At 35.8% G+C, this 144,179-nt stretch overlaps 1 protein-coding gene, 1 long non-coding RNA gene and 1 pseudogene across 3 annotated transcripts; 1 reads left to right on the top strand and 2 right to left on the bottom strand.

Annotated features, from left to right (window-relative positions):
* The first annotated feature begins 17,900 nt into the window (after positions 1–17,900).
* Positions 17,901–18,584, top strand: LOC101391641 (phosphomannomutase 2 pseudogene; annotated as a pseudogene).
* A 12,704-nt stretch (positions 18,585–31,288) lies between these two features.
* BCHE (butyrylcholinesterase) lies at positions 31,289–97,513 on the bottom strand. Of its 2 annotated transcripts, XM_014783222.2 has the most exons (5): positions 97,395–97,513; positions 90,189–91,713; positions 46,929–47,095; positions 41,128–41,244; positions 31,289–33,677 (listed from the first exon to the last, which is right to left on the bottom strand). In XM_014783222.2, exons 1-5 carry the CDS (start codon positions 97,507–97,509, stop codon positions 33,670–33,672), a joined length of 1,932 nt encoding a protein of 643 aa, XP_014638708.1. In that variant the 5' UTR covers positions 97,510–97,513; the 3' UTR covers positions 31,289–33,669. The 2 variants fall into 2 exon arrangements, with proteins under 2 accessions (XP_014638708.1, XP_004424836.1); XM_004424779.3 differs by lacking the exon at positions 31,289–33,677 and having other exon boundaries at positions 40,318–41,244.
* A 36,582-nt stretch (positions 97,514–134,095) lies between these two features.
* On the bottom strand, positions 134,096–142,409 carry LOC147915211 (uncharacterized). The gene is made up of 3 exons (XR_015554395.1): positions 142,196–142,409; positions 139,269–139,463; positions 134,096–135,013 (listed from the first exon to the last, which is right to left on the bottom strand). It is a non-coding gene; the product is annotated as an uncharacterized LOC147915211 (long non-coding RNA).
* Positions 142,410–144,179: the final 1,770 nt, after the last annotated feature.

The raw sequence follows: 144,179 nt of genomic DNA, 5'->3' as shown, positions 1-144,179 counted from the left end.
TAGCTTGGAGGTGGTGAGAAACTGCTGCAAGTCCCAGTTTGTCCTCACTCTCCCCACTTCAAACCCATCTGCCCTCCCCAACTTCCTGCCCTGTTGACTTCAGCCTCCAGCACCAGAGGCAAAGAGGGAAGGCTGACATAGTCTTAATCAGCTCCCACATTGTGTGAGTTCAAATCCCTGTAAGAAATCCCTTATATATCACTCCTAGTGTTTCTGTCTCTTCAATCAAATCCTGACTGATAGGTCTAGCTTCTGTTCATCCTTCAGGCTTCAACTTAAATAGTCCTCCTTGAGGGGTCTTCCCAGACAAGATTATGCAGTGTGTGCCTCTCCTCACTCTAGTTACACTCTATCTCAGCACCTTGTTTCTTTCTTTTATCTTCATTTATATCTATTTTATTAAGCTTACATGCTGTTTGCCTGTCTCCCTCATTACTATGTAGACTTCATAGGAGAAGGAGTTATGTCTGACCTCTGCGTCACTTCATCTCCAATGTCTGTCACGGTGCACACATAGCGAATGTTCAATAGATATTGTTGTATATGTGAATGAATGAAAAATGAATGGACGGATACTTTTTAGAAGAGTAGCTTTGAGGGCCATGTGAACAAAGAATTCAAAAAGAGATTGGTGGCTGGCTAACCAGATGAGGGACTACTGAAATTGATAAAGACCTGAAAGAAGGCAGGATGAAATGAGGGTGAAAGATTAAGAGACATGGACAAAAACACTAGATATGACTATTTGACTCCTTTATGGAGAAGAAGATATTGAAAAAGAAGAAAGAATCAAGATAGATTCCTCACAGGTGACCAGGATGATGATGATGCTTCAACATATTAAAGATGAAGAGCAGGATTTGGGGAGTAAGATATTGAATTTGAAATTTTCAATTCAGATGGAAATTTCTGGGTAAAAGTCAGGATTGGTGACACATTAATTTAGATGTATCAAACAGTGGTGTTATTTGAAGCCATGAGAGTAGTTAAGATTATCCAGGTAGATTGTAGAAGTGAGTTAAGAACATGTCGAACAGGTCCTTAAATGCTTGCAATGTAGGAGGCTGTAAAAACATAAAGCTTAAGAGATCGAGAAAGATTTTTCATGCTTTAAGTATAAAGTGAAATTGTTTCAGATCAGCAAACTGCACTGACAGTAGGAGCAGACAGAGAATCACACACTTCATTCCTCTGAACCAGCAGCCTCAGAACTGGGCTAGCAACACTGTATTTAACATCCTCTATCTTCTTACTTTTTTTCTCAGCTCTTCTGCCCAAATAATCACTGTAATGTTCCAGACTCCCTTTAGTAAGTTCAAACCTGACTGGAAAAACTGCCTTGTCTGTATCAATAGTTTTCAAATGGAGGAAATTTTGCGGCAATGTTTGGAGATTTTTCTTATTGCTACTATCATCTGGTTGGTAGAGCTCAGGATGCTGCTATACTTCCTACAACACACAGGACAGCAGTCTCGGCCCCAACAAAGTCCTGTCCATCCCAAAATGTCAGTAGTGCTAAGCTTGAGAATCATGGCCTAGAGAAACATTTTGCATATAGCTGTTTTTAGGACACAATTTGTACAAGTTCCATGGAATATTAACAGATTTTGTGCATACAGATGTATACACACATACATACACATTAACAACAACATGGTCAAACTGGTTCTGAAACAAAAATTAAATAGGTTTCTTTACTTCAGTATTCCTCAGAGTCTTGGTTATATTAATAGACATTTTAAATCTCTTAAGGGATATTCTGCTTGCACTGTTTCCCAAACTAATGGACTTTGGAGCCTATTTCTGATGAAACATGTTTAAGAACTAATGTTTTGCAAGAAAACTTTGGGAAACACTATTTTGGAGGCTAGGAATGGAATCTTAGAATATAAGGGACACAATAATATGAATATTGCCTCCTAAAAAGTTTACCAACAGGTGGATATGTAGGCCTGTCATCTAATTTCAGATCTGTTTGGTTTACTAATCCAGGACTAAGAACATTGGTTACGCAGTGCTTTAACTTGGAGCCTAGTTATTAACAAAAATTAGATTCTGATAAACAAAAATATATAACTTTAATAATGTATTTCAAATTCAAAACATAATATCCATGCTATAAATTTTCACAGAAAAGTAAGACAAAAAATACATGACATAAAAAATATAAACCAGAGCAAAGAATTCAGACTTAGTAATTATTTAAAAAAATATGAATTAAGTAAACTAACCTCTTTAAAATAAAAAAGTTTAAGATGATGCTGAAAAATAATATTTAAGCTATGTAGAATAAAAAATGTACTTAAAATTGTGTGTCTTGCATTTACTTGCTGGCTCCATAAACATATGTCAAATTTAATCATTGGGCAAAATCACTGACCAGATTTCAATGTATTTTGGATTCACTCTGACATCAGAGGGAAAACAGAAATATCTTCCAATGCGTTTTCCTACTGTGACTGCGACACCACATTATTGGCACTACTTTTTAAAATCAAGGCGTGTTATTTGTGAAATGATGCTATCCCTTAGGCCTTATTTCTACTTGGAAAAGTCGTATTGGGCCATTGGCTGGCAAGTATATCAATAAACATAGAGATTTCTTTTTATTTGTATCAAGTTTAGACTATTCTGAGAATTTTATGGTATAAGTTTTAAAGAAAAAAAAAATCTGGAAAAAAAAAGAATCCAGAGAGTGCAGCTGTGAGTGATGATAATACTAAATCACCTGGAAAATAAGATTATAAAAAGGCTAAAAAAGGTGGTTGGCTTATAAAAGAGAATCCTGAGGAATGAGTTACTGAAAACTCTATTTAAACCAAAAACAGAGCATATAAAAATGTACTTAAATTGTACCAAGAAAAAAGGTTAAACATAAAGATGAACTGTGTTGTTATACACTTGAATTATTTCTGAAGTTGATACTTTTATAGCATTTTGAGGGCAAGAGTCTAAACTCTTAAGCATGTTGAATTATATTTAGTGCTACTTGGATAAAAAGGAAATGCTATTTATTTTTATCTCTATACACATGCTTCTATGATTTTCATAAATGTTTTTCTAAATGTATATGGGAAAAAGTATTTAAATTAAAAATACATGCAGCAATGGCAGAATGAAAGTATATCAAAGGATTTTACAGGATGGAGTTGGGCATTTGCATGTGTAAGGTTAGGGTACCATTTATGGAGGAATTACTATAGTTCTGTGCCAGGAATTCAGTATTTTGGGCTCTAAAACTTTATTTTATATGTAGGAGAAATAGTTTTCTTTTTGACAGACTAAAATTAACCAAAGAAAGAAGGCTGATGAGTAAAATCCTACTACCAATGTTTTAATTGACAAGGGGACATGTACCTGTCACATATACAAGAATTTTCATGTTGGCCTGATTATACATTCTTTCTCAATAATTACGGTTATGTGCAGAGCAAAACTATATTGTTTGTTAGGTAAATATAAAATTAAGGTGAATTAGCGCAGTAGGCAGATAGGCCACTTTATTCTGTGGTAACACGTTAAATTCTAAAGTCTCAATGGTTTAGTATAACGACGGTTAATTTCTCTCTTAGAGAGGAGAAAAGACATACATTGGCTCTTAAATATTCAGCTGAAAGTGACACACGCCACTTCGGCTCACAACCAATTGGCCAGAATACCTGGCTGATGGTAAGTTCTCAGTAAATACCTTTTGAATGATGGAATGAATGAAGGTTTAGTGAGTCTATGTAGAACATTGTGAAGAGTTGGTTAGTAGCAGCAATTTAAAAATTTTTTATTCAGTTGTCTTCACGTTTTCGTCATTTTACTCAATTACTTATTGTTTTACTCAAAGCATATATTTTAATAAGAGTTTACATTTCAGCATAAGTCAGTTCAGAAGCCTTTATTTATTCATTTGAGGGAATTGAAGAAAAGAAATAGAGAAATCTATTCAGCCCATGTCTACAATAGAAAAATTAGACATAAAGTATGTCATGTTGGAAAGATGTCAATGGATGATTTTGTAGATAAAAAGGAGAGAGTACACATACAGACATATTTTTTGTCATTTCCTTATATATAAATATATTTTGAAAAAATCTATAATGTATTTGTAGCTCCAGTTCAAAAGCTATTTTTGACAGGGCGAATAAAACTGTCTTCATATTTATTGGACCATGAATTTTCAGCCAAAGAACAATTATATTTCTTAATATCACTAAGCATATTATAATGCTTAAAAGAAATATTGGTGAAAATTGTAATTCAAATTACAGTGAAAAACTCTGAAAAGTCAGCATTATTAAAAACTGCTGAAAATTCAAAATCTAAGTAGATGACTAAACACCTGGCTTAGAGGAAGAATAGAATAATGGGCTAAATAAAGAAGACATTGAGTGCTAAGAATTTAATTCTTCAAAGAATAGACTGAAATTATTCCAAACATTTCTGAAGGAGTGAAAATAAATTGGTGTCTATTGGGAGGACCGTTGTACCCACGTCTGCTCAAGAGCAGATGTGCTCCAGTTGGACCAACTCGTCTCTGTCTATTCTGTTTGGTCAGTGTCTGTATTTTACTGTTTCTTAGATAGTTTAAATATCATACTTGATATTATCTATTAGTTTATATTTTATTGGAGGAGGTTAATTTGAGCAGTTTTTGGTTTTATCTTATGTATTTGATTGAACTTTTTCTTGCGTGTTTGATCAACCTCTATAATTAAAGACTCAAGCAATATCGCCATTTCTTTTCCTTAAATATTAATTCCTTAAAAATTATATACATTGCAATCAAGGCCTCCTTACTTCTAAATAACTCACAGCCTCATCAAGACCTAGAAGAGTAAACTCGCAATAAATACTTGCTAAATGCAGGAATAATCCAACCTCTGACCCCCATGTCTTCATTCTGTTTTGCTCCTGCCTCTCGTGCCTCTGGGCAGTTTTGTGATGACTTTCCTGGTGCTGATTCTACTTAGTACGCAACCATGTGGGTATAAATGAAAGTTTAGCATTCAATCCTTCTTTCCTTCAAAACTTTTGTTTCCTTTAAGTCTTTTCTTAGCATACAACTTTCAGTCAAATATCCATTACAATGCTTTTCCTTTATGTTTACTTCATGTCAACACTTTTTTCCTGAGGCATGACCCCAGTCTTTGTCTAGCATACATTTATATCTGGAACGTCATTCACTCACTACAAAATAGTCATTAATCATCTATTAGTGCAGAAGCAGGCCTGAGGTGGTCAGTGGGGCACAATGATGAACAGAATAACATCCCTGTACTTTGGAGAGCACAGAAACTTTGCTGAAGGAGGCAAATTATACATTGACTATGACAAAGTTTAGTCACAGGCATGGTGAGAGAACAGAGGAATATTTAACTGTCTGGTGATGTTGGAGGTGTCTTGGAGAAGGTAATATGTAAATTGAATTTTAAAAGAGGAATTAGAAATTTCCAGATAGAAAAGAGAGTAGAATTAAGAAAAGCATATGCAGTTGTAGCTCTCTTAAGCAACCTCCAATTAACTAATTGGATTGATTTCCCTTCTGTGGATCATCATGACTCAGCCTCAAAGCAGGCTGGGGGTGGGACGCTGTTTTCTAGTGGAGTCTGTGCTCCTCTCCACCTGTCAGGTGGGTTGTATGCTTATCACATGCTGCATTTATTCTTAAAATTGCTACGCCAGTTAAATTTTTATTATAATTTTATAATTAATGAAATAATGCATAAACAGATGAAGCAGAACAAAATAAAAATCACTTATATAAAACCTTCTTTAAATGTTTTGGAAAGGATTAGGTGAGACTTTGAATACATTGCTGTCAATTTAGGTATAGATGGACAATGCTAAAAGATATGGTGAAAAGTTTTAAAAGTATTTACTTTAAGGATTTTTTTACTCAGATTGCTTTTCAATAGATTCTTACTCTACTTCAAATACCCCAAATACAACTGCATATGGATGTGGTTATTACAAATCATGCAATTCCAGTCAGCGGTTCCACAGTAAAGAAATGCACTCAACTCCACATCAGAACATGTTTTTTAACTTATAGCACATCGCTTTAAGTATGAATATAGTTTATTAATTATTCCCTACCTGCCAGATTTTTTTAATAAACTGACCACTACAAATATTGATCTTTTCAGAAAAAAAGCGTTTCTAAAAATAAGGAAAAGTAGCAAAACTATGGCCCCAAAAGCTATTGTTGAAGAACAAATGAACAATAATGTTTTCCTAGTCTTCTTAATAATTAATTTATATTGTCGTTAGAATGTAAAACAATGTTCAAGGCTAAGTTTGAAGTAAATATTTATTACCCTGAAGGAGAAAAATGAATATCAAGAGAAGCAAGTTTTATTGTCTTTTCAAAAAGAGATCAGCAACCTCTGTAGTAGTCACAAAAATTACACAAAATGCAAGAGTAATAAAAATTTTGCCATTATGTACAAGAGGATGTTCCCTATTACTAGGTTGTTGGAAGAGCATTTATTCTTTCACTCAATCAACTTATATGTCAAGCATTGTGCAGGTTATCCAGGCTATCCAAGAAGAGTCCCTCTCTTCTGAGAGGTATGATCTGGTGGGAGGCATAACAAACAGAAAATTACAATTCTGTGCTATAAATAAGTTCTACAGTTATAAATACTACACCAATGTATTAGTTTCCTATTGCTGCTTTAACAAATTACCACAAACTTGTTGGCTTAAAACAACACAAATTTACTATCTTAGCATCCTAAAGTTTGGGAGTCCAAAATGGGTTGAATAAATGACCCCTATACCACTGATATCAATCAATCCATTAATCCAAAAATATTTATTAAAGACTTTCTATTTTTAAGGCTCAATATATGACACTGTTTCTGTTCTTGCGAAGCCTACAGCTCTTCAGTAGATGAGGCAGATATTAATAAAATGGTCACAAAAATGTAACATTACAATTGCAACAGAGCAAGATCCATGAAGATAAATCATACAGTGCCGAGAGAGTAGGGAAATGACCTATTATTGGGAACCAGGGAAGGTTTCCCTGAGGAAATTAAACTGTAATATGAAAGAATAGTAGGAAATAAACACAGAGAGAAGGGGAAAATACATTTAAGACAGAGGAAGGAACATGTAAAAGGCCCAGTGGTGAAGATTTAATTAAATTTCAATTTAAGCAATTGAAAGAAGACCAGTGTGGTAGAACATAGAAACTAATAATAACGTAAGATCAGGTTTTATTAAACTTTTTTGTTAAAAATTTGAAGCATTTTGAGTAAGGATCGTGACCTGATTAGACTTGCTTTGTGAACTGATTGCCTTAGTAGAGATGGGCAAAAGTGGATACAGAGCAACAGTTAGTAGAACTGCATTATAACCGCCCTTATAGGAGATTATAGTAGACTGTCCCAGGGAGGAGAAGGTGGAGGTAAAGAAAAGAGGATAGGTTCTAGAGATTTGTAAGAGGTAAGATCACAAGAATTGCTGATGGATATGGAAGATGAGAGAATATGAAGTGTAAACAATGATTTCTAGTATTCTATCTTGAGAAAGTTATTATATGCTAATACCGCTCAGAGTTAAGTACCACTTAGAGAGGATTGGGTTTGCTGGGAGAGGATAAGGAGTTACTTTTTTGTATGTGTAGAGATAAAAATTGATTTTCTCTGCATTATGAAGCACTTCTGATTCCTGGGATGAGAAGGTAGTGGTACTCAAGTAAGAGGCAACAGGAGATGGGTAATGGCTTAGAATAGAGGATGTGAAGTGTCCATATTTCCACTACCAAGTGGGTTTTACTGGGCATGAGTTGAAGGATGATGGGGAGCTTTTCACACACAATGGTATGTGGGAATCCTGGATTTATATAGCAAGAAACATAGAGGTAGAGGGCTTTTTCTACTTTCTGGTCCAACAGCATGAATTTGGAAGTGTAAAAGGAAGATGAATTTTTGAGAGAACCCCCAAATTAGGAAATTTTGGTCTGAAATTGGAATACTAGATTTAAGTTTCCCTAGTGGTGGATATTAATGTCAAGGTTTAAGTGTTGGCCATGGATGTAGATGAGTTGCGCCTATTATTTGACACTGGCTCTATCTTTTTCCAGCTGTGTGACTTTAGAAAAGCAACATAAATTCTTGGCACTTATGTTTCCTACCTATAAAACGGGCATAATAACAGTAGCTATCTCACAGTCTTGTTGTGAGTTTTAAATTAATTAATATGTAAAATGTATAGCAATACTTAGAACATGGTGAATTCTCCATAAGTGTTATTTTTATTATATGTAATACATGAATTTCTTTCTTCTCTATATTTAAACTATAATATACCCTGAGTTCAAAAACATTTTTACCCCTAGCACTTAGCAGAAAAAAATAATCCAACCAATTTTAATACATATTTTCTTTGTAAATCTTTCTCTGAGGGATAAGAATATAATAATACTGTTCTTGATAACAACTTAATAGCAGTTTCTCAATTGGACTAGAGTTCTAATGGCTATGAATAACAAAATGATTATCTACCTGTTAGAAGCATTTATTTAATATATTTCCATAAGTATACATTATGGTCTCATAACTCTGCTAGTTTCTTCTGCTTCTTATTGTTATTATAATTATTACAAGTTAGATGCCACTTGACATTTTCAATATTAAAAGCTTCTTTCTAAAGCAAGATCACAATTAAGCTGACATTAAGCAGCCTCTCCATACACGAATAGGGCCCTCTGTAAAGAAAAATAGAAAGAAGAAATACCTCTGTTGAGCAACTTACCACTTCTAAATTATCTGCTACACGTATTATCTGATTTAATCATCATAAGATACCTGTAACCTAGGCATTAAGCTGAGGAAACAAATGGCTGGAGACACAAAGCATTTGTCCAGTATCACATGGCAACTAAGTAGTGGGCACACCATTCAAATCTAGGTGTCTATCTGGTTTCAACATTTGATTTAATAGTTACTAAATTTGTCTTTATTTCAAGAAAAATTTGAGCTATCTGTAGTGCAGGGTAGGTGTAATTTAGACAAGAGAAAATTTATTTCATTTTATGAAAGATCTTCTAGTAGCATTCAGGTATCAACAAATGTTCTTCAGGGGAATAAAATGCTCTGTGTTGGAAACACATATGGCACACGCATCTGTAGATTCCATAGTAAGCGCAGCAGAAATTAGGGAAGTTGCAAATGATATTTTTAGAAGTGCACTTGTGACAGATCAGATTCCTGAAGACTAGAAAGTGGTCGTCATAATACACTTATCGGAAAGGCATTAAGTGATGACAAGTATGGGAACAGAAAATTGGTTAGCTTAACATAAATTAAAGGGGAAACTATATTAGAAAACCAAGTACAGAGAATAAATGCTTACAGAGACATGCCACATTCAAAATGAAAAATAAAATTGCTTTAGCATTGCTTCAATAACTTATTTTGGTTATCATTTTAAGACAGTACTTTCAATGACCTGTGGGATATACACTGACATTTATACTTACACTAGCTTTCCACCTAAAAGCATACATTTGTAGTTTCCAATACAGCACATGCAGTAATGGCTCAAAATAAAGAAGTGCGTATAGACATCAGTAATGATCTTTAAATTAAAGACATTAGTATGATTTTGTGCTTGGTCTTCTCATACATATGTTTGGCCATCCAGTTATCTAACAGGGAAGTGTTAGATGTATAGGTTAATTATTGCTATACATCCAACCATTCCCAAACTCAATGGCTTAATGCAAAAATTGCTTATTCTCATGCCTCTGTGGATTCTCCGAGTTTGCTGATATAAACTGTGCTTGGCTGGTGGCTATGCTGCAAGCTGTGGGGCTGGTTGGGCTTAGCCGGGACAGCTCTACTTTAGGTGTGTTCATCCTGGGGCCCAGGGTGTGGAGGTAGCGGCTACCCAGGCGTCCTGGATAATTTTAGGTGTCAACTTGACTGGGCCACTGAGTACCCAGATATTTGGTCAGTATTATTCTGGGTGTGTCTGTGAAGATATTTTCAGATGAGATTAACATTTGAATCAATAGATTAGGTAAAGCAGATGGCCATCCCTAATAATGGTCTTCATCCAATCAGCTGGAGATCCAAATAGAACAAAAGGGCTCACTCTCCTGAAAGTAAGAAGGAACTCCTCTTCCTGACCACCTTGAGCTGGGACATGAGTCTTTTCCTGCCTTCGGACTCCAACCAAAATATCGACTCTTCTTGAGCCTTGAGGCTGCTGGCTTGCTAACTGCAAATCTTGGGATTTCTCAGCCTTCATAATCATGTGAGCCAATTCCTTGTAATATATAATGCATACATATCCGATTGGTTCTGTGTCTCTGGAGAGCTCTGACTAATATACCCAGGGAAACTCTTCTCAAGAAAACATGAGTTTTCTTAGCTCAGAACTTAAGAAACAGAGAGAGCCCAAAAAATCTCAAAAATTATACTTTATAGTCTCAAAAAGAGCAAATATATTGCATACAGAAATAAGGATTATTATATCATGATAAAAGGACATTTAGAAAACAAGAAAGAGATCTTAGAAGTTAAAATATTGTGGCAGAAATATAAAATTCAACATAAGCCTTGGAAAATACTTTGAGCAAAGTTTCTGGAAAGTAGAACAACAACAACAAAAGAGATGGAAAGTAAGAAGTCAGAAAAATTAAAGCCTTGACCCAGGACGTCCAATATCCAATATCTATCTACTAGGACTTCCGGAAGGCAGGAACATAGAAGACAGAAGGGAAGTCACTGTTGGTGACTAATGCAAGAATAGTGCCGCTGCCCTTCCCAAAATCCCTTGAAGCGAACTAAGAATGGGAATTTTACCAAACTTTTAAGGTAAGAACATCTCGATACTATTTAAAATGTTCCATAATATAGAAAAAGAAAAGAAAAATTTTTAAATATTTTTTTATGGGAAAAAACCCCACATCTATACTAACCATGATTTCTTAAAAAAAGAAAAACATTGGTTTGCAATTGACACAATTATTGTGATTTAATTGAGCTGGACTTTGTGTGGAAGAACAGAATGTTAAAAGGCTCTGAGGTGAAAGGAAGCGTGTATTATAGTGTACTTAAAAAAATAACAGTATTAATGTAGCAAAGACAGTAAAGGTGGATAACCGATATCAGAGAAAAGATTGGAGAAATAGGCAGAGAGTTGAAAATGCAAAGTCTTCTGGGCTTGATAGAAGGTAATCATTAACTTAAGTGCAGTAGGATGGCATTGAGAGATTTTAACAGTGAAAAGAAGTGATCAGATATGTTCAATTATGAAATATGTTCAATTATGATAATTTCACCAATTTTGCAATCATACAGAATTATCTTGGTATCTAATCATGGGGCACAGAGAAAATGGGTACCTGCTCATAGTAACGAATCTGATAATGGATCATGAGATTTAAGTTACATACATATAGAACAGGTGATGACTACACTATATAATTTCACAGACAATACAAACTACTTACCCAAAGCGCCTCATTTATTTATCAAAACCGATAACATCTTTAGCAGGGCAGACACATTAATGATACCTTCTTATTCTTCCAGTCCCCTGACTGCATATGGCTTAGAAGAGGCAACACATTTTTTCCCTTTACATTAAAGAGCAAAAGACTATAAAAAGCCCTTAGATTGTTTTATCAATTAGTTTTTTGAGTTAGTTTTCCAAATCCTTCTTTAATGATCTGATTCTCCAGGTTTATCTTCTGTGCTTTTACTCCTTATTCATTATGGTCACAAGCTACAGAGATACTGTTTTTTCTCTTTCCCTGGAATTTGCCTGCCACTTACTCTTTATATACTGTGAGTTGTTTGGTGTCAGAGATGATAATTTTTTATCCTATGATTATTTATGAAATATATATCTAGCATATTTTTTGTCAAATACCGTGCTACCTATCGGGGACAAAACAATGTTAAGATATAGTTATGTCTTGATTCTAGTAGTACTGGTCTATAGCAAGTGCTAAATAGATATTTCTTGAACGTCTGTTATTATGCAACAAATAAAAACTTGTTTTTTTTTTTGCCAGCACCCTGCCCTTTGATTTCATAGAACGTCACTTAGTATGTGCTGGGCACTCTGTTTTATCTCATTTAATCCGCCAAACAAATCTCCAGGCTGGAAGGTATTATCCATTTTTTTACAAGTAAGGAAATTAGAGTTTAGCAAGCTGACTTTGCTCGCTTCATCTTCCTAGTGAGTCAAGCAGCCAGGTCTGTCTATGTGAGAGACCCACCCCTGTTCAGAGGCCTCCATCTCTGACCTGTAATAACACCATTGCATCCTAACTGGTGTCTTGCTTCCCCTCGCCCCCTATAATTTCTTCTCCTCATAGCATCAGGAATGTTCTTTTCTGTTGTTGTTAATCTATTTTTTGGGGGGTTTGAGAAATGTTACTCTAGAAAATCCAATAAGATTCATGCTGGTCCACAGAAGAGAAAGCTATTTTTCAGAAGTGTTGACAAAGAGTAAGACTGGACATTATTCTCTAGGCTATTTTTTTTTTTTTCATTTTAATATGCTGGAGAACTGTAGGGATTTCACTAGATGACTCCCTTTGTTGGATTATTCAGACACTCAGAGAAGGTCTTAGTGTTCCTTACTCAAAGCCAGCAAAATCTTAGGGGTTTTCTGGAAAATGGGAGGAGGAGGGGAAAAAAAGAGAGAAGGAGGAAGGGAAAGGAAGAAGGGAAAGAAGAAAGAAAGGAGGAAGGAGGAAGAAAAGGAAATGAGGAAGAAAGGAGAAAATGAAGGAAAGAAAGAGAGGAAGGAGGGAAGAGGAAAGGAGGAAAAGAAAAAGAGAGAGATAGAAGAAGAAGGAATCAGAGGAGGGAGGAAGGAATAAAGAAAGAGAGGAAGAAAAAAGAAAAAGAGACAGTGAGATTTGGGAAATACTCCATACAGAGTTAAGCAAAAAGATCTTTCTTTACTACAGGACTTCTCAGAGACTTGAATATTCTAATGTGCAATTTGAAATGCCAAAAAGAGATATTTTCAACATCTGAAAATAAATACTTCTTGAATGAATATTAATCTCAATTATCTTTTTAACATTTAAAGCTTAATTTTGAGTAGATAGAACTTTATTCCCAGACAAAAATTAATTTGATACCTCTTTCTTGTCTCAAAATATTTCATAACTATCCATAGTAGGCAGAATTTTGTTCCCATGACCTTTGCCCCTGGTGTCATACCAATGAAGATGTTAAATTACATGGAAAAAAAGACTGCAGATGTAATTAATGTTACTAATCAGTTGACTTTAAGATAGAAAGATTATCTTGGATTATCCAGGCAGGCACAAAGCAATCACATGGGCCCATAAAAGCAGAAGAGTAAGTCAGAGAGATGCGGGAAAAGGGTAAATCAGCAATTTGAAGCACGAGAATGACTCCACATGCCATTGTTGTCTTGAAGATGGAGAGAACCACGCAGAAAGCTTGAGAAGGAAGTGAATTCTTCCAATAACTAGTGATCTTGGAAAAGGGCCTTGAGTCTCAGATTGAATTGCAGCCCTACTGACACTTTGATTTCAGCCTTGTAAGACACTGAGCAGAGGATCCACCTATGCTATGCCAGATTTTTGACCTACCAAAGCTGTGAGATAATAAATGGACGTGGTTGTAAGCTGCTATATTTGTCATAACTTGTTAAGCAGCAATAGAAATCTAATATACTATCTAAATCAATGTTCATTACTATTGTGGTTTGAGTTGCTGAGACAACATTTCAGTGTTAAGTGATTTAATCACATCGCAAAATAATAAATTTAATTAATTAAATTTAACTTCATGTTTAATTTAGGGAATTATAATAATGACACCATATTTACTTTTAGTGAAAGCATAACCAACGTATGGGCAGTATATAAATTTGTCTCTGTTTCTAGAGAGGTTTTGTGTTATCACAGAAAATGCACTGGAACAGCAACCAAAATATCTGACTTCAAGTCCAGGGTTAGCCATGTGACACGGAGCAAATCTCTTGTTTTCTCTGCATCCTATATTTCTCGTATTTAAAATGTGGGTCATACTAGCTCTCTTCTCTCACAGGGTTGTGAAATTCTAATGAGATAATATGTATAAGTGCACTTGGTAAAGTATTAAACATAATGTAAATGTGACTTATGATTATTATTAGACTGCTAAGTGAAATATTAATGATATGTTTTCTTTATTCAGAATACTTTCCATAATTCCACAGTAATTAGATTTCATAATCAGATACAGCTTTCTCAAAAAGGTAAATGGATCAATGGATGGGTAAATGGAGAGATAGTTAAAGGTACATGTATTTGGATTTTTAAAAAAATCATTGTATTCTAAGGAAGATTTAAAACATATTTAGAATGACCCTCTTTCTGCATAAGTAATTTTAAAGGGTTAATATCAATGCAAATGTCTCAACTTATCAAATGCTGCTGTGTAATTTATATACTTTTTTAAAGCAAAGTTGCTCAAGCAGCAAATTCAAAGTGACAAGGCACTATATATCATATATATGGCATTATTAATTTTGCAGCATCTCCAGGAGATGCTAAAAATAGTATGTCATTAAATCATAGATATACATAGATACACACAGTTTTCTGAGGTCTAGGTACTCACAAGTCTAAACTCACAAAGAGAAGACGAAGGCATTAGAAAGCTCATTAATATAAATAATAGAGTGAGCAAAACAGCCATTGCCTGAAGCAGTACAATTATTGGTCAATAAGTCCTTATTAGTTGTCCCTGTTACCATCTCTTTATGATAGCACTGCATTTTCTATCCTTTGAGCTGGTAATTCCCTTTTTATACCCTGGACCCTCTTGTTATGTTCTGGCAAGCACACGGACCTATTAAAGATGCAACACAATCAATCTACATTTAAGGGTTTTCTAAAAACCCTTAAATCTTTATTAATATCGAATTTTAAAAAATTAAGATATTTTATTTTTCAACATTTTTCAAAATATGACTATGATGTGCATTGGTGTGCTTTTCTTTATATTTGTTCTCATTGGATTTGTTGAGCTTCTTTTATCTGTGGGTTCATAGTTTTCATCAAATTAGGATATGCCTTGGCCATTATGTCTTCAAATATTGTTTTCTTCCCCCTTCAGGCCTATTCTCTTTGTGCTTCATTATATCACCTTGTCTTTAAGCACGTCATTTCATTTCTGCATCTCTTTCAATCAATTAATTTTTTCTGTTGGTTATAGGCCATATTTTTTTCCTACTTCTTTGCATCCCTAGTAATTTTGTATTGGATCCTGGACATTATGAATTTTACATTGTTGGGTGATGGATTTTGTTTTATTTCTTCAAAGAGGTTTGGACTTTTCTCTGGCATGTAGGTAAGTTACAGTCGATTTGATCTTTTTGGGGCTGCTATTAAGCATTGTGAGGGTGGGTGCAGAGAAGTCTTTAGTCTACAGCTAATTTGGCCCAACATCTCAAGTGATACCCATTTGTGGACTATTCCTGATGCCCCATAAATTTAAATGGGTTTCTGCTTTTGGCTGTTTTTGAGCTCTAGGATTTGTTTAGATTGGTATTACCCAACCACCTCATGGAACGTCACCCCATGCATGTACAGACCAGTAATAAGGTAAATATTCAAAGAGACCTCTCTGTAGTTCTCTGAAGCTCTCTCTCTGTGCTGTTGATGCCTCTCTGGTATTCTTCCCAACACGTCTGAGCCGCTCTACCTCCTTTAACTTGGACTTTTGGCTCTGCTCTCATTGAGACTTCTTGGCTTTGTTTGGTTTCTCTTTCCCTGCACCAGAGCCAGGAAACTGCCTTCAGAAAGTAAACTATGTCAATCATAGGGCTGGCTTATTTGTTTCCTTTCTCTCAAGGATCACAGTCCTGTTCTGGCTGTTGTCTGATGTCTGAAACCTGTTGTTATATGTGTGTGCACGTGTGTGTGTGTGTGTGTGTGTGTGTACATATATATATTTGTTTTTCTAGTTGTTTATAGCAGCAGAGTCATTCTCACAGCAGTGCTTTATGTGCAGAAGTGGAAATACCCTTGAAGTCATTTTAAAAAAGTTCTTCTCTCTCTTTCACTGAAAGGGTCCATAAAAAATGATGTATCATAGACATAAGGATACCTAGTACCCAGGTCTTTGCTTTAAAATACCATTAACCACCAAAATGACCCAGAACTCCTCAGAGCAATGACTGATTTCAGATATGGGACAGGGAAAGGAAAAGATGAGCCTGGAAATTCTTGTTACATTAGAGAGTAAAAATGCTAAAATATAATGAAGACATGTCAAAATTTTTTAGGTTCCTAAACAGCTCATATAGAAAATATTTGGCAAACACTTCAGGAATGCCAGTGAAACACAGATGGGAAAATGTTTTAGGAGTAAGAGTCTTTCTCAAAATATAGAGCTACATTGTATGAATGATAGAATAAATATAAATTCACCCTAACGAAGCGTAAAACAAAAACCTTCACAGGAGAGAGATCTACCAATAATTTAACTGCCAGGTAGAAAATTCAACTCTCTTCTGATGAGGATAACACAATCAAGATTCCCTATATCATCTATAATGTTTCATGTATAATTAAAATTTGATATGTGAAGAAGCAAAAAAATGTGTTCCATAATCAAAGGAGTAAACAAGTGAAAAGAAAAAGATACTCAGATGACACATTTGTTGCAATTAATAGACAAGGACTTCAAAATAAGTATTATAAATATGTTAAATAGTTTACAGCAAAAGATGAATAGAATGGTGAAGAGATAGGGAATTTCAGGAGAGATATGAAATGTCTTTAAAAAGTACCAAAAGGAAATCTTGGAACTAAAAAGGTACAGTATTTGAAATAAAATTATTGGATCTAATTAATAGCAGATAGGACACTACAGAGGAAAGCCTCATTGTACTCGAAGACCAGTAAACAGAAACTAATCTAATCTGAAGCACAGATAGAAAAAACTGAAAGAAATAAGCAGAGCCACATGACTAGGGGATCATAACAAGGAGTCCAAAAATACATGTAATTGATGTCCCAGAAGGAGGAGAGAAAGTAGGAAAAAACATATTAACACTGCCTAAACATTTCAATAGCTGTTTAAAACATTAACCTGCACAGCCAAGAAGAAAGGAAATCTCAAGCTGGATAAACACAAAGAAAACCACATCAGGTCACAACATAGTCAAACTTCTAAAAATAAGATATAAAGAGAACATCTTGAAAGCAACCAGTAAAAAAAGAGAGAGCAAAGCATACAATGGAGAAACAATAAACATGACAGCTAATTTATCAGAAGGTAGGGCAGAATTAGCGGAGGGCAGAAGACAATGAAATGACATCTTAAAAGTACTTAAAAAAACACACACATTTACCTAGAATTTTATATACAGTGAAAGTATTCTTCAAACAAGAAGGCAAAATAAAGAAACTTTCAGAGAAACAAAGCTCAAGAGAATGAATCACCAACCAAGCAGCACTGCGAGAGCCTCTACAGGAAGTGAATCAGGCTGAAGAAAATGAGACTGAAAATATTTCTTGCATTATATGTGAAGTGGTATATTAATTCAAGGTAGATGAAAAGTTAAGGAAGCATATTATAATCCTTAAAATAACCACAATAAAACTAGTTGAAAGAGTTAATAATAAGATTCCATATAGGAGATAAAATGGAATACTAAAAACAGTCAATTATTTTAAAAGAAGGTGAGGAGAAGGGACTGAAACTGGGGATTCAGTTGTTTTTCTAGTTGTTTATAGCAGCAGAGTCATTCTCATAGCAGTGCTTTATGTGCAGAAGTGGAAATACCCTTGAAGTCATTTTAAAAAAGTTCTTCTCTCTCTTTCACTGAAAGGGTCCATAAAAAATGATGTATCATAGACATAAGGATACCTAGTACCCAGGTCTCTTCCTTGTGGACTGGACCTCATGGTCCTGAGGCAGAAAATTACCAAAGAAATGGAGGGCTTTCTACAAAAATTGAGGCAGAAGATCAGAGTCAGAGTGGTAGGTGAGTTGGACTTAGAGAAAGTGAAGGAGCAACTGGGAAGCTGTGGTTTAAAAATGCTTATGTGTTTCCCAGAAATGGTTTGGAAGCATATAAAGATAAGAAACTCTTGTGTAAACAGACTATTCAAGGTCACCAGGGTAAGGCCCTAATCCAAGAGTTAATCAACCACTGTCTGAGCTACATTGCGAAAATTAAACTCCCAAAGAAGAGGGGTACTTTCATTGAATTTCAAAATGGGGTGTTAAATGTGTCCTCTATTGGAAGAAGCTGCAGCCAAGAAGAACACACTGAGTTCTATGAACTCGAAAAAAAGAAAATGTAAGACAAAAATTTGTAGTGGATCTGTGGAAAGATTTTGCAGGTAAAGGCCTTGCTTTTTCCATAATGAGGCCTGATCGGCTTTTATGTCTTTCCAGAAGGATGAGACAACAGGTGTTGGCTGGACATGTGGAAAATGACAGTTATAAGACCATTTTTTCTTTGAAGACAAGACCATGGCAGGTGGGAATGACCATGAGATCTTCACACACCCAAGAACCATGGGCTACACTGTGATGAAGCCAGAGAACACACACAAGATCTGTGAAGAGGTCTTATCCTAAAGGTCCCTTTTCCCATCGGAAGGGGAGGGAATCCCAGCTCACAAGCCTGAAAGGGTCTTTGGTTGGCCAAACCTGAGATCTACCCTGACATTCCCACCCGCCCCCAGCCCAGGCCAGGCTCTTCGTACTGTTCAATCATCACATATGGTCTGGATAACATATCTTCACTCAGCAGGGAAATCACCCTTCACCCCCAGACATACAATGCCCTCCACTTCCAATGCCAGAGGAGCCAGAAAAGGGATGAAAAGACTTGTCAAGAATGGCTCAAAGGAATAACTCCAACAGAAGATTTTATCCCCCACCCCCAAGTCTAAAATGCCCCTTATATGCGCAATCACAGTATGCATTTTTTTTAAAAAAACTTCCTCATCTTTCTAGAACAATAAAGAACAAATGTGCCTGAACCCTCCCTCTTCATGGGTCATGTGAAAAATGTTAACAGGCATTAATGTTTGGATCCCCTGCATCAATACCAAAAAGGGGGATTTGGTGAAGAGAAAGAAAGGACAGGACGCTCACAAAGATCCAATGCCAGGACAGAAGTTTAAAAACACTTCCTAGGAGGAAGCTCCCTCCTGAGTGTCAACTTGATGGGTGCTTTGAAACCAAGGGGTCTGTGATCATCAGAGCCGTATAAAGCTAAATGACTGGGGGCATTGTTTGTTCTCCAATCCCGCTTCCTGTTTGTGAAACGCAGACCTGAGCATGGTGTGCAGACAGGTGACTGGCCAAGGGACAAGTGACCCCAGGTAGTTTGTACCTCAGCTGGCCTAGGACGCAGGTTAGCTCTGTGTTCACTACACTTTGAATAGCCCGGCTGGTTCTTAGTAACCATCGAGATGGGAGGAAATAGAACCAACAACGGCACCGGCAAAACAGTCCTTTCCTGGGATGCCAGTTCTGACCCCAGGTTTGGAGAAACTAACTTGGGATGTCACTTTCACCAAAAGAACCTTTTCTTTATTGGACACGGCTGGGCTTCCCAAAGGCATTATTTACCTCTAGTTTCTCAGGGATTCGGTGAGAGCCTGGATAATTAATAGGAATAGGAGCTGTGCTTTATTTTTCTGCAGATCTTTTAACAAAGTGTGTCCATCCAGGCCCTCACCCAGACTTTGATGTAAGGGGAGGAAGCAGCCGTGGTTGGACCTGCTACCCTCACCCTTCCTTTCCACATTCTGCAAGTTCTTTGGGAAAATGGAAGAAAGCTCAAGGCCCTCATCCGGAATACAGTGGAAGAGAGTTTTCCAAGGAAACAGCTCGTGTGTCATTTTTCAGTAGCTGGAAACCTTGGGACCCACAAACCTTCCACAGATTGCTGCTGGGGCCAGCTTCAGGCCAGAGCGTGGCCTCTGCTGGGAGCTCTCCAACCTGAATCCCTGGCCAGGGGGAACCCTGTACTCTGCATCCCCAGCCCCCGACCCCCAACTGGGAGCTATCATCACAGATAAACCTGGTTTCCTCCAAACCTTCGGGCCACTCGGACTTGTCTTAGCTCAGGATTGGGTCGGATGGAAGCAAGAAAAAATGCTGGCCTGTGAAGTCAGCCCTCCTCACCCACCTGCTTTGCCACACACAGGACTGACGTGTCTCAGTGATTCCCAGGCGCAGCCGTCAGTGGCATCTTTCCTTGTAGAATTTTGCAAATGATAATGCAATGACCTTTCAAAATGAAAAATAGTAAATTAAAGTGATTGTATTATTTCCTAAAAAGTAAAATAAAATAAATGAAAGAAGGCAGCGAAGGAGGAACAATGGGACAAAGAACAGATGATGAAAAATAGAAGACAAATAGAAAAGAAGGTATAATTAAACCCAAACATATCAATAATTATGTTAAAAAGAAGTGGACTTAATGCTTGAATTACGAGTCAGAGATTGTGAAACCGAAGAAATAAGCAAGACTCATCTATATGTAGTTTACAAGAGATAAATTTTAAACACAGAAAAGTTGGAAGTAAAAACATCAGAAAAGATATACTGTGTAACACAGAGCATAATAAAACTGATATGACCATAGTAGTATCAGATGAAGTAGACTTCAGGACGTGGGGTATCACCAGGTATAAGGAATATTCATAATGATAAAAGAGTTAACAAGAGGACTTAAAAATATTAAACTTGTATGTACCTAGTAACAGAGTTCAACAAAACATGAAGTAATTACTGTCAGAACTAAGGGGAGAACTAGAGAAATCCATCATTATTGTTGGACATACTGTGTGATTTTATTTACATATATTTCTAGAACGTAAAATATCTAATCTTTGGGAAATCTCAATAATGATTGCTCTTGGTGGGAGTTTGACTGTGAAAGGACAAATGCTATTTTCGCAGAGTGATGAAAATCCTTATTTTTCTTGATTGGGATGGTGGTTTCACAGGAGTACGCATTCGTTGAACTCCTCGGGCTGTACACTTAAATCTGTGCATTTTGTTCCAGGTAAATTCTCTCCCAACAAAACCTCAAAGCACTGCCTGGTATTCTACATAATGCCCTTTGTCACTTACCACATTTAATACTGGATTTTCTGCATATTTATAAGTATTATTTCCCCTGTTGGAATTCTAGAGTCTCGCCTGTGTGACTTATTTACCTTTGCAACTTTGCAGCACTTTTCCCAATTTAGATAATCAATAAATATCAATTGAGCAAATAAAAATGAACTATAAATATTGAATTCAACATTTTAAATAGGATTAACTTTATTTTATGTTGCAGAGCAGGAGCTGGCAAAGGATGCCCCATGGGCTAAATTCTGCCCCTGGCTTATTTTTGTATGGCCCACAATCTAGGAATGGTGTTTACATTGTAAATGGTTGGAAAAAAATCAGAAGAGGAAAATATTGTGTGACAAGTGAAAAATCATATGAAATTCAAACTTTGGAATCCATAAATAAAGTTTTATTATAATGTAGGAAGGTAGAAGGATGAGAAAAGATAGACCATGCAAACACTGAGCATGATAAAGCTGATATGATTTTACTAGTATCAGATAAAGTAGGCTTCAAGGCACGGGGGATTTAAATATAAATATAAATATAAGGAGATATAAATAAGGAGAATCATGAAGGTTAAAGTGGAAAATGCTGCTGCTAGTGCTGAGACAGAGCCCAGGAATCTGGATTGTAACCAGCCCCCAAGCCCTCTGTAACAAAAGCTGCAGTAGAGTAATTGAAATAACAAAACAAGTCTTAATCATGAGCCATACAAATAATCAGCTGTTTCACAAGACGCAAAGTAACAGATGGGGTCATGCAACAGATTCAGTAAGAGGAGGATAAGTGATTATGTAGGCTACAGGAGTGGTACAATTTGGAAGGCTGTGAGATAAGGAGATAACTGGTTTCTGCCTACACAGTTTCAGCAGCTTTGCAAAGATGAGATTTATAAATACTTTATAAATTAAAGAAATTAACTACAGCATCACTAAACTGAAAGTACCACCTACACTACTTGCACAGTTTTCTATTAATAGTGAGTCAAGCATTAGCTGCCAAGGCCTTGGAATAAATTATTACGGAATTAGAGCTTGCAGAGATGAGTTATTGCCTCTCATATGCACATTACTTGTAACAAGAAAATACCATATTTGGAGTCAATCTCTTGTAAAGTCCAAAAGCTACACACAGTTACAATGACATAAGAGCTTAGACTTAGCCTTATTAATATTTTATAGAAACAGGGTGGAGAAGATAAAATGGATAATAATTTAAATGAAGATGAGATGGTTCTGTATTTCTCGATCCTTTTTTGGTCTCTCAGCTATTTCTAAGAGCACAAGCAGGCGTGCCTTGTTTTAAAAGAAACTTATGATTCTATGGCATTATCTGCTAAGGAGGAACTAACTTCAGTATTAATTACCGGAAGGATTATAGCTGGAAAATGTTGAGGCCCAGACTTAATAAATTGTAATATATCTCTGCAATGTGAGTGCCAGGAGGTCTCAGGTCAGGACATCTACCTATAGGTAATATAATGATTATAACTCTTACTGGCAAATAAACCCATTGGGAATTTCTTAATGAAAAAGGAAAATTTATTACCAGAATATAAGCTAAGAGTGATTCACAGTTCACAAGGGCCGCATGTGGCTAGACCTCAGGAAAAGAACTGGAACCACCACATGACCGCCATCAGGGCTTTCTCTTCAACCATCACTTCAGGCTGTTTCCTTCCTCAGTGTTGCTGCTGACCAGTCTCTTCTCATAGCTGAAAGTGGCTGCTTTCGCTTTCAAGTTTAGAATCTTCTACTGTAGAGGGGTGCCATCAAAGAGATTAAATGTCTAGACTCCTTGCTAAAGAACTATTTGGCCCAGTTGGTGTCAGTAAAGCGCCGCTCCTAGTCTAACCACATCAGGTCCTGCAGCCCTGCTACTGCATCCAGAGAAAGAGGCCTCACTGTTCTAATCTGACAAGTACTCACTAGTCAAACTACAAAATACAGTAATAGGGCCGAATTGACAAAATATCAGTCGTCTAAAAAACTCCCTCATTCCTAAAACAAGAATGTTTGCTTGCCCTGGTTATGACACTATAGATTGCTGAGCAGAAAAATGAAATTATGTATGTTAGTAATAGTTGCAGTTTTTTTGGTGTCAATCACATGAACTTCCTCATTATATTTAAAGAATTTCTTTCTTTATCGGTCTTCTTGGGAAGCTAAGTTCCCTGCACACATTAGAGAAGTTAAAAATGCTAGATTCTCACATTCCAAGTCTCCCTGACACCTCAGGCATGAACATGTGACCCAGGTGGGCCACTCGGGCGTTCACCAGGGACAGAAAGACATATGATGCAGAGTTGCCATGAACAGGGCTTTGTGCTGGACCATGTCAGCCCAGTAGCTGTGTCAGCTCAATCTCATCCCAGTCAGTGGTGGCAGTGGTACGTGGCAGTATTCGGTGTCTGTCACACTGTGTCTTCCCTGACTGGGTCTGATGATCCTACTCATTACCTTAGCCCATGTTTCCACTTGTTTCAAAGCCTGGCTCTTCCAGCTTCCTGGTGCTTTTTTCTATGCTTTTCAATTGAAACCTACAAGCTCAATATATTTTCAATAAATTTATTTTCTGCTTGCTTAGGCAGAAAAGATTTAGATACACTTGAGTTGCTTTCTGTTGCTTACAACCTAGAAATCTACCCAACAAATGGTGAAAGTACTCATAAAATACCATTCACTAATGCCAAATGTTTGATTTTCATTTATAGCCCCCAATCAACCAAGCTGGAAAGTTACTGAGAAAATAAGAAGATGAGTTTAATATGAATTCATGCCCTTTTAAAATGAACATTTAGACGCATTTGTCAGAATGCATTGAAAGGACACTAAGGATGTACGCATTTAATTGTATATAAATTTTGCCTCAAAAACAACAACAACAAAAGCACTGGAAACAAATATTGAACTCCAGTTAATAATATGCATACTTTTCAAACTTTGTTTGAAATGTATCAAAAAATAAAATAGATGAATTGATGATTAGAGGGATGTGTAGATGAATAGAGATAAATAGAGTTGTGATAAAGCAAATATAGTAAAATGTTAATTGTAGCACTGAAACAGTGTATATATGAACTTTTACTATTATCTTTCAACGTTTCTGTACATATGAAAATTATTCAATGAGATGTTGGAAAAAAATAAATACCTAATGAATCAGCACCTCCTAACATAAAGAATGCATTTTATTTAATATTTCTGTGCACTTGAGAATGTAGAAGAATCTCTATTCCTCCTACCTTCTTGATAGTATTTTACGTTGTTTTAAACTTACTTATCTTGAGAGTTTCTAAGTTCCATGTGTACTGTGCTCACTGATTACAATAGTCTTATATATTTCTTTCAAGTTTTTTTTTTTTGTTGTTGAGGAGGATCAGCCCTGAGCTAACATCCAGTGCCAATTCTCCTCTTTTTGCTGAGGAAAATTGGCCCAGGGCTAACATCCGTGCCCATCTTCCTCTACTTTATATGGGACGCCGCCACATCATGGCTTGACAAGCGATGTGCAACCGGGATCCGAATTTGCAAATCTCGGGCCGCTGAAGCGGAGCGTGTGCAGTTAACCACTGCGCCACTGGGCTGGCCCCGATTTCTTTCGAGTTTTTAATTCCACAATGAGTAGTTATGCATTTTAGAAATACAGAAGAACAAAATCTGAAAATATAAATTATCTGTATACTCACTACTAAGAGATTTTTGGTATATGTTCTTCTAGAAGTTGCTTTAATAAATGCCTTTTTAAAAGTTGGAAAGACTAGAGCAAATGTATGGGAAACATGTATTATCTTTGTCATTTAATAGATCTGGCCGGAAACCGTGCTTCTTAAAATCCAAATTTATCATTTCCCAGTGGAACCTTATCATGACAAATATTTGTTTTTATCCTTCAGACTTCTCATTGACCGATTCCATGGGTATTTTATGTTCTATTGATTTTCTCAGCTAGTACTGTATTGTACATGTACTTCATAATATGATATTATTGGATTGTACTGTCTCAATAGCTTAGGGACTGAGATATTTATCAAGTACTGCGTAATAGGTACCACTATGAATAGTGCTGCAAAAATAATATAATGGAAATAAAACTTATCTTAAGAAATATTAAACAGGTCATTTTGTTGAATGGTTAAGGAAGGCAACTTCTCTGAGCCCCAGATCTTGAACCTTAACAGCTTTAAAAGAAGTAAAATAAATGAACGAATAAAATGCTTTCAGCATCTCGTCCAGTTCATGTCACATGGTCAGTAAATTTAAGTGATAATTGCTGTTAGCAGGCTACTTTTCATTTGCACATTGTTAGAATATGGACAGACTAAAATGTGCAAAAAACGTTTATAGTCAAAAGAAGTTTCAACATTTTCCCATATTTTTCACATTATTGATGTTTTTATTAAGCCCCTTTTCATTAATAATGCAGTCCTACCTTCAGCTTAGACAAGTTTTGACACCATAAAGTCTGATATTTTTGAGTCTCAGTAAATGAGATTTTGTTATTTAAGAATTTAGGGTAATGAATCTCACCTAATGTTTTAGATTCTTTGGTAAGACATCATTCTTTTACCTCTGTACTGGGCTGGTGACTGTGGTACTCCATTTGTGTGTAACGAGTCATTAAAGACAGTAAAAGCTTTGCTCCTCAAATTACCTAATATTATTTATTTTTTCTTGTTGAATTAAAGGTTTCCCAATTGTCATATAACAGCCATTACTAATTTGTTCAAATAATTTGTAAAATTCTCGCTTTCCATCAATGTTTGCTATATATTTTCAATCACAAAGAACAAAGGATATATTAATTTTGCTGTCCTCCTTACCTAATGGAATTTCCCTTCCAACGCACCTATGTGAGTCAACTGGCATGTGGCAAGTACCAGCCTCACAGATGGATCAGTAATGACAATCATCCAGTTGCTGGGTTTTGCAACACAGGTGCTTGGATTGGCTTTGCTTGCCTGCCAGCAATATACAGATTTTTGGCAGACCCCCATGGTTGTAAAAAGAAGCAGAGAGAGAGCACATACGCATTCAGCTGGCGTTCATCCTTCTCCGCAACGAGTCCTATAGATGAGCCAGACTCACTGCTATTGTTGCCTCTTAGTCCCTGAATCACTGTCAGATTCTTGACCCATATCCGCAACTTGCAAGGAAACCATTTTGGTTTAATTACAAATGTGCAAATTTAGTAAGGAAATAATGTGTTTCTTCATGCAATATTTACTACCAAATAAGGAGTGGGAACTGAGAAACTTGAAGATAGTATTTTTTCTTCCTAATTCAAAATGAAATGTTTCTACAACAAAAATAAAAATACATTTAAAAAAGGTTTTCTTCAATAAAAAGTCAAATATTTGCTATCAGTTTTCAAATTAAATCTTTGATTTTCCAACCATATCTTTGTCCCTTGTACTTGAAGATGCATCTAGAGAGAGTTATTGCTATTTGTGTACGTGGGTGGGTCTGAAAATACTGCTTGTGAGCTGTTTTTCAGCATGAGTGCATAAGAAAATTTGTCGTTAGTGAGAATTTACACACTGGGCTAGTTTCCAGGAAACCTAACATAAATTAGAAAGACTCACCCTTGAGGAACTTCTGGTGGAGTTGATGACAATGTCAGTGCAATACCTTCTACTGAGAAGTATGAATGAAGTGAAGTGATACGGGTGGGGGAGAGGCAATTGTGCCTGATAAGGGTCAAGAAAGCAATAGGAAGAGACTGACGTATGCTTAGAGCTTGTAGGATATGTAGTACTTCATAAGGAAAGGGTGCAGATGTAGGTAGTTTGGGCAAAGGGAAATGGAATAGCAGGTTTATTTTGGAAAATGGGATTTATGTATGTTTGTTAGGATTGTCTAGAGATGTGGTTGGAGAGATAGTCTTGGGTCACAAATAAAGATCAAATAATTTTTCCTAAGGAGTGTGGGGTTCATTTAAATGTAGGCAATGTAAATTGTAAGCACATCTAGAACAGAACACTTGAATTACACACTCAAATAATAAACTTGTTCCACTTCCTGAGTTTCCCCATCTCAGCTTCCCCATCTCACTGCACCACAATACACTGAGGTAAACCAAAAATCTTAGAGTCATCCTCAAGTCTTCCTTTTTCCTATATTCAATCCATTAAGAAGGTCTGATGATTTCACCTTCAAAGCATGTTCCATTGTTTTATCTGAACCTTCACTGTTATTGTTCCCTTTCAAGCTGCAATCGTGTCTTGTCTGCACTGTTTTGCTAGCCTCCTTACTGGGCTCCCTGCTTCGGTTTGGACTACCTCTTCCAGGAATCCATTTGCCACACAGCAGTCAGAATGACCTTTTAAATCTAAATCTGTTCATGTCATTCCCCTGCTTATTACCCTCCTAATAGCTCTCCATTGAATTTAGAATAAAATGCAAAGTCCTAATGTTGTTATAAGACCCTACGTAATTCAACTTCATCTCCTGTGGCTCACGCTATCCTTTCTAAACGCCAATCTTTTCCTCAAACACAATAAGCTTGTTTTTGCCTTGGGGTTTTTGCCCTAGCCTAGAATCTTCCTCAGATATTTGCAGGATGGTCTCATTCTTGTTATTTTCCTCTCAGACTTAGGTATTGCTGATTTTGGGGACCATTTATGACCACTCAACCTGAAGTCATCCTCCAGGCTTATGCCGGCACAGTGCTCTTCTAAGTAAGACCTTCTGAGTAATTGGAAATGGAAATAAGGAACTTGCCACAGAATGCAAAACAATGCACTTTTTTATCAATAAAATTTTGCTGTGTAACAAAAAATGTCAACTATAATATCTTATGTGTAAGGGTCATACTTGCTTTATTCAGAAACTACAGAAGCCAGTTTGGTGAAAATTCTAAGTAGTAGCTTTATCTTGATCAGAAAACAGACCTGATGATCTGACAAAGAACCTGTCTGGGCGTGATATTATGACTTTTTCTTTTTGTCACCCTCCTCTTGTCTCTTATCAACAGAAAAAGGGAGGAAAGGAGTGTATATGGTAACATGAAGATTGAAAGAGTTCTGTCTGGGTGTGGTTGATACCAAAATTTTGGTGCTTCTTTTCCTTTATCTTAGGAGAGGGGGAACCAGCCTGCGCTTTGGGCAGGTCCTCACATCCATTTTGTCTATTCCAACAACTTAGGATATAGATGCATTCTGATATTGGTTGAAGCAAACTATAAGTGCCCACTTTAACATTCCATTATGGAAATTAACGACATAAACTGTATTTTCACTTAAGGAGTTCTATTGGCTATTTTTTTTCCTATAAAAGAATCAGTGCTTTGGTTGAGATCCCAGAGCTCTGCACCACAGATCATGGAAGAGCCATTTTGGCCTGGAAACGTTAAGGGCAGGTGTTACCAGTTACCCACAGACATTGAAGAACTTTAGTACATTTCTTGCCAAATGTATCATTTTGAATAGCACTGCCTTCATGGGGCCTCCAGGATTAGTTAGCAGCAAAATTCTGCTCCAAGTAGTTCAAGGTGTTAACATGTTGGATGCAATTATTTAGCGTCATCCGTTATATTGCTGAACACTGTCTGCCAAAAGCAATAGTATGGGTATTCAGCTGTTGTTGTGGCATTCTTTTTCCCTGAGAATAATTAAATGACAGGTTTGGCTGCCTTTTTAAAATTACATATTATTATTTGTTTTGAATAGGTAATATATGCACATGCTACAAAGTATAAAAGACACTCAAAGATAGAACGTGAAAAAAAATTCTCAGTCCAACATTTCTATCCCAGCCATCTAGCTCCTTCCCCAGAGGTATTCACTGCTATACTTTTTAAATGTGTTTCCAGAAATAATCTATGTACGTTCAAGCATATATACCACATGTATTGTTTTTAGATAGAAATCATAATACACCTATAATATTATGCACATTGGTTTCTTCCAACTAAAAAAGTCTTAGAGATTTTTCCATACCAGCACATAGTTACCTCATCTAACTGCTGCATGGTATTCCATCATGAATAAACTAAATTAGCTTCTATACTTTCCTATTAGTGAACATTTATGTTGTTTTCTAATCTTTCTAATAAAAAAGAATTTTTTTTGTCTTGTAGAATTCCTAGTATATGTATACTACTCTTAATAATTTTTCCCCTGAGAGATAGTGCCCTGTTTCGATTTACAGTCAAAAAACATACTTTTTCTTCAATTACATCATCAATTCTTTTTTGTCCTTCTATTTCCTTTTTCACACTCAGCAAGCTGATTGTATTGGATTTCCTTTACAAGCTTTCCTATTCCTCTTTGTCCATTTTTACTCTCTCTTTACTTTTATTTTATTTTGTTTACTTTTCAATCCTGTCATATTTCCACTGCTTTCAGCCAGGATTATTCTCTTTTACGTTGCTCCTAATGTGGGCCTCATACCTGAGATTTGTTTTTCCTCCTACTTCTTTCTTGTGCTTTGCTAACTTCTTGTTGTCTCTTTCTGTTATCCACCACATCTTTCCCGCATTCTTGTATTTCTGCTTTGAACTATTGGTTATGTAAGTTTTTGCTTCATTATTAAGATTTTTTATTAATTGCAATATATTTGGTCACAATGTTTATCTGCTCCACGAAATCATTTGTTTTTCAAGTGAGTGTTATTTGTCCATCCTTTATTTTCTTTTTATTCTAGCATTTTCCTGTAATTCCTGTGCCAGTTTCTTAATTTCAATGATTTGAGTTCTGGGACCAATAATTTGCAGAAATTTTGTGTGAGGCAGAAATTTTTCTTAGGACTTTATTGAATTAGGACATTTTTTCCTTAGTTTGTTATTGAAATAAATTATTATTATATTCAAGATAAATTCTGATATTTAATTATGGCATTTAAAATCTCTTAGCATCGTGGTCCCCACTTGTTCATCTTGACCTTCATCAACCAGTGCTATCTTAAAACAATGAAAAGAAGAGACATTGCATAAATTTAATATGTCTAAGCAATGAATTAATTTATTTCAACTTAGAGTTGGCAGCATCATGCCTCTCGACTCTTAATTGAAAAAAAACACCTCAATGAAAAATAAAAGGAGTCTTTAAATGCTGCTGAACATATAAGCATATTATATAAAGTATGTCTGAGTGTTATAGAGGCGATTACAATGAGATAAAATAATTGATAGAAGTGCTACCCAAACTGAAAACTGTCATGCTATGACTCTAAAAATAATTTTATAGTTCTTGTGACTATTATCTGATGGTGTTGACATACATTTTTAGTTGTCTTTTTCTAGAGAACAAGTCATACCAATTTTGTTATCAGCAGTTGCTGTCACTGTAACCGAGTTACTTTTTCTTAGGTGATCTGCCTCTTTGAGATTCTGATGAAAGATTTCTGACACACTGACTTACCCATAGTTTTTGAGGATATAGTTTTTTTCTTCTTTTTCCAGAATAGGAATTTCTGCACTGGTGACACACATAATTCCAACTGGACCTCTTTACATTTTTATAATTTTAAAAATCTTTAAAAATGCAGGTCAGCAGCATTTGGACTCTACCATTTTAGCTAATCATATTTCTAGTACTGAAAACTGAGCTAGACAAAGAGCAGATGGACCTCTGAAGGTGAATCCTGGTGCCATTCCGTAGCCATGCAAGGCTGAAATCATGTGAAATAAAACAAACAAGTAACATGAAAAATAAACTGAAACAGGACATTGCTAAGACAATTTTCTGTCTATCACACCTGTCTTGGAGTGGGATCCAGATAAATATCTCTCCTGTGACAGGGCCCTCCACTAGAATTTTCTCTTAGATCCTACCAGATGTTGGATTTCTCCACTGATAGGTTAAAGTTATGTTACATATAATCTGTCTCCTCTTCCTTTGCCTGTATCTGAGGAATTAAACCAGGAATTCCCACCTATTTCTGCCAAAATTTATCTCAACATTCATATCACATAATGCTGAATTAGCATAGACCTGTGGAAAAATACTTCATCTAAAAGGAATGACTATATCCAAAGATAACCTGCTTTTGAAATTTTGTTAGTGCAGAAATGAAGGGAATTTTTAGAATATTTATAAGTATATAAGCATTTATTTTTAAAAGATTAAAGGAATTTTTTGAATTATGAAATTGTAATCATGAAGAGAGAGGGATTGAATCATGAAGAGAGATTAAGTTGAAATAAAAAAACATATGAGATGCAAAATAAAAGTTATAGAATTTATTGAAAATAATGGTGGAAATAAAAATAATGAATTTGATTTAGAAAACAAATCTGAGAGGAGGAGCAAACACTGGAAGGAAATTTTCCCAAATTAGAGTACTTTTGAGGAAAGGAATAAAGAAAAACTAAAGTGAGGCTAAAGTGGGCCAGATTAGGTAATCTGACTCATGTATAATACTATAGGAGTTGAGAACAGAGCAGACAGAGCAAAAATAACAAAGACAGATATATGAAAACTTTCACCAAATGAAGATATAAATTAACTGGCAGATTGAAAATACCTTTGAAAACCTAGGGAAAAATATGTTAGATAAATAATATTTAGATATATCTGGGTGAAATTTTATATATATGTATTAGTTTCCTACAGCTGCTGTAATAAGTTAATACAGACTTGACAGCTTAAATAATGGAAACATCTTCTCTCCCAGTTCTAGAGGTTAGAAATTTGAAATCAGTTTCACTGTCAAAATCAAGGTGTCAGCAGAGCCACCTTCCCTCCATAGGCTCCATGGAAGAATTCATTCTTTGTCTCTTCTGACTTCTGGTGGCTGCTAGCATTCTTTAGCTTGTGGCCGCATCACTCCAATCTCCGCCTCTGTGGTCACACTGCCTTCTCCTCTTCTGTGGGTCAGATCTTCCTCTGCCTCTCTCTTGTAAGGATACATCTGATTGCCTTTAGTACCCTCCTGGATAATTCAATAGTATCTCCCCCTCTCAAGATCTTCAACTTAATCACTTCTGCAAAATTCTTTTACTCAATATAATGTAACACTTACAAGTTCCAGGGATTAGGAAGTGGATGTCTTCTGGCAGGCCATTATTTAGCCTGTGAATTATATGTATGCATGCCTGTATGTATATGTGCATGTATGTATAACTCTTGCAAGCATCCAAAGAGAAGATGTAGATTATATTCATGGAAACAAAAATCTAGTTGTTCTTAGACTTTTAATCTGTAGAGAATTCTATGGAGTTGAGGAAAATATATTTAAATGGTGGTATAAATTCAACCAAATATTTATTTACTTGTGAAGGCAACCAAAAGATTTTCTCAGCTATAAAAAGGCTTGGTTTACTTTTCCTGAAGAAAGATTTTGTTGAGCTACAGATGAATGAGAGACGAGTCAAGGTTGGTAAGGGAAGTTGTTTTATCAAGGTCTGGCAATAAGCACTGTATCTGAACAGAGACTTAAACATCAAATTAAGTCTCAGTGCTGGAGTGCTGGCTCTGCTCTGTCCAGATTTACACTCAATTTCTAGGTACTCTCCTTCAGTTCTACGGCTTTATGTACCATACTTATGCTGGAAACATCCTAATTTATGTTTCTAATCTGGACATCTCCCCTAAACTGTACTCTCATTTAACAAAGTGTTGTCTCTGTCTCTTTCTGAGATATCTAATAGGCATCTGAAAGTCAACATGCCCTGAACCAAACTCTAGTTTCTCTATTTAGACCTGCTGAACCTACAGCTTTCCCTGTCTCAGAATATGATAAATCCATTCAACCAGTTAGTTAGGCAGAAAATCTTGTATTTATTGTTTACTCCTCTCTGTCTTTTGGCAAGTCCTGTTGGCTGTTGCTTAGAAATATAAGATATATAACACCTCTTACCTCTCCACAGCTTCTACCTAGCTTAAGCTACTCTTCCCTCTTGCCTGGAATAATTAAACTATACCCACTCTTGCTTTCGTATCGTCCAGCCTCCAAGGAACCAGAGTGATCCTTCTAAAATAAAGTATGATCATGATTCCGTTACTCATCTGCTCAGAGCCCTGCAATGGCTTCCAATCTGCCCCTCTCCTCACTTCCTGACCTCATCTCCTACCACCCTCCCTTATTTCCTCCAGCAGCTTAGGCGTCCTGGCTGTTCCCTCAGCACAGTACATGAGGAGAAGTTCTCCCTAGGCCCTTCTCATTTGTTCTCTCTGCCTAAACTTAAATGGGACAATGTCCCAAAACATTCCACCACTGAATTTCTTTAGATGGGATCCAAGCCAGACTCACTTTACTAAAGTTGACACCCCATGCATTAGACTGATAATGGTAATGGATAAATCAAATACTTTTCATTAGGACATTAACATATAATAGTTTAAATTTTTGTTCTTCTAAGGGATAGTAACAGTCAAAAAGAGGTTGAAGAGATGATTAAATGACATCCTAGAAAAAGTTAGAATGTTTTTCAGGCACTGAAAAATGTACATGAAGTGGTAGAATTCCATATAGTAGTGCCAGTGAATGATCAAGAACCTTTGGTGCTCTGGAATTTGAGGTATTCCTTGGTAGCCTTCAATCTACTCGAAGATTTAGTGAATAGCTTCCTCGCTAAATGGCGGTAAGACCAGGTGAACTGAGATGGAGGACATGGTACTCACGCTCTGCCTTTGAAAGCTTCAAAAATCTGAAGAGAGAAGGAGTAGTGTTCTGTTAGAATTCTCACTTAATATTTTGCACATGACTTCAAAGAGACAACTCCAAGGGAGATTATTAAAATTTTATCTTCCATGGTTATGTGAAAATGTTAATTCACTTACCAAAGAGAATATTATACACACATTTGGTTTAAAATTGAAATGCCACAGCAGATGTTAGCATTTGAGTTTTTCACCCACTTATTACCTTGCATAAAGATAGTAACTTCAAATTAGCATATTACAATGTTGTAAAACAAAGATAGCGCATTTCAACTAAAGAAAACCAGGGAAATGTCTTTAAGAGCAGTGGGAGAGGAAGAGTCCTCTTGGACTAAAAATGTTGTTTTGTGCTTGGGGCTATAGACTAAAGGCTCATTTATGTTGATGCGGTAAAATACAACACTAAACCAAATTTTGTTCATTCTGAAACTTATCTGTTTCTGGGAACCCTCTTTAAGAAAAATAGTATAAAATTACAAATACAAAATTACATTAAGTGCCTTCAAAGGGGTCCTTGCACGTGAGGATTCCTAAAGTTTAAGTTGTATTGCTTCATGATAAATCTTTCTCTGGGAAAAGGTTATTTTCTAAGGTCTGTTCCCAAAGGCTTAACAGTATAATGAAAATATGCATTACAGATGTAAATGTAATCCTTTATATCACCAGTGACTCTTAGACTACAGCATAAGTATCTGAAGCTATTCATTTGCATTAAGGAAAAAGCAAAACAGAGCGGAGAGGAAAGAAGAGAAAAAAAGAAAGCCTATTTCAAAGAAAAAGAATCCATTTCTTCACAGCTATTCTGTTAGGAAAACAGTATGACCATGAAAAAAAATTTGATGTAGAAAGGAAGAAGAAGAAGAAAAAATGCTCCAAAACATTAAGAAATGCTAAAAGTAAAAAGCACCAAAAACTTGAGATTAACACAAATAGGCAAATTATTATCTAGCTAAGGTCTAAAAGATATTAGGAAAAAAATACCAAAAGAACAGGTATTCAACACCTCATAAATTTGAGTCCTGCCACCCTTTTCATTAGGCTGTCAAGGGAATCACTGTTTCTGAAGCACATCTGCTATAAGAGAAACACTTTTATTTTCCTGATGTGGTAACAGAAAATTGGTAGAAATTTGAGTATGCCCTAGGCACTTTAAGAAATGTTGGATTTTAGTTTAGTCTTTTAAAGTAAAAATTGCACTGGGCAAAGTTCAACAGTCAAGGAAGACTTCATTCAGGACTATTGCAATAGGGGAGAGAGACTGATCTCAACTCTGCTGACACAAAAGCTGTGAGGGGTTTTAGGTGCTGAGGAAAGCTAGTGGAAAAGTGCTGGAGGACATTCGGGGAGGGTTGACCAATGGGACATGTTGAGCACATAGAGTTATTCTTGAGTTTGCAAATGTTTTTCTCTGTGATTAGGCGACCTGTGTTTGGTATTGGCTCTCACTGCATTGGCTCCTACCTTCCCACAAAGACTGGGAGATGGAGGCAATATCTCTTTTAATGTTTAATTTCAAAGTGATAGTTCCCAGGTCTCTGAGAAAGACACTTCCTAGGTAGTAAAACTGGCAAGAAGCTGGGAGATTTACATACATTTCAAAGGGGCAGAGAAAGAATTTATAACTGCAAACTTTCTGAAGTAAATGGTCTTAAAAACAGGAGGTCAGAGACCTATAGTCAGAAAGAAATCTGTCTAAGCAAGCTGAGGGGAATGTTAAGCGTATCTTGGTCAAGGCAGTGACTTTGAATTTATATTCCAGGTTGGATTAGATATATTAGTACCATTCCTCTAGTTTTTATTCCTCCTCTTTGGTTAAAATTGGGAGTGGCTATCCTAGATGGATGATGGATACATAGATGAATGAAAGATAGATCCATTGATTGATCATTCTCTTGGCATATTCATTTCAAGAACTTTAGAATGCTTAATATTTTTAAATACATTTTTATAGTTTATTCTTCAGAGACTTCTTTGATAAGTTTTTTTCCCCTTTTTCTCCCTGAACCATGAAGGAAATAAAAAACAATTAAAAGAGAATGGAAGGTCTCACTTCAGCAAAACAAGGTAATACAGTAATTGCCTCAAGCAAAAGACTTCTGCTAATTCTTCTGAGGTGAAAAACAACTCTTAGTACTCACCTACCTAGTTTAATAATCATTAAGTAATTAAGCCTAACAACACCTCTTTATGAGCCTGGCAAGAATGATTACTTGTATTTTGGAGAGTTCACAAGACAGCTGATACTGTTTGCATGAAAAGGGTAATAGAAAAAGGGAATTAAAATTCTGATTCCTTACCTTGAATCTGAATTATTATTATCAATTATTGTCAAGTGAGTAAATTCTGGCTAGCTCAAAGCAAACAATGATCTTCTGTAATAACTGCTATTATATAAACCACCACAAAATATTACACATATTTCATTTACTCTTTCTTATTTTTCAAACACACCTTTCCCCAGAGCATAGATTTATTGGTAAAAATGATATCCTGAAAAGATAATATTCTAGTGTAGAAGTCTTTAAAAAAAGATTTATACCCCAAATTTACTCTACACATTCAGTAATCTCTGTTGCAGTTCCTTGTTCAGAGAAAAACTATTAGGTTCTTAGATATCAGTAACAAGTACATTTCTTTCTCACATAAAATTTCAGATTTTATAGTTATCTGCTTATGAGTACTAAAACAATATGAATATCCTCCCAGTTCTTTAAATTAACCATCTAGAAGGGGTCATTGGTTCCCAAACTTTGCTGTATACTGGAACCAATCAGGGATCATTAAGAAATACTGATGCCTGGCTCTCACCCCCACATTGTGACTTAATTGGTATGGGGTGTGGAATGGATATTGGCATTTTTAATAACTTCCCAGGTGATTCTAATATGTAACAAAGTTTGGGAATTACTAATCCAGGACCTATAATTTCTTCTCTAGGGAAAGTATCGTCTTTAAACCTGTTAAGACAAACATTGCTATCGTAGGGAAATAAATCAGTGCATCTAAACCTAAAGAAATCAGAATCACCTGCAAAACTTTTAAAAAATACTGATGTCTAGACTCTACTCTCAGATATTCTAATTTAATTGGTCTGGTGTGCACAGGTCGCAGTTACCCCCAGGGATTCTAATGTTTAGTCGAGGTGGAAGGCTGAGAGTCACTGAGTTAACTACCTCACATATTGATATGAAATTATCCCTATCTCATCACCTCTTCTACCCTGAAACTCTCAAGTGCCTAGACAGTCTATTTGGATAAATTCAGTTCCAGGTGGTGACAGTAGTGGCTCTCCCTTTTCTCCTCCTCCTTCTTTTCTTCTTCTTCTCTTCTCCTTTTCCTCCACTTTTTTTTTTTTCATGCTCCCTCCTGGCTCCCCAAATATTCACCATGCAATTTTCCTCCTACACAGTGGAACTGAACTCTGCTGTATCTCATCCTCCCATTCATCTACCAAATCAACAAGCACCACACCCAGTGTGGTGGCATTGTGCGAGCAGTTCCCGTCTGGGAATCCAAAGATGAATATCAAGACATTGACAGTTAATTGCCTTGGAAATTCAGGCTTTTTCACCTTTCAAGTGAAATCCATAAAGGACTAAACTAGGCTAAGAAAATAGGCAATGTCCGGAGGAAAAAACAGCCTTCTTTTAGTGAGATAAATGAATTTTTGTGTTGTGTGTGTATGGCTATTTGTGTTAACATTCAGCTCTAAAGTCAATATGCCACTTATATTGCCTTATTATCTCACCAGTTGAGAAGTCTAATGGTGAGACTTTGGACCAGGAATAAGACAGAGCAAGCAAGGTAAGCTAAACTCAAGGAAGCTGGGTCCTAACTTCCTCCCTCCCTCCCTCCCTTCCTCTCCCCTCCCTTCCTCTGTCCTCCTTGTCTCCCTCCTTCTTTCCTCCTTCCTTCCTCTCACCCTCTCTCCCTCCCTCTCTTTCTTTCTTTCCAAGAAAATTGTGAGTTTTAGATGTTGTTCACATACAGATATAGTGTTAGACCTGTTGCCTGGATAAAGGTTTTACCTTTCCTGCTCCCTGCAAACCTGTAGTGCCTTCCTCCTATTTTTATTGACAGTATTCCTCAGTTAATGACATATAATTGGTCTATTATGTGTCTCTTCGATTAATTTGTAAATAAAATGTTTTCCAATAACAGCAGTACTTGCCAATGACATATCAAAATGACTACTTTCTTTTATCAGAACTGGCCATAATATAATATATATTATCTTATATATGTTATATATTTTAAAATTATTTTATAATTATATATCTATGCACAATAAATATATATTATATTTATATTTATAAAATATATTTTATATCTTAAAGTAGTTGTTAATGTTTGATTAGATGACCATCTGACCATCATACTACCATCATGCACTCCTGTTTTCAAATACTCTAGAACCTTTGTTTATTACCCCCCCACCCTTGGAACCATTCCATGAATTTCTTCACTGTGATACCTTGCTGGACTCCCGTATACATAAATGAATGTATGTGTGCGTGAACCTCTGTGTGTGTTTGTGTGTGTTTGTGTGTTTAATTCTGGTGGACTTTGCTTTATTCTTTGACACTCTGAAGGTTCCACCAAGATTGTATTGATAAACAGCACTATTGATTTACATTTACATTAAGTACATTTAGTCAAAAAACTTATATTTCTTATCTTTCTTACTACCCTAACTTCAAAACAAACTCTTTATAAAGAGAACACTTTTGCTGAATTCAGTAAGGCTACAGCTGCAACAGGAAATTCTGCTAACTGTTGAGTTTGTCATCCTTCTTTAGCAATGTTGGGAATGTTCCATTTGTTAGAATATTCTGCTAAAAATGTCACAACTGCACTTATGTTAAGATGTATCCATGAAATTTAATTTCTGATTGGGCAGAAATTAATTACCTTACGTTTAAAAATTATACCCTTCATGCTGATAATATTCAGCAGCCAATTTTTTTGAAAAACAGAACTAGTTATAATGGTATTTTTTAAAGACTTGACTTGTTACCTTAATCCTTATAAATATTACATGTATACCAAATCATAAAGGATAATCATTTTTCAGTAAGGCTATATAATGCAAAGTCTTACAGATGGTGCCATACCACAAGAAATAATAACACTTTTTCACTTAAATAATTGATTAAGCTAAGTGTTCTGACACTGATTGGACTAATTACACTTGTTCTGTTGTAACCTTAGACACAATTGTCCCTCGTATTTTTGAGAAATGTACCTAAAAACATTACCAAAATTACCTGACAGCCTCTGTGGCTTTTTGTATACATGCTAAGATAATATCTCCCCACACTCTGCCTTCTAGGAAAGGTTTTATGCCATTTTGAGGTTTTAATACTTATGTATTGTTAATATCTCATATAACCAAAGTTTCTTTCATCTGTGAGCCTGCTGAAATGCAAAAATCTCCAAGAAGTCAGAGACATTGATTTCTTCTACTTTATGCACAAGTTTCTTCTTTGGTTTGGGGTCCCTGAATTAGAATCCTGCATTTAAACTGCCTTTAATGACAATCATAAGGGAAATTATAAGGAAAATCATATAGACTCTGTTGTATAAGTGTTTTTTAAAAAAGCCTTAACCGAACTTCCTGCAGGGCTGCTGGACACAGTGGATTCATGTTAGTTTATTTACCGAACAAACTTGGAGGGGTTTATGTGCTGGCTAACACTTCTTGTTGCATTTTGGTAAAAGCTTCAGAGTAAGTCAAGGGGAGTGTGGGTGAAATTCAAGAACAAAGCAACTGGTTGTCTAAGGTGGGACAAAGTAGTCCATGGCGTGTTTTTATATGACTGGGGCTTGTCATGTGAGAAAGGTTACAGGTCTTCTACAAACATTAGTTATGTTTTCCCAATTATTACTCTCATCAAGAGTATTTCTGAAGGGTCTTGAATGCTTTGAACAGGCATCATCCTGTCGTTTCATATATCAGAGGATTCTGCATCAAAAGGAGCTCGAGTGATTCAGAAAAACATAACGGATCCTGGAAGAATAGCACCTGAAACCAAGATGGTGGAGTAGAATGGAAAGCCTGATAATTCACCAATCATTTGTGTGGTTTTTTTCTTCATCTCAAGAGGAGGGAAGAACTATAAAGCAAAATGTCCATTTACAGCAGCACTGAAGTAATATCAAAACTAACTTGGCTTATATAACTCTCTCTAACCAGCTGAAACTGATCAAGTACCATGATCTTTGAGTGACCCTTTGACTGAGGATGGCAGACCCATATTGGATCTAACTATAGACACACTTAGGACCAATGAACAATGGGACATGCTTTAACCAACAGTCTAGAGACCTATAGACTCACTTTGTCCTATCCTGAGTGCTAGTTTTCAGTGCTTAATTAGCATAATCAACAAGTATGTCCTTTTCTGGAACTTAAAATCCCCCAACTTCTCCCTTTCAGTGAATTACTTAGTGAATTTATTCACTGGATGTATTCCTATTCCATGCAAGTTAGTAAATGCATCTTTGTAAATTTTTAAATTATAAAAATAATATCATTTGTCTGCAGAAAGTATAACCATTTCTCTCATGGAATTGAACAATTTCTGTATTAAAATCTTAATATTTCTGTGTCCTATCCCAGAAGGTACATGACATCTGACTTTAGACTTCTGCTCATCCACATTTTTTATTTTTGACTTATAGGAAGAGTAATTTACATATGTGCATGTTTGGGGAGAGTCGGGGAGCGGGGAGGTGAGGAAAGGGAACAGTTGAAAGAATGAGGAATATAATTTGAGGATTCTAAGCATACATATTCTTAAAAATACAAAACAGAAATAATTACATTCTTTTATATTTTGTCTCTTGGTAGCAACATTTTGTTTCTATCATAAGGTGTTTCCAAGTGACTGAGCCTCTTATTTTAAGATTCTCTCTTGCTTTTACATAAAACACAAAGGGGGCCAATTATTTTCTGTGTTTGTTTTAATATCTCACATTAACACTAAATTAATAAACTAGAAGAAATACTATTGTAAATTATAGTGTCCAGTGTTTCAAGACCTAGTTCATTTCAAAAAGATACCTTTGTTTGAGTGGTAATGAAAATATATATGCAACTAAAAACAGAATACAGATACTTTTTAGGGGAAAAATTTTTTAAAGTTATTCAGGAAAGAGAGAGCTTGAAGCTGTAAATCATTTTAATATGCATATAATTAATTGTCAAACTTTATATTGTGAAATTTAATTAAACATGTTCTAGCCATTTGGGTTTTGAAATGCTAGGTACAATACTAAGTGAAAGATGTGAGGAATCGATATTATCCTTCTGGCATTTTTATTTCAGCTACATAATAGCTTTCCTACTAGGTGTGTAAGAGAGCTACTGATAGTTTTGCCTTGATCTACAGGAAAAGGAACCTTCTATAAAGGGTAAATCTATTAATTAGAGACCTGCACAGCTTTCTTTCTTGCTAGTGTAATCGTTAAATTGATTTTTCCAGTCCATCATGTAATTGTTCCAGCGATGGAATCCTGTTTTCCATTCTCGTTCTGCTTCATCAATATTTCCTGTAAAACATGGAATAAGTTGTATTAATCTAAGTTTTAAACTGTTTACATTAATTGAAAAATAATTTTGATTATAGATGCCATTTTCTCCAAGTACACTGTACAGCAATTTTTTATTCTTCATGATTTATTATCAGGTTCTCTCACTAACTGAAAAGCTGCTAATAAAATTTTTATACATTATATGAAAATGCAAGTAATATATATGTCTAAAATGTATATAACATAAAATGCCAAAATGAGCTTATGCATTATGTCAAATTATATTACATCACATATATTTTCTTTAGTTTCTAAGAAGATATATAGATATTATTCTCTTATTTGACCCCTGTATACATAACAAAAATCTCATTTAATGTATCTCATTTACACATATAATTATATACAGACTATTATTTCTGATGAAAATGTTTATATATTAATATTAATGCATAAGGATAAATTTGTAATTGGCATTCTATATAGATTTTACACTCATCCTATATCATTATATTTTAATTCCAAACAATGTGTAGTCATTGAAAGCAGTTTATTGAAACTACTATATGAAAGCAGTTTACTAATTGCTTTGCAAATTAGAAAGATGACAGAGACAATCACGACTTTCCAGTAGTTTGCATAGTGTATATGTGTCAGGGAAGAGGAGTGTTTATGCCAGAAATAATGGGAGGCAATGAAATGAAAAATGTCGATGTACTATAAAAACCTTGAATTCTTGATTTATTTGAAAGAGTATTACATTAAAGAATAAAGTCTGTGAACAATAAAAACTCTTAAACTACAAACTTTAAAAAATCATATATTTATGTTCTAAATATAAATAGATATAAGGCTAGAAGATGGTTTAAATTACTTAAACCTGTAAGTATTTTATACATTCGTAGTTCTCATATTTTTTAAACTTTTAGGATGCTGAGCTATAGTCATTAAATTAACGACAAAATTGTAAGTTATTTCAACTATCCTGAAAATAAGGATAAAAATTTTTTAATATATATTTTTCAGTTAGGAATTTTTGAAATTAATTATAACTTTGTAAGATATTAATTTGGAGAAGAAACTTCATGTGACCTCATACAATATTATAATATATATGAAAAAAAAGTCTTCTTTTCATTCACACTATTAACAATGGAGCATATTCAGTGATTCATTTTTAGTTTACACGAAAATAAAAATATTTAAAACATTTGTACAGCCATTAAAATATCCCCTGTAATTAAGGATATATTTAGGTTTGAAATATTAATAATGCTTGGACATTGGACAAATATTTGAGAATATATACAAAAATGTCCCATTTTATGTAAAAATAGCTTTTAAAAGGTCAATGAGTATAATTATTTTGTGAATAATAGAACTTTTCTAAAGAGTCAGAAAACTTAGATGTGGAAGAAAGATGTTAAATATTATACCAAATGATCCACTATTATGCTCTTTTTTATAATTAAATGCTGTTTTAAATATTACTTACACAAAATAAGGTCTCTAAAGTTCAGAAAGAACACAATTTTGAAGTAACAAATAAATGATTGGTAATTTAGCATTTAGACCATGAATTTTAATACTTAGAGAAAAGGTCCTAGATCTGATTTTCTTTTCTTGTTCATGGAATAATACCAAATCCATTGATTCATATAAATGTAAATGTATTTCTTTATGTGTCATAATCAAACATCTATACAATTTAGTGTATTGAAAAACTTTTTTAATGTACCAATGCTCTGTAAACCTGAGTACATTTTTCCTTTAAAATTCTGAACATTGATTGAGACAATAAAATGAAACATTTGATTATTTTCTAATAGAATCCAAAGGAACTGAATACACCATGATAAAAAGTAATAAAAATTCCTAGTCCCATGACATAAATCAAAACGAAAATTAGAAGTTTTTCTCCTCTCTTTCCTTCTCTTCCTGTAATGCTACTTCAGTGGCTCTGGATTTGTCATTGGTGAGATGTAGATCTATTTGTTGTGTAGTTAACAAGGTAGTGCAGTCTGAAATAAAGAACATCAGACTGGCTTTGGAGTGACGTGGGATGAAATTCCGGCTTGACCACTTACTATAGTAGAAAAAATTCTTAACTTTTGAAATTAGTTTTCCAATTGTAAACGGGGTTGGTAATCCCTGTTTTGCAGTGTTACTGTGAAGGACAAATCAGATGGTGTGGACATTATGAAACTAAGCGCTATGCACCTATTGGGAGCTCCACTAATGAAGTTTCTGCCCTTGTAACAAAAATTTATTCCTAACTTTGCTCTTTATTGAATCCATGTACAGCTAGATCAATACAAGTAGCTCATAAACATATTTACACAACTTTTTCAGGGCTTTTGTGATCTTTGTTTTGCCTACATTGTTGTTTCATTTGGGAAAAAAAAAGTCATGCTTTCTTCCCTATGGAAAGAGTAATAATAAAGCTATTTTTTGTCTTAATTAAAAAATGGTGAGCAATATTTCACTAGAGCTGAGTCTGTTTAATCAAGACTGAGAGGCGAGAACACAGGAGAGGTGAGTCAACCCAAAACTGTTCATGGGGGTGAAGTTAGAACGAGAGATTAAATTGATCTTGAATTGCGCTGAACATTATAATAAAAATACACCATATTTTATGTACTTTGAGAGTTCGTTGAAAATTTCTTCTGTTCTCATTACTTGCTTATTTTCCTGTTTGTTGACCACTTATTAAAATTACCAAGGAATGCATAATTCTGTATGCAGTAGATCACAAACTTATTAGTTGTTCTGTTACTATTTTGAGTGTGGGGCCTACTATAAACTCAGGCTAGACTTTGTGAAGGCTTCATGTATCTTTAAAGTGAAACAAAATAATAATTTGGATTGATTATCAAGTTACCAAGGCCTTTCGTTTATTTGTTTGATTTGTTTGCTTTTAATGAGGAAGGGAAAATTCAGACATATGAAAACAGGAAACCCCTTTTTCTCCAAAACACCTTTCCACTCTCTCATCTTTGGCTGCCAGTCTTGTTAACTGATCAGCAATTAGCAGTAAGTGATTTTCCCAAGTGACCAATCTGAGTGGTATCTCAGCCCTTAGATTTATACATGGTCTTCTTTAGTTTTAACATGCAACAATGTCTCATGATTTAAACAAAGGCCAAAGGAGAAACCACTGGATCTGTTTTTTCTTCATTGGGAAGATGTGAAGGTCAAAGATTATTTTCCTTTAAATAAATTTACTCTTCCACTTTTAGTGAAAAATATTGATATCTTATTGACATTGAATGGTTCATTTCTCTAGTTCTTTTTCTTTCTTTTTTAAATGATTATGAGATACTGTGCAGTTACATTCTTAGTAAAAAAACCCTGAATTTGATAACATTCAAAACAAATATCGTACATTTCATTTCTTGCAGGTGCAGGCAATAACAGCACAGGCATGTGCTGAGGGATAGCATGAGAGTTACGGGCTAGAATTCATAAACAAGTCTTCGGGACCTTTTATTCGAGAACATTTAGTGCTCAGTGTAAGCTGCTCCGGGGGTACTTGTAAAGCTTAGTGGGCCTCCGTCTTGAGTAAGGTAAACATTTCTCCTTTTAAGAAATCTAGTCAGTAGTTATTCTTTGAAATTTTCCTTTACTTGTAGAGCTGGCTTTATTAAAAAAATAATATTTCCAAAAAGCTTCAGCCCAGGTCATCTGAATAGCCCCGGTTTTCAAAACATTAAAGACCGAAATGTTTGAAGTTTCATGAAAGCTTCGCTTTGAAAACTTTGGAAAACATAAGGCATGGTAAGAACATATGTGCTTAATCTTTTTAATTCCCTTCATTATTTACTTATAAAACCCCCCAAAATGTAACTTCAAAGTTCAAAACCCCCTGTTTAAATGTAACAAATTTTTGAATATTAATGAAGACTTTGTCGATGTTACAACAATCATATGTATTTACTTTAAAATTTATGAAATAATTTAATATAACTTGGGGGCGAATTATCCGAAAAGAAATATTGCTAAAATATAAAATTGTTCTCAAGACACATTGGAACTATCTCAGAGCATGGTGTTAACCAAGAGGGGGTATGTATGATATTTCCATATAGCTCAGTGTTGCTCAAACTAGAAAGTCGTTCAGCACTGCATAGGAAGGAGTGGCAGCTAGCCAAAAACTTAGGAGTTTGTTTATTCAACCTGCTTTATGGCAGTTGAGTATTTGGAGATAGAGACTTTGAAGTACATCTTCAAAAATTACTGATATTCAAGTTCTATTTTATCAACAATAAATCGCAATAGACCATATGTGCTTGAACCAGCGACTCAGTTTGGCTTATAATAAATTAGTTTTATAAACCTTCCCCAGTCCCCTCTTATTGTCCCTCAATTATGACCTTCTCATTTAAAAATATTATAAGTAAAGATTAAGAATGTGTAGTCTGTGATATGTTAAACAGTACCTCTTCTGCTCTTTTGGCAGATTAAACGAGTTACCTCATTGTTATTCACACCCAGAGGACACAAGGGCAGCACTGTAGCTCTGCCAAGGGATGCAGAAGACATCTCTGGATATATATTATGTCACAGAACATTTGGTAATACACAGAGCCCTGGTATACCAGGAACATCTCCCAAACAGATGGAGGATATAATTATAATTTTGGTGAGTAATGTCTGATAATCAAAAGGCATATTAAGCAATCAAATACGTCTCTGAGATGCCCATATTTGCCTGAAACTAACCCCTAACCTCTCTAAACAAGAAACTAAAAATGTCTACTATACTGTGATATCTAATGCACAGCCTAAAAATTGCGGAGTCTTATGATGAACAGAATGGTAAAGTCTAAAGGAACCGGCCAGCAACATGCCTGATAGTTGAAAGTCTACTACTTTCATTTGAAAAATAATGGCAGAAAATAGACTTGAGGAGCCACACAGGCTATAAACAGCCGGGCATTTTAAAAGCAGGCAGTGAATTGGATGTATATTTCATTTTTCTCACAGAAGATGTGATCATTTAAGTTGATTTAAATATTTTCTTACTAATGAATTTTGAAATAATATGATAATCTGAACCATTGTTTTTAGTATCTCTTTACATAAGTCTAAGTAATCACTTCCTGAAGATTAGTTAACTAAATTACTATTTATCATATTTTGTAATATGTGTATGTGATTTTAGATAAATATCTCCAAACTCAGAAATTTAGAAATGTTTGGATTGTGTTTTTAAATACGTAAATTTTAGAGTTTCTTTCCCCCTTAGAAATCAAGGGTTCTACTATGAATCAATAAATTTGTTTTTATCTCTTTTTCAGTATAAATTATATTTAGTTCTATATTTTATTAGTTTTACTTTTTAGTTCTATAAATTATTTATTTTATATATTTATTTATTCGTTTATCTATTAATTAATTCCACAAAAAGTGTCTGAATAACTAGTAGGGCCATATTTTAGTTCCAATGCTAGGTTTTATGTTCCTCTAGGGGAAAATTTCTATTTTAGTTTTCTTTAACTACTAAAGTGCAGCTCATATAGAAAGTGCTCAAAACATATCTAAACTTGCTGGAGGAGAATTGTTAAAATAATCGACTCACTGGAATCAAGTAATTGTAAAGTCCCAGATTAACACCATCACCATGCCTTAAAAGGTCCACTTTTTCCCCCTTTTACATAATCCAGAACCAATTATTTGAGCAAATACTAAATAATACACACCTGTCAATTCCAAGACTTTAGGAAAAAATAGTGTCCAGAATCGACATTGTTGAGCTCGTAGTTTGGTGTATACTCTTGGTGACTCTGTATTCAAGGTTAAATATTTTTGTTCGGTGCTCTTGAAGACAGGCCATCTTGTGCTATTGCTCTGGGTCCCATTTGGATTTCTAAAAAATTAAAGAGAGATATTCTAGTTCTACTGAAGTCATTGTTAGATAAAAAGAATATTGTTCTCCAAAACCAACAAGAGCTTTTAAAAAGTCAGAAAAAATTGTAGATTTGTTTTGATGATGTCAAGCATAAATGAACTGGATTGAGTGTTTTTAGTACCTTGAAGCCGTATGTTAGTTAAAATTGCAGGATTAAAATTTAAAGAAGAACTTTTTACTTGCATTTCTGCTTAACATACAGGGAGAAAAAAATTATTTTTATATTTCAATAATGCTAATGTTTTCTTCACACTTAAACATGCTCAAAGGGGGAGTGTTACTTTTGTTTTATCTTCTTCCCTTATCCCAGGCCCAATCTTTTCACAGTGAACACTAATACCATCTATCCAACATCTCTTGCGTCTGTTTCCTTCTATTTGTTCTTATTACTGCCTGAGTTTGGGACAGATTGATTACACATCTCCGTATTATGTAATAACCTCATCACTCTAGGAGACTGCCTTCAGTCTCACTTTTAAGTTGATCTTACATTCTTGTAGATCTGGTCACTGCTTAAAGATCTTTCAATAATTCCCCAGTGGGTTTAAATAAAGGTTAATGAACATGGTGTCACTCATATTTCCAAGCTTATTTTCAGGTATTCTCTTCATGAGCCAACCAACAGGAATTAGGGAAATTTCCTTGTTTCATTTCCTTGCTTTTGCCCCCTCTATTACTGCTGCTTGTAATTCCTTCATTCCCCAACACTATGGGTCTAAGCCAATTCAAAACTTTTATATTCTCTTTTTGTGCTGTTATTTCTCATATCTCTAATTGTGATTTTTAAATCAGTAACACTTGACTCTATTTTTCAGAATTTTATAGTTTGGGGTTCATTTACACTATTAAGTAGCACTCAATAATATATTACTGCATAGGCTGCACAAACAGAAACTCAAAGACTAAGCATTTTGAAAGTAGCTCCAACTAGTCCATCACTAGTGATTCTATAGACTTCTCTTTAATACATTTTTATGCTATAATTGAGTCAGACACAGCTCTAAGCTCTAGAAATACAAATAAATATGGGAAATGTAGTTTCCCTTACGGAATTTACAAGCAAGGACATCCATGAAAACAGAACCAACAATATATTGCAGCCTAAATCAAGCGTAAATGAAGGGATACAAATCCTCAGAAGAGGGAGCAATCGTTACATTTGAAAGGAAATTACCTGAAGGAATGAGATTCTCGCTGAAATAACTAGAGGAAATAAGCAACTGAACCAGAAAGAAAAGTTGGGAAAGCTAGAGAAAGGAAACAGAATTAACACAGGCATAAATAATGAGTGTTGATCTTAGTTCAAATAACAATGGAAAAACTAGTTTTCTTGGATTCTGGGATAGAGGGGGTCCCATTAGAGTTACAGCTTTAGGATATTCGTGTTACCACATCGAGATCAGACAGCCTAGGCAAGTGGTTTAGACGTTAGCTTGTAGGCATTTATTATTCCTGAGGGATTTTTGACTAAATGGCTTATTGTGAACATAACATTTTAGAAATATTGACCTGGAGGTGGTAGCTTAAATAATCAAGAAACTTATACAAAGTAGTCACAGATACTTCTATCACAAACAGAGGACTAAAGTGATAAGAATAAGTAATTCATTCCTTTCTCTTAGATGCATCTAATTTAAGCAAAATCATACAAGAAAAACTCTAGTTGAACTTTTCCAAAAGTTCAGCACACAAAATTCTTCATCATTCAAATAGCTTCTGTAGATTATTAATGGATAGGAAATTAGGAGTGGCGATAGCAGATACAAGACATTTTTTTGCCAAAAGCTGTGAACCCCATAGAGTTTGGAAAGAGAATCAGGCATTCATCCAGCATGGTTATCTAGAGGCAGATTTTACCATCAAGAACTTGTATGGAATAAGCACCATAGATTCATGTTTTATCATAGAAGCAGACATATTCAACCATGCCTTGAGGAGCTTTAGAGATAAATAGCTTCTTGATGGACTAGTTGACTTTATGTAGGAATTGGATGATTTAATAAGAATTATTAATAACCAGAGCTATTCAAGCTAAACCAATATCATAATAGGATTGAAACTTCCTGCTTTAGGGTATTATTTGAGAGAGGTCATGAAGAAAATTTCTCCAGATCACAGATGGTACACTTGTCTAGGTGAATTATGCAGTCTTTTTCCTTTCTTTTAAAGCTTTAGAAACTAACAAGTGGAGCTGCTGGAGGCTGGATATTAAACCAGGAGAACCATTGGTCTGATTCGGTACAGCGATTCTCATGTTCCCAAATTGCCCACTTTTCTTCTAATTCCACTCTAATTAACTTATGGCACCATTTTAACTGCACATTCATTTCTTGCTTCGCAAATGGTAACTTCAACCGAGCTGACTTGTACTTGAGTTCAAGAGCAAAGCACTAATGGTACTGCCAGTGTTCATTTAACAACCTTTGTCCTATGAAATAACTCATGACATTCCAAATTGTAATTCAGAGATCATACAATTTCTTTGCCTATGGATGCAGATATAGTTTTCAAAAAGTGATTGAAATAACTATTGAAATGATGGAGCATTTACTCTATAATTTGAAGAAATCTCCAAAGACTTTAAAACTTAGATATAATTCTCTTCCTATCTGTATCAAATAAAAACTTTGTGAAATACAACATATTTCCTGCGTAGACAATTCTTACACACTATATAATTTAATCTCAAAATTATAACATAAATTTAAACATCTTGACTTTGTTATTTTTCAAAAATATTTTCTGTTCTTGTCACAAAATAAAGTCTTCAAAGTGATAATACCTAAAATTTCCCATGAAATGGAGAAATCTCTGCTTATTTTTACTATCAGTTTCTTTTTCTACTTTGTGATATACAAAAGTGATCTAAAAATTATCCATTACAGTTTTCCTCTTATGTAGGTTAGAGAAGTTTCAAGACATAGCTTATTTAACCAAAAAAGGCAGAGAGTATCTTCTCAACATCTATGTTTCAGGAAATTACCTGCTTGACATTGATATTTGAGCACAGATTTGATAACTCATTTTATGAACAGATTTTTTAAAAAGATATTAATTGACGCAGGATGTCTGATATGAAGAAGTAGTATGCATTCGGCTTCATGCATCAAGTTTTCTTGTGGTTATAAATCCCAATATTGCCTACCCCATGCTAACACAGGAATTAAGACTCTTTTTGATTATTAAATTAAAAATTAAAAATTCAGAGACAGTGCTTTCTAAGTAATCTACACAGTGATTTTAAAGTGAATATATTTCAGTACGCTTTAAATCTAGTAAAATGAAGCCATGATTAATAGTTGTAAATTGAAAGGCCACTTGAAGTATTCCACTGTCATAAGAAGGCTGAGGGGATACAGTTTATATTGGATAATTTCTTAAATATGCAAATATTCAAGGATTCATATTCCATGTCATGTCACACAAATAAGATTGTATTTTAATTTAAAGAATGGAGGGGCTATAAGAGAATCTGAATTTAGAAAACAAATCCATTTACTTATTCATTCAATAAATATTTACTGAATGCCATATCAGACTTATTTGAGTCACAGAAGATTCAAGAAAAACAAAATAGACAGAAATTTCTGCCTCTTTTTTTTTTTTTGGTGAGAAAGACTGGCCCTGAGCCAACATCTGTTGCCAATCCTCCTCTTTTTGCTTGAGGAAAATTGTCCCTGAGCTAACATCTGTGCCTATTTTCCTCTATTTTGTATGTGGTGGCATCCCCCATACAAAATAGACACCACACACCACACAAGTGTGGCTTGACAAGCAGTGTGTAGGTCCACACCCAAGACCAGAACTCAGGAACCCAGGTCCCTGAACCAGAATGTGCAAACTGAATCGCTAAGCCACCAGGCCACCCCCCTGCCTCTTGTAGTTTTTATTCTATGAGGAAGGTAGACAATAAACAAGATAAAGAATATATATAATATGTTAAACAGTAATAGCTGCTAGAGATAATAGTAAAATGGAGAGTGGGGATAATGGAAATGACGAGTGAGTAAGTATCAGTGTGTGTGGGGACGTGATGAGGGAGTGTATAAAAATGAATTTGATTGGCTGTTGTCCACAGTTCCTGCGAGATAAGCTCTAAATATTTGGAATTTTGCACCATACCTGATAGTTTATGCTAACAAGGTCACTCATGGCAGCACCTGATGGCTTTTGCTAATGACATAACTCAGGATGGGGCTGCTCACGCTGATAATCTTAGGAAAGGAACTGGCCATGCCAGAGAGACTAACGGTGTGATTAGAGGTTTGGACTTTGAGTCACGTCATATCAGCCTGACCTCCAAAAGACTGAGTTCAACCACGTGGCCAATAATTCAATCAACCATACCTGTATAATAAAACCCCAATAAAACTCTGGACCTCAAGCTCAGGTGAGCTTATTGTGTTGGCAATACTTCACGTGCACATTGTAATGCATCTCGGAGGATACAGAAGCTTTGTCTTTGGAACCCTGTCAGTACCAGGCCCTGTTCTACGTATCTCTTCCTCTGGTTCTGATGTATGTCCTTTTGTTTTATTAAAACTATAATTGTAATTACAGCACTTTCCTGAGTCCTGTGAGTCATTCTAGAGAATTATCAAATCCGAGGGAGTTCATGGGAACCTTGAATTTGTAGCCAGCTAGACTGAAGTGAGGGTGGTCCTGGGGACCCTGAACTTACAACTGATGTCAGAAATCTTGAGCCGACTTGGAAGTCTGAGGACTGACTTTGAACTTTGACTTTGCTTAACTCGGACGAGGGAAATTATGCAATATTTGATAGGAAAGAAACTTTTACACAAAGGAGGAGAGGAGTAAGCCGTGCAGTTTTTTGGAGGAAGAGCGTTTCAACAGAAGGAATAGAAAGCAAAGGCCATGAGACAGATGTGTGCCTGGAATTTTCCAAGACAAGCAAGGAGAAGAGTGTGATTAGAGTGGAGCCGGCCAGGGAGAGAGCAGTCTGAGGCGAGGTCAGAGAATTGACAGGAGAGCCACATTATTTAGTGACCTGTAGGTCCCTGGAAGCTTTTTACATTTACTCTCAGTGAGAGAAGAAGTAATTGGAGGGTTTGCACAAAGAAATGACAAGATCCCACTTATAGTTTTTGACAGATCATCTGGCTGCAGTTCTGGGAATAGACTGCGGAGAATCCAGGGCCTGAGCAGGAGACCAGTTAGGAGACTACTGGAATAATTTAGGTGAGAGATGGTGGGTGCTTGAACCGAGAGGTAGTAGCAGCAATTGAGAGAAGTGGTCAAATCTTGAATATACTTTGAAGGTAGAGCCTTTGCAGTTGGCCAATGGATTAGTTATGGAGAGAAAGAGAGCAGTCAATGATGACGCCGAGGACTCAGGCCCGAGAAACTGGAAGAATGAATGGCGTTGTCATTACTGAGATGGGAAACGCTGCAAGCAGAACAGGTTTGGAGGGAAATATCAAGAATTCAGCTCTTCCCATGCTAAATTTGAGATCCAAATAGAGACGGTCAGTGTTGGAATGTGTTGGAATGGTAAGGCAGCTGGAATTTAGGGGTTAATCTTTATTTTACTGAGGGAATCTCTGCATTTCAAATGGATTCACAAGCTCTTTAATGTATTGTTCCCCCAGAAGCACTAAAAATGTGACTCAACCCACAAATTTCACTACAGAAATGACATTTAAAAATATACATATTGCAATAAATTAATTCATAGGATATATAGCACCTGTCCCCTCCCAGATTGTAGCTCCTAGTCCTATGCTTGTCCTACTATCTCTTCAGACAGGCCTTCCTTGAGGACTCAATAAAATAGTCTCTATTTCCTCATACTTTAAAATTTATTTTAAGTGTGCTTTTTTCCCTCTTCTCTCATTAGAGAGTGCTATGGTCTGAATGTTTGTGTCCTCCCCAAAAAAGGTGATGATATTAGGAGCGAGAGCCTTGGGGAGGCACTTAAGTCACAAGGGAGAGCCCTCAGGACTGGGATTGGTGCCCTTATGAAAGAGGCGCCAGAGGGATCCCCTGCCCCTTCCACCGTGTGAGGACACAGAGAGAAGGTGCCAGCCGTGAATCAGGAAGAGGGCCCTCACCAGAAGGTGACCATGCTGGCGCCTTCATCTTGTACTTTCAGCCACCAGAACTGTGAGCAATAAATTTCTGTTGTTTATAAGCTGTGGTATTTTGTTACAGCAGCCCAAATGGACTAAGACACAAGGTAAGCTCCATGCAAACCATCATTCTGTTGCTTTGTTTACAACCTGGAACTGGGCCTGACTCATAGTATTTAGGCAAGAAATATGACTAGAATAAGTAAGAAACATCACGACTAATAGTTCAAGTTATCTCATTTTCCTTTAACTAGAGTAAATATTCACACTTAAAAACTACCACCACATAGAAAATGATATTTCACAGATGACCATTTCTCCAATTTCAGGAAAATCAGTATTCTGAGCCAAATGTGAAATTCTGCTTCAAATTAAGTTGTTACTATGGCTATAAGATACCGTGGGACAGTTTTAACATGTGCCTTACATGTAAATTATTTTTTACCATGATAGTTCAACATTTAAATAAAAATAATTGATAACATAGCGTGTAACCCGTGCCTAAAGGATCCACTTTAAAAAGTGAGATGTGCAGATTTAGTACCCTTAGAAACAATTAGGAATCAACTGAGCAAAACTGATCAAAAGGAAAATAAAAAGAAGACATTTAGTTAGTATCATGATTAGTAGTGATAGTAGCAAATAAAAAATTTCACAAGTTGGTTCTATTATTTTGACATATATAAAAAAAGACAAAGCAATTTTCATATGTAAACAAATTTACTCTTCATATTTAAGTATATGATGATGAACATGAATTCAAAACATAACCTGTTTTAGAAAAATATGGAGACATAGGTAAAACAGTGACACTAATAGCAAAGAATAAATAAAATCCTATTCCTCCCAAGATTATATTTTCTGCTTCATTTTGCATACAGCAAACTCCTTAGGATAAATATAGACATTAAATCATTTTGAAGTAGTTTTTGATTCCTTCTGGAGGAATTTTCTGTGACTGTAATATATTTATAAGTTTGACCAAGTTCCATTACTGATTTTGTTTGTGTTCTAAAATCTGTGCAATCTTTAAAACCGACCCAAAGATAGCTTTCTTAAATTAAATAAATTAATTAATTGCAACATTTATTCTTAATTATATAACCCACTAAAATGAGTTAAATACCCCCTGAGTTCTACTAAAGCAACTTAGTATTAATTCATAAATGCATTTCCAATAATTCAATCATACTGACTCCATTTTAACTTACAAGGCTATATCCTAGGATGATTGATTAGTTTGATAAAACTTCTTATACTGAACTTCATGGTTTTCTACAGGCTTCTAAGATGAGTCTTTAAAGAGAAATGGGATAATTTAAATAATTTTCTTTGCATATGTACATACACACAGAAACACACATATTCTGTGCATCTGACTCCTGTATATTATATATATACATATATATGTGTGTGGGTGTGATCTGCAACTTGAATATTAGGGGTAACAAAAACAATTGAACAAATACCATTATACATAAAATACACAATATACATAAAAATTTAATGTATATCATATTATACTATTGCAACTCACTGTAACAGTGCCAAACTGTATAAATAACAACTATATTTTGAGCTTCACAGCAAATCACATCTTATTTATTTTTGCATGCTCAGCATCTATTAGAAGCCTGAACAGAAAGTATATGCTCATTAAATGCTTGTTGAAATGAGAACTAAGTGAATAGCCTTCAGAACTTTGGTTATATTTTGGATTAGTTCAGTATCAGTTATAAGTATTAATTTTCCCAGTATTAGAAGAGAGAAATTCACTTTCTTCTCATGTTCTTGTAAATATTACTCTTCTAAGGTTGAAAAATTGAAAACTCACGTTGATTCTTCAATTGCCTAAAGCAATAATAAATTTGACTTCAAAGTCCCACATCAGCCAATGAGGAGTCGCAATATACACGCGTTTCTCTTAAGCCTGTTCACAAATTGAAACTCAACTCTTTCCCAAGGCTCACTTCTGTCCTCCATCTAGACTCACTGTTGTTTGTTAGGAAGGTTTTTATGACTGTTCTGTTTTCCCTGTGGATGTAATAAGGGCAAAAGTATTAGTTACTAAAGCAATATAGAGTGTATAATAATGTAGTTGTGCATAGAGAATTTTTATATGTGGATTACTTGCAATTTAGATTATATTTAATGCAAACATCTAAATCTAGTTCACTTTTGTTACTTGCTTTTTCCCATCTCATGACATTTCCATTGCAAACCGTGGAAATGAGGGAAGTAATTATAGAAGAACAATTCCCCAGATTCATTAGTTTGTTAAGTTTCCTCCTTCCTTCAACAAGTCTGTTTTTCTAGGCAGGAATCTGGGTACCCAGAGGGGCAGGATTGTATTAGTACACGTAGAAGTTTGCAATAATTCAGAAATTCTCTAACAATGACTTCTTGGATCTAAATATACTGTGTAAGTAGAGTCCATGGTCAAGTTGGTTATTAAATTTTTATTATTTCATCATTCCTAACTAGCGGATTGGGATACACTCTCAACTTCACAGAGAAATAGAAACACAGATCTTTATGACAGAAAGAAGAGAAGAGAAAAGAAGAGAAGGGAAGAAAAGAGAAATATATAAACCGCATGATCCTGTTACCAAATTTGCTCAAAGGGCAAAATACATCAATGGCCTAAACCTTTTGGGGAAGAAAAAAAAAAAAAGAGGAAGATTTATTTTCACTCAGCACTAATAAAAAGGAGCAAATTACAGTTCTGTTAAATAAATACCATTAGGAAGATGAGATATATTTAGCTGCATATCATCTTCTAACTTTAAGAATAATTAGCAACTGTAGTAACTGGAGGCGTGCAGAATATGGGATGAGGTTTCAGCACGAGCAATAAGCAAAGGCCAATCATGATATAACATAGCTAGATATGTGCTATGAAAGCGGATGCCTGGTGAGGAAGGAAGAAACATCCGGTCTGAAGGAGAATTTAAAAAAGTGAAGTGGAATACTGCATAGAAGGTGAGACTTCTTGAGAGCTCCCCGGTATCAGGGACCTTGTCTAATCATTTTTTTTTTTTTTTTTATTACTAGCACATAACAAATAACCTGGTACAGGTTGTCATTCAGTGTTGTTGAACTCAATTATATTTAAGAAAAAAAAAGGAGTGAAAAATGTGTCAAACACACACAAACACATTTCTCCTTTTAATCCAAATCTAAATCTTGCAACATAGTTTCACCTCTACTGTGATGTACTATTTTTTTTTCTAAATTTATAACTAGGAATCAGGGGCCCACTTTAAAGCACACTTGCAATGTTTTGTAAAACATTTAAATCTTAATTAGTGTTTTAAAGAGGTTTTTGTACTTAACCCACTCTCCTAAATACTTTGCTAAAGTAGCTGGATAGAGTCATGCAAACAAATGGATTCCCAGTGCACAGTTCTCATTAGCAGTTAGGTTGCATTACACATCTTCAGTTGTTCATCAGCTGAAAGGGCACAAAGTTGCCAGACAAAAGACCTCTAAGGTCTTTACATACTGTTGGTATGATGGATGAACAAAGCTTTCACGGCCTGGAAGATTATTCTTCCCTCTTTCCTCTGCATTGTTTGGACAGAAGGGTTTGCTTCATTAGCTGGAGAGTTAAAGAGGGATACCAGGCCATGATTAGCCTCCTCCAGCTCTCCAGAAAATGAACTGGGCTGAATACTAGATTGATTTAGAGAGAAGCAGAAACCTTTTTTCCCTCCCTTCCTTCCTCCTGCCCTCTCTCCTTTCCTTCTTTTCTTTTTTATTAGATTGGCAAGCACATCCTGATATCTTGCCTAATTTCTAAATGTGAAAATGCATTATATTTGCACCTATTTTTGTTTTTAGTGACAGTAGAGCAATTGCTATCATTTGGATGCAATCACATGAATCCCAGAGGGGCTACAGCACAAGGGTCTGTAGAAAGTTCAAATGCACTTCCACATAATGGCACTGGAGCACTTATTTTAATAAGGGGGCAGACTTAGCATTAATTATGGATAAGAAAATAATCCCAAACTTGAAACAAATTGGCTTCTCTTTCCAGTCTTCTAAATCCTATCGGTTTTGCTCTTCTTCATGTCTGTTTTCTCTAGTCTGTGCCATCAAGTTGATGGCAGCAAGCCTACAGTTTCAGGAATAAGCCTAGGAAATGCCAAGAAAAAGTCCTGGAAACTTAGTTGTGTAGTAACATATACAAGTCTTAAAATAGCTTGATTTTAAGGGAACATTTGAACATTAGAAGGGACTTGGGAATCAAATGCTCTAAGAGAATTATACAAAACTTTAATTATTGTGATTTTCTTTTCTTTAATTATTTGAGTTCATCAAATAATTCTTGAATTCAAAGTTATTTTCTTTATATCATTATTCACTAGAAGTCTCTATATTTGACGAATCACTTCCATTACACTGGAAAGCTCCATGAAACCAGAAAACATGCCTGTTTTATTCATTCCTGTAGCCTATCACAGGCAGTGCTCAATAAAACCTTCTTGGTAAAGATTTTACCTACCAGAGCTCTTGCTTAAGTAAACCATGAGATTGGTTGTATTGGAACCCAGTGTAACTTTATGTGTGTATATATAAATATAAATATCTCCAATATGCAAATAAAAGATTTAGGTAATATGATGATATATCACAAACTAAAATTTTTAAAACACCTATGTATATTTGATTTTATTTGTGTATTTAGAGGACATTACTTCTAGGGAAAGTAAGGTGAAAGAAACAAATGTGCCATGTTAAGGTACATAGATAGCAGTGACACTATTTTTGGAGAAACCTGTTAGCTCAACAAATATTTTAAGTAAGTTTTCCTGAAGTACACATATGTACAGAATAGAGCTCCAAATCATGCTTAATGATTTTTCCAAAGTGAACACTCAAGCATATTAAATGTCTAATTATTAAAATGTTTATACATACAAAATGATCTTATTTCATTTAAATGATCAATTTTTTATAATTTAACTAATTGGAGAAAATCTTTGTCCCAAGTGATGTTAAATCTATATTAACATCAGAGAGAGAATGGTACACACATGTTTGCTACGTACTATATAAAATACCATGTTGTTTTTCAATAATTCCTCTATTATATTAATTATTTGACCAATAATTAGTAAATTAAAAATTATCCTATCCATATTTTCCATTATTTAAAACTTTTATGATGTCCCATTTTAGCCTTCAATTATTTCTCATCAAAGCATCGTATTTTATCATGTAGTTGGAAATAGTTTATAATCAAAAATTTTCTATTCCTAAATTGTTTCAGTTAACTCTTTTCTGGATACTTTTTCTAGCTTTTTTATTACTTACATAATTTTTACTTTTTACTCAAAGATAAATATTATGCCATTGAAATAAAGTTGAAGTTTACTTGAAGTAATGTTGTCTAATCTCCTATTCAGTGTTTTATTCTCTCTAGAATATCTGCATAAAGCTATTCTAGCTTCTGTTTTTTCACTTTCCATGATGGGATGCATGTCACATTCTGGACCAGGTCATTCCAGTCCCCGACAGCTTTATTCATTAGCTCTGGTTGACAAAACAGACCTATCTTCAGGCTCTACTAGAATTCCAGGCACTGAACCTATTTTTTATTCTTTCTCAAAGAGAAATATGTTTTGTTTTTTTTTATACTAAGCTAAAAATGGTCTGTCTATGAATTTTACCCAAAGGTAGTCTGCTTTGTGCCCACATAGAATATTTCTAAACGCTTTTATGACACAATTTTTGTCTTACTTGGAGCCAGATACATTCACCCCTTCACACAAACATCATTGTTTGTCCTCTAGACTAAAGATAACCTCTTCATTTGTGAGACAGTGAGGTTATTCTTGTCTGGAGCTGTATCACATGATAACCAGGATCCTGTGGAGGTTTTTTTAATCCACAATAAAATATCAAACTGATTTTTTTTCAGGAAGCTGTTTGTTATTCATTCATTGAATTTTATTGCCTAGTGTGTGCCGGAACTCCTCTGTGGGCAAGGGCTACAGCAGGGTGATAAGGGCGCTGGTCACAGCTCCGCAGATTTAATCTGTGGAGATAGACAACAAATAAACCAAGTAATAGATGTTAAAAATTGAGGGAGTAATATCGTCTGTGAGGAAAGACAAGCAGTATAACCAAATATCTTTACAGAGCATGTGACAATTCAGAACCGGCTATTGAGTCATAGAAAAGAATTGTGAGACGAACTGAAGAAGAGTATCAAAAGCAAACCCTACTTCCTGCACAGCTTCTTGGCTGCAGCTTTCTGGCTTTTACCTAGAAAAAGAAATGTGAGAAGGATGAACAGAGTGGACTTTGCAGTTCTCATCAATGCGAAATACAGCTCAAGCAATTCCTTCCAGACTCTTCTTTAGTGACAATGAGGAATGTGACTTCCGAATGACTTGCTAATTGCAGCTCAGTCAGTCACAGGATTTTACTTCTTATGTCTAAGGCAGATGTACCACAACAAAAACTACACAGATAATTATTTTACACTGGGAAGTATGGTTTAATAACTTGTGAATTTAAAGGCAGTGTTCCTTAGACAGTATTTCATGAATTTTATGCAAAAATATTTGAAGTAATACTAAAAAATTAAAAATATCTTTTCTATGCAATTGTATACTGTTTTATGATTACAGCTACAGAAATATTTATCCTGTTATGATCAGGTATATTTTCAACATTTTATATGAATATATAATTATGAAATTTGAAATATAAATTATAAAATATAATATATAAAATTAATAAATATAAATCTTTTTGAAATTAGAAATCTTAAAATGTCCTTAATCTGAGAGGTGGGATAAAAGTTTATTTTCTACACACAGAGTGGTAGTTTTATAAAGATCAGTATTCCTGCCAAAAATACATTCATCTCATGTTTTAAAGGTTTTATTTTCTGATACTAGGTGTTCTAAAGTGTTATTTCAGGTACCATAATTTAAAAACAATTTTAATATCAAGAAAGAAGGTGGAAAAACTATTAATTTAAAATGTTATTGGTTGTGTGACCTTGAGCAATTTGCCTGAACTCTTCAAACATCAGTTTATTTGTAAAATAGGGATATTAATGCATTTTACATAAAGTGGTTGTAAAGAATACATGAAATATCTATGCAGAATGTTTAGAGCCATGCCTTGATCTTAATAAAATATTTAACAAATGGAAGCTATGATGGTCAAGAGGAAGACAACAGTGCCAGTGAAGGCAGTAACGACTCTGTCCTATAACCACCAAGGCCATTCTGGCTGTTCCTTGCAGACTTTCCACAGTAGGATACGTATTACTCACTGGACAAGTTTTCCCAAAGAGGATCTGAGGTCGGTTTTATTGGGGAAATAGAGACACAGAGGAATTAATTACACTGGCAACTATGTGGTAAACATGAGCCTCAAAATCAAGTATATCTTCCTCCAACAGCCATGCTTTTTCTGATGCATCATAGTTTGTTGGAAGGTCAATAAAAAAGCAAAGCTTTTATTGTGGGGGTGAAAGAAAACCCAAGAAATTCATGCTTTAAGTGTGTTTAGATTTCCAACTTTTTTTTTTTTTGTGAGGAAGATCAGCCCTGAGCTAACATCTGATGCCAATCCTCCTCTTTTTTCTCAGGAAGACTAGCCCTGAGCTAACATCCGTGCCCATCTTCCTCTACTTTTTATGGGATGCTGCCACAGCATGGCTCGACAAGCAGTGCATTGGTGCACGCAAGGATCCGAACCGGCGAACCACCAGCTGCGGCAGCAGAGCGCTCCCATTTAACGGCTTGCGCCACCAGGCCGGCACCATAGATTTTCAACATTTAACGTGATTTATTTCAATATTTTTAGGATTAAAAAGTAAGAAAAATGAAATACTATTTCATCTTTTAAGTGTGTTTGTAATTTTAAAACTCTTCATCCCAACTCTTTTTTAGAAAACACATTCCTTCAGACATGAATTTACCAGTAATTTATATTATCCATACAGTGATGAAAGCTTGTGATAGCTTTTAACTCAAATATGTATTTATTTTTATACTGTCTCTTTTGCTACTACCATTATTTTCTCTTATGTTGTTAACCTGCTCTTTGTGTAGTTTGAAAAAATATATTTTAAGTGTGTTTCTGCTTTCTACACTATAAATCAGTGATTCTCAACAGGCAAGGAAATAAGAATGAGGTGAAAATGGTGGTGATAAGGAGACATATCTGTTTAGGGCTCGTATCAGACTTATTTGCAGGACTTGTTAAAATTGCACATGCCTACCTAAAGATTTTGATAAAGACGTATGTCCTAGTCCTTAACTTTAAAGTCACTGTCATTGTGACCCAATACTCCAGAGGCAAGTAAGTCTTTGTTATGCAAATGTGTGCAATAAATAAAAAATCAAACTGCCATTCAGATTCTGGGTTCCCAAGGCATAATGTTGACTCAAATTTTCTTTCTGCCTCTATTCACTGCCTTGACAAACTTATCCATTCTCGGTTTTAATTAGTCTGTACATGGTGAACTCACACGTCTCTCTCCACAGTCTTTCATCCATAACACCTTGCTGGGCTCTAGTCATGAAATCTCAGCCACTGTGTATACACCCCTATTTATCATTCTGCTTTTTCTTCGTCTCTATGGGAGCACGCCATATTTAACCTCCACAAAATCATACACTCTCTGTGCACTCTGATTCGGTTAATGTCCTCAACCTGCTCCTGGTATCACATTACACCCTGAGGGGCTGTATAATACAGGGTTTGGAATCACAGGCTTTGCAACCAGACTCTACCACTAAAAACTGGTTGAACTTGCATGGAGTTATTCAACTTCTCAGAGCCTGTTTACCCACACATTTTTAATAGGTGGTCTCAAGGAGATCAGGTTGGCTGGAGTGTAGCGAGCAGGGAGAGAATCTTAACAGAGGTGGCCAAAGAACATGTCATATAGGCCCTTTCAGAGAATGACAAGAAATTTGGATTTTATTCTACATAAAATAAGAAATCTCTGGAGAGCTACTATCTAGGCAAAGATCTGGCTTATACTATGAAAAGATAACTCCAACTATAGTGAGGATAAACTATAGACAGACAGTGGTGGGACCAGGGAGACTGGCTGTTTAGTAAACCAGAAAAGATACATGGGTGGCATAGAATAGGCTTGGATCTGAAAATAGTGATATCTAAGTTATTTTTGGATCTATTTTGAAGGTTGAGCTGATAGAATTTGCTGATGTGGAATAGGGAAAGTAAAAGATTTAAAAATAGGAAAATTTTGGGTTTTGAGCAACTCGTAAATGTGGGAGACATTTATAGAGTTATAAATGGAATTGTGAGCATATGTATGGTGTTTAACTTCATAGAAATAGATTACTTAGGGAAGAGTATAGGAAAAGAAAAGGGAAGAGATCTAAGAACTAAGCTCTAGAGAGCTTTAGAGGTGGGGAAGATGAGAAGAATTCATTCAATTATTCATTTACTCACTTATTGAACAATTATTCATTGACTACTTATTATGTGCCCAACAGTGTTATAGGTACTAGGTATAGAGTTCTAAAAAAAAATAAACAAAAACCTCTCATCTTCAGGATATTATGTTTTGGTGGGAGAGAGAGATGATGAATAAGACCAAACAGCTAAATAATATATTTTAAGAGGACAAAAATAAGAAGAGAAGAAAAATGGTAAGTGTGTAGAAAGTTGAAAATGTGTTACGGTGGCCAGGAAAGGCTCCAATGTGAAGGTGACTTTCGAGTGACCTGTAGAAAACAAAGGATATACTCATGCAAATATCTGGAGAAGAAGGCAAAGAGACCAGCGAGGGAGACTCAGTGCAAAGTTTCTGAGTATACCTAGTATGCGAATGTGCCCAATAACTTCAAGCAACAGCAAGAAAACCAGTGTGGCTGGTGTGGAATGGGGATGCTGTGTTGAGGACACACAGAAATTGAGCAAACACAGAAAACACGGACACCAGACTGATGGCTAGTGAAAAAATACAGATGGAAGATGATGGTTTGAACATAAGTAGTGGCAGTGGAAGTGGTCAAGAGTGGTTAAATTCTGGACATTTTCTAACTCATTCTGTTTGTTTGTTTATGCTGTAGTACAGACATCACATTCTTCACTTAAGCAATTCACTATGCATCTCCCTTCCTTTAAAAAGGACATATTCCTATTTAGCCAAAACAACACTGTCATACCTAATAAATTTGCGATAATTTCTTAATATCACCTAATGCTCAGACTATATTTATGACTATTTTAGATTAAAAGAAATGTAATGGACATTAATAATTATAAGCAAGGTGTACTCTTGAAGAGAATTCTGGCTTGGTTATTTTTTTAAAGGTCAAGTTGACAGAATTTACTGACAAACTGGATGTGGAGAATGATAAAAAGGGAGGCAGCAACGTTGATCCTGATGTTTTTGGCATAAGCAAGTGGAAGAATGGAGGTGTTTTTAACTGAGATGGGGAAGCCTGTGAGGTGAATATTAAAAGAAAATTATGGATATTTAAAGGTTGTGATACTGACTAGATATCTAAGTGGATATGTACATAAGGCCCAGGGGTTCAGGGAGAGGTCTGGGCTGCAGATATAACTGAAATCACTAGTATTTTGATGGTAGTTAAAGGCATGACACCAGATTTGGTCACCTATGGAATGAATATGTACAGAAAAGAGAAATGTCCAAGGACTGAGTTTTGGAACTCTACAACATTCAGAGATGAGACGAAGAGGAGAAACACCAAAAGAGACTCAAATAGCAGTTTCGGAGAGGTTAGACAAACCCTGGTGATTGCTGGGTTCCCAGGACCCAACTGAAGAAGATACTTCAAGGGGGAGAGAATGCACAAAGGTCAGACACTGAGGACACGTGAAGTAAGATGATTGAGAAATGATTATAGGATCTGGTAACCTGGAAGCAACTGCTGACCGTTATGAGAGCAGTCAATGTGAGGTGACTGGGATAGTGGAATAGTTTAAACATAGAATGAGAGGAGAAAAGTAGGCAATTGGTAGAGGTAAGTCATACAAGAGAGTTTTGCTCTCAAAGAGAAAAGGAAAATGAGGAAGTAGCTATTAGACAATGTGAGTTTTTTTTAATATTAGAGATATTATTGTATATTAGTAAAATAATGGGAATGATACAGTAGAGAGGAAAAAAATGACGATAAAGGAGAGTAGGAAAGTAATTTTAAAAGCTAAGGTCTTGCATAGTCATGAGTAGCTGGGCTCTACAGAATCCCATCACAGCAGAGTTGGCAGATGGAATACACACTGCGGGAGGAGGAAGGTAGAGTGCTTGGGTGTGGATCTTGATAGGTTGGTTCATTTGGTGAGCTGATTGAGTCTGGGTTTTGTTTTGTTTTTTTTTTCTTCAAGTAAAATGCAAGTTTATAACGAAGTGTTTCTGGAGGAGGAATTTTTAAGCTTTAAGGGATGCGAAAATATAAATACCGTCTAGAAAAGCTGGAGGAATGAATTGGCTAGGAACGTTGAATACGACACTAAATATCTTCTTGAGTTTAAGGTCTTGAACTTATTAGCACAGTGTGTGTGTGTGTGTGTGTGTGTGTATTTACAGGCACATTAAACTGTTTGGTTGCAATTACACACGCAGATATCAAGAACGCCGTGATTCTTGCAGGTGAGAAAGATTGAGAGAGAGGAGTCAAAGCATTGGATGGATTATCGGTAGGAACGCTGAAATAATTAAAAATACTTACATGATTTAGGTAGAGAGAAGGAAAGTAAGCTAGATGCTAAAAATCTCCAGTGAATGAGTAGGATTCACCAGGATTTAGCAGATGACTATAGCAAGAATGGGGAGTGGATAGCATAGTCTGATAGAACCTGCTTCAGTGAGTTGAATTATTCTGAGGGAGGAGGGAGGAATAATGTTTTGGAAATGACAATGAGCACTGAGGAAGATGTATATATACAGCTCTGTGGTACATGAATAGTGGAATGAAAACAGCCATCACTTGAATGGGCTGAAGGTGAAGTAGAATCTTCAGGATCAGTCAGATATCAGTTAAAGCCAAAGGGTGAAAGACACGTTCAGAAATAGAAACTGCAATGAATTTTGTTGCCAGACTGGGAATCCTGGAAGGAACAGCTGAAGGGATTTGGATGTTTGGAAAAGGCGGAAATTTCATTAGTTTATATTGCAGTATAAATTATTAAAGGAACACAAACATACTTCCAAAGGGATTTTTAAACATAAGGTTATGTTTTTAGTGGCGTAAGATGTTTTGTTACGTATTTGAAATATTTAACTTGATGCTTGCACTCTCAGATGTATGTAGGCAGATGGAGAGACATTTATCTCTCTTCATATGATTCTGGAAGATCTAAGATACAGCACAGATGGATGACACAAATGGCCTAAATTGTTAAATATAAAGGTCATGATTTTAGCGCTCACTTTGCCATGTTTTGACCTTTCTTTTTGACAAACTTACTTCCATTGCCTTCAGAAACATCACAAATTTCTTGTTTTCTTCTTTTCTTCTAATCTTCTGGCCACTCCTTCTTACTCAGAATTTTAGCCACCTTTTCCTTTTCTTCTTCTGTAACATTGGGTTTTGTCAGGTATCCTAAGCCTGTTAGGCTCTCATTCTACATAAAATATGTTAGCGAACACACCCAATTTGATTGATTAATTTACCATTTATATCCAAGTCTCTACTCCACCAGTCCCCATGGAATGTCTCATAGGCAGTAACTCAATGTATGAAGGACTGTACTCATCAATTTAACGCCATCTTCCACATGCACCTAACTCAGTAAAAGGCCCTGGCTAGTCAAGTGAGAAAAATGGATAACATTCATTGATTTCACTTTCTTCTCACACACTCTCCATATCTATCTAAGTAATCATCTAACTCTATGGCTTGTATCCACTGGACCTCTCAAATCCGTCATCTGCCTGGGCTTTTCATTCCCAATGTAACCCTGCTAATGTAGGCCATTATTATTTCTGCCCTGGACCATTGCAACATGTCTCTAAATCACTCTCCTTGTCACCTTTCTTGCTCAATTCTAGGCCATCCTCTCCTGTGCAGACAGAATGATCTCACTAAAATTCTAATTTCTCAGCATTCTCCTTGACTTAAAAAAAAACAACAACAAAAAATGTTTAATGTTACCAGGTTATGTTTCCACATGGTACCCTTGGGATATAATCCAAAACTAGCAGGGTTTACAAATCTATGACCTGGTTTCTGCATACCTCTCCAGATTCGTGTCTCCTACACCTGCCTTCTTACTTTCTCTTGCTCTCTATCACCTCTGGGTCTTCGCAAATACTACTTTATCTTGCCAAAGGACTCCTGGTCTCCTTGAGAAAGGTTTCCATAGACTCTAGGACTGGATTGAGGCTCTTCTATGTTTTATTCCCCAGAAGTCTGTAGTGAACAATGTGATAGCTCTTATCATTGTACACAGTAAATTGCTTATTTGCTGCTCTCTTCCAGCACTAAGTGGTAACCTCCTTGATGGTAGGGCTTCATTTTCTTCTGCACTATATTTTTACTGACTTCACAATATTTAGCACAGTGCTTGGCTCATAATCGGTGCTCAATAAATATTTGTTAAATGAATGAAATTATAAAATATTATAGAGATGTGAGGTAAAATTTAATATAAAACATTTGATCTTTTATAAATATCATTTATGTTCATAATATTAGATAAAAAAGGACTAGAACCAGATGCCCAAATAATGGGATAATCACATCTTTATAATAATAATTATGTAGTTTATTTTAATCTGCCTAAAATAGCCAAAATGGATGAAATATTGTTCTGATTGTTTTAATGACCAAATTGGGTCCTTTCCACGGCTGTGTTGATTGATTACGCAAAATTCAGTTGTTAAATTAGAGAGAGAAAATCTAGCTTGACTAGGACACTATAATCTTATGGAAACAACTACAAATGATGCTATGTTTTGGGTAGGATAGTTAAACAGATATTATTAAAACTTTATTTTAGGACCACATCAAACTAAAAAGCTCCTGCACAGCAAAGGAAACCATCATCAAAACGAAAAGAGAACCTACTGAATGGGAAAAGATATTTGCAAATTATATATCCAACAAGACGTTAATATCCAAAATATATAAAGTAGTCATACAACTCAACAACAAAAAAAACAAGCTGATTAAGAAATGAGCAGAGGACCTGAATAGATATTTCTCCAAAGAAGACATATAGATGGACAATAGGCACATGAAAAGATGTTCAACATCACTAATTATTAGGAAAATGCAAATGAAACCTACAGTGTGATATCACCTCACATCTGTCAGAATGGTTATCATTAAAAAGACAAGAAATAACAAGCGTTGGAGAGGATGTGGAGAAAAGAGAACTCTCATACACTGTTAGCGGGACTGAATGCAAGCTGGTGCATCCACTATGGAAAACAGTATGGAGATTCCTCAAAAAATTAAGAATAGAACTACCACATAATCCAGCCATTCCACTTCTGACTGTTTATCCAAAGAATACAAAAACATTAACTTGAAAAGATATATGGACCCCTATGTTCACTGAAGCATTATTTACAATAGCCAAGATATGGAAACAACCTAAGTGTCCATCAATGGATGAGAGAGTAAAGAAGGTGTGGTATATATATATATACTACATAGCCATAAAAAAGAACGAAATCTTGCCCACTGCAGTAACATGGATGGACCTTGAGGGTATTATGCTAAGTGAAATAAGTCAGATAGACAAAGACAAACACTATATGATTTCACTCATATGTGGAATCAAAAGAAAACAAACGAGCAAACAAACAAAACAAAAACAAACTCATAGATACAGAGCACAGATTGGTGGTTACCAGAGAGGAAGGAGGGTGAGGGGTGGGCGAAATGGGTGAGGGGATCAATTATACAGTGATGGACGGTAACTAAACATTTGGTAGTGATCACTTTGTAGTGTATACAGATGTCAAATTATAATGGCATACACCTGAAACTTATATAATGCTATATATATCAATTTTACCTCCATAAAAAATCCCCCAAAAAAACACTTTACTTTAAAACAACTATGATCTATCATATTTTCCTTAAGAAGTCATTACATTTTTTTTTTTTGGTTAGCGGGGTGGAGATAGAAATTCAAATAGGAGAGTTGGTCCTCCGTATTGCAAGTTCCACATTCGTGGATTCAACCAACCACAGACTGAAGGGCCTACGATGGTTGTGTCTGTACTGAACACGTACAGACTTTTTTCTTGTCATTATTCCCTAAACAATACAGTAAAACAACTATTTACATAGCTTTTATATTATATTAGATATTATAAGTAATCCAGAGATGATTTAAAGTATACAGGAGGATGTGTGTAGCTCATATGCAAATATGATGCCCTTTTACATGAGGGACTTCAGCATTCTCGGATTTTAATATCAGCAGGGGTCCTGGAACCAATCCCCTTGGACACTGAGGGATGACTGTACATAATGTTCACTTCTGTCTTATTTTTTGAGGTAAATATTACAGAACAACAAAAAATATTTCATTACGTTAGTCACATTAATTTATTAAGATTTTCCAGCATCTGTTTTTTATAAGTTAAAAACAAAAACTGCAGATTGAGGTAAATTATAGTTGAATCACAATGTTTGTCTACCTTTCTGACATCATACAAGATCTTTTTTTTTTATTGTAATCTCTCATGATAAAGGCCATTTTTAAAGTCAAGTCATATTTTCTAGAAGCTTATTTGTCTAATAAGTTTCCTTAGGAAATAGAATTGAAGTTCTCCCTATCTGAAACACAATAATATTTTAATACATTTAAAACAGTAACAGTTGTTTTTAAAAACCAGTCATCACCGCACAGTACACTGAGATATTCATTTAAAGAACGACTGAGATCGGGGCCAGCCTGGTGGCGTAGTGGTTAAGTTCGCACTCTCCGCATCAGCAGCCCAGGGATTGTGGGTTTGGATCCCAGGAGCGGACCTACACACTGCTCATTAAGCCATGCTGTGGAGGTGTCCCGCATACCAAATAGAGGAAGACTGGCAACAGATATTAGCTCAGGGCCAATCTTCCTCACGAAAAAAAAAAATTGAGATCAAAATGGAGAAATTTTATTATTAGGATTTTTAAAGTGAAAAGTATTTTACTCATAGAGAAATTTTAATGGTTAAGATTTTGCTGAATTAAATTTCATTAAGAAAACTGATGGCCTAGTATAGTCTTGCCTATTTTAAATACTGTTAAGTATTCTGACACAAGCTATTGAAAAAGGAGTGATAGATATGTCAGATGCTGTTTATGAATTCATACACGCTGATGAAAAATAGATTTCAAGGAATTTTTTTTGGACTTGTCAAATACATGCCTAATCTTAGTATACCAGTTACATCCATCATAAGGAAACAATGAGAAAAATTTGCATATTCCTTTTAGTAACTTTTAGTATGTTTAATTGGTAATATTCCACTGATATTTTATGAACAAAGGGTGTATAATCAATCTACTGTGATAAAATTGTCTTTAGTGAAATATCTTCTATTTTAATTAAATGCCAATTAGGTTTTCTTTTATAAACATAATAAATATTTAATTTTAAAGGTTATGACTATATTGTGGTTAATTTATTTTTGTTACAACTCAAGAAGGCTGATTTTGGATAGCATTTGGACTGCTATGAATATACTCTCAAAATGCCATTCAGCGCTACACAACAAAGACATATACTACAGAAAAATGCTGAATATAATCTTATTTGTGGGTAAGTTAAGAAAGCGAAATATAGGCAAAAAGAAAACTATCATCAATTATTGATTGATAAAAGTATTTATTTCTTTTGACTTCATAAGGTTAAATTTCAACACTAAGAAAGGCAAGGACTATTTTTACCTCATATATTTAAAAAATAAATGACCCATATGTATTTCTCAAGATACTATGAAATTATTTCATTTTATGATAAATGAGTGTCCACAGTATTATTTAGTATTTTGCTCATGGAAGACATAACTGTTATGAACTTTCATTTTCTATATTGTAAAAATGTTTAACCTTTATTTTATGTGGGCTATTTGAGGGGTTGGATGAATAACATTAAGTCAAGATAAGTGGAAATATTGAAATCCAGGTAAAAAAAATAGCTGAGCACAATTTCCATGTGCTTTCAATTTTAAAAATTTGAGAGTTTTTCAATTTTCCCGTCAAGACGTCACACTACTGTCAAATCGGAATGTTCGTAGGTCTCTTGTGTGGCATACTAAATACAACTTAAGTACTTACAGGGCACTTTCCATTTTTTTACTGTTATATAATAAGAACTTAGGATGAACAGGTAGAATTTAAAGATTTTTTGGCATTCAAGACACATTAAAATATGTTACTTCCCATTATGTATACCTACATAATCACACGTGCATTACTGTTTAGATTCATTGCTCATATTTAGCATACGTTTATCAGCATCGTCTTAAGGCAAATATTTCTTAGGTATATTCCCCTCTAACTATCTCACCCATATTACCATGCATTTTTATAATCTAAGAGTAACACACTTTCCCATTGCAGGACCTTCCAAGGTAAAGTACATAATATGTAATATACACAAGTTCTAAGAGAAATGGCATGGTTTTTATGATTATTAAACCTATAACAGTAAAAGTTGACTTTACACATGTCTAGTAGAGCATGGCCCTTGGTTAAATGTCCTTAACTCTCAAAATTAAAAAAGAGTGTTATCAAAAAAAAAGAATTATTTTATTATCATAACTTGCTGGAAAATGCTTGTTTCTTTGGTATTTTAGAGGTCATTAGCGTTTTATACCTTCCTAGGAGGGTTTTTGTGTTTATGATTATTAGTGATATCATTAAAAATTACTGTTCTTAATTACACTTACCATATAATACACATTGTATTAGGTGATTTAAATACATTCTATTTTCACACCAATTACAGAAGTTGAGATTTATTTTGGAGACAAAAATAGTAAGTTTCAGGTAGGCTGTATTCCTGCTTACTGAATTTTTTAAAATAGATATCAATAAGAATTAGTTTTGTTATCTGTAGTTACACTTGATATGAGTTGTTGACAATATTTTTCTGTTCAAGTTGTGATTTTCTAGCAGCAAATTCAAATTCATACAGAAAATGTTTATGAAAATTTTCAATATTGTCCCTAGTAGGAAGATTATGCCCACTCAAAATATCTCGGTATACACTATGTATAGTGTTCTGGAAGAGTGCAGATTCCCAGTACATACATTTCCTTCAATTGTGTGCTAATGTTGTATTTTAAGGGACTCACTGAATACTTTGCATGGCTTTATCACTTTATAATGTTTGCTCCCATTTTGTCCTTTGATGTATTTTTTTGTTGCTAGCTTTTGACGTCGAGGCTAGGCTGTGATATTGGGACAAAGAAACACTGCTAGTCAAACTGCCACTGGGAGTAAGGATGCATTGTGTTCATCAGCTCTGCTTCGGTGGCCATCTGGAGAATCAAGTTCTTCCATTTGAAATTATTAGTAAGTGTTAGACATTGGTTTCCTTAGAGACATTGGTTTCCTTAGCAGTATTCGAGGCAAGCTGCTATTCTTTTTATCTCTTTAAAAAATGTTTGATCTTTAGTATACCATTAAACGAAGAACTGGTGTGGTGCCTTCATCTCCAAGGGCAAACTGTGGCAAAAGCAGAAGACTGAGGGGAAACTTCTAAAAGTACAGAAACATCTGATTCAGGATTAATACATTAAAACTTGGACTAAAACTTTAAAACTTGAGTGAAGTTCTCTTTTTTTTTTTTACATTTTACTTGAGTTATAAGTTAAATGACTGAAGTTTATTTCACAGCAATGATAAAAATGAAGCTGCAGTACAACTGATAGCTAAAACAGATACAATAAATCTTTAATTTTTTAAATCAGCCATGAAAACTGCAGCGATGTTAAATGTTAATTAGTAGACTATCACAGCCCGAGAAATGATACAATCATACTCAAAATGGGAAGATTCATATTACAAATTGCAAATGAATCTAAAGTTTTAGATTCCTAAATCTAAAGATTTAGATCTCTCCATTTAATAGGCAGCTATGATCCTCACAGAAGAGGTGAAATGAGAAATGATTCTGCACATGCAGGTGGAGGTCTAATTCTTCTTCTAACTAAATTTCCATCTAAAATCAAAGCACACCAGTCTGAAATATAAGTGAAGACATACCTACCTATATATTCATGAACAGATGCCCCACTGTGTGAAACATGTCTAATAGAGGAGTGTAAGTGTGTGTGGAGGGATGCAAGAATGTGGGATAAATGGAAAAATAATAAAATAATTTTAAATATGAGAAAAGTCTTGCATAAACAGACAATGGTAATGTTTCAGGAATAAATAATTCTCTGCATCTTCCAAAAAACATAAAACTCAACTGACAAAAAGAATTAATTTGACTTGCTCTTCAAAAATTCTATTTATGGATTTCTGTTTTTAGCATTAAATTTTTAATTTGTAAATTTGAAATAAAGGCAATTTAATCTGATAATTTAGACTTATTTCCTCAGCAAGATGGTAGGGCACATGGACACCCATTGTCTGTCCTTCGTAACGCATGGAGTTCCAGCCTAAACATGGAATTATGAGTAAGTACTGAACATAGTGGGGATTAAAAAATAATAGTAAAACTAGTAAATCTAGAGTGTCAAGGTGGCTGGGTGATCTAGTGGAAAGAAATGGGCTTTGGTGTCAGAAAGACTGAGACAGAAGCCCATTTCAAACTGTCCAGCCATTCAATTTTGCCCAGTTTAACTCACCCTATTTCTTCATCTAACTAGTAGAGCTAATACCTTCTAAGCAAACTTGTTATGAAAATTAAATGGCTTAATATATGTGAACGCTCTTAGTCCAAAGCTAGAAACTTGGTAAAGTTTCCTTTTTTTTTTTCTTCCTTTCTCTCCTTTTCATTCTTCCTTCTTTAGAGATTCTTTTTAATGTAGATTGGTTCACAAGTTTAACACATCTGCAGGCTGGATTCTGAAGACTCTATGAATATTGCCTTTCAAGAACAGATAAGGGACCACCTCAATTCTATCAGGAGCAAACAGAAGTTTATATGAATAAGTATTTTTGATTTTTATCTATTCTCAATACTTCGTTACCAGATCTGAGATATACAATTTTATTAACAGTTGAACAGTTTGAAAAGATAAAAAAATAATATAATATCCTTATCCAAAGAGTTCTTAGAGATGAATCTATAACTGAATAAAAACTGGATCTCATAAGTTTTTCACTTTTTTGTGATTCTACTACAAGACTTAAAAGAAAAAGGTATTTACCACCATTTATACTCTACATTTAAGGCACAAATTTGCTTTTGTTGGCATAATAATCTAACCATTTATTTCATATGTTAGACATAAGAAAACTATAAAACTACTATAGTTTCAAATAAATGACATGTTCAATTTTTAAACTGTGTTTAGATTGGTATTTCTAATTTTGCAGATTATGTTTCTTTTTAAATTTATCCCTTGTATTATATTTATAACCCAACTATTCTAGAACAGAGAAATAAAAGAAATAAAAAGAAAATTAAATATTTTACAAAAATTTTTCCATAATTTTTTTTGCTAGTTACCAGTGGCATAATTATTATTTATTTGGGCTGTCTTTAATGTGGTATTTTCCCATGATGAAAAATGTTTAACCAATATTCTATAGAAAGAGACATAATACTATGAATAGGCATACTCTCTAATAGTGTGTGGGTGTGTGAGGGGGTGCCTTCTAAATATGGAAGTATTGTCTAGTTATTAAGGGAATGCGTTCCCTTTGTACGTTGGCATTAGTTCTTCCCAACTTTTTTCTAGACCCTTTTCTCTCTTGTCTACCATTTCAAGCCACTAAAAATATTCATGATGACCTTCATAATGTTATCAGATTTCTACAATTCTATAATTGCTTAATCACCTTTAGTTTCATTCTCAACCATTCTGAGGGTCCTCTGCATACCTTTTTTGCCAGGATTACGGTTCAAAACTTTTTTACCAGAAAAAAAAAGGTAAAAAGAGAAGCTACTGTGGGATAAACAAAATGAAGTATATACAGAATTATAATAAATCAGTGCTCTACGGTATGCTGTTAAACAAGAAATAAGCTGACTTGGACTATTTTCCAATAAAACTTAAAAGATGGAATCATTTTGATGTTGAACTAATTTTTATATTCTTCTTTTAGGTATTAAATTATCAGATATTTTTGTTGATTATTTTACTACAATAATCTTTAATTCTCTTTTCTGTTTTTCTTCCTTATTATGAAAACTTTTCAGTTCTTAAATCATTCAAGATTAATTTTGATTTTTTCATCACCTCGTTATTTTCCATTTGTAGATATCAAACATGTTTGATTCTGTTTATTTCTAGAAGAGGGTCACAATGAGAGAATTTATATATGGTATACCAATATTTTGTAAAGTCAATACTACTTTACAAAATAAAGGTTATTGACCCTTGACCACATTGAAGAGTTGGTTGAGAGCATATCCTGTATAAACTATAATTAATCCACCATTCAGATTTACTTATTTACACCAAAATCTTTCCCTAGTCCAAAAAATGAAGGAAAAAAAGTTAAAATACAATGTTGAAATAAATTTCGAGGTCAAGGTGGAGCCGCTCCTGCCCAGGGTGCTATGTCAGCAAACCGAAACTTCGACAACTTTCCTGTTTCTGTAGCTGCTCCTCTTGACCGGAAACGGAGTACATCCAGTCAGCCAGTCACCAAACATCAAGCCAACTCTGGGCTCTAAATTTATTTCTTTGTTCCTTGATCTTTCTATATAAGGTCGGATATGTAACCCCAGCCAGTTATGCCCTGTTTCCTGCTGTGGCTTCTAAGGCTCTATGCACGAAACGCACCCTTGCCCAATCATCCCTGTGGGGAGTACTCCACTGCTCGTGAGGCACTGTGTTCCCCTAGTCCATGGACTGTGCCCCGTGAATAAAGGACATCAAACTCGTTACTAAATTGCTTTATTTTTGTCACTTGACAACTATAAATATAAATTTGTAAGTTTTACGCAAATTTTGTGTACAAGTTTCAACATAAGAAAGGGCAATATTTAGAAGTTAATAATTTTTTTCGGTTTAATATTACTTATTCATTATGTAGAAATGATCTTCATTGTACTAATGGTAGAACAAGAATGTAATTAAATTGAGAAAGATATAAAACAACCAATGTGGCTCTATATAATAATTTAGGTAGAGATCAAAAAACCTGTCTTAATTTACACAGTCTATTATAAGCCTGAGTAACTAATAGAATATCTAAACCCAAAGTTGATGGAGAAGACAAGATTAGGACTTGTACATCCTTGAATTTTAATCATTTTTATAATTGTTAGGTTTCTTTGACTTTCACAATGGTTAATTTGTAATAAAACCCCATATATTACAAGGTCTGAATAATTTATTTTCTAATAATTCACATTGATAAGTAGATAAAGCATTGCAAATAGTTATTTTTGTAACAAATTTGAAAATGAAATCTGAGATTGCAAAGTCTAGTGTTATAAATAGAATTAGTCTGAAGATTCTATAAATAACATGTTTTCTGGTTTATGTTCTATTTCCCTCATTCTTTATTTCAAGATTCATTAATATGATTCAAAAGTCTTTATGAATACATTTTATGAAACATTCATTTCCCCAAGGTTAAAAGTAAAAAAGTAAAGTAAAAAATAAAAAAAAAACCCCAAATCCAAAAATACACGATAAAATAAACTCAAATGTATATTCAGAGCTCTAAAGATTCAGGCTTAGGAAGAAGGAAACCTTATGTCTACTATAACGTTAATATTTAGATCAATTTTTGCCCCATCGTGTTAATTTTGACTTTCCTCAGCTCACTTAACACTTAATGGAAACCCTAAACAGGCAAGCTGAGCCCTGCCTAGCCCCACAGCCAATCTCGGGACATGCTGCCAAGACATGAGGAGCGCAGCGTGTTCCTTGAGAGCCTCCATTCCCCAGTCCCTGCTGGCCTGATCCAGTCGTGAGAAGCAGCTCTCACTTCAGTGTCCTATCTTTTCTTCTGTTCTTCTTACCAACTTGGGGGCCCTTCGCTGAACTTCCCTCTGACACCTTTCTCAGCTTTTGCCAAACCCCGCTCCTAGAGGCTACTTCCCATTCTCTGCAGGCTATCTGACTTGCAGTTAGGGTTACCAGATTTTGTCAAAAGAAAACTAAACAAAACAGAACAACCAGTTAAATGTGAATTTCAGCTAAACAACAAATACTATTTTTTAGTATAAGTATGTCTCATAAATCTGCATGGGGTATACTCATACTAAAAAAATTACTAATTTTTTATACCCCATGCATTATATGGGGTATAAAAACGTATACTCCATGTAGATTTATGGGGCATTCTTATACTAAAAAAAAAGTATTTGTTGTTTAGCTGACCTAATTTAACTGGGTGTCCTATGCTTTATCTGGCAACCCTACTTGTAGTATGTGTCTGGAAATATGTCAGGTATTTTACATATAGTTTCTCAAATTTCCATGACAACCCAGGATATAAGTATTAGCACTCTCATATATTAAAGATAAGAAAACTAAGGGCAAAAGAGATTCAATTATTTTCTCTTTTCCTTCCCCACTGAATCAAAAAAATTCTAACAGCGAGGGAGCTAAGTATAGAGAAGATGTACCTGGGTTCCTCCGTCAGACCACAGGGTTCACACGGGGCTCTGGTTTTTACTAATAGCTGTGGAATTTTGAGCGGCTTAAGCTCTTTAAGCCTCAGTATCCTTATCACCACCTGTTGATGATGATCATGCTTCCTTAAAGAGCTGTCATAATGGAAGTGAAGTCCTGAGCAGAGAGCTGGCACATGTTAGCAGTTAATACACTTTAATTGACATTATTACTACAAACAACATGAGAAGCTTAAAATGGTTAATCCAATGGCTACTTGGTCAGTACTTTCTTAATATCCAGACTACACAATAGGCTAAATTATTATTTATAGGTCACATGTGAAGCATATTCCATAAGGGCTCAGTTATTTTTGTTATAACCCTATGCATTTTATTTTAACAAATTAATTTTCCTAACAGCACTGCATCATACTCCCTGAATGTTAAAGGACACAGAGAAGGCGCTACATAACAGGGTTTGTGGTCTCAGGCTCTATTTTGTCACTACTTACACTAGCTTGCTTATCAGAAGTTATTCCCACCTGCAACCGCCCCCAGCTGCTTGTCTTGCTGTTAGTCTGTGACCTCTCAGTTCTGCTGTCAAGTTGCTTGCTTCCTGCCTCAGCTCTCCGAAAACTGCTGCTTCTGATTTGTCGCTCGTCTTAAAAAATAAAGAAATAATTCTTTCAGAATTTAGGGCACATTACAAATCAACAGGTTCCAAATGATGAAATACAACCTTTTCTGTGGAATAAATATCAAAGAAATATTTCATGATACTTTTTTTTGATGTTCAGAATATTTGGGTGGTTTTGTTTATTTCTCCTTTGCTTCCCATCTCTTGATTCCCTTACTGTGCTCTGCAAAATCCAAGTTACTGACAGCCTAACTTCTAACCAAAGGGCTTGCACTGTATTTAGATGCATTATTTTCTAAAAAGAAAATAAATAATTGAATAAAATTAGGTAGATGACTATGATGCTGACACAAAACTAGTCACATTAATCACTGTACCATTCCCATCAGCACATAAATGTGTTGCAATATCTCTCACAAAAAACAATCAAAAAAACCTCCTTCCCTTTCTTGTCCCCACATGCCCTGGTCTGATTTTCCTGCTCTACTTCAGAGTAAAGTCTTTGAAAAAGGGGATTCAAATTGCAATTTCTAATTCTTCTCCTCCCATTTTCCTCTGAATCTCCATTAAGGTTTTAGTTCCCACCATTCCATCAAAATATCACAAGTCTTTGCCACCGATAACCTCCACAGTTCCAAACCCACAGACCTTTATACACAGTTCCATATAGTTTTCATTATACTCATCCTATATTTGATACAGAGATTCACTTCCTCCTCGAAATACTTTCTTCATTTGGTCTTGGGGAGATCTCTTGTTCTAGCTGCCCTTCCAACTCATTGGCTACTCATTCTCTCTGCTGGTTCCTCTTCCTCCTCCAAATCTCTAGCCTTGGAGTGCTAAGACGTCTGCTCTGTCTACAGCCTCTGTAAATAACATAATCCTGTCTCATGGCTTTAAATACCATCTTCATGCTGTCAGACATCAAATTTATATCTCTGGCCCCTACCTATCCTTGAATTCCAGACTTCAATGTCAGAAGACCTATTTTATTGCTCCAAGTGTCTGCAAAATAGGCACCTTAAACTTAAAATGTTTATTTAAAATAGAACTTCTGATTACACAATCCCACCACATCCTCCCATAGTCATCCCTGTCTCAGAAAATGGCACCTCTGTTCTTCTGGCGGCTCGGGTCAAAACCCTGGGAGCATCCTTGTCTCCACTTGTTCTTTCATATCCCACATCCAGTCTATCCATCCTGTCAGGTCTTCTTTCAAGGTATATCCTGAATCTGACCATTTCTTTCCATTTATACCTAATCCAAGATACCACCATTCTTACCTGGATTGCTATAATAGCCTCCTAGCTCTTCTCTCGGCTTCACCCTTATTTACCTATCAGTCAGAGAGTTGCTTATAAACTTTGAATCAAATTATGCCACTCAAATGCCCCAAATCTTTCATGGCTTACCGTTTCACTCAGAGGAGGTTCCAAAGATTATAAAAGCTTCAAATCCTATATATCGTGACCCTCTGTACTTCTCTGATTTTACAACCTCTACCCCTTACCCCTCACATACACAAGCTTTCTTACTGCTCCTGCAACATCCTAAATACTTTAGTTTTAGGGCAGGTCCTTGCTGCTTTCTCTTCCTTTCCCCAAGATATTCACATGATATTTTTCTCCCAGGTGTCGACATGATTACTCTGTCACTCTCTCTAATAGAACTCTGTCAGAGGCTTTTCATGGCCACCCTATGAATGATATCACATTCCACTAAAATCATGCTCTATGCACCTAACTATGCTTATCATTTTTTCAGAGCTCTGATTACTATAAGACATATTATACATTTATTGTCTTTTTCTTTCTATTAGATTGTAAAGCTCCTGGAGGTAGAGATTTTCTGTCCCCCTTTTAGTTCTTTGTCTCTTTCCCTGGGTATATTTTGATTACTGCAGTATCCCCATCACCTGGGTAATGCTTGGTGCATATAGACTTTCAGATATAGTTGTTGAATGACTAAAGGGAAGAATGAATAAACAAATCACCATAATACATGACCCATCCATATAAAAAATTATAACTTGTGATTAGCAAGTGCTCTATAAAAAAAGTAAATTTATATTTCAAAGAGTTTGATAAAATGTGTAATTTTTTATACTTCCACAAACATTATCAAACCAGCAAAAGCTGGTATTGATTGGTATTATGGCTTCCAAGCAAAACATGAAATTCTAACACCCGTGACATCATTGTGTTATTATTTTGGTTTATAATGGTTTGTTAGATAAAATATATTTTTGTAATTAATATTTTAACTCCAGTCATAAAATAAATATTATTTTGATATCAATTTTTAGAGATTGATACATCAAAAGTAAGTCAATTTAATTTGTATAAGATAAAGAATCACTTGATTTTACATAACAGAGGTCTCTGGACAAGTTAATATTAACATTTCATTTACAATAAATCTATAGATCATCCCATCAGGTTAATAGTACCTAACATGCTAATATGAATGAGTCCGGGAAAAATATTGACAGATAGAAAATAAAAAAGAGGGTGGAGTTATGCTTTTTAGCACTCTGACCCTCAGTGTTATTGACTGGGAAGGAAAACCGGAGCAAGAATAATTTCTGGAATTCATCACTCTGACCAAAAACATTTTAGTCATATCTGATTGTGGCACAGTCAGAAAAACATAGTATTTGATACAGTAAAATATTTAAAGTCACATTTTGGTTCCTGTATTTTGTTACTTTGTGAAATTCAAAGTTATTAGTTTGTATCTGAAAAGTCTTTTGAAGTACTGCATTTATACATATATTCCTGGAGATGTGACTTTTTTTTTTTTTTTTTTTTTTGGTGAGGAAGATTGGCCCCGAGCTAACATCTGTGCCAATCTTCCTCTATTTTGTATGTGGGTCACCACCACAGCATGGCTGACACGTAGTGTAGGTCCATGCTTGGGATCTGAACCTGCGAACCCAGGCTGCTGAAGCAGAGCATGCCAAACTTAACCACTATACCACCAGGCTGGCCCTGACTTTGATTTTTAAAAAATAATTGATTGATTAATTTTAATTTCAGACTGAACTTGAAATTTACAAGTGGATTGAATATCAGAATTTTTCCAAAAACAGAGAACATTTGGGAAAACATAGAGAACAAATCACATTAAGTTATTTCTAAGTAAATGGATCCTATAAATATGATTTTGCATGTTTTAATGAGCCCCCTTAAACTACAGAAGTATTAGATTTTCCCTACTTCACTGTGATAAAGTTTTTCAAAACACTTAGTCGAACATGTAATTTTATAACTATATTCATAGATGTTGCCATTTGGGGAGTCTGGTTTCCCTTCTCATCCCACTGTCACTGAGGATAAGCTATTGCTGCACTCTGAAATGGTTTTGCAAGTGATCTTATGTACATTTTAAATTTTCCCATTATGTAATTCTTCCTTTTCAAATAAGTTATGCTAATGCATATGTATTTTTTCATCTATATTTATATTCTATCTGTTAAACTTAAGGTACTTTACAGGAACACGGCAGCTAACACTTATTGTTTTACTCCTTCCTGAGTTACTGCACATCTAATTCCTAAGAGGGGAAAAAGAATTTGGAGTGATAGAACATTGATGCTGTCATAATAGCAACAAAATAAATCCAAGGGGATATAAACCCTGACCGTTTTGCAAAGTCATCAAAATGTTCCAGTTAGGTTATGATAATGAACCACAAATAATTATAGAATCAGAGGGTAAGAATTTTTTTCTTCACTATGGAAACCACAAGAACTATTATCGGTCAGAAAATCTTATTATAAGCCTGATCATAATTGGACTACATGGCCAGATGACAGTCTTTCACAAACTTAAACTTGTCTCTATATGTCATGATGTCGAATTTTGGTCTGTTCTCTGCCCTTACCTCTGTAACATTAACCAGGCAGGTATCAACATGCTAACATGTTAAAATTATAAGTTTGCAACCAAATGCATTTCCTAAGCACATTTAATGACTGCTTTCAATAATTCATGGTGAAGGCAGCCTGGTGAATGGATAATACAAGGAAATGAAAGTTAATAGTCTTGAGTCATAGTTAATCTTTGTTCTGTCACCTAATAGCTCCAATTCACTTTTCTTCTGTGGACTACACTTTTCTCATCAGAAAATGTTAGATAGTGTCATCATTTTGGCATTTTTTCATTCTAATAATAGAATCCATATACTTCATGCATTGTCAGTGTAATGGTACTTTTCACATTAAAATTACCTTTAACTGCTATCCTTTTGGTATATTTAAGGTACCTCTTATTAAGAAGTGTGTTGTAATGAAGTCCTAGAATATTTATTTTGTTAAGTTGAAAAATTCAATAAAAAATAAATTCAAGTATAATTTGAAAATTAAGTTCTTGGTGAGGGATTTGCACAAACTCTATATAATGAGTATAGACACATGCTAAATTCCTATACAGAGATTTAGAATGAAGGAGCAACTGTTCTCCAGTTACACGTTCTTTGACTTTTCCTCAGGTTTTCTACTACCTTTTGAAAACATAAAATGATTCCAGGAGAGGGGGAAAAAAAACATACAAAGAAAATATACCCACTTGAAAAATATGTGGGGTTGAAATATTGTTATTTCAATCACTTTATTTCTCATGTCATATTAAGTAAACAAGATAGAAATAAACCTATTAAACACTAAATACTATTAAATCAACTTCCCATTATAAATATTAGAAAATACATTATTATTGAGTGCATTCCTGCCAGTATAATGAGGTTATGACAATGTATATGAAGCACCCATCCCTTAATGCGTGTGTGTGTATATATATATTTATAAATAAATATTTATATATTTATAATATATACAAATCAGAAACAAAGTTCATTGCTTTAGAAATCTGGCAGATCTGTCCTTTCTGATGATTACAATTACAATTTAGTACACGGAAGCATGCCTGTTTTAACTTGTCCCAATTATTTCACAAAATCTCATGCACTAAGAAACCATGGCTTAGCATTTCATTTACTCTCACTTACTTCCTAGTACAAATGTCAAGAACTATTCTTATTTATTTTTCACAGATCAGTGAACCAGGAGACTGAAAGTTTAGTAATATATTTTTGTTCTTCTTTAATAAATTGTTCCTTCTGTGATAAAATTCCTTACAGTATTAGAGAATAAATAATAAATAAATAAAATACATAAGAATAGTAGCAGGTATGCTATGGTGAAGTTACTTACAAATACTTTGTTAAATAACTTTTTGTTTTATGATACAAAAATAGGACAAAAATAAAAGTTACCTGGGTCAAAACATTTATTTCTGGCAAAAAAGAGTTAGGAAACATTAACCATTTAGAGGGGCTCTGAGTGAATAAATTATCACCAAAAAGACAAGAGTAAGTTAATTGCCTCAATTATCTTTTATTTGTTTGAAAACTTAACTGATTAATTAATGTTGAAGCAGGAAGTTAAACAATTGTACATTTTGGGAGAGAAGCCAAGTTTAATCTTAGATGAGAATAGATTGAAGTAGTTTATGCCTGGTAGATGAAAAATTAAATTTTTTAATGAAAAGGAGGAATGCAATTCCCTGTGAATGCTAAGGTATATTTCAACAGGTCAGTAAGGGAGGTATATTTATACTCCCATTTTACAGACAAGGAAAAACAGCAGGGAATTTTAAATAACTTACCTAAGGTTATATATACAAAGGATCTGTAGGACTGTTAACACTGGCCACACCAGGGCTGTCACATACAATGGGGAGGACCGTGTAACTAACTGCACCCTGAATGGCTCCTCTTGAAGGTCTACACTGGAGGAGGTCGGAATATAGCGCTGAGAGAGGATATAGTAAACAAAAGATGCTCTGCAACAGTAGGAGGCAACTGGAGGGGCCCTGGAATAATGATCCTCCTCTATCTTCCATTATGCTACTAATTGTATTTTGGCTTATTTTCTTTCTTTAGCTGTTCTGGTCTCCGACAAATCAAGTTTGATTTCACAAATTTCCTGTATCACTGGGATAGTGCTGAAAATATGTCATTAAGTGCTAGTTAATTTAATTTGTTGGCCAAGTTATTGTTTGGATGAATAATTGATGGATATATATGTTATATTGATATTTCAACATATTATTATAGGATATTGGATGTAATGCACATATGGAACTGTGTGGTATTTGGGTAAGGTTTCAAATTCATTTTTAGGGATGAGATTGAGGGAAAAGCAGGAGCAAGCAAGGTACATACAGGTGGTCATTTCAATTAGCAAAGGCATAAATTATATTGTGGCTTCTATTTTATAAGAAATCTCAAACATTGCAGCTAAAGATACCAAATTTGAATACCATTTAGTGCTATCACAGAATAATGTTTTATTTTTGCCAAGAAGTCAAATTAAAGAGGTTTTTTTTTTACATATCTTGGAAATTGATAAGATCTTTTACAGTAACTGAAAAAATGAGTTTCATATAACTGAATGAGAAATACAAACTTAAATTCTCTTAAAATACAAAAGGAGGGAGGGGTTGGGCTTTCATCTTCATCCATGACAGAGTGATTGAAACTGGATTAACTCTCTCTCCATAAAAATATTATATACCGGACCGAAAAAAAAAGGAACCCAAGGCAATGAGTTTCAGGAACTGGATAATAGGCAGTACAAGTCTATGACATTTGAGAGAAGGGGAAATCCAAGGTGAGTCCATGGGTACTGTGGTTACTCCCATGAGGATAATCTCTTGTCCAAGATGCAGGGAGCTTGAGCCTAAGCAAAGCACAGTAGCTTCACTGAGGTTAAAAGACAGAAATAAGAGTTCTGGGATATAGAAGAAGTTAGAATCTGCAGGGCAGGACTCCAGAAAGAAGAAGGATAGCAAAGGGAGTGGGCTAGAATTCTCTGCAGAGGTTCCCTGCAGATCCTTGGGTGAGGCCTGGGCTGAATATATACAGGGTGAGAGTATGAGAGGCTGAGCAGAGAGAAGATGCTGCAAGCTGAGTGCAGAAAAGAGATGGGAAATGCTGGAGAGTGAATAACTATTGTAATGTTGCCAATGCTTTGTTTACATCTCATTAATTCCTCATTAATACTCCGTGTTCGGCTGAGTGGAAGACCATACCTTAGAAGTAATAGATACGAGGAGACCTAGTCTATCCCCACCCTAATAGACACTTAAACCAAGTACTTGCAATATCCTCAGTAAAAACAGATGTTGGAGTTTAAGTCCTGCCAAGCTGGAGAGTCTGTAAAGTATTTTGAACCTTGTATGGATTCACTCTAACAAAATATAAAGCCAAGCCTATATGCATTTGAGACAAATTCAAGTCTTTACAAATCCTAAATTGAATTGCCTGGTAAAATAAGAAAACATTCTTCAGTGGAAGCATAAATTCTCCAGAGGAGGATAAAATAATATAGAATTTCTACTGCAAATCACCCACAAAATTTAGTATAAATTTGAAAATTACTAGGTATGCAAAGAAATATGAAAATAGAAACTGACCCCATGAACCAGATATTGGATGAGCAAACAAAATCTTAAAGCAGTCATTTTAAATACGTGTAAGAACTTAAAGAATGAATCTTTAAATAGGAAATAAGGAGGAAATCAGCAAAAAAAAATGAAACTACTGAAAAAAAAGGAAATTTTAGATCTGAAAACTAAAATAAGCAAAATAAACAATTCATTGGATGGGTTCAACCACAGGTTGGAGAAGGCAGAAGAAAGACTCAGTGAGCTTGCAGAGAAATCAATCAAAAAGTATCTAATTTGAAAAACACAAGCAAAACTGAGGAACAAAGAACAGAACCTTAGTGACCTGTGGAACAATATTAAATAGGCTAGTATATACGTATAATTGGAGTTCTAGAAGGAGATGTGAGTGAGAATGGTGCAGGAAGAATATTTAATGAAATACTGACACAAAATTTCTCAAATGTGATATTAAAAATCAACAGGAAGAATCTTAGTGAACCCCAGACAAAAAAAAAACTACAAAGAAATCACACTGGAAACATCATGGACAAACATTAAAACCAAAGATAAAGAGAAAATTTTGAAATCAACCAGAGGATAATAAAAAAAAAGATTGCATAAAGAGAAACAATCATATGATGTGAAGTGAGCCTTCAGATCTGAAGAGACAAGAAGGTAATGGAACACATCTTTAAATTGATGAAAGAAAGAGAAAAAAAGATCAAATCAGATTTCTATGTTCTTAAAAACATCCTTCAATTGAAGTAAGATAAAGGCATTTTCAGATAAGAGAAAGCTGACAGAATTTGTAACTAGCCAATCTGCATAATGAGAAATCCTGAAGGATATTCTTCAGTACGAAGGGAAAGGATACCAGATGAAATCTGGAACCCACAGGAAAGAGTAGAGAACATTGGAAATGGTAAATATGTGGATAAATATAAAACACTATATTTTTCTTTTCTTTTATAAATTTACATAAATATAACTGATTGTTTAAAGTAGTTTTATATTATACATTGTATAAACATATGACAACAATATAAAAATATGGAGGAGAATACAGGCAACTATATTGTTAGTTTCTTACATTTGTGAAGTAGTAAGAGTGAAATGGAAAATGGGAAGTATGAATTGTGAAGAAAGTGGGAGATATCAGTTGCAAAGTGCGAAGTGGTTCAGTATTAACTCCAAGTAGATTGTTATAAGTTAAAGAAACAATTGTTAGCCTTAAATCAACCATGAAAAAAAATTAAAGACAAACTAAAACGTCTATATAAAAATAAAATAGAGTGGCTGCCCAGTGGCCTAGTGGTTAATTTTGGTGCACTCTGCTGAATGTGGACCTACACCACTCAGCAGTGGCCATGCTGTGGTGGCGACCCACACATAAAATAGAGGAAGATTGGCAACGGATGTTAGCTCAGGGCCAATCTTCTTCAAGCAAAAAGAGGAAGACTGGAGACAGATGTTAGCTCAGGGTGAATCTTCCTCAGTTAAAAAAAAAAAAATGGAACAATAAAAAACATTCAATTAATGCAAAAAAGAAGCTTCAAAGGAGCAATAGGAAGGATGAACTAAAAAATAGTAAGATGGTAGACTTAAACAAAAACATGTTGATAATTACATCAAATGTCAAATGAACTAATCACACTGACTTTAAGAAAGGGTTTTTAAAAAATATAGGTGATTTGGAATAAAAGGATGGTACAACACATATTATGTAAACATAAGCATAAAAAAGTTATGTCTATCTTAATATTAGACAAAGTCAACTTCAGGACAAAGAGAGACATCTCACAATGATAAAACAGTCAAGGAATCAAGAACACATAATCATAAATGTGCATGGAATTAATAGCATAGATTTAAAATACTAAAAGGAAAATTAGCAGAGCTAAATGGAGAAATAAATAAAACCACAATTATGGTTGATGTTAATACCCCTCTCTCAGTACTTGAAACAAATAGACAAAAATCTTAGGAAGAATGTTAGAAGACCTGAGCAACCAAGAACTAATTACTTTACAGAAAATACCATACCAAATAACTGAAGAACACATATTTTCAAGAGCACATAAAATAGCTCCCCATGTAGATCATATGCTGGGGCATAAAATAATCCTCAATATAGTTAAAAGGGGAAAATCTTACAGAGTATAGCCTCTTACTAGAACTGAATTAAATTAGAAACCCACAACAAGATACCTAGAAATTATTCAAACATTTGGAAGTTAAATAATAGACTATTAAACAACCCATTGGCAAAATAAAAAATCACAGAGAAAAATTCAAAATTATTTTGAACTTAATCATAACAAAAAATACAATATACTCTAAACTTATTATTAAAGAAGGAGAAGAATTTATTAAAACATTTTATGAACCATAAACTTGAAAACTTATTTTTCTGAATGATAATTACAACTCCTAGTTCTACTTTTTTACTTTCTTAACATGTCATTTTGGGTTATGTGGAAGTAGAAACCCAAAGTTTATCAATCTTGGCATTATTGACATTCGGAATGGAGAATTCTTTGTTGTGGGTGCTCTCCTATGGATTGTAGGATGTTTAGCAGCATCCCTGGCCTCTACTGTGCTAGTAGCACCTCCAATCCCGTGTGATATTCAAGAACAGCTGCAGATATTATTCAATGTCCCAGGTTGGGGATAGTAGGGGGGAATCTTCCTGGATTGAGAACCACTGAGTTAGAACATCATGTCTGTGGTCAGACAAATGTGGGTGGATTTCCACATCTAACACTTACCAACTTCGTTTCTATTGGAGTTGACTTAACCATTCCAAGCTTCTATATTTATTCATAGGTATACTTTGAAAAAAGATAATGGACACCAGGAGATTAACATTACATTTGCCATCAAGTCAACTCTCAACACACATGATGTATTATTATTCTCTGTTCAACTATACCAATATGGACTGTAAAGAAACTCATCAACTGAAAGGACATCTTGTTATGGCTAAACTACTTTAAAAAGTGTGCTTTAATCTTTATGGTTTATAAGCTTGTTTATATGAATTTATCATTATAATTAAAATGTGTCAACCTTCATTTGTTTCCTGTTCAAATATGTTAATCATAGAAATAGATCAGGATTAAATAATCTATTCTATTCAATGTCAAAGATTCCCTTCTTTGATCTGTTGCTGTCTGTGTGCCATAAACAAGATATTTACCACATCTGATTTTCAGTGTTCTCCATTGTGACATGAGAAAATATAAATTCCTTGATAATTTCAACATGCAAAATACGAAGCCCTTTAAAAATTACAAGCATCAATAATTTTAAGAAATAATCCCCTTAAATTATTTACAATCTCTAGAATTGTAAGAAAGAATTAAAAATATATTCAAATGATTTATTATGGCTATAGCCTTTAGGGAAAGAACAAAATGAGATATAAGTAAATCTAACGAAGTTCTAGAAATAAGATGATCCTTCTTAAGTAGAAATTTAGGCAGATGTTGAGAAGGTACAAGCTATTGCATAGCTACAGATAATATAAGAGCCCATGTATCTTGAAAAAATTATATTTTTTACTCACACTAGCTTTTACCTGTTCTCATTCAATCACTAATCAAATACTTGTCAAGTATGATATATACCGATGTCAGTAGTACTCTAATGAGCATCCAATAAAACCACAATTTCTCTTTCAAGAAGCTAGTTTAGTCTACTTTAGGAGGCTCACCGTACAATGAAAGATAGTGTATAGACACCTCACAATCAATAACTTCACTGTGAGAGTGAAAAAGAGGTCTGAAGCAATTACAAGTCGAGGAATTAAAGATATGCTGCATGAAACACGTAGTTGGTCAGGACCTTAAAAAAATAGTAAGACTTCTGTCATTAAAAAGGAGAGAGGTAAATGTTCTAAACAGGGCACCTGGCAACGACAAGGCTCTACGGCGTAGTTAAGCTTGAAATCTTTGGCATTCAGGAGATAACTGGCCTACCAAGCAGCCAGCTATGGTTGGGGAATACAGGTTGCAGCAGGATTATAGAGGCCTCTTAATGCCAGGTAGAAGACTTTTAGCTTTATAAACAGTGGATAAGTATTAAAAAAATTTGAGAAGAATTATATCATACATGTACTTTGTAGAAAGATACATACAGTAACATGGAGTACGATGAATTCCAAATGAGGGATGCAAAAGAAAACCAGAAAGTAATACCATCACTCTCAACACTCTTTTCAATTGTAAAAGACAGTATGACAAATTGATTAAAGCATCAATCAATTTGTGAGTTGCTGTAGCACTCCTGTTAAAAATAGATGCCCAAATTTCTACTTTTTTAATTATTCTCATTGATACAAATTATTCCACAGTATAAAATTTGATTTTGGGTCAAAAATGCAGTGAAAAAAAAAACCAATCTTATTTTCTATACGCATAAAAATATGCGAATTAGAAAACATATTCTAACAGATTATTTTCTCCCGACTATTGAGGACATAATATCACAATATTTATAACATATGAGGGAAAATACATTCTTTTGTAATGTCTCTGATTATATAATGTCACCCATCTGTCTGCTCATGTGGAAAACAGCTTAGCTAACCCTGAGGACCCTTGTAGCTCCTGTCCAGCACAGGTTACCAGAAAGATCTGAACAAACCTACCAGGGGAAAAAAATGATAAAATGGCAAACTCTGTAACTTGGGTAATCTGAAAGTGAACCCCATTACCATCTTGCCTTTCAATTTTCCTGAGCAAGTATGTGTTTCCTCACGTATCAGGGACCACTGTACCACTGTTTAAGAGCATGAGAAGACATATTCTTACTCTTTCCTAAACCTGCGAAAATTATAAACTTTCAGGTTAAAAAGCATGATCACAGTAATTTTAGTTCTGAAGGTAAACATTTATTTCTATACAAACTTTGGCTAACTTTTGTTAAAGTACTTTGCAGTATTTTGGAAATGAAATCATAAAATATTTTTCATAAAGGTTATTTGATGATTTGTTTTAAGCACTCTGATGCAAGAAATTGAAATTCACTACGTAATAAAAAAACAAAACCAGCTTAAGGTACAAAAAGAATAAATAATTAAAACATTTCTGTGCCATTAATGAAATCTACACCAGAGACCAAGCAAAGCTAAACAAAACAAAACAAACAAAACCAAGAAGGACAACTACAAAATCAGCACTTACCCATATTTTGCAAAATTTGCCCAGCGTTTCATAATGGATCTACTCAAAATTTCCTCATCTTTTGTGTAATTAACTCTTCTTTCCAGAGGTAAACCAAAGACAAACTCAATTTCATAACCATGCATCACTCCCATCCATTCTGGCCAAGGAAGTTTGGAGGATCGGTGTTCAAAATAGTAGAAAAACGCATTACTTCCCAATTCTGAGAACTTTTTGGTGAACTCCAAGGCAGGGCATATGATATTGTAATCCCCAACAACGTCATCCAAGGCCTCACGGTAATTTTCAGCTCTCTGATCGTCTAACCAGTCCATGTAATGGAAAAGGATCGATTCTCTTCCAAATTCACTCACTCCTGGAAAAAATATTTTTAAACCCTCTTGAAATTCTTTTCTAGTTATGATACTGTTGTTATCTTTGCTGAAACCAGGAGCACCATATACTAAAAATGCTGTCCCTTCATCTTTATTAACACCCACCAAGATCTGGGTTTTTTTGAACTGTCCAAGTTGGAGAAGTGTGTCTGGCATGTCAGTGAGAAAATCACCATCCACAGTTGGACCAAAGTTTACTGACAAGAGAGTATCATAGGGGACAACAAATACTTCATTCAGAAGAATTTCCTGGGGATCTTTATATCGCAGGCATTTGATTATCTCAGTTTCATTGTCTCTAGAGCAACCAACAAATTTAGCTAAGGTCAATGTTCTGTTCCTAGCTTCATAAAGAGATGTTACTGCCCAAGGGGCATTAGAGGATCCACTTTGCAGAATGGCTCTGGTAAACAATGAGTGGCTTCTAGGAGAAAGCAAATGTAGGCTAACTGAAGCTGCTCCTGCGCTTTCTCCGAAGAGAGTTACACTTCTAGGATTTCCACCAAAGGCTGCTATATTTTTTTGGACCCACTGAAGTGCCAACTGTTGATCAAATAAACCCATATTCCCTGGTGCCTCAGGATTTCCTGGTAAGGCTAAGAATCCTAAGGCACCCACCCTATAGTTCATTGAAACTACAATAACTCTTTCAACCCGAGCCAGAAACTTGCCGTCATAAACATGTAAAGATGATGTTCCAGTTTGAAAACCACCACCATAGATCCATATCATTACAGTAGCATTTTTTGGCTTGGGTGCTGGAATCCACACATTCAGATATAAACAGTCTTCACTGAGGTCAGTGTTTGGGTTCCACATCTCTGATCCAAGGAAGCCTGGGAAACTTTGATCTGTGTTCTGATAGCAAGAATTGGCATATTTTGTGGCATTCCAAATATCGGACCACTTAGTCAAGGACTGTGGCTTTTTGAATCGAAGACTACCAAGAGGTGGCTGTGCGTAGGGAATGCCAAGAAAGGCCGTTACTGTGCCACCAAGAACTGGCAAGTTCATCCCTCTGACTTTTCCACTCTTGGTTGTAACTATGATGTCTTCTTCAGTGTGTGACTTCCCGATAAGCACCCAGAGCAGAAGAAATTGCAAGAGAGATCGAATGCATTTGATTGTACCCCTGCTCTGCATATTGATTTCTGAAAGAGAGGTAAGTAGGAATTTTTAACAGCCTCATGAATCTAATATTATAATTGACTAAAATATAGTAGTTCTTGTTAATCCTACAAATTATGAAAACTAATAAATCTGCTACCACTATGAAGGCTTATGAAAAAAACCATAAAAAATGGTTGGAGATATTTCAGTTTTCAATTTAGAAAAGAAATAAGTGAAATGGAAAAGTAGAAATTATTTCCCTTTGGAAAAATTCATTATCAAATCTCTGTAAGGAAGATTTAGTATTTTAAAGAGGAATTTTATCCCAGGTATATATATATATACTTCCCTACCATACACAGCCCCACCAAAAATGGCGTTAATTGATGGTTGCCTTATGTTGACAAGATAGAATTTCTCCCTTCGTTAGAGGAAGAAATACAAGCTGATGTATTCTCTGAAATATATACAGTTCTATTCATGGCTGAATGGCTCTTGACAGAACCGTGAAGTAGGGTAAGAACTTTTAAGGATCCTTAGACTTCTCTTATCATCTTTTTCTGTTTCCATGGTCCCTTTTGTGGTCCTTTTTGCCTGGTAGTTTCTTCCTCTATAAAATCTATACAGTCTATGGTCAGAAGAGAATTTGGACAATATATTTATAGAATGTTAAGTAACAAAAATACAGTAGTTGCCATTTATCATACAGATTGTGAAAACTAACAAATCTGCTACCACTATAAAGACTCATGGGAAAAATTGGAACGGGAGGGCTACAGATATATACCAGACAATTTCTCTGAAATTGAATAACCAAGAAGGGCTGCTCTACCTGAATTGCAATGTCAATGGAGCAGACCAGTGGCTAATAATACAATGTGTGGGAGAAGATACTTACTTCCAAGGAATTTTACACCTAAGGATTACTCAATCCTTATCCAATCATCTGTTAATTTGTTAATTGACTAAAGTGTATGCAACTAATGAGGTTAAACGTTAGCATGGTCAGATTTACTTGTACTTTGACAGAAATTACTGGGAAAAGCGGGGGAAGCAAAAGTAATTTTTGAGACCTACAATCATAACTAGTTGACAATTTATTAAATAACATCTATTTGATGACATGAAGAGACTGGGGAGATCAAAGATCAAAGTTTTATTAAAAATTCATAATGCAGACTTGAGTTTCTTTAAAATAAATAAAATTTAAAAATCAGATTCTGAAACTCCATGTGACAAAGCGGGACAGAAAAATGTAATGCAAATACCATTTAAAAGAACTAACATCTTTATATAACTGAAAGGAAACCTGATTCCAACAAATACAAACACTCATTCTCATCCACATAATAACAACAAAGGTCCATAAATGTTTGGAATCTTTTCTGTATTAGTTTTTGATATTTTAATTATAAAGCCAACCTATATTTTCAAGAAGTTAATCCTGTGAGCCTTGGGAATTTGTATTAGTTTCATTTAGATTGTCTGAGAAGGCAGAGAACAAGGCACTATCTTGATAACTGTCTCAGCTTTAGTATACTCACATTCTAAATCAGCCGTGTTCATCACTGATCATACAACAGCTAGTGATCAACAAGTATTGTTGATCCCCCCAAAATATTCTGAATAAACCAATCCATTGTGTACAGTGTCTAGCACTTACGGGTATATCTCTATCTCTATCTCTGTCTCTATCTGTCTATGCCCATAACTATGTCTATATCTATATCTATATATCTAATTCTATCAATGTCCACATGTATATGCATATGCTTATATACAAATATATCTATATATAATGATTGTTATAATAGTTTTAAAAAATCAAATCACAAGATTATTTTTTTATGTTCTCAATTTTGATACAATTGAATTTGTGCTAAGTCCAATAAAATATACTATTGAAGTAGATAATATTTTAACACAATTTATATACTATTATGATATTTAAGGATTATTACAAGAACATAAATGCAATTTGTTATATTATAAATAATCATAAATAAATAATATGTAATAATAATGTAAAGCTTCCTGTAGACTTGACACTCGCTAATGAAATTTTGTGTTTCTGACAGTTTAGGAGTTTTAGAGGTGCTGCTACCAAGTCTTCTTTCTTCCTTCTGATAATTTCTAAACCCTTTCTTTAGAACACCTTAAATGGAGGTGGACATTTGGAGAAGAACAAAATGCTATGATGAATTTTGTTTTCTTTTTTAAAACCTGCTTTGGAAAGGAAAAAGGAATCAAGACACAAAACTGGTTGCCTCGAAGCTGCATTTCAACAGGTTGATTGCAGCATCTCTGGTTGCACTCATTCCTCCCTTTGGCCTAGCTCAATCAATGTCCTTCTGAGGCTAACATAGTCTTTTTTTCCCTAGTTTTACATAAATATTATTTTGTCTTTATAAACCAAACATCAAATCCTCATAATTTCTGGTCTTGATAGTTTGTAAACTTTTGTTGTACAGTTTATTAATTTTATTGCACAAGAAGTATAAGTACTACCAAAATGTTCTGTTTCTGTATGTAATTAATAAATGTAATAATTTCCATTGCATATGTTAAAAAATAGCTACTATAACATCTAAAAGGTTATAATATCATTCCTATATCACTTTGATTTACATAACTATTTCTTGTTACATTTTTATTTATATTTTGTGCTAGGTAGATTTTAATGTTATATGTAATGATTTATACGAATAATAATTTAGCCTTTTCAACAATGATATCTATGAGTCATCACCTTGTAAATAATGCAATTAGTAACATTCAAAAACACATTGTAAGCATGCGCTCATTGCAAGAATGGCAGTATAATTCCAACACACTGTCATGCTACCTGTTGGAGAGTGTTATATACCATATTATTAAATCAAGATTTTAATACGAAAATATGCATATGCTCACATATTCACTGTTAGTGTAGCCTAATATTTTTGTATCTAGCTGGATTACTTTATTTAAATAAGTATTATTTTGTCCTTTTCATAATCTGGTATTCCGTGGTTTAACACATTGCTCTGCAGTTTTACTATTAAGAGATGTTTACATTTTTAGTGTATGTTATCACATGATTAAACAATCAAAAGAGAAATAAAGGAGACTAAGAAAAGGTTATTAGTCTATATGTCTAAATCTATATTAATAATTAAAATATTCAATAAAACTTCATTGTTTTTCCTCCTATAAATTCTAGTGCAAATTTTCTAGTCATATTAAATAAAACATTTAAACTCTGAGAATAAATAACATGTTTATCATAAAGAATGGGGCAAATTTTCATACCAAGTACAATTGAGTATCCAAATTTAGATCAATTAACTTATTGTCATAATATTTGAAAGAAAGGCAAGAGTTTTTATTTGGAATTGAAAAAGAACACATGATGGGAGTGGGATGGGGGAAAATCTTGAAAGATAATAAATACTATAGTGTTCCAAGTTTATTAAATGCTCCAGAATATCAAAATCTACTGGCAATTTTTGGAAAATCGTCTCAACTTTTAATAATATAATTTTCAAGGTAAAAATAGGCAAAAAATCATTTCCTTCTTTTTGCACTTTTAATTCATTTTTGAAAGTAGCATCAAAATTCCTCAACCGATTTTAAGAAGAAATACATAATGTTATACTATAAGATATGGGTGTAATAAAATGATTGCTACACAGAGCTATTTATTTGCCATATATTTGCCATAGTTGGATATCAACCAAATTTTCAAAACAATTAGCCATCTAAGGACTTCTTAAAGGATGGTCAAGCAAATATTGATAAAGGTTTTCTCTGAGTGTAGAGCAATTTTCCTATCTTTTAAAAAGTTATAATAGAATATATATTTCTATATAAAAATAAATCCTCTTAAAATGGTAGGAAAGAGCCATCTAGATAATATGATCTAGAACAAGCACCACTAATATGTATTTGGTCAAATTAAAACAACAAAACCTTTATACCAAAGCTAAAAATCTTGTTTTGTTGCAGGCTAAGTGAAGTGGGGAATTGAGGACGTCTGTTTATAAACAGACTGTGTCACTGTCTTTCAGAGATCCTTCAGATACCCATTAGGCACTAACAGGACGTGTACAGATAGAAGACACTAGGTTAGTTATGAGAAGCCTAAGATCCGTATCTGTTCTTAATCAAGAACATTCATAAATTTTTCATTGTGTGAATAACTTGAACATTTAATATTAGAGAAACATTTTGGATCTTCCTTGAAAGTTGAATCTGTTCTTAGGTTGACATCTATCCAATCATAATTCTCTAGCATCTGGGACAGTTCAGTTTTTGATAAGAATGAGCAGATTTTGGCATGAAAGGATGAAAATGAAGACAACATACAATTTAAATATGTATTATTAATTGTTACCAAGAAATGAATCAAAGCAGAAACTAAATTTATAAATAAGATATGACTTGCTAAGATATTACTAGCTTATATTTTAAAAACTGAAATATGGCGTAGATCCCAAACATTTCCTTACAGTTAAAAAAGCAGGGCATCAAAAACAAACAACAGCGATAAAACAACAACAACAAATCTAGGAGAATAAAACAGAACTTTGCAAATCCAACAGAAATTTTATTAGGCATCCATAGGCCACGTTATTTCAAATTCACAGAGAATTCTAAAGACTTTCATTTAAAGAGTAAAGCCGCTCTTTAAAAGCTTGCATTTAACTTTAAACAAGTAACTATTTATATAAGTGAAATATAATGATATTTATCATAAGTATGAGATAGTTTATATTACAGAAGGCATTACACAGACTAGTGATAGTAACTCCTAACTGAGTTTATTATCATGCCATATATTCATAACAATTTGGAAGGCATACTCTTAAGATTAAAAAAAATTAAAAATATAAATCATATACAATAAAATAATTTTGCTCACATTTCATTTTACTTTTAATCATTCATACATTTTATACTCAATGCTTAATCCTCTGGTTAAACAGGAACTGATATAATCAAAATAAAGATAGGTTTACAAGAGTATAGGATGAGCAGGAAGTCGATATTTGCTTATTGATATAATGAAAATAATAAGAAATATAAAATATTTTGATATAATTTAAACACACACATTAAAAGAAAGAGGACAAACAGGGCAAAGAGGACAAAAGTTGGGAAATCAAATTAGGAAACAGACTTTCCTTTTAGATGAAAGCAATTTAGACCTCTCCTTTGCCAATTGACATTGTTAAAGTTTCAGATGGCAAAATGTTGATTAAGGAAAGTATCCTGTCAAGCCAGACAATAAGGGATCTATTCATTTCATGCCACTTAAAAAAAAAAAGAAAAAATAATAATAAAGTAAGACTGATCAAAGACCACTTTTGTTACTCTTTTAGGGAGAAATTCCCTAAACAGTGCATTTAAGGGTAAAACACAGCATAAAATGTTTTCCCTTAGGGAGTGCCCTGAGAACACACATCACAGTAAATCCACAAGTGCTACCGTTCTTTACACAAAATTGACTAAATTCATCATTTCCTCAGCAGTTAAATGGACTCAGTCTGCGTTCCCTGAATAATAGGAAGATCTGATGCATGTGGCTGCTCTCTCGCTTCATCTGTCCCATTCGCAATGACTGTCCCCCAGAGAGCACCAAAGGGGCACAGCAAACACGTGAAGGGATCACAATCCTCCTACAGAATGAGCTTCACAGTAACTTGCTTCCACACGAAGATGTAAATTCAGAGCAACTTACCCGACGCACTGCAACACAGATGATAAAGTTTGCAAGGAGTGCACATCATGTAACACTTCAGGGAAATGCAGTATGCAGCTGCCGCTCCAGCCTGTAAATTGGACTGCACTGACATTACAATCAACTGTTACTGACAAAGCTCGCGAGAGTTGGCAGCAGCAGCTAGAATCTAGAGGCAGCCAATCTTTACTTTCTGACTTCTGTTCAGAGGCTAAAGGTAGGAATGCAATAGTAATTCATTTACAAAAGCAATACTGGATTAGTGTTTAACGATTGCAGGCACTCATCTAAGAATGAAGAAAAAAAGATACAGAAGCTTCTTTAACAGAAGCTGAAATCGAACAGAAAATACACTACCAGTTTTTTTAACACTACCAGAACTTTTAAGCTGTTTTCCTCTTTTATAGAATATACACTTTTCTTATACTCGTTTTAAAATTTAAAGATGTACACATTTTTCTAAAGAAATGCTGTTTTTGAAACTTTTGTACCTTCAATCTGTGCCAATCATATAGTTATAAAGGAGTGTAAAAGGTAAAATAGGAAACAAAATAATTACTCTGTAGATAAAACAATGAAAATCAAAGGGTTAGTTATATTAACTGAATGAATGTCTCCCATATGTACGTCCTTCCAACCCCCAGACCCCAATCCTTATGTAAGTCGTACAAATCTCAGCCTTGGCAATTTCCTGTTCAGGGGTCCTGCAGGCAGCAAGTGTAATGACAAGCTACAATTTTCTGGTCAAGACGAGGAAAATACAGTGAATAATCTTCACCGAACTCTATAGAAAAGACGCATTTGTCGGCTGGAAGTGTGCAAGTTCTCGAGGATGTATTTATGTCTTTTAGGCTTATCTTCTTGAATTTGATATTTGGGAAAATGAAAAAAAAAACAAAACTTTTAATGAATTGTTCAATGCCTGACTTCTCAACACAGTTACATTCTTTATCTCTCGCGAATGATCGCTTTCACTTTTAAATCTCACTTTTGGGCTCACTATGGACTAACCAGTAGACGTGCAATTGTAGGTAAGCCGATTTTTGTTTAATGGTGTTTAAAATTTTAAACATGCAAATATAAGATGTTATTGTTATATTTATATAGCATAATATATTATTCTTTATATATAAATATATATATTCTATATATATCTTCTTATATGTTGTTCTTTATTGATACTACCTTGTGCCAGTCATTATAATGGACAGTTTACATACATTATTTTACTTTATTCCAACAAATATATGAATTAAATATTATTAACCACATTTGCAGATGAGGAAGCTAACGCTTATAAAGAGCAGAAACTTGCTACATATCCTACCACTAGTGGCTGTTGGAATCCGAATTTTAACATGGATTTGCTGACGTCATTTCATGTCAACTGTTTCCAAGATAATAGCCATTTTAGTCTTTTAAAATTATCTTTTCTGGGAAAATTGCTACTTAGGAGGTATTTATGAGATAATAAACTTTACAATCACAATGATTTGTGATGTATTTAGAATATAGTTTATGTGATGACAACCTAGTTACACAAAAGTTACAGAATACATGATCGATCTAAAAGGAGGAAAGGGTTTTTTAAAAGATAGTACACTGACAACTATGTAATAGTTTGTAAAGTGAAGGCATTTCTGTTAAAATGTAGTCATTATGGTGGCCCACATGAAAGAGAGTTCATTGATTTAATGTATGTGATTTTTAAATCCATATGTCAAAATTCTTCTCTCCAGCACAGCTCCACTGTGTTGTTTTCTGTGCTGGCACGCGGTTGGTCTTCTTCTCAAACCCTGCGATTGTTGAGGAATGTTTTTGATGTGAGTGAGTTCAGCGGGGCATTTGCATGCTCTTAACATCCACTCACCACTATGTAAAATATATCACATATGTACACATATTTCATTTTCATCTTTGAACAGGAAGCTAAACAATAAAATAATCAGCTACAAGCAGATTTTTTTTAACATGTTTAAACTGGCTGACTCGCAGCATCAACTGGTTATAAAATCTGGCAATTTTTTCTCTGCTCCATATTTTTGCTTCAATGAACCACATTTAGCTACTGCCCCTTTAGTTCATTTTCTCATGATTTCTCACCTATGCCACGTTACTTGATGTGTTAGTTCACCGCGTTTCTTCTCGTTTTATTTGAGGGTTTCTTCCTTTGTGGCCCCACATACAGCAGCTGCTTTACTTCTGTGATGTCGTCATTTTTTCACACGTATCCAGTAGGAGGACGTAGGTCACGCACGGTGAGTCTCGTTTCAGGATTAGCAGGCAAGTGCTGTTCTGTGACCTGACAGCCTTGATTAAGGATTGTGCTATTAAATGTTGAGTATGCCTGGTATGTGACACTGCTGAAATATCTCAAGGCACTTGCCACAGCATTAACACCGCTCACATTGCTCAACCATATACACTGAAGCACAGGCAAGGCAATCATTATGGTCTTGACTCTATGATCATTTTCAGTTAGCTTATCATGGTGACTTTTTGCTTTTAAGATTTTATTTTAACTTAGTTGCCACTGGGCTGGTTGTTATTTAGATAGTAGCATTCCAGGAGATTTGAGACAGTATGGGAAATATTAATCTCATATTATACATTAGTCTTTTTTAGGCATACTGATGCCACAAAAATGCCCTAATCTTTTTTTTTTTTTTTTGAGGAAGATTAGCCCTGAGCTAACATCTGTTGCCAATCCTTCTCTTTTTGCTGAGGAAGATTGGCCCTGGGCTAACATCTGTGACCACCTTCCTCTACTTTGTATGTGGGATGCCTGCCATGGCATGGCTTGATAAGTGGTGCATAGGTCCATGCCCGGGATCCAAACCCGTGAACCCTAGGCTGCCGAAGCAGAGCATGTGAGCTTAACCACTATGCCACTGGGCTGGCCCCCCTAATCTTTTATTAATATTTTCCTTTTTTTTTTTTAAAAGAACAATGCCTTCTTTAAACAAAATATGGATTACATAAAATATATCTTTCTACATTTTACATATCACAGAGATGGGAATTTTAAAGAGATTTTTAAAAATCTATGTACATAGTTATAGTTATAGAATTATATATATTGCAATAGCCAGATAGGTTATCATAATTTTGTTTCCTATTTTTAAATTTATTTCATGATATTAATTTTTATTAAAATATTTTAATGACTGAGTGATATATTATCAATGAGTATACCATAATTTATTGCACCATTTGTTACTTATATGACGATAATTTTAGCTAATAACTGCTATTTTCAAACACTTCTAAGCACTTTGAATATATTAACTCATTTAAAGTTCAAAACCACCTTTTAAGTAAGTACTATTATTACCCCTATTTTATGGTTGAGAAAATTTAGCCACAAAAGGTTTAAGTAACTTGCTAAAAACCATACAGGTAATAAAATATTTTCTATTTTTTTTTTATGTAAAGATAATTACAATTGGCATTTTTGTATATAGATACTTAGGTGCAATTTTTGCTTATTTTCTTAATTTATTTTCCCAGAAGTAGAATAACTGAATATGACTAGTACAAAGTAGATTTTTGTGTGTGTGTGTACACTCTATGGAGACCCTCCATATTGCTGAATAAGAATAGCTTTCCAACAATTCTGGCACAAAAGAGAAATGTTCTTAATGAGAATAAATCTGATCAAGTCTCTGGAGCCAAGAGACTAGACATTCGTATCTCAGTGTGGCAGATGTTTAAAAGTGGATTTCTTGACAGATTTTAGAGCTGGGCCGAGCCCTGTAGGCAATAAAATTCTTTAAGAGTGTGGTGGCAGCTAATCTGGTAGTGCCTGCAGGCAGCAGGGTCAGTGAGAGATAAAACAAAGGTCTTTCGGAGATAAGCGAGAGGGAGTGATGGGGAGTCAAGAAGGCCTGTGTTGTTTCTATGCGGATACAGGCGGTTATGTAAAGGAGTTCTGGAAAGAGGTTGATAGGCACCAACAAGTTGGTTAGAGTCTAGACCACTGGCCTCTAAGAAGATAATTAGTCAAGAAAAAGGCACAGCTTCTGAGGGAATGTGGTACCAAGCTGACTTTCATGGAAGTTGCAAATGCAGGAGAATCAAAGTAAGCAAATCAACTCTGAAACTACATTTCCTGGGGACTGAGCAAAGAAAGGAGAAACTCTGTTTTTTAAACACGAACAAAAAGAGAGAAGCAGCAACTTTCTTTGTTTATAATCTAATTTATTGAATTGGCTTAAATTTACTCTTTCCAAACACTTGATTAGTCTTGGAGTTCTACTCCCAGAAAAATTGTACCTTAGCATCCTGCTGACTCAATCAGAGTGCTCTTTAAAAATCCAGATTCCTGGGACCCGCCCGGTGGCGCAAGGGGTTAAGCGCTAGCGCTCCGCTGGGGCGGCAGAGGGTTCGCCATTTGGGATCCCGGGCGCGCACCGACGCACAGCTTGTCAAGCCATGCTGTGGTGGCGTCCCATATAAAGTAGAGGAAGATGGGCATGGATGTTAGCCCAGGGCCAGTCTTCCTCAGTAAAAAAAAAGAGGATTGGCAGATGTTAGCTCAGGGCCAATCTTCCTCACACACACACAAAAAAATCCAGATTCCTGTCCCTTCCTAAGGCTTTGGCTTTAGTAAATCTGGGATGGTATCTTTGAAACTAGCCTCCTATGGGAGATTGATTTGGGAAGTTCACAGAGCACACTCTAGGAGGCAGAGTCCTGGGACCTAGCTCCTCAGGAAACTTGTCCTATCATGTATATGGTTTATCTTTTTTCTCCTGTTTATGCATGTGCAATTACACCTTTTACTTTAAGCTAATTTGGAAATGTGTCAAATATGATATTTTATAGTCTACTTTCATTTAACTGATACTATCAAATATTTTTGTTCAACTTAATTTTATCACCTGTATATTAATCATTTTTATGGATGCACTATAATTTATCTAACTCACTTTGTTTTAAAGGTAGATTGTTTTAAATTTATCATGAAATTAGTTAATACAAAAATAGACATAACAATTGTAAATGTTTTTACACATTTCTTGTTTTTCATGGAATAATTACTTAAATCAGAATTGTTCAAATGGTATGTACACTTTTATGGCTACAACACATCCAACCAACCATCTGCATAAAATATTATTCATTTATACTCCCACCAGCAGTCTAAGAAAATGTGTCTCTCCTTTATGCTCAAAAGACAATTGATTGGGGCCAGCTGGTGGCATAGCGGTTAAGTTCGTGGACTCTGCTTCAGTGGCCACAGGGTTCGCAGATTCAGATCCTGGGGGCGGACCTACACACCACTTATCAAGCCATGCTGTGGCGGCACTCCACACATAAAATAGACGGAGGTGGGCACAGCTGTTTGCTCAGGGCCAATCTTCCTCAGGAAAAAGAGGAGGATTGGCAACAGATGTTAGCTCAGGGCTGATCTTCCTCACCAAAAAAAAAAAAGATGATTATTATATATTTTCCCATTTCACTTGATAAAATAAGACTTTATGTTTAACGCATTTGCTTATTACTGTGATCAACCATATTTTCATGTGTTTATTAGTTTCCTGAAATGTATATTTTTATTTACATATAATTTCAAATTTATAGAAAAGTTTCAAAACAGTGCAAAGAACTCTCATATACCTTTACCCGTATTTACCACTTGTTAATATTTTGACCCATTTTCAATATCATTCTGTCTTCATATATGTGTATATGGTAATATATATGTATGTCTATGTGCCTATTATTTTTTTCTGAATAATTTCAATGTTATTTGCAGGCATCATGCTCCTTTATCCCTAAACACTCCTGTAATATCTATGGAAATCCACATGCTCTTTGGCTGTGGATATAAGTGAATTCAATCAGCAGTCTGGTAGATAGAATACAAAACTAAATAGCCCTGTTCCTCATAGCCAACTTCTAATTTAAAGAAGGACAGCTAATATATAGAGAAGGAATAACATGTTAGAAACAAAAATTTTTCAAACCCTGATGAAAGTATTGAGTCAAGAAAGAATTAGCAGTTGGTATTAACATCATTAGAGTATAATTGAAAGATAACTGGATATTTGCTATTCCTCAGAAGACACACAGATTACATTCAGAATTTCATAACTTAAGCAGAGGATCAAATTCAGCATGATGGATGGTGGGATCAGTGGAATACTGGGCACACAACAGCACCTAGTCTACCTAAAAAATTTTAAATTGAATCTTTTATCATTAAGCTTTAAGATATGACTTACACTTTATATGAAATAAAGAAAATAAATGAACAAAACAAATTATATCACTATGAAGTAACCAGACAACTTCTGAAAGTGGAACATTCTGGCCTGGTCATTTCAACAAAACAATGAAGAAATGTTCTGTGCAAACCTGGACAACATGTAGCAGACATAATCAGATGCAGTGCATGGTGCAAACTAGAAATGGGTTTGAATATCACAAAAGATATTTTGAGTGTCAAATTTGGAAATATGAATAATTTCTGTGTATTAGATATGTGAGAATAACTGGTGAAAATTCTTGATTAAAAGAAGTAGGTTGCAGAACATTATGAAAAATATGATCCCGATGTGGTATCCACACACACACACAAAGAGAAAGATTTGGAAGGATATGCATTAAGATATTAATGGTCACTATTGTTGTATAGTGAGTATATAAAATATTTACTTCTAAACATTTTCTTCTCTCTATTTCCCAGTTTTCCATAATGCAAATGTACTGGTCCTATAATCGTTTACATATACCCAAATAGAAAGTCAAATTTAAATAAATAATAGTCAAAAATTTCACCCTGCACCTCATGCTCAGATCTAAGAAGAGATTTTATCTTGTGTTAATTGTTTTATAAACAATTGGGAAGAGGCAAAGCTGCCCATATGATATTATTAAAATGGCATAAACTTCATGGTGAAACAAGTACAATAAAAAGAAAAAGAGAAGTTGGAGTTTGAAGAAGCTGGAGCAAAGAGATGTTAGGGTGGCGCAAGGTAAATAAAGTGAGAGGCAGATAGGTACAAGTTAAAGAGAAGCGAGCGATTCGGGGACCCTCCCTAAAGAGTAGAAATATTGGGGAGTTACATGCATAAGAAAGACTCTTAGGAAGGTGTGATATTTGTGGTGAGGTGTAAATCCCTCCTGAGAATCCTCAAACTTGTTCCTAGAGACTAACATTGTTTTTCAATGATTCTGGAGCAAGTGTGTATATGTGTGTGTATGTGCTCGTGCTAGACTAGAGAGACACTGGCTGCAAAAATATGCAGAGGTGGGCCTACGACAGGGAAAATAGACAGAGATTTATGTAGTATAAAATAAAATCGTTATGCTACTATATTTGTGAGGTGGGAAATTGTAACATTTTTCTTTCTTTCTCCATTTCTATAATTTGAAATACTTCCCAATTTACATGTAACATTTAAATTAAAAATAACCTTCTTATAAAATAATTTTGATGATTATAAGAGCACATTTTGCAGTCATACAGTGACTTCTGAGACAAGAATTAAAAAAAGAGCAACTGGGAGTGGCCCAGTGGTGTTGTGGTTAAGTTCAAGCACTCCACTTCAGCAGCCTAGAGTTCGCGGGTTCAGGTCCCGGGCTCAGACCTGCACACCACTCATCAAGCTGTGCTGTGCTGGTGTCCCGCATACAAAATAGAGGAAGATTGGCACAGATGTTAGCTCAGGGCCAATCTTCTTCACCGAAAAAAAAAAAAAAAGAAAAGAAAAACAGCAACTGGTGGCACTTTCCCCAGCAGCGTCTTGCCTTAATTCCCAGGGTAATCGCTCCTCAGTTTCTTTCCCCTGACGATCTTCTGTCATCTATGTCTTCTTTCCTTTTATCTTCTTTGCAATATTTCCAGATACCCCTCTTTCTGCTTTTTCTTTGAAACTTTATTTTTACTAACTCAGGATGGCTTCATAAATGCCAAAATTTAAATCTTATTTTGGGAGAGAGTAGGGAGAAATAGAGTCAAAAGCCACAATACAGAAATTGTGAACTGCTGAGATTCACTTCTGTGTTGCAACTGGATTATCAGTGTAATGCCAAACAGTCTGACATTTAGCTAAGCACTGGATTGCTGGTGCATTACTGCAATTATTAAATATAATCTGGCAATTAATAATTAATCTTGCTATGTCCTAGTACAATCTGTATCTTAATATGGTTTTTCAGTCTGTTCAAATTGGTGATCACATTCACAGAATGATTTTATCATACAAAGGAAATTTACTCAGAGTATATTCCTAAATATGGAGAAGCTTATTTCACTGGCCATGAGAAAACTTAAGATTAATTTTCTGCCTCCAAGTAATGATTCTACCTTTGATTTCCTCCTGAAAATCATCAGATGGCACTTCAGTGTTTGTGTAATCATTCTTCTGATGTGAGATTTCTGACTGTGTTTAAATGATTAACATAACATAAGACATAGATTAGTGCTACAAATCCCAAGAAAGATGACTTGAAGTGGTAACCTATTTGTAGACCTTACAAAGTATTCTTCTACAAATAGATAGACATATCTAACTTATTTTTATGCAGTAATTGTTAAAACTATGGAAGTCTAAGCTTATGTAAATCTATATCATTGGGCCTAGAAAAGACATGAAGAGTCCTCCAGAGAGAATGTAGTTCTGTCTTGTGTATTTCATTAAATTTTGGGAACAATCACATGAAGTGATGTATGGAAAAGCTTGTTATAAATTATAATATCATTACATACAAAATTACATGCATACAAAAATACATATATATATTTATATAAATATAAATAAGCAGAAAATATTTTGATTTCTGTTGTTAATCACACTCTGTTTCCCAAAGCATAGGAAAATTGTAGCACCAATAATGATTACGCTTCCACTCTTCTCAGTTGGTCTTAGAGAAGCGAGGAGTGCCCCTGCTTCTGTTAAAATAGCCTGTGAGTGGAGGATTTTCAAAAGTAGCAACATCAAGTGCAAGAGCAAACAAGCAGATTTAAGGGCAGTCACAACCATCTTGAGGAAGGACGGTCATATTGCAAGAATACATTACTTTTGAAGCAAGGATGTGAAAATAGAAGGATGAGTGACTAGTCCTATTTCTATTTCTCCTCCTTTTTTTTTTTTTTTTTTTTTCCTTTGTGAGGAGATCAGCCCTGTGCTAACATCCGCCAATCCTCCTCTTTTTTTTTTGCTGAGGAAGACGGCCCTGGGCTAACATCTGTGCCCATCTTCCTCCACTTTATATGGGACGCCGCCACAGCATGGCTCGCCGAGCAGTGCGTCGGTGCGCGCCCGGGATCCAAACCAGCGAACCCCGGGCCGCCGCAGCGGAGCGCGCGCACTTAACCGCTTGCGCCACCGGGCCGGCCCCTATTTCTCCTCCTTTTGATCTGCATCACTCAAATAAATAGTCATTTTTAAATGAGTGTTGTACTCAGTGATTACTTCACTTAAACCATCTGAATTGGTCAAGGTAAGTGGGCAGAGGAACAAGAAAGGGGGTGTTTTAGAGTAAATATCTTACTGTAGTTCCCTAAGTGTCCATTTACTTGTGTCACCGTCTTGTATTTGAGTTTACAAAATGGACATCATTTTGTTTATCTTTGTATTCACAGAACCTTGCAAATTTCTTGGCACATAGTAGATACTGTATGAAAATTTGGTAATTGCTTGAATGTATAAATGAATGTATAAAACATGTAGATCATTTTTTTCAAAACTGTTTTAAATGTTCAGTGTGCCTATTTCTGTAAGAGTTTCATTGTTAGAAAGAGAAAGTACATTTTTTTTCCTAAAACAAGAAAAATTTCTCATCACTGGGGATATCTTTTGAAACCATTCATCTCTTGTGGGTGGTTATCTACTACAGGGATGTGTCAGTATCTTTCTCAAAGGTGTTTCTGAACCAGTTCTATTCCAGCTGGATACACTCCATGAAGCCATTTATTTGAAGGTTAGACATCTCTCTTTTGTCTAAGCAATGTAATAGAAGATCTGGAATATAAATTCAGCAAGTTGTTTTTGAAATAGTCACATGCATTCCCAAGGTGGGTTATGCTGATTGTGGTAATCATGAAATACAACAGCAAAGAGAGACTTCATGGAGTGTACCAGTACAGCATGATTATAGCTTGAAGGGGAGGAAGACTATCCTCTACCCACTCTGGGTCCTTTCTGGCTGGGCTACAAATTAAATTGACATGAGACCGAATAGCAGGAGAAAATCAAACAAAGCTTTGCAACATGTATACATGGGAGAGACCCACTGGGTAACTGAGTATCTCCACAAATGGAGGGGGTTGTCACCTTAAATAAGCATATTCAGGTAGACAAAGGAGGATGTTGAGGGTGGGGGAGTCAGCTATGGGAGACAGCCAGAAAGCACAGCCATCAAGAGTATGCAGATTTAAGTTCTGCCTTCTGCACTGATAAGAGTTTCTAGAGATAAGGTTATCCCCCCTTCTTCCTGGTACAGAGAGGGAGACACCTTTACAAATGGAGATCTCCCTTAAACAGAACTTTGATAAGAATGGGCTTAGCAAGGACTCTCCCAGTCTGTCGCTTTTAGGCAAGTTGGGAGAAGGTCAAATGTCCTTCAGAGAAAATAATCAAGGTAAAGAGACATATTTTGAGGTGGCCAATTCTGGTCCCCCACAAGCTTTTATGTATTAGTAATTATAACTGAAATCCACACCTGACTATTATTGCTTTGAGGAAGGTTTGTGTAAAATTTCACCACACCCAAGCTTAACAACAGCAGATTATTTATGATGTTTTGAAAGCAAACCATTAGTAGTATTTTGATGAGAACTTAAGCTTTTACTTGAATTTTACAATATTTAATGGGACTCAGCTTTCTGAAATTTCAGACTTGTACTATATTTGTCTGGGACACTCCTGGTATATGCCTGTTTTCTCTGCATAATTATTAATAGTACAGCCTTTTACTCTCAGAAATTTAAACACAAACTATATAGGCTCCTACTGATAGGTGAAAATGAGCCAATGAGAAATGTTATACATATATCTAAGGGGTAAAGCACAAATACAAACTCAGAGTTTTCAGTAACACCTTTTTATGTAATGAGATAGCTGTTAATGACTTGTATATATTCAATCCCAGTAAAGAACAGTATCTTTTCTTTTTTTCTTTTTTATAATTTTTATTTATTTATTTTTCCCCCAAAGCCCCAGTAGATAGTTGTATGTCATAGCTGCACATCCTTCTAGTTGCTGTATGTGGGACGCGGCCTCAACATGGCCAGAGAAGCAGTGCGTTGGTGTGCGCCTGGGATCCGAACCCAGGCCGCCAGCAGCGGAGCAAGCGCACTTAACTGCTAAGCCACAGGGCCGGCCCGAACAGTATCTTTTCTTATGAGGTCACTCTATAAACAAAGCAAGATCTTCAAAATCTCATTGGAGTGATTACATTTCATCATATTTTCTTCGATGTATTGCCAAGACATTTCTTCACCTGGTAGGACAAGCCTGGCATAGGAAGGATTTACTGACTGTGTGGTCTGGACTGTGACATTGTGATGAACAGAAACCCTGCTTCTTGCCACTCACACATCCCCTTACAGTGTTGCATCTGTGCTTAGCAACAGAATGCCAGATGGTACGGAGACATCAATTGATTAGTACTCAAGAACAATGTCATCCACCAGAACGGACTACAGACAAATTGACAAAGACAATGCGATGTTTGCAGGCCTGAATGAAGAGGCCCTTTAAATAGATTTATGGCTGCATTTTTTAAATGTGTGCTGTTTGGAATCTTTTGTTTGTAGGAGAAGGCTACAATCTTAATTATATAACCATGCACGTTTTGCGCGAATCTTTTGTTTAGTGCTTAATCCTCTTGTCTACACATCTAGGATAACATACCATAGTAAAGCTCTTTGTTGTCTGCCACTGCAAATATAAAATTATCCAAACTATCTTTTTAAAATGCATCCTTAGCCACCTTTTTGTGCTAATCAGTTAACGTTATAAACTTGGGCCAGAAGGAATAGCCAATAGAAGAATTGCCTGAAGAATTCTGGAATTCACAAGTTGTCAGTATGAGTTATCTGTCCACAGAGAATATCTTTTATGAGTAAGTCTTGTTTTTATAGAAGGCTTTTATTATCTCATTTGGCATCATTTTATGTAGCATATCTTGAATTGTTTGCACTCAAACCTTGGCCATAACCTCTATCTGATGGCCTTAGAATGGATGCCAATACTTGAAAAACACACATGCCAGGTTACTCAGCTTAGCTTTGGTAAATAAGTCATATTGATTTTTCAAAAATATTCCTGGGAAACTTCTTGATTGTTATAGCTTCTTCTCAAATTTATTTGAGGAGATGCTAGTATGATAGCGAAAATTTTGCTTCAACAAATACAGTTTATTGCTGCTTTTATGCAATGCATGGATTGCCTGTAACTGTTGTTTCAGATAAAGAGTGAGCATTTACGTAAGTGCAAATATAATATCGCTTTGGACACAAAATTGACCTACTTATCTGAGATGTTACCAAAGTGCCTCACATGCTGTAAGGGAGGGCTTTACTTGGAAGATCTGGGGAGATTATTGGAAAAGGGAAGTCCATGGATCCTGACTCCTTCTGTGTTTAGTTACATATTTTAACTCTGAAAATATAACCTTGTTATCTCTAAGTGACCTCATTGTCTCTTGGAGCATACATTCCTGCTGATGGTGGTGACGGAGGAGTGGAACTTACATTTGCTTATTAAATGTAATTCAATCTCTTGTGGTTTAAAATAGTTGCTTTCACTTAAATATTCAGTCAATATAAAGTTTAAGCATAATATCAGGGCTATTTTCTGCTTCTAAGGGTCTCTTCTCACCATGACTTTCCAGTTGGACACCTTGGTTCAAAGTGAAGCTTTCTAGTCTACGTGGAAGGCGTTGTCCATACATCTTCTTGTCCTCAGTGAGCTCTGCCCTGATGATCACTCTCAAACTGATGCTGCTCAGGTGCAGCCGGGTTTGGCCTGGTTTTAGACTATCAGGCTGCTACTCACTGATGATGTCTGGGTAGCTCCCTGCTGCCTTGGATCCCAAGGTTACCAGACTCAGCTGCTCCCTGATTCCAAGTTGGGGTACCTTGCAGGTCACAAGTCTTCAGCATTGCCACATGCTCAAAGAGTGATGAAGAGCTTCTGTAGTTCTTACATGCTTCAAGAAAGCTCTGGGCTAGATCCCTGTGGCACCATCTCCAGCTCTCCTTCTACCTATGAATGTCAAGCTGCTACTTCCACTTTTCTGTGATTATAATGTGCCTCAGGTACAAGGTCTTCTCTCAGCTTGTTCTTTGCCTTATCTTGTGTTTATTTTATCTTTTCTCCACCCCCAAGTGGGGACTACGGTCCCTTATCAGAGACCTACTCAATATCTTAACAAGCCTTCTGTACATTTCTGTTCCTGTCATTGCTCACATGTTCATGTCCTTTCCAAGTCATGGTAAAGCTGTCCTGATTTAATTTATATACTATGTCCTTTCTACACTTTGGCTTTGGCAAAAATCTAGGCTCAGACCCCTAAATTTATCTTGATATTTGAAAAGAAGCTTCTAAATGTAGAAAAAAATTAGCAACACAGTTTATTATCCTTTGGTAGACTAAAAAAATGTCTAATTAGAAATCCAAAATCGATCAATAAATACTTTATTTAGGCTATATTTTAATTTCCTCTGATACAATGTATACCGTTGCTTCAATGGGTAGAGAAACCAGGGTACAACTGAGATTATTGGGAATAGAATTCTACTGCTTTAATCTGTAAAAATATTACCTCAATTTCATCCTACCTCAGTAAAACACTGTTTCCCTGAAAAAGACAATCTTATGTAAGGGTGCCATTTCATCCTAGAAGTTAAAAGCTAAATATTCTCAAACTTGATTTTTCTATCACTTGCTGTCTCTCCAACATCTGAACACTAGAGGACACTCTGTCTTACCCTAGAACAGTGGTTCTCAAAGTAACTGTGCATCAGAATCCCCTGAAGGGCTTGTTAACACAGATTTCTGGGCATTACTCCCAGAGTTTCCGACTCAGTAGGTCTGCAGTGGACCCAAGAATGTTCATTACCTTCGCTAGTAGGTTGGCCACCAGCACAGGCAAAGCTTCCTTTAAGCAGTTGTGCATCATTTTCCAGTGTGATGCACAACTGCATCTGGTTCCAGAGGATGCAGGTGTCTCCACATCCTAAATAATGACAAGACTCTTCTCTGGTTTCCCAAGACCTTTCCAGAGTGACTTAGTGTCCACATTACCAGCTGCATGTTTTCTTTCTGCCCTGGATTTAGAGAGCAGTCTTTTCCTACAAATTCCAACCTCTTCAAATATTCTCTAGACCACAACACTTAGAGATTGACTGTAGAAATTTGTATTCTGTACCTGAAAAGAGGTTCCATATTTTAAAAGTTCAAAGCCCAAGAAAAAAGCTTTAAAGGTTATTTTCTATTTTCTTCCATTTTTCTTTTCTTTTTTTCCTGAATAACGTATTTCTTCCTTGGTGTGATGTTCTTTTCCCTAAAGGGTCATGACCTTGAGTTCAAATGACTAGGCTTCTACTTTTTTTCCTAGGGATTGGTAATGACTCTATGGTACGGATATAAATCCCCATGAGTAACAGGTCTGGGATGTTTACACCTCTGTATTGCAGTAGCTAAGATCTTTCCCTTGTATATCACTCTAACCTCATACAGTCTCTGGTGTTATTCAAAAGGCTTATGAGAGGTCTGGAAGTAAATATTGAAGCACCCACATTGACCATTTTGAACGGTGCTCTGAAAAATCTTGCTGCATAGGTGCGAATCACTTCTGTGTGATGATTCCTGGGCAACTGTAGGAAATTGATGAAGGCCATGATGAGAAGCATAACCAATGTTATGTGAGGAGTCACCAACGTGACTCCTTAGCCAAGCACACATGAAGCACACGCTCATGTGGAACTGATGTGCCTCAAGCTTTGGCGTGGATCCCATGTAGCTCCGTGATGGTGGTGTGACCCATGCTGGCTAGGCTTCTGACGCTGTATTTGCTTCTTCAAACACAGCCTCCACAAGTGTCATCTCTTATTGCAGGTTTCAGTGTCTTGTTCTAAACCCCATTCCATGCCAGATGAGCTACATCTTCCTGGGCCAAGTCCCATGTCTTCCTCTATCATCTCTCCAGTTCTTGTTGTGACATAAGCTGATGTTCTGCTATGTTCAGTACCTTCACTTTTCCTTTTCAAGAATATTTTATTCTCTTAACAAAGCCCAACTTTTATAAATCAAAAGCTTTGACTTTAAAATAGACTCCCAAAAGCCTATATTGTAAAAATATTTGTCTTTCTTTTGTTTTTTATTCCTGCCATAATAAACTTAAAATTTCTTGAGGCAGTGTGCATAGCCCAGGTGTAGTCTGGACCTTGTGTAACTATGGCACCACCCTTAAGTGTAGGAAAGTGGTTATCTTGATTGATTGCTATAATTCCAGATAAAGAATAGATAAGGCATAGTAATAATATAAAAATACAAAAAGCAGTATTCAGTAAAGAATGCTACATATCAGATAGGTGCTGCAATTTCATAAGAGGACACCACTCTTTTAGTTGTAAGAACATGATAATCCAGGACACTACTTCCTTTTGTGAGAGACACAGGGTCTTATTGATCATTCTAGTCCAGTGCTTAGCAAAGTGATTTGCATATTAAAAATATTAATTTATTTTAACTGAATAGGTTAACAGAAGAGGGTTGTATATACTAGGGCATCCTGGTCACTTTAGGTTTTTTTTTTTTTTTTGTGAGGAAGACTGGCTCTGAGCTAACATCCTTTGCCAATCCTCCTCTTTTTGCTGAGGAAGATTAGCTCTGAGCTAACATCCATTCCAATGTTCCTCCATTTTGTATTTGGGCTGCTGCCACAGCATGGCTTGATAAGCGGTGAGTATGTCCACGCCTGGGATTCAAACCTGTGAACCCTGGGCCACCGAAGCAGAGCACACAAACTTAACCACTACACCACCAGGCCAGCCCCAAGGGTTTTACATTCATATGGAAAATGACAATAATCTCAGGTATTGGGGATTAATTTCTGGCAGAGGTTCTTAAAATTTTGGAACTTGGAATTCTTTTATACACTTAAAAATTATTAACAATTCCAAATAGCTTTCTTATGTGAGTTATATCTATTAATATTCACAGTGTTAGAATTTAAAACAGAGAATATTTTAAAATATTTATTTATTAATCATTTAAAATACTAATAACCCACCATGTGTTCATTTAAGTACATTTTTAAGAATAACTCCATTTTTTAGATCACAAACAATTTAGTCAGAAGAGAAGGATTAACATTTTTAGAAATTTGTTTAGTGTTTGTCTTAACAGAATTCAGTTGGATTCTCATATGTGCTTTGACATTCAATCTATTGTGATGTCACATGTCACATAGACTCTGGAAAATTCCACTGTGCACTCATGAGATAATGAGTGCAAAAAAAGGAGTGAGGTCTCAGTATTATGAAAAAAGTTTTGATTTTATGGAACCCCTGAAAGGGTCTCATAGAAACCCTGGGATCCCCAGACCATATTTTGAAAACTGTTGGCCTAATCATTTCTTGATAATTTTCTTGTTTTGCTATAGCCACTAAAGACAATACCTCAACATAAGAAAAATGAGTAAAAGTAGAATGAAGAGGGCCGGCCCCGTGGCTTAGCGGTTAAGTGCGCGCACTCCGCTGCTGGCGGCCCAGGTTCAGATTCTGGGCGCGCACCAACGCACCGCTTCTCCGGCCATGCTGAGGCTGCGTCCCACGTACAGCAACTAGAAGGATGTGCAGCTATGACATACAGCTATCTACTGGGGCTTTGGGGGAAAAATAAATAAAATAAAATTATTAAAAAAAAAAGTAGAATGAAGAGAGAAAAACTAAGAAAAACACAGGGAAAAACTGTTCTTTCTCTTCATGTCTACTTAATACATTCCATCATAAATTTTTCTTTATATTTATAAAATTTTCCTTAACCAAAGTATATTAACTTGAAGCCCAAACTGAAGGAAGAAAAACATAGCTCCCACATTTTTCTTTTGACTCAATAAGGGATTATTATATTGCTCTTAATCAGAAAATGACAATTTGTGGTCCACATAAGAAGCATCAAAATATTGTGGAATTTGTAAGTTCCAGTTTTAATAATGACTATCACAGCTTGTTTCAATGAAAGTCCCTGATAATATTTAGAATTTTTATAATAAAGACATAAAACTTATTGTACATCAATAAATTTTATACTTTGTTCAAGTGACTCTCAAATGTGCCTAGGTAAAAAGTGTTGACAATTCAGTTTAGAAATATAAAACCAAAAGACAAGTAGCATATAATTTGGGTTGTAATTCATCACTATTGGTTTATGGACTTAAAATTCAATAATGACTGCCAATATAATAAATATGTAGTCAGAAGAGAATTCCTTATGTATAATTTAGAAATATCAAGTCTAAAATGAAGTTAAAATAATTAGTAATATTTGTGCATGTTTCTTATGGTCCCATATCTGCTTCATTGAATTTTTTGTTTTTTTAATTTTTTGTTTATTGCAGTAACATTGGTTTATAACATTGTAGGAATTTCAGGTGTACATCATTATACTTCTATTTCTGCATAGATTACATCTTGTTCACCACCCAAATACTAATTACAACCCATCACCACACACATGTGCCGAATTATCTCTTTCGCCCTCCTGCCTCCCCCCTTCCCCTCTGGTAACCACCATTCCAATCTCTGTCTCTATGTGTTTGTTTATTGTTGTTATTATCTACTACTTAATGAAGGAAATCATACGGTATTTGACCTTCTCCCTCTGACTTATTTCACTTTGCATAATACCCTCAATGTCCATCCATGTTGTGACAAATGGCTGGATTTCATCGTTTCTTATGGCTGAGTAGTATTCCATTGTGTATATATACCACATCTTCTTTATCCATTTGTCCCTTGATGGGCACTTAGGTTGCTTCCAAGTCTTGGCTATTGTGAATAACGCTGCAATGAACACAGGGGTGCATGTATCTTTACGCATTGGTGATTTCAAGTTCTTTGGATAAATACCCAACAGTGGAATAGCTGGATCATATGGTAGTTCTATCTTTGATTTTTTGAGGAATCTCCATACTGTTTTCCATAGTGGCTGCACCAGTTTACACTCCCACCAGCAGTGTATGAGAGTTCCCTTCTCTCCACATCCTCTCCAACACATGTTGTTTCCTGTCTTGTTAATTATAGCCATTCTGACGGGCGTGAGGTGATATTTCATTGTGGTTTTGATTTGCATTTCCCTGATAGTTAATGATTTTGAACATCTTTTCATGTGTCTGTTGGCCATCTGTATATCTTCTTTGGAGAAATGTCTGTTCAGGTCTTTTGCCCATTTTTTAATTGGGTTGGTAGTTTTTTTGTTGTTGAGATGCATGAGTTCTTTATATATTTTGGAGATTAAGCACTTATCAGATGTATGGTTTGCGAATATCTTCTCCCAATTGTTAGGTTGTCTTTTCGTTTTGTTGATGGTTTCCTTTGCTGTGCAGAAGCTTTTTAGTTTGATGTAGTCCCATTTGTTTATTTTTTCTATTGTTTCTCTTGCCCGGTCAGACATGGTGCTTGAAAATATGTTGCTAAGACCGATGTCGAAGAGCGTATTGCCTATGTTTTCTTCCAGAAGTTTCACAGTTTCAGGTCTTACATTCAGATCTTTAATCCATTTGGAGTTAATTTTTGTGTATGGTGTAAGGTAAGGGTCTACTTTCAGTTTTTTGCACGTGGCTATCCAGTTTTCCCAACACCATTTGTTGAAGAGACTTTCTTTTCTCCATCGTATGTTCTTGGCTCCTTTGTCAAAGATTAGCTGTCCATAGATGTGTGGGTTTATTTCTGGGCTTTCGATTCTATTCCATTGATCTGTGTGTCTGTTTTTGTGCCAGTACCATGCTGTTTTGGTTACTATAGCTTTGCAGTATAATTTGAAGTCAGGGAGTGTGATACCTCCAGCTTTGTTCTTTTCTCTCAGGATTCCTTTAGCTATTTGGGGTCTTTTGTTGTTCCATATAAATTTTAGGATTCTTTGTTCTATTTCTGTGAAAAGTGTTGCTGGAACTTTGATAGGGATTGCATTGAATCTATAGATGGCTTTAGAAAGTATGGACATCTTAACTATGTTAATTCTTCCAATCCAAGAGCACGGAATGTCTTTCCATTTCTTTGTGTCTTCTTCAATTTCTTTAAGCAATGTTTTATAGTTTTCGATGTACAGATCTTTCACCTCTTTGGTTAAGTTTATTCCTAGGTATTTTATTCTTTTTGTTGCAATTGTAAATGGGATGGTATTCTTAATTTCTCTTTCTGCTACTTCGTTGTGAGTGTATAGAAATGCAACTGTTTTTTGTATGTTGATTTTGTATCCCGCTTCATTGAATTTTTAGAAAGCATGTTTGTATGTGCATGGTGTGTCTCTCAGACACACACAAAGACAGGGAGTAAATATAAATAAGTTAGAGCCTAGAATATGCTAGGACCTATATGTTTTTCTCTGTATATAAATCAGAGAAACTCAGAATTTGTGTTCAGAGTTGAGACTCAGACATTGGAATATTAGAGGCTTAAATATTGCAGTAATAAAGAACCAAGAAATACTTGTTAAGATTCATGTTTCTGCCAGTTATTTGTATTCTTATCATATCAAGTGATTTATCTGCCTTCCTTGGAAATCATCACTCAACATTCCAAGTCACTAGCGCCCTATTAATATCATCCTAAAGTCCTTTACCACTCAAGTTGATTAGCTTTGCACCTTTGGAATAAAAGGTTTTTTTCCTGAATGGTCCATTTTACCTGCTATTCCGTAACCTGCATTTCAAGGAGAATTAACACAGCACCGCAATTCATATATCTTGATATCAACATTTTATTTTTCACTTGAAACAATATTTTTTCCATATAACAAAAGGAAGTTTTTCTCCTGACAGCCTAGAGAGCTCTGTGGTTGAAAATTAAAATTGTATTGAGATCTGGAAAGCTAGTTTTGTAAACAGCTTTAAGCCCAGAAGATTTTCAACTGCTTTTATTGAAACGAATAAACTCTAAATTGATCTTTTCCATCAAAAATTTCTCTTAGAAATATTTTACCTTAAAGATTGAAACAATTAAATATAATAAATTTATTTTCCAGGGAATGTATCACCCTTAAAGCAACGCAGCATCACTAAACATTACTAAGAGAAACCTCACCGTGTAAACGTCTTTCACAACAGAAGGCTCTGTCGTTCTCTGAATGTGCAAGTGCTATGTGATCATGAACACCTCATTATAAGCATCTGTGCAAAGTTTCCAGATTCATGCCATGATTCCCATATATTGGATAATTTATCATAGTGCCATCTGTTTAAAAAACATAGTTGCCAACATGGATGGATTATCAAGAAAATAAACTATTTTTTGTCTTTATGTAAATGCCTTTGATGATATATGCATGTGAATTCTGCATAGATCATTAGCTTTTAAAGGCAAAATAACATTGCAAAGATGAAAAAACCATTGAAAATAAATATAATTCCAGTCAAAGCAATAATTCTTAACTAAAATTATAACCAAGTATTACTTATTCTGGTCAGTTCATGAAAAAAATGTATGAAAAAAATAAAGTGGTAATTTTTGGGGAAAAAAATCTGTGTATCTAGATTTTTTTTCTCTCTTGCAATTTGTGCTGGTATCATATCATAAACTTATTTCCTTAGAAACAGACATGGTTATTTAATTTGTATGTAATTACAAGTATAGCCCTTTAGAACTTACTAAAGATTATATTGTAAGTGATCAACAACGGAAATAGAATGCTGCTCATCCAAGCTCTTATATTTCACAATTCTTTGAGAAAATGACATTATAGTTCATAGAAATTCTGGCTATAATGGATTTTAAAGTGATCTAGTCCATTTTCTTGGTTTGGTGGATGAGGAAATTGTTATTCAGAGCAGTTAAGTATTCGCTGTGACGGAGATAGTTGTGTTAGTCAGGGTTCTCCAGAGAAACAGAACCATTGGGAAATTATATGTGTATAAAATCCATCACACTAATGTATATCTTGCACCTTCAATATTCTATTAACAATGAAGAACTGTTTGGGTATTTACATATTTCCTCCCACAAGTATTTATGACGCACCACCCTCCCTTTAAGGAATTCAGTATGAAATTGCAATTACAAAGTAATTGTACATGACAAAATAAGTACATGACTTTTCTAGCAACTGAATGAAGATGGCTACTTAAGTTAAATAACCTGTTTTAGGATGTTATATCAATACTAGATAGTATGTTTGTCTAGAATTTTTTACACTGCTTATAAAATTTATATGTAATCTTAACTCTAGATCTATTTTGAGAGAAAAAAAGGACATTAGTTTGTTAGGCTAAGAGTATTACCAAAACATTTGCACCATAAATCACAAATGTTGAAAGAAACCTCAAATAGACTTGATAAAATATTTTAATTAAAGGTACATGTGAGCCCTTAACATACATTCTTTTGTATTTCTGTCTTTATTTCTGCCATTCTTTCTCTGCTTTTCAACTGATGCTTATTCTCCAAAACAAAACTTGACCATCTCCTGCTCTTCTAACTATTTTCTGTGGGTTCCCTTCCTCTATCCTCCCAGAGCAACTTGGATGTGTTTCAATCCTGCCCATCTCCTGTGACAGAGTTTATAAGTTTAGGTGAATCAGTATTATTTTCTACAACAAATATGCTAACACACTTAGTTCCCTGTAACAAGTACTTATAGTATCAAAGTACTAAGTCAAAAATTTCTGGAACTATGAAAGGAAAACTTTCAATCTTTTAGCAGTTGTCCTTGGCAATTTTGTTAACTGAAACAAATAGAATGCAACTTTCTGATGAGAATAAATACAGATTTCAGTATGACAACTATATTTGTTAGTCTCTTTTCTTTCTTTATTAAAAAAAAAGTAACATCTATCCAATGTTATATTTTAAGATCTAATATCAAAGTTTCTTTCAAGGTTTTCTCATTTACTAAGAGTTGAAGCATATGTTTTTGATTTCAACATTGATTTTAATCAGGGCTGAATTAAATATATTTGGGATATGTAATATTTATTCCTCTAGTTGTGAAATATTTGTTGAGAGATATTATGTCTTATTCACCTCTTTATCAGTGGCACATGTCATCTGCTCTCATAGGTACTACTCAGTACCTATTTTAAAAACACTAAATAAATCACATAAATTATGTGACTGATAATAAGGAAACTTGGTTTTGCATTTCTACCAAGGTTAACCATAATAAAATTACAAATGTATTTTTCTATGCCCTCAAGACCATTTTTAAACACCCATTTTGCTACTAACACATATTTATATTTCACTAACTTCAGGGACCCCATGCTGTCTTTGTTTCTTCCCATCAGAAAGAATTCTGGTTTAAATATTTATCACCAGAGACTATTTAATAAAATAAATGGATTCATCACCAAAGATTTTTTTAAAAATATGCACAACATAGAGATGGCAACTCAACTTGGTAATGATAAATGTAAATTCATAATGATTGTAAACTGCTACACTTGACATTTAGGTGCCTTTTATTCTAAAAAGCATAATAATAACAATAAAATATTAATACCTTACACATTGATAGAGTTGAATATTATAGTAAACACGTCCACTTGTGCTCTCAAACTTGATCCTCTTCCCCAAAATCTGTGAGACATTTAGGGCACTTCTTAGTGTTAACTGCCTGAAGAAAATCTAATTGGCCCAGTTCAATTTTCAAGCAAGATTACCAAAGTCACATCTCTTAGTTTAGGAACTGGCAGTTGCCCAATCCTGGTATAATAAAATGTGGTTGGGAAAATAGGGAAAATGGCTTCATCTGGTGAAAATCAGGGGGTGCTATTGACATCACAGCATCCTTTAAGTGTTTTTGAATGGGGAAGTCACCACGGTTTGGAAATTCAGTGTACTACTTATCTATTGCAGTGCAGCAAATTACCATAAACTTAGAGGCTTATAATAACACAAATTTATTATCTCAAAGTTCCTGTGGGTCAGGGGTCTGGGCCCAGCTTTGCTGCCTTATTTGCCTATAACTTAGTTGTTTATCATAATACAATAATTAATTATTGCAGTCTCTAAGGCTGCAGTAAAGGTCAGCTAAGGCTGCATTCTTATCTGGAGGCTTAACTGGGAAAGAATCTGTTTTCAAGTTCACTCAGGTTTTTGGCAGAATTCAATTCTTTGAGGCTATAGGATTAAGTGCCCCAGATTCTGGCTGGCCAGAGGTTGGGGGTCATTCTCAGCTGCTGGAGGCTGCCCAGTTCCCAGTCATGTTGGCTTTCCCGATGTGTCATTTTACTTCATCAAACCAAGTAAGGAGAGTCTCTGTAGCAAGTCTGCTAGCAAGATGGAATTTTACTTAATGTAACACAACCACAGGAGTGACATCCATCGCGTACCTTTTGCCAAATTGTATTGATTAGAAGAAAGTCACAGGTCCTATCTGGTCTCAAATGGAGAGTATTACACAAAAGTGTGAACTGGTTGGCTGGAATGATGGTGCAGGATCCAAGGGACTTAGAATCTGTCAGCTGTAGTTAGTAGAGGTAGGTTTTTATCAGCCCCAGATGAAAACAGCAGAAGTAAAAGTTTCTCTCAGATCTTACACCACTAGCAAATAATAACACGAAGACTTAAAAATAAATCTTTCTTGTTCCCAGAATTAAAACCTCGATATGAAGAAAAGTTTACATTTGGATCTGTGGCTTGGCTCCGTGACTTCTATTCCACATCTCAGCATCATGAGCCAGTTCAACCCCGGCTCCAACATCCAATACCCACACCAGCTTTGCCTCTGGCCTCCACTCAGTGTTCGCCACTGCACCTTATTGGCAGACAATGGGTTTCAGTTGCCTGCACTCCACACCTGTTTCTGAAATTTAACATACAGAGAAGCAAAACATGGGAAATAGGCCCCTAGGATACTGTCTGGGAACAGAGACCAAGGCAAGCAGAAAATAAAATACCTGAGTAGAGAGCAGAGAAAAATAGACTGAAGAACAGAGAAAATAATATGATTAAAATGAAGAAAAATGAGAAAAAAAATCTCCTCCTTATGTTCTGCATATTATACCTGGGATTTTTAAAATTGCAGAGAAGGTCAAAAGTCCAAAATTGTAGGTGGCAAATTACTACCACGAAGGTTGCATATTTAAAAAATGTAAAGGTGAAGCAAGCTGCTGTCTATTTCTCCTCCTTTGGGCAGGATGAGAGAGGCAATTCTGGATGGATAGTAAGCAAGGATGCAATATAGAGATTTGGAGGGAAGGGCAAGAAGTCCAACTGGAGGCGAAACCAATCATCACATGAAGGCACCAGAAACTGAGGTACAGGCCTGCGGTAGGAAGCCAGGGACCAGAGAGACAGGATCAGAGAAGCAGCTAAGCAGTAAGGCCTTTGGAGTGTTATTCCAGGAAAATATCTAGCAACTAGTTTGTGCTTGAGGATAATTCCTTGCTGTCCAATTAGCTGGTTGCATGTGTCAGGAGTATAACAGACTCTGGTTGACGGAAGATATTTGTCCTGCAGTATCAGGGAGTCCTGAGTCCCCTTTGCTTTAGTTATCCAGCAGGATGCTACTCACTCATTCATCAGATATAGCAGTGAATAAAAGAGACAAAAATATCTGCTGTTGCAGAGTTTATATTCCAGTGATGGGAATCAAACTGTAACATAATAAATATGTACAGTCATGCACTGCATAACAACATTTCAGTGAATGACAAACTGCATATGCGATGGTGGTCCCATGAGATTATAATGGAGCTGAAAAATTTCTATTGCCTAGTGATGTTGTAACCATCACAGTGTCCTAGCGCAGCGCATTACTCACGTGTTTGTGGTGATGCTGGTGTAAATGAACCTGCTGTGCTGCCAGTCATGTAAAAGTATAGAACATACAATTATGCACAGAACATAATATTTGATAATAAATGACTATGTTACTGGTTTACGTATTTACTATACTATACTTTTTATCATTATTTTAGAGTATTCTCTTTCTACTTATAAAAAAAGTTTATGGGCCAGCCCTGTGGCGTAGAAGTTAAGTTCACATGCTCCACTTCAGCAGCTGGTTGTTCGCAGGTTCAGATCCCAGGCGTGGACCCACACATTGCTCATCAAGCCAGGCTGTGGCAGCGTCTCACATAGAAAATAGAGGAAGATGGACACAGACGTTAGCTCAGGACCAATCTTCCTCACACACACACAAAAAAGTTTACTGTAAAACTGCATGCCTCGTTAAGCCAGCAGCAGCCTTATGCATCTCGTGTTTACCGCTTCTCTTGATCGCACCATTTTCTCTTGTGCTGGATTGAATCTTGCATTGTTTTGTTCATCGTGGCCCCTAAGTGTATAAAATCCACTGCTAATGTTGCTAGTAAGAGGCCACATCAAGTGATTGACCTGGAAACAAAATTAAAAGTGATTAAGGGCTATGAAGGAAGAAAATCAGTGACAGTTATTGATTGCCAGTCAGGCATGCCCTGCTCTACCTTAGCTGTGAACTTGAAGAACAAGAACAAAGTGACAGAAGCTGTTAAAGGATCTGCTTCACTGAAGGCAATGAGATTAAGGAAAATTTGAGACGGACCTATATCCGGCGTGGAGAAACTTCTAATGACCTGGATTCAAGACCAGGCCCAGAAGTGTCTCTCTCTCAGCACCATAACGATCATGGCCAAAGCAAAAAGCTTGTTTGCAATGTTGAAAGAAAAGGCTGGACCCGACTACAATGTTGAATTTACTGCTAGCTCTGGGTGGTTTAAATGATTCAAGAACAGTTATTCATTACATAATTTGAAAGAGAGTGGTGAGTCTGTGAGTGCTGATGTGAAGGCAGCTGAAGAATTTTTGGAAACTGTAGATAGGCTGATTATAGAAGAAAATTACTTATCACAGCAAATATTCAATATGGATGAAACCTCCCTATTCTGGAAATGGATGCCTGAAAGGATTTTCATCCATAAGGAGGCCAAGTCAATGCCAGCTTTCAAGGCTTTTAAGGACAAGATAACAGTCTTGCTTGGGGGCAATGTTGCAGGCTACAACTTGAAACCCTTTGTGATCTGGCATAGTAAGAACCCCAGGGCCTTCAATCATATCAATAAGCACACACTGCCAGTGTGCTATAGGAGCAATAAGAAGTCATGGATGACCCAGCTCCTCTTCCAAGTTGCCCTCCTGATTGCTATGCCAGTGAAATGGAGAAGTACTCTTTGGAGAATAACACACCTTTGAAGATTTTGCTTATTGTTGATAATACTCCCAGACATCCTCCTTTTATTGGTGATCTTCATCCCAATATCAAAGCAGTGTTTCTCCCTCCAAACACCACCTCTTTGATCCAACCAATGGATGAAGAAGTTATATCAGCTTTTAAGCCTACTATCTGAGAAAGACTTTTGCCCAGACTATTGCTGCCACTGAGGAAGACACTGAGGAGACAATGATGCAACTCTGGAAGGATTACAACATCTATGACTGCATGGAGAATCTTGCTTGGGCTTGGGGTGATGTTACCCCAGAATGTATGAATGGCATCTGGAAGAAGTTTGTCCACGACTTCAAAGGATTTGCCAAGGATGAGGAGGTTGCAAAAATTAACAAGGCTGTCGTTGAGATGGCAAACAACATTAACCAGGATGTGAACGAGGACAACATTGAGGAGCTCCCTGAAGGTGGTTCCCAAGGAATGGACTAATGAGGAGTTGTTAGAACTGAAACAAGACTGCATAGCTGAAGAAGAGGCAAGAGAAAAGGAACCTTAGGAGAAGAAAAAGAAGAACTCCCAAGAAAATTCACAGAGAAGGGTTTAGCAGAAGCTTTTGTAGACCTCAACAAGCTCCTTAAAAAGTTTGAAAACATGGGCCCCAACACCAAAATGTTTTCATTAATACAAAGAAATGTTCATGGTGCATTATCTGCTTACAAGCAAACCTAGGATGAAGAAAAGAAAAAAATCAAGCAAACCACCATGGACATATTTCTGAAAAGAGTGACACCTCCTCAAGAAGAGCCTCAAGCAGGTCCTTCAGGAGGTGTTCTAGAAGAAGGCATTGTTATCATAGGAGAGAACAGCTCAGATGACAGATGCATGTTATTGCCCCTGAAGACCTTCCAGTGGGCAAAGATGTGGAGGAGGAAGACAGTGATATTGATGATCCTGACCCTGTGTAGGCCTAGGCTAATGTGTGTTTGTGTCTTAGTTTTTAACGAAAAAGTTTAAAAAAAAATGATAAAAAATTTTAAAAATAGAAAAAAGTTTATAGAATAAGGATATAAAAAAAGAAAATATGTTTGTACAGCTGTACAATGTGTTTGTGTTTTAAGCCGTTATTATAAAAAAGTCAAAAAGTTGAAAAAAGGTTTATAAAGTAAAAAAGTTACAGTAAGCTAAGGTTAATTTATTATTGAAGAAAGAATAATATTTTTTTATAAATTTAGTGTAGCCTAAGTATGCAGTGTTTATAAAGTCTACAGTAGCATACAGTAGTTTCATAGGCCTTCACATTCACTCACCACTCACTCACAGACTCACCCAGAACAGCTTCCAGTCCTGTAAGTCCATTTATGGTCAGTGCCCTATACAGGTGTACCATTTTTTAGCTTTAAATTTTTTGGTGAGGAAAATTGTCCCTAAGCTAACAACTGTTGCCAATTTTCCTCTTTTTGCTTGAGAAAGATTGTTGCTGAGCTAACACCTGCGCCAATCTTCCTCTATTTTGTATGTGGGATGCCACCACAACGTGGCTTGGTGAGTGATGTGTAGGTCCGCACCTGGGATCCAAACCCGCGTACTCCAGGCTGCTGAAGTGGAATGCATGAACTTAACCACTATGACACCAAGCCAGCCCCCATTTTTTATCTTTTATACTGTACCTTTTCTATGTTTACAGCTGTTCAGATACTCAAATGCTTACCATTGTGTTACAGTTGCCTATAGTATTCAGTGCAGTAACATGCTGTACAGGTTTGTAGCCTAGGAGCAATGGCTATATCATATATCCTAGGTGTGTAGTGGGCTATACCACCTAGGTTTGTGTAAATACACTCTGTGATGTTTGCACAATGGCAAAATCACCAAGGATGTGTTTCTCAGAATGTATTCCTGTTAAGCAACACATGACTGTATGTTATATAGCGATTAGTCCCATAGAAAACAGGTAACAGAGTAAGGAGGTTCAGAAAGTTGAATTAATTATTGGATATTCTTCACTGAGAAGGTGATATTTAAACAAACTCTTGAAGGGAGGGAAAGTGTGAGCTAAACAGATACATTCTGACGTGGGGTCGTGCCTGCTGTGTCTAAGGAATAGCAAGGAGGTGAAGGTGTCTGGAGTGGACTGAACAAGAGGGTAGGTAGGTAGTTGTAGATGAGGACAGAAAGGTAATGGGAGGCCTTATCATGTAGGACCTTGTAGGCCGTTAACAGTTTGGGATTTTACCCTGAGTGGAAGGAGAAGCCATTGGAGGGCTTAGACAGGCAACAGGAAATCTGGAGGTTTCATTAGTCTTTTGTTAACCTACAAGCAGGCTTCCTGTGACTGATTTCTGTCTACTCTTTCCTACCTCCAAGTAATAACAATCCCATCAAACTTACAGAAGTCTCCTCACCTTATATTTGCCCTTAATTCCGGCAGCAGATAACTACTTGAGTTCTTTTTTTTTCCCCCCAAAGCCCCAGTAAATGGTTGTATGTCGTAGCTGCACATCCTTCCAGTCGCTGTACATGGGACGCGGCCTCAGCATGGCTGCAGAAGCAGCACGTCAGTGTGCGCCCAGGCTCCGAACCCGGGCCGCCAGCAGCGGAGCGCGCGCACTTAACCGCTAAGCCACGGGGCTGGCCCTGCTTGTGTTCTTTTAACATGGTTTGGGAAATAACACACAGGGATTGACAAATATCCATTTAACCAAACAGTACCTGACACATGTGCTCTATAATTTTATTTATTTTTTATGTTGATATTTTGGTGTTGTAGGAACAGTAAAAAAAGCTAAGTCTGTGAAGAACACCTTTGATGAATTTGTAGATCACCAAAATCCAATGATAGTGATCTGCGTTACGTCAGATCTAGGACTGAGGCCAGTGAGGCCTACAAACCATATCCCGATTTCACGTTTTCCGTGTACGTATTTTAACTCCTTGTTACGTACGGAACTACCCTCCTTCACACTCTGATTTCAATGTTCCCTTAACACTTCTTTTCTCTTCCTCCATCACTTACTTTTACACACATAGGTGTAACCAATTATCTGGTGGCTGGATAAAAGCTATTGTTACGCATTTTTCTGTTTGACTGAGCTACTCTACCAAATGCCATAAGCACTGAGAGTTTCTCTCTTCTTCCCTCTCCATCTCAAACCAGACAGAGAACAGAAGGAAAGCGTTTGCTCTACAGACATAAATTCTTCCCCACGTGGGCTCTCCCAGGCCTGGACTGAGAGTCAGTCCATTGACTCTCATTTATACTGTATCCATCAAAGTAGCCTTGGTAAGCTGACATTTTGGCCTTTTTTTGTCTTTTTCTCAATTTGCTAGGATTGTTGTGAGTGGTGAGGGCTGTTTATCAGGCCTCTTCAAACCCTAGATACTCTTTATTGATAAAAATCTTACATTAGTCTCAAGAAATAAGAAATTTGGAATTGTGGTAACTAAAAGAAGGGAGTATCATTGAAAAGACATGATTTTCCATTGTTATCAGCTTTGTGCTGCAATTTCCCTTGTAAAAATCTCATGCTTGCAATGTTAATATGCTGCTACTAGGTGACAATGTTACCACATATTCCAAACTTCAAGGCTTAATGCCTTTGAATTGAGCTAGAAGAAGTAGGTGTATAATTTATGTCTCTGTGTTAACAACAACAACAGCAGCAAATGACGAGTGTAAAACTCTTTCTTAAAATGCCAACAGAAAACATCAACATAGATCACTCTATTTTTAATTGAGGATAATTTATGTGTAAGGAATTTATGCATAGATCTTAATTGTATAATTAATGAGTATTGACAAATGCATACACCCATAAGCCAACACCCCAGTCGAGATAGAAAACACTTCTATCACCTCAGGAAGTTTCAGTTAACTTTTACAGAATATGATTTTCAAGCGATGGAGACAGAAGTGGGGAAAGACCCAATTCAGAAGAATATCAGGATATCCAGAGTTAAATATAGTCCAAAAAGCATCTTTCCTCACAAATCTCTTGGGAGTGGGAGAGTGTACATCCTACCTCCGCCTTTAGAGTGTTACTTATGAGAGTGTGTTGTACAGGTGAATGCTCTAAGAGTGGAAAAAATGGGTGAAAAGCCTAGAACATTTAATGAAATATGCCCCTAGAAACAATATGGCACTTACTTCAGTGTTTCTCAACCAATATCTCCTTGTTGAAACATTAATCTTTTTTTTTTTTTCAATGCAACTCCTTAGTTGGCATTCAAGGCCTTCCACTTGTGAGGTTTCAGCCCTGTGCCTCTTTTTTTTTTTTTTTTTTTTTTGTGAGGAAGATGAGCCCTGAGCTAACATCCATGCTAATCCTCCTCTTTTTGCTGAGGAAGACCGGCTCTGAGCTAACATCCATTGCCAATCTTCCTCTTTTTTTTTTCCCCCAAAGCCCCAGTAGATAGTTGTATGTCATAGTTGTACATCCTTCTAGTTGCTGTATGTGGGACGCAGCCTCAGCATGGCTGGAGAAGCAGTGCGTCGGTGCGCGCCCAGGATCTGAACCCAGGCTGCCAGTAGTGGAGCCCGCGCACTTAACCGCTAAGCCATGGGGCCGGCCCCTGAAACATTAATCTTAAAACACATTTGTTGATTTGAAGGCAGAAGTCTTTTCCTGGGACCTATGCTTAAGCTCTGTGCTTCAGGTAGCTCTAGCCTTGTTGGTAGACCAAACTGATGGATAGATGCAGCTTAGCTAAGTGATCATGGTGTCTGTCCATATCATCAATTGTCTCTTGTGTGTGGCGTAATGAGTTAGTGACGAGTTATCAATGTGGGTCCTCTCTGTAGACGAGCTTCTAACAGCCTTGGAATGTTTGCTTTTTTTTTCTTCTAGCTTTATTGATATATAATTAACATATAACATTGTGTAAATTTAAAATGTACAACGTGATGACTTGATACATATATATATTTGAAATGATTACTACAAAGTTAGTTAACACATTCCATTATCTCACATAATTACCATTTTTTTGTGTCCGTGGTGAGAACATTTAAGATCTATTCTCTTAGCAACTTTCAAGTACGTAATGCTGTATTGTTAACTATAGTTACCATGTTGTACCTTAGATCCTCGGAACTTCTTCATTTTAGCATTGGAAGTTTGTAAACTTTGACCACCTTCTCCCCATTTTTCCCACCTCCCAGCCGCTGGCAACCACCACTCTACTCTCTGTTTCTGTGAGTTTGTTTTTTTTAGATTCCACATAATAAATATTAGACAGTATTTGCCTTTCTCTGCCTGACTTATTTCTCTTAGCATAATATTGGGATGTTTGCTTTTATCATAAGGAACTATAAATTCACTCCTGAAGATTATCAAATTATTCACTCTTTCTAGACTATTCAGCTGGATTTTTCCAGGTAGATATAAATTTATATTTTATTTGTTGCTCCCCTAAGATGGCTTAGCAATCTGCAGCATTTACAAAAATGCAAATTGCATTAGTAAAATGGTTCTAAAGATTTTATGTCTTAGGAAAACAAAATGCTCAACCAAAAAACAAAAAAAACCTCAAACAAACAAAACATAAATGCAAATTAAATGAAGTTTTAAATAATATGTTGTCAAAAGAAATAGCATTAAGGGAACTTTCTTCTAAGTATCTTGAATGCAGAATGCTGTACTATGTCTGTGATGATGATGAGGAGGAGGAGGAGGAGGAGGAGGAGGAGGATGACAACAATAGCAGGACTTAATGGCTTCCTCCTGGTGTCAGCTGCAGAGCTAAATGATTTGCATACATCACCTCATTGCATCCTCACCACAACTCTAAGAAATCGGCACCATCATTACCCTTAGTTTTCAGTTAAGTAAACTGAGACTTAGCTACATTAAATAAGTAACGCCTGAAGTGGCCAACTAAATAGTGGCAGACCCAGCGTTCAAGACCAAACAGTATGACTCCAAAAATCTTGAACTCAACTCCCATGGCAATGGTTCTCCAAGTGTGAGCCATGAACCAGCTTCATCAGTATCAGTGGAAAATGCAGGGTCTTTGGCCTCACACAAACGCTTCTGTGTATATGTCCAACGCTAATAATTAAAATTGACCAACCTCATGGTAATTCTTAAAACACAATTCCAGTGCATATGCTCTCCTGACAGCCAATATCTGCAAAGAAAAAAGAATGAATGCAAAGAATCATTTTATCCATACAATCAGTTTTGAGAATGGTATAGAAATAATTTGTGTCTACTATCATTATCTTTGAACATTGCCTAAATATAATGGCATCAAAAGAGAATGATTTGTTTTTACTAAATATGAAATTCTTTTTAACATATCATAATCTAATGTTTCGCAACCGTTTGCCTGTCCCTCCACACACCTAAGTAACAAATTCACTCCCGTAAGTAAGAGTGGCTGACAAAGCAGTGATGGAAAAGGGGGAAGGGATAGGGTGTGTGTGAAAAAGAACGCTGTTGGAGGGGGGAGTAGTTTATTAAAGATTCTCCCTAGATCATTCTGATAGAATCCCTAGTTAGTTGAGAATCCTTGATGTCATTTTTGTCAACCACTACTAATTTCAATAATGTGCTATTTTGAAGCTTGGTGGAAAAAAATCACAGAATATATTACTGGCAATATTCATAAAATATTTATTTGGAGATCAAACATCACATATATAGTAACTGAACCATAAAATGTCCAAAAACTAGCCAACAGGAGAGCCCATTTTATCTTCTTTCAATAAAGGCGGATCAAAAAATTACTTGCTATTCAATGAGGGAAAAAGTATATTCTTTCAACACAAAATTATGATTAATACATTTTACTGTGTAGTCAATACTTATAAGAAAAAGAGGTTTATAATATATTGTTCATCTGAAAGCATATTTTTTGACATGAAAATATAATTTATAGAAAATGATTCAATTATTTCAGAGGTTATTTTATAATCTATCACTATAAGTTCTACATATTTTGATGCTGAAAAATCAATGATCAGTTCTAGTTTAGACTGACAGATGTCCTCAAATTAAGATGTCTGATATTTGAGTTATTTATTCTGAATAAAACCACAAAGCCAAATGTTGTTACAGAATGTAAAGGAAATTGTCATATGAATTAAGATGAAATAAGTAATGATCCTTATGTTAAAAAGCTGTCATTGTGAAGGCTGAGTCATTACTTAGGAATTTGAGTTTTAGATATTCATGAATACATCATCGACATATTAACTCTTTTTTTTTAGATCTATAGAAATAGTGATAAAACAACCTACTTTTTGTCAAAAAATTTCAGGCATTTTTTGAATACAAAAAGAAAAAACCATCACAAATGGATACACTTTACAGGTTTCCATAATTCCGGCTCTACATCTCCACAAGAGTGCTAGGATTGTCACAGTAGAGTGTCAGGAACCATCGTTTTTTCTGTAACTTTTATACAGCACATCGTCCTTGAAATCTCATCTGTATTGCAGCTCTCTGTGAGCGTCTTTTATCAACCCTACTGAACTATAAGCTCTTTGAAGGTAGAGTCATGGTGTTCATCTTTGTTTCCATACTGGTAGCATAGAAACTTGACAGTGGTAGATTTTGAGTAAAAAATTGTACTTTTCTGTTTCTCTTCTTCTCAAAAACGACCTGAGCAGAGAGGTTATGAAAACAGGTATTCCACTTTCATGATATATACCATGGGAGAGCCACAACCTGTGGTTTCTACAAGCCATCATCACAGAACTAGACCGTTTATAGTTGTCATAAACATTCGTCTCAAAAACAGAAACATTTAAAAAGCATTTTCTCTTGCAGATAGGACTGCATAAAGATTTTTCAAGTCTCTTGTCTCCCATACATTGTGAGATTTATTTAGCGTACTATTCATCACCTACTACAGGCAGGGCACAGAAGAAACAGAAGAGCAAAATATAAGCATGTCCCCTGCAGCACTCATAGACCTTCTTGAGCATCTCAGAACTGAAGCAATCAGGATTCAGTCTTAGGCTACCCAGTGAGGAAGGGAATATTGTAATTTAGGATACAGGGAGTTAGAGGTGGAATGTAGACATTGCCTCTACGTGCCCCACCAGAGTACTGCTAGGTTTCCACTATAAAGCAGAGTTCTAAGTATGGTGTTTGAAACTATGTTTCCAATGTAAGATTGCAGGTCATGCAGTTTAATATAAGGTCAGCTCCCCTTTTGAACATTTTCAAACAGAGCCTGAATGGGATTTATTTTTTATTAAGGGTCTTGGTAGTGGAGATTTTACGATCAAGTACCAGTGTTGATGTTGGGGGTTATGTGGGATGGGCAGGGAGAGAAGGCTGAGTAGTAAACTTGCCGACGTCTCACCTGCATGCTTTTATGTGTCTGCAATCAGGTTACTAGACCAAAATCAGGAAATCTGGGGGAGATTTATATCTCTAAACCTAGGTCAGAGACAAGGCATGTGAAGTACAAGATGAACTCAGTAAATAATCTCAATTAAGCAAATATCATCAAATATTATTAATTTAGCTTTGTGCTTCATTTATCAAACCCAAATTAGATTAAAATTTTACATATTCATGATCTCAAATTATACTTCCATAGAAGTGTAACTGATGTCATACAAGTAATCAATTTCTTCTTATATTAGCTGAAAATTTTAAATCAAATTTCAAGATCTTTTTCATTTCTGTTAGCATTAATATTTTGAATTATTAAACCTCAACAATTAGACTTTTCAGTTAAATAAAATTTTCTCTTTTTAACTAAAAGAGAGCTGTCAGGGAAAATTTAATAAAACTGGTTTTTAATTCCAAGCTACAGAATATTTTTGCAGTCAGTCAATCTACCAAACAATACAGAGTGTGATCTTTAACAACTCCTAAAAAATATGAACCTAAGATACCGATATAATGTAAATTATAATATACAAATAAAATTTATTGACTTTACCTACAAACATGGAAATGTGGTTTGATACAATTTAGAAATATGTTCAGTGAGTGCTGAAACAACAAAGAAAAATTCTATTTAAACATAAATGTTTCTAGAGAAGAAAGGAGCAGGGATTATTTTCTTTTAGTAGGAAAAGTTGAAGTGAGAAGGTTTTCTGGTGCTGGTCCTCGGGCAGGAGCTCGCTTCATCTGTGCTAGTAGATTTCTGTATTAGTTATCAAACATGTTCTCTCAGTACAAGAAAGGAGAGACAAACTATGGAATTTCTAAATAAAATTATCACTGTTAAAAGTTTCCCATATACTTTAATTACAATTTCTCTCTCTTTTTGCTCCCATGATCCATTTCACTCATTCAACACTTTACTACATTCTACCTTTTACTGAAATAAATTGTACTCATCTTCTCCCCCTTGTTGTCAATATTAGCATCTAAATATAATAATCTGTATAGCATCTAAAAAGTCAGACTTGAGAGTTTGTGTTATTCCTCCTTATTTTTCCTACATAACTTATTTGGGGCTCACCAAGGACCTCATAATTGTTAACACTAATTGAATGAATTCCTAATAGTTGGCTAATGTGGGGACAACTGTGAGAGGTAAAGAAAATAATGCTCTTGTGCATTGAATACTGTCATTAACTGAAATGACCCTTAATTTTCAAAGAATTTAAAATAGTTACCAATAAAAAGAAACTGAATATAATTTTCTCCTTATTTAGAGGCAGAACCTTAGAATCAACTAACCTCCTAATTCTTTTAATCTTTGATTAATCAGCAGGATTACATTAGAAAAAAGTTACTATAACTCGAGTGGTGAAATTAGGCAATTTTACCAATAAAGATTTAGTCATGCTTTGGAGGATTTTAAAGGATTTGCATTGTAGATGTACTTATTCACCCCAATGTTTTACCACTACACACCCAGTATGCTAGAGCAAAGAAAATGTCTTCAAGCTTTTAGTCACATTGAAAAAGGCTGATTTAAATTTAGATGATAGAATCAGCATGCATTAGCTATCTGCTTTCCAAATTACTGATATGGGTGTTTTCTTAAATCTGGGCATTGAAAACAAAATTATCTTCTATAGTAAAATGGTAAACTCTAAATATACAAAATCAAAGCAGAGTTATGCTGAGTCATCTTAAAAGGGATGGTAACATCAGGGTCTGGTTGACCAGATTAAGCTCCTTTAAGGTGGTTACTAAAGGAAGAACAGAATATCACCAAAGCAAATTAATTAATTAATTCACATATTCTATGTTCCAAGGGCTGTGCTAATTTCTGAGGAGCGAGCAGTAAATCTTATCCTCATGGTCATAAAATCAAATGAATAAACAAAAATCGAATGAATAAACAAATACATATATAATAAACAAATATATTTATAAAATAATCATATAAATATAATAAATGTATACAATATATATTTGTATATTCAAATATATTCTTGTATATATATATGTATGTACATACTATAAGGCAAAGTGGGGGAGAGGAACGGATAACAGAGCGTTCCACTGGAGACTGGGCCTTCAGGGAACACAGCTCTCGGGAGTTAACATTCCTGCTGATATCTAAGGGTGAGCAACAGCTGGCCAAAGGAAGCGGGGAGCACTTCAGGCAAACAGCACAGCAAGCGCGAAAGCCATGCAGTGAGACGGAGATCTACCTGTTGGAAAAGAGGAAAGCAGTTCAATGTGCCCGGAACCTGAAAAGGGAGAGACCAGGGAAAGATAATTTTGTGACTTTTGTGAAAGCTGATGGGATTTTCTCCTGTGTCCATCTCACGCTTCTGCGGTCCTCTCTGCTGGCTTCGTTTTCAGGCAGCTCTCTCCGCTTTGCAGCACACAGCAGCAGCTCCCGTCTTTAGGGCTCCACACCTCAGAGATGCCCGTCTTCACAAATCCGCTCCTTTTGAAGTTTTTCCCATCTCATTAAAAGGCAAGTCCATTCTTTCAATTATTTGGGGGCAAAAATAGTGTCATCTTTGACTCCTCTCGCACTCCAAATGTGAGCTATATGTAATTCTTTCAGGAGACACCTTCAAAATATCTCCAGCGTCTGCGCACTTGTGTCACGTGTCCCCGGGATCGTGGTCTTTCACTGGGGTTATTGCGACAGGCTTCTCAGTGAGCTGCCGACTTCACACTTGTCCTGCTCCAGCCTGTCTATAATGCAGCAGCCGCCTCTCTGACCTCATCTCTACCTCACCCACTATCCTTTCTCTTTGCTCACACAGCTCCAGTCACAGCAGAAAGTCATAATTGGGGGTGTCCCATGGCGTGGTGGTGAGGTTCGCCCGCTCTGCTTCTGGGCCCGGGGTTCGCGGGTTCTGATCCACGCCTGGAGGTTCGCCCGCTCAGCAAGCCATGCTGTGGCCGCCTCCTGTATAAAGTAGAGAAAGATGGGCAGGGACGTTAGCCCGGGGCCAGTCTTCCTCAGCAAAAAGAGGATTGGCAACAGATGTTAGCTCAGGGCTAATCTTCCTCGCACACACACACACAAAAGCCATGTGCACACAATTTTTTCCAAGCTTTTATTTATTGGCTCTAGCTCATGAAATTATTTAAAGATTATATGAAAACATATTTAAATATTCACTTATTAGGTGATTTCTAATAAGTTCTAATGAAATATTAGCATATTTAATATATTATTACTACTGATTATAAAAATGACTAATTAATAGAGACAAAACATGACATTTATAGAGACTTTTACTTTTATTATTCTATTTCTAGTTGTCTCCATAACTTAATATAATACCATTGGAATTAAAACAATGCATTTTCTTTTGTAAGACACTGAGTTAAAAAAGTTATTAATTTTGTATTAATTTTGCAGTAAATCTGGACAAAGTAGACAAACAGTATTATTGAGAGCCAAGATTTAGATTTTAGGTGACTGAAAGGGTACAAAAGTGGCACCCCTTAAGGAAAGCTGCACTGTAAGCTACAGGCACAGGGGCCTGATGTAGTGTGGACTCCTGTGTGTGTTTATGGCATGCGTGAACAGCGGCATGAGGCTCTGACCTCCACAAACACTGAAGCTGAGGGGTATAATCAAGAGGACTTGCAGCAAATCTATGGTCTTCTTTTATTATTTATTTGCAATTTTTCACTTTGAGTCCCTTATCCTTGTATCTTGTATCTGAAAGGAAGTAAAAAAGGGATTTGGAGAAAACAATTTACTCCAGAGCGACTCGCCATATCTTATTTTCAGACTGTTGCTTGCTCTCTAGTTTTATTTTTTTATAGTATTTTTATTCTTACTGCTTAAACAATGGATAGAAGGCAGTTCATGATGGAGACCAATCATATTTAAAAAAAAACTAATGTCCTGTGTGCAGTAATGAGAACAGTATCGATTTCACTTTCTGCACCACTTACTTGAAAGAAGCATTATGGGGATTATTGCCTCATCTGGTTCATTTTAAAGCTGATGAAATATCTCCAGTCTCTATGCATTTAAAAAAAATGAGACCTCTCATATACTCTATATTCTAGTTAATCAATTACTTATGAAATGACAGCATAATGACTGAAAAAAGGAAATATGCATAAGAAGACATCTAAACCCCTTTCAGGAAGAATCTCGCGGCAACAAAGTGAACTGTATGTATACTATTATCAAAGATGCTTTTCTGTACTGGTATTTGAGCTCTACAAGAGGAAAGGTACATTCTTGGTAAATAATAATAGAAATACATTATCATTTAAAACTCTCCATAATAAGACATTCCTAATCTAGGTGCTTTATATGAATTAATGCTCCTTTTCTGGCAAAAATGTAATTTGATAGACAAAATCTAAGTTTTATTATACATGAATGTAAAATATGTCTATTGTGAAACAGGTTATTTTTCTCCAGTGTGTTACATAAAATTTACCATGGCAGAGTACAAATCTTAGTTTATCCTGGAGTCTGTTTCTCTTTTCTTAACAAAACTTATATGCCAAGACTTGGAAACAACCTAAGTGCCCATCAACGGATGAATGGATAAAGAAGATGGGCTATATACACACAATGGAATACTACTCAGCCATAAAAAAGACAAAATTGTCCCATTTGCAACAACATGGATGGACCTGGAGGGTATTATGTTAAGCGAAACAAGCCAGACAGCGAAAGACAAACACTGTATGATTTCACTCCTATGTGGAAGATAAACTAACACATGAACAGAGAGAACAGTTTGGTGGTTACCAGGGGGAAGGGGGCAGGAGGATGGGCGCAAGGGGTGAAGGAGTGCATTTATATGGTGACTGACAAATAATAATGTACAACTGGAACCTCACAATGTTATAAACTATTATGACATCAATTGAAAAAAACATTTAAATGTATAAATTAAACTAGAGTTGAGTGCTATATTCACTGGGAAACTACCATCAGTTATTTGCTAGTGAAATGGAAAGCATTATGTAATGACACCATATAAAACATGAGTAGAGTATAAAATATAGAGTAAAAATAAATGTCAGTATTTGTATCAGTGTAATCATGTTACATGGCTTTCTACAGTGTTTCAACCTGATGTCATTATTTATTATTATTACTTATTTAATTTTACTGAAGCAACATTGGTTTATAATATTATGTAACTTTCAGGTGTACATCATTATATTTTGACTTCTATATAGATTACATTGTGTTCACCACCAAAAGTCTAGTTGCCATCCGTCACACACCATACATGTGTGCCCCTTTACCCCTTTCACTCTCCTACACCCACCTTCCCCTCTGGTAACCATGAATCTGTTCTCTGTATGTGTATTTGTTTGTTGTTGTTTTATCTTCCACATATGAGTGAAATCGTATGGTATTTAGCATTCTCTGTCTGACTTATTTAGCATAATACTTTCACTTAGCTTAATACTTTCAAGGTCCAAGGTCCATCCGTGTTGTTGCAAATGGCAAGATTTCATCTTTTTTATGACTGAGTAGTATTCCATTGTGTATGTATACCCTATCTTCTTTATCCATTCATCTGTCGGTGGGCACTTATGTTGTTTCCAAACCTTGGCTGTTGTGAATAATGCTGCAATGAACATAGGGGTGCATGTATCTTTTGAAATTAGTGTTTTCATATTCTTTGGATAAATACTCAGAAGTGGAATAGCTGGATCATAAGGTAGTTCTATTTTTAATTTTTTGAGGAATCTCCATATCATTTTCCATACTGTCTGTACTAGTTTACATTCCTACCAACAGAGTACAGGGTTCACCCCCCTCCTTTTTTTTTTGCTGAGGAGGCAGGGCAGGGAGATTAGGCCTTTTGGTGAAGATAGTATGGGCACAGGGAGCACACTCATGGGAGTGTGTCGAGAGAAGGAGGAGGAGAGGGTTTTGGCTGGAAAGGACGGCTGGGACCAGGTTGTGGAGAGCCTCGAATGCCAGGTTGGGGGGCCTGGACTTCCTCCTGAGAGCAGTGCTGGACCCTGAAAGAGTCTGAAGAAGGGCAATGGCGGGTCAGATTTACACTGATCAAGAGGAGGTTGGAGGCGAGGGCAGAGGGAATCGGCAGGTTTGGGGGTATGACTTTGCTTCCTGGGGCAGCTTCACGGAGGAGGGTCAGGGCCAGATGAGCTCCAGGCCCTGAGCTAACATCTGTCGCCAATCTTCCTCTGCTTTACATGTGGGTCACTGCCACAGCATAACTGATGAGTAGTGTAGGTCTGTGCCTGGGATCCAAACCTGTGAACTCGGGCTGCTGAAGCGGAGTGTCCCGAACTTAACCACTATGCCATGGAGCCGGCCCCCAAGGGTTCCCTTTTCTCCACATCCTCTCCAACACTTGTTATTTCTTGTTTGTTTAATCATAGCCCTTCTGGCGGTATAAGGTGGTATCTTATTGTGGTTTTGGTTTGCGTTTCCCTAATAATTAGTGATGTTGAACATCTTTTCCTGTGACTGTTGGCCATCTGTATGTCTTCTTTGGAAAACTGTGTATTCAGGTCCTCTGCCCATTTTTTAGTCAGCTTGTCTGTTTTTTTGTTGTTGAGCTGTATGAGTTCTTTATATATTTTGGATAATAACCCCTTATCAGATATATGATTAAACATGTCATTAATTTAAAAGAAACATGACCATAGGACAATGTGTAAACTTAGAGACAGATTCTTGTGTTCTACAGGAAAAGTGCATATCTTTTAATAACATGGATACTTTTAAATTAAAATTTTTAATGAAGCATAAACTGATTAGAAATTTTAACTGGGAAGTCAGTGAGAATGTACATATTTGTTCAACTTAAACACTATAAATAAACTGTAGAACATGCCGTCATATATATACATATATAAATGTGTACATTTTCGCTTATATAGATACATACATATGTATACACATACATATGCTTATATAATTAAGTTTGTACTACTCATCCTCTACTTTACAGTGAAGAAGTAGCAGATCTGGCAGAAATAAATTTTGTCATTTTCTCCTTCATTAATAGTATTGATGGAATTCTTTCAATCTTCATTACTCAATTGACAAAATAATTCATTAAAACCTAGACAGTCTGGGCTGTATGCTATATGATGGTGGGTTAAATACAGTGGATTAAACACAAATATTTGGTTCAAGACATTAAAGTTCTCATAACCAAGTTGTAGAAGCAAAACACAAATATACATACGGTGCCATGACAGTCAAATATGTGCCAGAGCGGGTCAAGCCAGTAAACTGTCAGCCAGCCAGGACCCACAAAGGGGCCCGATGTGGAAGCTGGATCCAAATAGAAACACCAGGTACTATCTGGAGCACTTGAATTCTCCTCCTCCAGGATCTGATCTGGAGACCTGGCGATAAGGACAGGCATTTGGAAGCAGAACTGAAAGATAAGCAGAAATGGCAGTTCACAGACACGTGCATCAGTCAAAACCACAAGGGAGTAAGGCAAGTCACGCAGAGACAGAAGCTAAGATTAAGCAAAGGCTGTGATGTGCAGAATAGATAAGCAGAGTAAGAGGTGAAGAGTTAACAGTGGCCACAAGAAGGGCATATATAGAGACAAAAAAGAACTGACTCAATTATAATGATGAAGTATAACATGTTCCCACTATTGTGGAGATACGGGAAATACATTCGACAATCCATGAGACAGTTTAAATTCAAGCTGAGGGGTCTGGTTACGTTCCTGCTCCTGTATACCATGATATGAAATGAGGCTTTGTGGCTGACACTTCTGTCCTTTCTATTTCCATGTGCATCTCTTCAATGAAGCACCCATCTCACTATTATATATGGTTACCTCATGGATTAGTTTTCTATTGCTGCTGTAACAAATTACCACAAACTTAGTGGCTTAAAACAACACGAATATATATCTTATAGTGCTGATGAATGGAAGTCCTGAAATGGGTCCTGTAGTGCTAAAATTAAGATGTTGGCAGGGCAGCATTCTCTCTGAAAAGAAGGCTCTAGGGGAGAATCCATTCCCTTGCCTTTTCCAGCTTCTAGCCCTCTCTCTCTTTCTGCCTCAGACTCTCCTGCCTCCCTCTGACAAGGATGCTTGTGATTACATTAGACCCACCTGGACTGCCCAGTACAGTCTCCCCGCCTCAGGATACTTGACTCAATCGCAGCTGCAGTCCCTTTTGCCATGTGAGGTAACATATGCACAGGTTTTGCCGATTAGGAGGTGGACACCTTTGGAAGGCTCTATTCTGCCTACTATACCTCACATAATGAAATTTCCAGGAACTAATTGACAGTTTTTCTGAAGGCTTTGTCATAGGAGTTTATTAGTAGGAGAAAAACCTTTAGGTTTGGCCTGCCAGAGAAGTCGTTACAGAGGAGAAGCAAGTTGGGTAGAATCTTGAAGGTTAGATGAATTTTGTTGTTAAGGAAGATGATGAATTTAATTCCAGGGTGCATGTAGAAGAGAAAATAGCATAAGCAAAAATGTGGAAGAAGAAATAGATTCGAAAGAGAGGTCTTTCGGTAGGCTGGTGGAAGCAGAATGTTCACATAACAGAGTAGAGGGCAGCTTGAGAAGTTAGATTTGGAGAAAATGTGGAATGTTTTGAAAGTCTAACAAAAAAGTTTATGTTTTAACCCATAATCACTGACTTTCCAATATGAGAACAGTGAAATCTCTGGTGAAGAAAAGGTTGGAGGAAGAATTCCAGGTAACTATTGCAAGTAGCATGAAGGCATGAAGTGTAAGTACCTACCTGAACTAGGGAGGTGACAAAGAGTGGAAATTAAAGGGAAAATATAAAAAGTGCTGAATTTTACTTTGAATCTAAAGAAAAATTTTTATTTGATGAATACAGTTATATAAAATATTTATTTGGTGAGTGTAGGTAGATGTCATTAAAATGCATATCATTTTTATTAGTTAGTGTCAACGTTTATTGTCAGTATGAGGAAGTAATGGTATGGAGAAATCATAGCAACAAATATAAAGTAATATTTATATCTAATTCTAATTTATACTTAGGCATAAATATAAATTTACTTTTTCATGCTTACATATGAACATGAGTAAATATTGCTGATATTCAAAGTAAAACTAAAGTCTCACAAAGGAAGAGAACTGTGTTGCTTTTACATTTTGACTTTGTTCAGAAGGCTTTATTGTTCTGGGTTTTATTGGTTTGGTCCTGATAGTTTCGTCTTCACATGTAGCCTACATCAGAGCTGGCTCCATTGCTACGAGATTGATGTGCCACATCATGAAACAAAGAAAGAGAGAGAGAGAAAGAAAGAAGCAAAGGAAGGAAGGAAGGAAGGAAGGAGGGAGGGAGGGAGGGAAGGAAGGAGGGAGGGAGAGAGGGAGGGAGGGAAGGAAGGAAGGAAGGAAGGAAGGAAGGAAGGAGGGAAGGAGCAAAGAAAGGAAGAAAGAATTCTGTTTGGTTTATGAAGCCCTCTTTTGGAACAATTCTTGTTCTATTGATGTAGAGGTAATATCTTCATGTCAACCCAAACCACCTCACCCCAAATATAAAAAAATAGTGTGACTATATGAAAACAAGATCTATGTTGAATACTATTGGCTTTGAAACTAGAAAGTAGATGAGATACTCACTATAAGAAATGATGGGGAGGGGGGCGGAGTCAAGATGGCGGCGTAGGCAGACTCTGAACTCACCTCCTCCCGTGGACACAGCCAATTTACAACTACTCGTGGAAAAATTACCCCTGAGACAGAACTGAAAACTGGATGAGAGGAACTCCTGCAACAACGGACAATCCTAACTGGGGTGGAGGAGGCAGAGACTCCCTTCCGGAGAGGAAAAACGCCGCCTTCACAAGCCGCCAGCTTCACGGCCAGCGGGAGCAGCTCACAGGTACGCAGCCTCCCTGGAGGAGCGGGGCCCTGAGCCGGGGAGCGCCCCCGCTGTGGGCATTCTGTGGACCCAGCACAATCGACACCAGCGGCATAATATCTGACTTTGCCTGCTACTAAAGCATTGGGGAGCACCCCCAGAAAACCCGGTTCACAAAGAAACTAAAACTGGCTCTTAAAGGGCCCACGCACAAACTCACCCGTTCCAGAAAGCATCCTAAAATCACCAGAAAGAAAGGTGCACACCGCTTTGGTGATAAGAGACTCACCTAATAGGCCCTGAGTGCATCTCGGTGAGGGGTGAGACCTCTCCAGGGACTGGGACATTGGCGGCGGCCATTGTTGTGGCCTGGTGTGAGCGTGCTGACACAGACGCCATTGGAGTTTTCCCTGAGACCTGCTAGCCCAGGGTCTGCTCCACCCGCTAGAGCACCGATTTAATCCAGCTCAGCCAAGGCAGGCAGCCCACCCTAGAGACTGGCCCCACCTAACAACAAGCCCTCAGGCAACGTGTGGGCCTGCATAGATTGGTGACTGGATTTTCTGCAGCCTGGCAACTGAGCTGACTTGAGCAGGGCAGGGTGTGCACAAGGAGCGGGTGGAGAGTGTGGGGTGGTGGCGGAGTGTGTGGGGCTCCCGCCGTGGAGAGACTGGGCCCGCTTGGGGAGGTTGGGGCACTCACACGGGGCAGGACTGTGTTGACTGTGTGTGTGGACCTCTGGGCGGCAGGGCTTGTCAGCTGCAGAAGACTTGTGCTTCTCAAAGACCCACATAGGAGGTTTGCCCCACCTTCCAAAGCCTGAAACAATTGGGTGCTCCTGTGCCTGAGGCCAACCCCACCCAGCTGCAATCCTCAGAGAGCTGACAAGAGACCTAATAGGCTAGAGGTTTACAGCAATTCTAAGGCCCTGAGCCTAACAACCTGCCACACTGGGGGCCTACTCACTTAAAAGAAATACTGCAACACAAATGTGGTATTAGAACTTGCAGCCAACTGTGCTGGGGCTCCCCACACCTGATAAAGAGACTGAAGGGCCCACAACAACTACAAGCAGCTGAGCATTACAACAGCTGGCCAGGAGCATAACTCAGCCTCCCTGGGCGCCTATAGGGAGAGCTAACAGGCCACAATAGAAGGACACACGTAGCCCACATAGGGGCCACCCTGGAACATTGAGAACTGAGGGAAGCACACTGGAAGCCTCCTAAGCCATCACTTACATAAGGTCACCTATCCAAGAGCAGGAGGCGTAGCTGACCTACCTAATACGTGAGACACAAGCACAGGGAAAGAGGCAAAATGAGGAGGCAAAAGAATACATTCCAAGTAAGGGAACAGGACAAAACCCCAGAAAAGGAACTAAGTGAAACAGAAATGAGCAACCTACCTGACAGAGAGTTCAAACTAAGAGTGTTAAGGATGCTCACTGATCTGGGGAGAAGAATAGATGAACTCAGTGAGAATGTCAACAAAGAAATGGAAGATATAAAAAGAACCAATCAGAAATGAAGAATACAATACTGGAAATGAAAAACTCATTAGAGGGACTCAAAAGCAGAGTAGAGGATACAGAAGAACGGATCAGTGAGCTGGAAGAAAGACTAGAAGAAATTACCCAAGGTGAACAGGTAAAAGAGAAAAGAATTAAAAAGAGTGAGGACAGTCTAAGGGACCTCTGGGACAACATCAAGCGCACTAACATCCGTGTTATAGGTGTCCCGGAAGGAGAAGAAGCGAGACAAGGGGGCAGAGAATCTATTTCAAGAAATAATAGATGAAAACTTCCCTAACCTAAGGAAGGAAACAGACATCCAGGTACAGGAGGCACAGAGAGCCCCAAACAAGATAAACCCAAAGAGGCCCACACCAAGACACATCATAATCAAAATGTCCAGAATTAAAGATAAAGAGAGAATCCTAAAAGCCGCAAGAGAATGTCAAGTTACATACAAAGGAAACCCCATAAGGCTATCAGCTGACTTCTCTGCAGAAACCTTACAGGCTAGAAGAGAATGGCACGATATATTTAAAGTGCTAAAAGGAAAAAACTTACAGCCAAGAATACTCTACCCGGCAAGGTTATCGTTCAAAATGGAAGGAGAGATCAAAATTTTCCCAGATAAGCAAAAATTAAAGGAGTTTGTCACCAAGAAACCAGTGTTACAAGAAATGTTAAAGGGACTGATTTAAGGGGAAAAGAGAAGACCACAAATAGGAAAAATTATCTATTTCCACGATTAGAACATAATGGA

Source organism: Ceratotherium simum, chromosome 15, assembly GCF_057802395.1.
Source record: "Ceratotherium simum simum isolate JZ-2026a chromosome 15, ASM5780239v1, whole genome shotgun sequence".
Classification (NCBI taxonomy): Eukaryota; Metazoa; Chordata; class Mammalia; order Perissodactyla; family Rhinocerotidae; genus Ceratotherium; species Ceratotherium simum.
The sequence above is the reverse complement of the archived record's forward strand: the minus strand, read 5'-3'. Positions and strand labels throughout refer to the sequence as shown.

What these genes read in the sequence shown, in the direction of transcription:
- BCHE (XM_014783222.2), bottom strand. Translation starts at nt 97,509, where the DNA reads ATGTCAGTGCAGTCCAATTTACAGGCTGGAGCGGCAGCTGCATACTGC. An exon ending in GCAAATTTTGCAAAATATGG is followed by an intron (nt 47,096 to 90,188) that starts GTAAGTGCTGAT and finishes TTAATTTTTTAG; the next exon opens with AAATCCAAATGGGACCCAGA. An exon ending in TAAAGTCTTGGAATTGACAG is followed by an intron (nt 41,245 to 46,928) that starts GTGTGTATTATT and finishes CATGTTTTACAG; the next exon opens with GAAATATTGATGAAGCAGAA.